The sequence below is a fragment of the Podarcis muralis genome, chromosome 7 (genome assembly GCF_964188315.1).
Source record: "Podarcis muralis chromosome 7, rPodMur119.hap1.1, whole genome shotgun sequence".
Taxonomy (NCBI): domain Eukaryota; kingdom Metazoa; phylum Chordata; class Lepidosauria; order Squamata; family Lacertidae; genus Podarcis; species Podarcis muralis.
The window spans coordinates 29,902,834-30,042,651 of NC_135661.1; the positions used below are offsets into that span (position 1 = coordinate 29,902,834).

General features: G+C 46.3%; 7 protein-coding genes and 1 long non-coding RNA gene across 16 annotated transcripts in view; 6 read left to right on the forward strand and 2 right to left on the reverse strand.

Moving 5' to 3' along the window:
- Positions 1-9,740: 9,740 nt before the first annotated feature.
- LOC114602328 (solute carrier family 2, facilitated glucose transporter member 1) lies at positions 9,741-50,223 on the forward strand. Its single transcript, XM_077931473.1, has 10 exons — positions 9,741-9,878; positions 32,233-32,325; positions 38,523-38,683; positions 39,840-40,080; positions 42,181-42,343; positions 42,727-42,914; positions 43,293-43,397; positions 44,738-44,839; positions 46,505-46,712; positions 47,567-50,223. Exons 1-10 carry the CDS (start codon positions 9,858-9,860, stop codon positions 47,761-47,763), a joined length of 1,479 nt encoding a protein of 492 aa, XP_077787599.1. The 5' UTR covers positions 9,741-9,857; the 3' UTR covers positions 47,764-50,223.
- Positions 49,951-58,154, reverse strand: ZMYND12 (zinc finger MYND-type containing 12). Its single transcript, XM_028740409.2, has 8 exons — positions 57,885-58,154; positions 55,696-55,837; positions 55,217-55,388; positions 54,464-54,633; positions 54,122-54,244; positions 53,697-53,817; positions 52,776-52,921; positions 49,951-51,228 (listed from the first exon to the last, which is right to left on the reverse strand). The coding sequence occupies exons 1-8, from the start codon at positions 57,998-58,000 to the stop codon at positions 51,109-51,111; spliced, it is 1,110 nt and encodes a 369-aa protein (XP_028596242.2). The 5' UTR covers positions 58,001-58,154; the 3' UTR covers positions 49,951-51,108.
- Positions 58,155-58,173: 19 nt separating this feature from the next.
- On the forward strand, positions 58,174-62,026 carry PPCS (phosphopantothenoylcysteine synthetase). Of its 3 annotated transcripts, XM_028740410.2 has the most exons (3): positions 58,174-58,749; positions 59,716-59,819; positions 61,483-62,026. In XM_028740410.2, exons 1-3 carry the CDS (start codon positions 58,245-58,247, stop codon positions 61,798-61,800), a joined length of 927 nt encoding a protein of 308 aa, XP_028596243.2. In that variant the 5' UTR covers positions 58,174-58,244; the 3' UTR covers positions 61,801-62,026. The 3 variants fall into 3 exon arrangements, with proteins under 3 accessions (XP_028596243.2, XP_028596245.2, XP_028596244.2); XM_028740412.2 differs by lacking the exon at positions 58,174-58,749 and having other exon boundaries at positions 59,716-59,832; XM_028740411.2 differs by lacking the exon at positions 58,174-58,749 and having other exon boundaries at positions 59,716-59,824.
- Positions 62,027-65,100: 3,074 nt separating this feature from the next.
- On the forward strand, positions 65,101-103,568 carry CCDC30 (coiled-coil domain containing 30). Of its 6 annotated transcripts, none has more exons than XM_077931474.1 (27): positions 65,101-65,255; positions 68,927-69,109; positions 73,696-73,816; positions 77,583-77,684; positions 77,794-77,984; positions 78,977-79,066; positions 79,669-79,822; positions 81,525-81,578; positions 83,721-83,836; positions 84,718-84,828; positions 85,953-86,044; positions 86,737-86,929; positions 90,012-90,116; positions 90,271-90,396; positions 90,667-90,783; positions 91,100-91,269; positions 93,918-94,164; positions 95,277-95,438; positions 96,333-96,542; positions 97,305-97,462; positions 98,129-98,294; positions 98,947-99,068; positions 99,732-99,873; positions 100,354-100,490; positions 101,705-101,819; positions 102,558-102,625; positions 102,900-103,568. In XM_077931474.1, exons 1-27 carry the CDS (start codon positions 65,238-65,240, stop codon positions 103,105-103,107), a joined length of 3,678 nt encoding a protein of 1,225 aa, XP_077787600.1. In that variant the 5' UTR covers positions 65,101-65,237; the 3' UTR covers positions 103,108-103,568. The 6 variants fall into 6 exon arrangements, with proteins under 6 accessions (XP_077787600.1, XP_077787601.1, XP_077787605.1 ...); XM_077931475.1 differs by having other exon boundaries at positions 90,012-90,104; XM_077931479.1 differs by having other exon boundaries at positions 102,527-102,625; positions 102,900-103,037.
- LOC144328396 (uncharacterized) lies at positions 94,257-109,402 on the reverse strand. The gene is made up of 3 exons (XR_013393600.1): positions 108,584-109,402; positions 107,589-107,635; positions 94,257-99,903 (listed from the first exon to the last, which is right to left on the reverse strand). It is a non-coding gene; the product is annotated as an uncharacterized LOC144328396 (long non-coding RNA).
- PPIH (peptidylprolyl isomerase H) lies at positions 105,086-116,116 on the forward strand. 2 transcript variants are annotated; one of them, XM_028740407.2, is made up of 10 exons: positions 105,086-105,239; positions 105,536-105,600; positions 108,339-108,362; positions 109,423-109,467; positions 109,963-110,005; positions 111,422-111,514; positions 113,397-113,484; positions 114,411-114,451; positions 114,942-115,028; positions 115,990-116,116. In XM_028740407.2, exons 2-9 carry the CDS (start codon positions 105,548-105,550, stop codon positions 115,008-115,010), a joined length of 456 nt encoding a protein of 151 aa, XP_028596240.1. In that variant the 5' UTR covers positions 105,086-105,239; positions 105,536-105,547; the 3' UTR covers positions 115,011-115,028; positions 115,990-116,116. The 2 variants fall into 2 exon arrangements, with proteins under 2 accessions (XP_028596240.1, XP_028596239.1); XM_028740406.2 differs by lacking the exon at positions 105,086-105,239 and adding an exon at positions 105,265-105,423.
- Positions 116,117-121,163: 5,047 nt separating this feature from the next.
- Positions 121,164-133,930, forward strand: YBX1 (Y-box binding protein 1). Its single transcript, XM_028740405.2, has 8 exons — positions 121,164-121,618; positions 124,229-124,292; positions 127,763-127,796; positions 130,397-130,486; positions 130,661-130,963; positions 131,410-131,492; positions 131,593-131,858; positions 133,556-133,930. The coding sequence occupies exons 1-7, from the start codon at positions 121,354-121,356 to the stop codon at positions 131,825-131,827; spliced, it is 1,074 nt and encodes a 357-aa protein (XP_028596238.1). The 5' UTR covers positions 121,164-121,353; the 3' UTR covers positions 131,828-131,858; positions 133,556-133,930.
- A 5,281-nt stretch (positions 133,931-139,211) lies between these two features.
- Positions 139,212-139,818, forward strand: part of LOC114602323 (E3 ubiquitin-protein ligase RNF186-like) — a 5,257-nt gene continuing 4,650 nt past the window's right edge. The window contains exon 1 of the mRNA XM_028740402.2: positions 139,212-139,818. This exon is cut by the window's right edge and continues 4,650 nt beyond it. The gene's annotated coding sequence lies outside the window, so the exon portion shown is untranslated.

Below are 139,818 nucleotides of genomic sequence, written 5' to 3' on the forward strand. Positions count from 1 at the left end.
TGCCCCTGGCTGCAGAGTGCAAGGGCCACTCCATGCACCTGAGCAGCTATCCTGCACCTGGGAGGGTATCAAATCCAAACTCTTTTGATTCTTCTTCTTCCCTTGTTACTAAGCACTGCACGGCAGGGAGAAAGCAGACAGAGGAAAGTTTTTCTTCCTCTCTCAGAATACTGGGTGCTTCCAGACAATTTATGAAAAAGGAACTACTTCCCCACACCTTTTCACCTAGTTGGATGATCCTTCAGATCCCTTCCAACTCCACAATACTATGATTTTGCTCCAAGCTGCAGCTCTGTTTCCAGATATCTGAGGTCCACGTTAACAATCTGCATCCAGGTAAGCAAGTCTCCCCATCTCGTCTTCTCGGATCTCATGGAATAAGAAGTCTAAGGAGCACTTTTCATTCCCCCCCATACTGCGCCTTGTGTCTGGGACTTTCGAGTCCCAAGGGTTCTTGCTAAACCTCCATCCCACCCCCTGAGTCAGCCTCTGGCCCTGTCTGAAAGGAAACTGCTACGTCCTTTGCAAGTCTACTCTAAGCCTCTCTAGTCCTCCCCCCACCCCGGCAGACAGCCTCACAAAGGCTTTCCTCAAAAGGCAATGGATTTCCTGGAAAGGTTTAGAGCCTCACTTTGCATTATCACTGGGGGATGGGGGGGGAGTGCTCCACTCCAGACTCGCCTTCTGGGGCGCACATGCCCCACAGACAGAATCGTGCACCACGGCACGCACCCTCTGTGTGCGACAGCCTCCCCCTCCTCCTTCACCCCCAGCTCTCACACGCCCCTTTCTGCTTGCATTGATGAGCTGCAGCAAAGGCCACTGTGGACTTAGAGGCTTGTTTGATCTCAGTGCGTGCTTTTTAAGCCATTTGAAGAGAGTTGTTGCAACTTCACTGTCCTATACTGCTCTATTTGTCTTTGGTCAGACCCTGCTTGGAGTCCTGGTCCAGTTCTAGGCTGATAAGAAGCAGAGGGGGCAGAAAGCCGATACGAATTATTCGGGTCCAGTAGGGCCCTGACTGTCTTGCATACGTTTATTATTATTATTAAATTTATATACCGCCCTTCATCGTAAGATCTCAGGGTGGTTCACAGAATAAAATACTAGATCGATACAAGATAATTCACACACACACATTCAATAATAGGTGCCAACTCCCTGGGGCCCTGGGGCCCAAGCACCCACAAAATTCCCCGTGAAGGGGCCAGGCACCCACAAATTTCAGTGCCAGGGCTATGTACGCTGCATGGCACCCACGGCCCCGGGCACCCATGGTTGCAGGGCCAAGCTGGCACTCCTGCATTCAATGCAGGGGTCAACAGACTTTTTCTGCAGGGGGCTGATCCACTGTTCCTCAGACCTTGTGGGGGCTGGACTATATTTTTTTGGGGAAATCCCCCCACAACTCTCCCTCCCCTCTCCACAGCACCGGACGAGCCCCAGTGGCTGCTTACCTGTGGCTTGCAAGCAGCAGGGGTTGGCAGTGGCGGCGGAGGGACAATGAGTGGTGCAAAAGGGCTGGCTCCAGAGAGGGGCTGCTTAAAATAGCGCTCAGCCAATCACGGCTCAACAAAGTCCAGCCACCTTCCTCCTCTAGGCAGGGCAGGGAGAAGCCAGGAGGAGGGAGGGAGGAGGCGCCGCCGCCGTGGTGTGTGTGAGGGAGGAGGGGGGAAATGGCGCAGCCTGAACGATCAGAATCCTCACGGCGATTCCCGATTCCAGAAGGCAATTGGGCTGGATCCAGCCCCCGGGTCTTAGTTTGCTGACCCATGATTCAATGCATGCACAGTTCTGAATAACTGCTTACAAACTTGACTGACTCTCTACAAACTTTCTCACCTGCACATTGACAGTAAGACAACGCAGACAACTCTAGTTATGCGCAGCCGCATTTGTCGGTTTTCGTAACTGAACACTAGGTGGATACAACAGGTAAAACTTTTCCGACCATCTCCCTGCTTTGCTTTGCTTTGCTACTGCTCCCCCAAAGGGAAATGGAATACGCCGGCCCATTCCTCTAGGATGCTGGATCCGCCCACCACTGTTTTGCTGTGAAAATTACCATCATTGGGTGCTGATAGCCAATGTTAATTTCACACTCAGACTAGACCTGTTGAAATCAGTGGCGTGACCCACTCCCCTCCACTGATTTCAGTGGGCCTTCTCTGGGACTTAGAACGATAGCACCCAATATTTTAAAACAAATAGATCAGCACATGAAAACCATATGCTAATACAGTGGTACCTTGGGTTACAGACGCTTCAGGTTACAGACTCCCCTAACCCAGAAATAGTACCTCAGGTTAAGAACTTTGCTTCAGGATGAGAACAGAAATTGTGGGGTGGTGGCGTGGCGGCAGCGGGAGGCCCCTTTAACTAAAGTGGTACCTCAGGTTAAGGACAGTTTCAGGTTAAGAACGGACCTCCAGAACAAATTAAGTTCTTAACCCAAGGTACCACTGTACATGCCCTCTTTTTTGGTGATACGTTAAGTCAGAGGCTTTCAACCTTTCTACATTGTTTTTGCAGCACATCTGTGGTGCTCAGGAGCCCAGTTACGTCTCCCCTTGCCTGCAGAGCTGGCAGCCTCTTGCCCTTTTTCGAATACCCTCCCTTGTGCAGTGTTCCCTCAGCCTCGTCTCCTTGGGAGTCCTCTGGGCAGGCACAGCTGCCACCCCTGGTCTCTGAGCTACACCCCTCCCCGCCTCACACTGCCCAACAGCGGCCTGGGAAGTGGTTGCCCACAGCCTTAGGGGCTCAACGGAGACTGGCCAAAGGTGAACGTGAGGCCAGTACCTTAACGTGGGGGGCACCAGTGGCAGCAGCAGGTGCTGCTGGTCCTGCATGGCGAAAAGGCTCCCCTTTGGCACTGGGCACTCATCTCCCTGTCAGGCATTGCACACAGCAAGCACAAGAAAGGCCAGCAGGGCGCCTGCCCAGCCTCCCACTTTTCCGTCTATTCCCAACAGGAAGGGGTGGTGGAATGCCTGACTGGGCTCCCTCAGCCACCCACTTGCTTGCCTAGTCCGGGGTCACAGTTCCTGGAAACTAGCACCCGCTGCCCACCCCCAGAGGCACCATTCACTTGGGGAGCTTGCAGCCAGGGCTGCTGCACCAAACAGCCATGCAAGCCTTTGGGAGGCAGAGATGAGAGAGAGCATCTGAGGAAGGGAGGGAAGGAAAAAGGGACCATCATTCAAGGCACCCCAGGTGTTAAGTTGTGGGTGAACATATCAGACGACACAGCGATTCTTCAAACAGCTCTTGTTTATTCATAAGCCAGAACAGAACTGGGCTGAAGGGTTCAGCGAAACCTACTTATATAGAGCTCAACTACAATGCAACAGTAACAACTTTCTGTAACTATCCAATCACTGAATGTCACTTTCAATTTCTTATTTGCATATGTGGACCTGAGTGAAAACTATCTACAGTATCCCCCTGCTGGCCCAGGGTGAGAACTTCAGTACATAACACCAGGGTGCCACAGCACACTGCTTGAAAACCACTGCATGAAGTGATCATCCTGATGGAGGGTGAAGCCATTCTGCACTTCATTTTAGTTTGCTCCTGCTGCGTCTGATTCTTTATTTTCTATTTAGAATTACTGAATTATTTGCCATTCGTGGAATTCGGTTGCTTTTAATTAACATTGCTAGCTGAGACTAAAAATTGTTAGCTGAGATACATTTGCAAGTAACAGAAACGCGTGCCAAACCTGCGCTGTGGTCTGCTGCATTGTGTGAAAGCTCAAATGTAACGCGGAATTGGACAGTTAGGGAAAGGGCAAGGAAACAGAATACAGTGGTACCTCGTGTTAAGAACTTAATTTGTTCTGGACATCCTTTCTTAACTTGAAACTGTTCTTAACCTGAATTACCACTTTAGCTAATGGGGCCTCCCGCTGCCGCCGTGCAATTTCTGTTCTCATCCTGAAGCAAAGTTCTTAACCTGAGGTACTATTTATGGGTTAGCGGAGTCCGTTACCTGAAGCGTCTGTAACCTGAAGTGTCTGTAACCCAAGGTACCACTGTAAACTGCCCTGTGAATGCCACCCGGGATTGCATCTCCCAGTGTCACTGTCTCCCAGGGTGTTTAACCAAAAGCTTCGTGGGAAATGTGGGAATCCTAGAATTGTGGAGTTGGAAGGGACCCCAAGGGTCATCTAGTCTAACCCCCTGCAATGCAGAAATCAGAGCTAAAGTCTATTTGACAGATGGCCATCCAATCTCTGTTTTAAAACCTTCAATGAATGCTGGACTAGATGGGCCATTGGCTTGGTCCAGCAGGCTCGTCTTACGTTCTTGTGGAAACCATAGGAGGGGAGAGTGCTCTTGCCCTCCAGTCTTGCTTGTGGATTTCCCAAAGGCATCTGGTTGGCCACTGGGAGAAGAGGATGCTGGAGTCAATGGGCTCCCTTTGGCATGATCCCATAGGAGAATGAAAATCTCCTATGTTAATTGATCAGTGGTTCAGAATACTCTGCAGCAGCTGCAGGGTGTTAAAAAGCAGGACCGTCACGGCATGCATTGGTGCTCTTGTGTTCATGCACGTCCACATGTGCGCTAGGGAGTAGATACATCCGTTCCCCACCTCAGAGATTTAGTTCCTAGGAAAGAGGAAGAGAGCTTAACCCTAGAAGGGGGGGGGTGGCGGCAAGACATGCCGCTCACACACATGTATGCACAGCATTCCATGAGACAGCAAACCGGGACAATGATTTGCTAGCAAACGGGACAAAAAAACCAGAAGATGCTTTCTGGTAGATCTGGACAGGTGGAACGGTGCCGTTTCCACCCTAATGATCTCTGTAGGGGAGTTATCCTTGGTTCATACGTCAAATTAAAACCTTTCCCATGCGACATTAGACAGTTACAACTGGCAGGATCTGCAAAGGAATGTTGCAATGTCATGGAGTGCTCCTTTGTAGGGTTCTGGCCGGCCGGCCAGCCAGCCATGCCCTTTTCATGAATACTCCATTCCATTCACCTTCCTCAGTGATTTTTCCATCACTATCCCCTTCCAGCAACAGTCAACCAGTGGTCATTAGGTTTTTTGGAGTTTTAATCCCAATGTTTCTGTGTTCTTCTTCCCACTTAAGTGCACCCCGCCCCCTCCACACATACAAAGCTGCAGGCACCTATTCCCCCCCCCCATTTGTGCACAGGTGGCATTTGAAGAAATAGGCCTATTAATAGAATATATGATTGCTGGTGATTCATTTCTGTCCCTCCCTCTTCTGATAAATTCCACAGAAGACACATGCTTGCAATGCGTGCAGGAAACATTGATTCAGGGCAAGTGGGTACCTTACATTCACTTAGAATCACGCATCCGTGCCAAACTGACCCCCTCTGCACCTCTGCCATGACTGTGCGTGTGTGAACTTTGCTCCAGAAATCAAGTCCATGTCATGTTTGTTGAAGCTCACCAGACAAACACAAGCATGAACACACGGTGTGAGCAGTTGCAAAATCTTGTCTCTTATTGCTGGTTCCTCTCTTGACATTGAATGACTTTCTAATTATTCTATGCATCTGATCAGGGCCAATACTCATCAAGTAAACCCTAATTTGGTCAAAGGGTTTGTTTTAAAATAAGGAGCTATGATTGGCTGCAACTCCCAGGTTTGGCTTCATGTCCTGTGTGAGCTGACCTGATATGATTATGATTACTACTATTATTCTTACACCCCCCCTTCCCCCTTCCCAGGGAAACAATTTAAAAATGGAACTTCGAAAACAATTTTAAAAACTTACAATTGCGAACAAAATGCAATCACAAAAAACACCTAATAAAAATAATACCATCTAATAAAAAAAGTAGCCACGGCTCATACAATCAGTTATATCTAGATTTCCAATCTTTTTGCATTAGGAATCCTCAAAGCCATTTTATAAAAAGAGGTTTTATTTCCCCATGTCATGGGATGCATCTTAGAGGATGCATTTGGATTTGCAAATTTATTCATTTACTGTATATATTTGTTTTCCTTCTTCCTTCCTCCCCCCACCCAATCACTTCTCATAGTTATGATGCTAGAACCTTTGAGACCCCGAATTGTGGGTTGCACTAAGATATTCTATGCAAACCTACTTGCTATGTTTAAGGACAGCAAGCAAGCCCCACTGTGTTTGGTTTTTTCGCGTGCAGCCCAGAGGCCGCCACAATGGGAGGAGGCAGGAGCCGCCGCGCCAGGGGTGGATATACTTTGCATATCATCCCTGGACAGCTCAGGAGGCTCTGCAAGTCTTGCCAAGGAAGTTGAAAAACGAGTTGAACGTCTTAATGTCATCAGACACTTGATGTTAGAAAAAAAGGCCTTCCTGGCTCAAGACAAGGGGGTTGGTTGGTTGCACTCTGAGCAGTATGGTAAAAAGCTGCTGCAGCAAGGGTTGGGGGCATTTGGACAAAGGCGGCCCCCCCGTGCATCTCCAGGCAGGCAGCCCTGTTCAGGGAAGTTTTTAATCTGTGATATTTTAGTGTATTTTTGGTTTCTATGGAAGCCGCCCAGAGTGGCTGGGGAAACCCAGCCAGATGGGCGGGGTACAAATAATATATTATTATTATTATTATTATTATTATTATTATTATTAGGCTCCCAGAATAAGGTTACCAGACATCCCCGTTTCCTGGGGACAGTCCCCAGATTTACAAATCAGTCTCAATACAAAATCCATACAAAAAGTTGAAAAGTGTCCCCGGATTCATGGGGGGGGGGGGGATCTGGTAACCTTATCCCAGAACTTTATCCAGGCTGCACCCTTCAATGGCCTGCTTTGCACCTTCTGCTTTTGCCTGTCTGGAAATGTGTCCTTGAACTCCCAAACTGCTTCTTGCTTTCCCAGGTGGAAGACAGAGAGGGGTGTGTGAGTTTGCATAGAAACCCTCCTAAGAACAAAGGTAAGATTGATGTTCATGGCTCCACCCACTTTTTGCCTCTGGCCCCGCCCACTGCCATCATACAGCCCTCAGAAGGGAATGTGGCCCTCAGGATGCAAAGGGTTCTTCAGCCCCAATTTGCCCAAGCTGTGCCAGCTGACCCCCCTGAATTCTTGTTAGTAATACTGCAGCATAAGGGACGCGGGTGGCGCTGTGGGTTAAAGCCTCAGCTCCTAGGACTTGCCGATCGAAAGGTCGGCGGTTCGAATCCCAGCGGCGGGGTGCGCTCCCATCGCTCGGTCCCAGCGCCTGTCAACCTAGCAGTTTGAAAGCACCTTCGGGTGCAAGTAGATAAATAGGGACCGCTTACTAGCGGGAAGGTAAACGGCGTTTCCGTGTGCTGCGCTGGCTCGCCAGATGCAGCTTGTCACGCTGGCCACGTGACCCGGAAGTATCTCCGGACAGCGCTGGCTCCCGGCCTATAGAGTGAGATGAGCGCACAACCCTAGAGTCTGTCAAGACTGGCCAGTACGGGCAAGGGTACCTTTACCTTTACCTTTTAATACTGCAGCATGCAATTCTTCTGCCATAAGAACATAAGAAGAGCCTGCTGGATCAGGCCCAAGGCCCATCTAGTCCAGCATCCTCTTCTCCCAGTGGCCTACCAGATGCCCCAAAGGGAAACCAGCAAGCAGGATTCGAGCACAAGAACCTTCTCCCTTCTTGTGGCTTCTAGCAACTGGTATTCATTTCCTCCCAAAGTAGCCCAGGGCAGCAATTGACAAGGAATTAGACCCATGGTTCCCAATTAGAGGTCTGTGGACCCCTGGGGTTCCAAGGCCCCATCCATTGCCGCCCCCTCAACTAAGTTTGTTGTCATTTTTGCTTTGTAATATCACAATTTTTAGGGTCTGTTTTTTAAAAAAGTATACCTAAAATCCTTTGCTTATTAGGGACACCCCACATTTTATTCCAAAAATTGCTTTTCGGAGCTAACTACTGTAGAGTTATCAAAATTTTCAAAAGTAGGGGGTCCGTGTTTTGGCTTTTGAAAAAGAGGGTCCTGACTAATTAAGCTAATTGGGAACCACTGAATTAGACAATAAAAGCATCCTTGAAACAACTCCAGTACAGATACAGCAGGCAGGGATGAACTAACAAAGAAAGTTCATGCAGGATCAGATTGTAACTCTAGAATTCTCTCCCACCCACCAGCAACATTCCTGAGTATCATCATCATCATCATCAATATTTATATACCATTTACTACGCAAAATCCCTCTCTGCTTTTATCCCTTGAGGGCATAAGGGGTTAGACCCACCCATGGTCCAAGAGGTCCACGGCATCTTTAATTATATTGTTAATTGCTTCTTTCATTTCTTATGTTTATTGTACTGTTTGTTTGTATGTACAATATAATATGCATAGGCACATAGCTGTCAACCTTCCCTTTTTTTGTGGGAAATTGCCTTATTTCAGCGCCATTTCCTGTTGCTTCCCACTGCTATCTCGTAGACTGTTAGTTATCCCGTAGCATGTCTCCGGGACAGGTGAGGCTGCTGATCCCTTATTTTCAAATCTGAAAGTTGACAGCTATGCCTAGGCAAGGCTGCATCAAATCCTACTCAGAGTAGACCAGTTGGTATGAATGTGCTATTAATTTCAGTTATTCTACTCTGGGTAGGACTAGCATTGGATACAGTCTGTATTTTCATACAATAGAATCTTGACCTTGGCAACGTAATTTTATAAAAACAGAAAAGAAAGTTGGCTTGCTGAACCTGTGATAGATAGAGAGATACAGTATATGCTAAAATGTGCATTAAGCAACTAACAAAAACAGCTTCTTTAAATAATATTAATATCCCATCTTTTCCCCAGACACTCATTAAAAAGCAATTGAACACAATAATTAGAATTAGAACTATATACAGTATGTATAAAAGATCGATCAAATATATGTTTATTTTTGAGAATACAACTGTAAAAAAAAACCCAATAGAATCCCAGGAGTGGCAGTTTTAAAAGTCGTACGACCAAATAAACACGATATGCTTTTTTTTAAAAAAAAGAACGAAACAAACAAACAAACAAACAAACAAACGGTAAATAACATGCACCATAGTAAATATCAAGCGTTATGTAAGCGGCAGACAAATGCGAAGGCGCAATGCTTAATAGTTCCACTGCTTATATAACGTTCAATATTTCTGAAAGAAAACAAAATCCTCTACGCGGCACAAGGTCTGAAAATAACTGGACCGTTGAAAGCGAAACTCTGCCTAAAACCAGTAAAGCAACAACGTCATGTCGACGATGTTCTCTCTTAGGCGCGCATGTGGGATTTTTAATTAAAGTAAAAATGTGCTTTTTTTAAAAAAAAAAAAATGTGCTTTTAAAACAAGTGTTTTCCTTAAAATGTGCTTTATCTCTGTGCTTTCCTCTCTCCTTGCCCCTCGCCTCGCCTGCTCCCTTTTCGGAGCTGCGCGGGCCAGAGGAGCCTCCGGAGCGCGCGCCCCCGCCGCTTTCCTTTGCGTCCGGCTCCCTCGCCATCTCTGCCTTGCAGTTTCTCACGCAGGACGCGGGAGGCGCCCCCCGCCCCATCTCGGCTCCGCTTCCTCGGGAAGCGGCGCCACACACCCCCGACACACCTCCCGGCCGGGCCGGCCAATCCGCGGCGGGCCTGCGTGACACACACGCCGTCACTTAAGCAGCTTCCACGCGCCGGGCCGGGACAAGGAGAAGGAGGCGAGGCACGACGCGCGGCCACTTTGTAGAGCCGCACCACGGAAAAGGAGCTTGGCGGGGACAACGACGCCGAGAGCGAGCGAGCGAGCGAAGGAGCGTGCAGCCAGCCAGCCAGGCTTGGAAGTAGCCAGCCCCGAGAAGCCCAGAAGCAGCAGCAGCGCGGCGGAGCTCGACGGGCACTTGGAGAGACGGAGCGCACGACGAGGGCGCACGGCGCAGCGCCATGGAGTCCGGCGGCGGAAAGGTGAGCGCGCGGTGCCTCTCCAACTCTCTCCCTCTTTTTCTTTCCCCGGGCCTCTGCCCGGGAATCCCTCCCGCCTCACGGATCCCCGGATCCCCCAGATCCCCGCGCCTTCCTGGCGTCCAAGCAGGCGATCGGGGGCGGGGGGCTTCCATAGCGAGCGGGCGCGCGCGCCGGACCGCTAGACCCCTCCGGAGAAAGCCGGTTGGCAGCGGCTCCCCCGTGTGGCTGAAGCCGGCAAGGCGACGTGGGAGGGAGCGCGTTGCAACGCCGTGCCGTGCCTACTACTGCTCCCCGCCCCCACCAGGCTGTCCCGCCACCGCTCGGGCGCCTCTCCCCCGCCCCCGTTGCCTCCCGTTGCATCATGTCGCTTTCCAAATGGTTGGCCGTGGGGCAACCCATAATACTCTCAAGCCAGTCGAGGAAGGGCTGAAGTTCAAAATAACTGTTCCCTACCCAAAAAATCAGCAACGAACCACTGATGGAGAAAAAGTGTTACTTCCGTTAAAAGGCTCCTGGGAGGGTGTCCTTTGTCTCCTGTGTTTCGGCTGCTTTGATATTTAAATCGGCTTTCCTTTGGTTTTAGAGGGACTGGGGTTTTTTTTTTGGGGGGGGGGGCAATCTCTACACTGGAAACCAAATGGGTCCGCTCTCTTCCCCACTCCCCCCCCCACGGAATTTGTTTGAGTTTTTAGGGTGATGGCTTGAATGGCAGCGTTCATGTCCCGCCTCTGTTTCCCATTCAAACAATGGTTGTAAATAAGGTTTTTGGTTTCAGGGCCTTGTGCTTAAATGGGATGGGGGGAACACATCAGGATGAAGGTGGTGAAATAAGGAAACATAAATAAAGGCAGCCTTCTTAACGTTGGAGAAAAATGCAGGAAAGACCAACTTTGCCTTTTCCTCCTTTGCTGCCCCGATCTGAGTGGGTGGTGAGGCAGAGTGGAAATTTTTGGTTTGGAGCCTGTGTGTGTGTGTGTTTGTGTGTGTTGTTAGCCCGCTCTTAGCTTGAGGGGCTCCCACCTCCCCAGAGAATAATTTGTTCCACCTTTTGCCTCTACTTCAGCGTCTAAATTTTCCTCTACTGAATGGAAATTTTGTGTTTGGATACAAAACTCTTGGCAACACACTGAACAGGTTTATTGATGTGCAGTAGATCTATATTTTTCTGAAACTGAAGAAGAGAAAAGAATGAAAAGAAATTGGGGGGGACACCTGTTTCATTTATGAGGACTTCTTAAAGTTATCCTGATGTTTGGCAACTTTACGCCTGTCAATATTCTGTGACTTGTTTATTCATTAGTGGGGTGCAATTCGCAAAGTTTTGTGTGCTTGTGTTCCCTATTAAACAGGGTTCAAGTGCCCTTTGGGGCTGCAGAAGGTGTTCCAAAAAGCCCTGAGTCTGGGACAGCCCACTTTGTTTGTAACAGTCAGCTGGAAATTTGTCAGAAAATCTGCAGCCTCTGTAACAGGGAGAAATGGCAACTTTTGTTGATGATGCCGTGATTGAGAAGCTGGAATATTTGACTGTGTGCATCAGTTTCTGCTTTATTTCCTAAATTACATTTCTTTTTAACAAAAAAAGTGCATTCCATCCTTCAAGGTCATCAGGCTAGTGTATGTCACTGGGGTTATTTTATTTTACAACAACCCTGCAATTGGCTGGGCTCAAGTTACGCAGAGGACATGGTGTGTTGGTTAAATTGTTAGGCCAGGACAGGAGAGACGCTGGTTCAAATCATGCTCTGCTGGGAAGTTCATGGTGGATGTTGTAACCCTGGCTTTATCTTGACCATGACCTGCCTTGCCAGGGCTGTTGTGAGCATAAAACAGAAGATACAATAAATGAACCCACGATGTTTCCTGTCCAGTCTTCTAGCCTCTGTCCCAGTCTTTGCCAGGCTGCAAAATATCCAGAGGGCAGCAGGTTGGCAAAGCCTAGACTTCATCATATTGGCTATCTGAGATGTTGGACAGTGATATTTGCAAAAAGGAGAAGCATCCACAGCTGACTTGTAATGCAAGCCCACAAACTCAGGGCGCTTGGATTGAGTTGTGTGTGGCTCTGCACAGGCAAAATCCAGAACTAGCAGTGTGTGAGGATTTGCAAACCAGTTCTGGTGCTCAGACTTACGTGTGTCTGTTTGAAATTGCAATGTTACTGGGTTCAGTGGGACTACCCAGAAAGTGTGCACGATGAGGTTGCAGCTTAAGGCTCAGAAGATGCATTGTACTTAAAAAGGTAAAGGGACCCCTGACCATTAGGTCCAGTCGTGACCGATTCTGGGGTTGCAGCGCTCATCTCGCTTTATTGGTCGAGGGAGCCGGCGTACAGCTGGTCATGTGGCCAGAATGACTAAGCCGCTTCTGGTGAACCAGAGCAGCACACGGAAACGCCATTTACTTTCCCGCTGGAGCGGTACCTATTTATCTACTTGCACTTTGACGTGCTTCCGAACTGCTAGGTTGGCAGGAGCAGGGATTGAGCAATGGGAGCTCACCCCGTCAGGGGGATTTGAACCGCTGACCTTCTGATCGGCAAGTCCTAGGCTTTGTGGTTTAACCCGCAGCGCCACCCGCATTGCTGTATAAAGGCAGGTGAAATGGAGGAGAGCTGATTTTCCCAGCCAGAGGGGCTCTGAGTTCAGGTACCAGAAATAAGACAGGGTAGGGTAGGGGAAATAGTCTAGTGCAGCCTTTCTCAACCTTAGGACCCCAGATGTTGTTGGACAACGACTCCCATCATCCCTAGTTAGCAAGATGATGGGAGTTGTAGTCCAACAACATCTGGGTACCCAAGACTGAGAAAGGCTGGTCTCTGGGAAGTATTGAAGATCCAGCTACACTTACCAACATCACCCCAGCTCTTAAATCTGAGGACGCCACCCCTGAATTTGTATGGGATTGGGGTAGACCTGGGATTAAACACCCAACAAGCCTATAGGCATGTTGCACTATGTGCATTGGGTCTTATTCGCAAGGAAGCACACTGTGTAACCTGTCCCCAGGGGTGTAGCCAGGATTTTTGTTAGGGGGCAGCTCAACTTATGCCCATGCCTGCCCCCTATGCATGTTTTCTCCTTTGGTGTTTAAATTCCAATAGGTTCAGTGGGGCTTACAGATAGGTAAGAACTGTGTTTGGTGCTGCATGGTTCAGCTGCAATTTTGTGCTGCTCGTAAATCCCATTGAGCTTAATGTTCTCCTCTTCATGTCTGCTCAGAAGTCAGCCCCATTAAGTTCAGTGGGGCTTTTACTCCAAGGTATAGGCTTGCAGCCTTAGAGTAAATAAGTCAGGCTGTCTGCTAGTCATGGTGACTTTGGTGAGATTAACTGGCTTGTGGATCACACCATCAGTCTAGTGTTTTAGTAAGGCTTACTTTTTATTTTGGGAACAAGTAATCTATTTCTCACACGTACCTTTATTGGCAGACGGTTCTGGTTTTTTGTACCCTCTCCCCTGAGTTTGCAGATAGGTTTGGTCCCATGTTAGCTGTTCTCTAACTAGACACATTGAAACTGATGCGCATGACTAATTTAGGTCCATTAATATCAGTAGGGCTATGCTGTTGTTGTTAATCTGTAAAATGTTGCCTTCTATTACATTATATTAGAAATATTTTTTTAGACTCTGAAATCATTTTAAAGTTCCTTACAAGGCTCACAAGGGGGAGGGATAACTGGATTGTTTTCACTTTTTAAATCCCATCCCTCTTTTTGTGGGGGTTGCCTGTCATGTACCGCCACACATTGTAACTTGGTTAGTTTCTGTTTTGAAGATCCAGCAGAATATATTTTGATTAAACACAATCACATTTTATATTCTCCGAAATCCTCCTCTTGAAAACCTGTTAAAATACACAGTTAAAATCCAGTTAAGTTCAGGGTGCCTTTCTGCTTTTACGGTGTACATGTCTGCAAGTGTCCAGACTGATGTGTCTGTAATTGGACTTTTTCTCCTCTCAAAATGTCAAACATACCTGTTCTGCAACATTTCCTATCTAGGAAATGACAGTTGTGCAATATCTGCAGACATTCATCCCCGGGAGTAATAGAGAGATGTTTAATCATTCTTTAAAATGAATGGCTTTGTGTTTAAAAATTGTCTCGTACATTTCGGTTAATGGAGGGTGAAACCTCAGCACTGAAACGAACATTGAGCTTGGGTTAGGAATGTCCTTTCCATCGCTAATGAACTTGGATTATGCGGCAGCCAGTTGCAAATTTCTTTAGAAATTGTGCAATGCAATCCTATAAAAAGTTTAGCCCTATTAAGCTCAAACGGTTATACTCCCAGGTAAGCATGTATAGGCTTGCTACCTCGGCTTCTTTCGCTTTCCCTATCATTGATCTGTAATGATGCTTTAAGCGTTTCATCTTTATTTTTCAATTTATTGTCCCTGTCACTAATGAAAAAGAGAGCTTTCCTAGAATCTCACACTTGTTCTTCAGTGTGGTGTTGTAGGGGGGGGGGGGAATTATGCTCAAGAATCATCTGTGGTACTCACTTTTCAAATGTTGAGGTCCAACTCCCACATATATTCCTGGCCTCAGTTCTCTGTCTGTGAAATGGGTGACCTAATATGTTTGTTACACCAAATACGCTGCTTGTCCTGCAAGGAGATGAAAGCAGCAGGGATATTGCTGTTGGGCGGTCTCCCATCCACTTTTCAGCCCAAACCTCCACAGTTTGAGAAGTAGACCTACAGTATAGAAACTTAAAATTGTAGAGAGTCATCAGGTCTACCCCTTGCAATGTATATGTAAAAGGTAAAGGGACCCCTGACCGTTAGGTCCAGTTGCGGACGACTCTGGGGTTGTGGCGCTCATCCCACTTTACTGGCCGAGGGAGGCGGCGTACAGCTTCCAAGCAAATGTTCCTTTGGATTCCTGCCAGGGGTGCCGACTCGAATAAAATATTGTGGGGGGGGGGCCAGGTAAGCCCCGCACCGCATAATCAATCATATGACAAAGTGCACATACACTGTTTGAATGGAAATACCCATCAACTTTGTTCAGCCCCTTCAAATATTTTATTGTGGGGGCCAAAGCCCCCACGTTCCCTAGGAGTTGGCTCCTATGGTCCCTGCCAATAATGCATTTGAGTCAACAGTGGATTTCTCGGTTTCTGTTGGCTTATGGCAGGCATGTCCAAAGTCCGGTTCGGGGGCCTAATCTGGCCCGCCGGTCAGTTTAATCCGGCCCCTGTGGCAGTTTATTTCCTGAGGTAAAATCCTAAAAAAACCTCAACAACTTCAATCCTAAAAAAAGTTCAGCAACTTTGGGGTAAAATCATAAAGAAAGGCCAACCACTTCAATCCTAAAAAAAAGTCAACAACTTTGATTGGCCCTTTGGTCGGCCTTCACGGCCCTTCACTTCATCAAATCTGGCCCTCTTTGAAAAATGTTATGGAGATCTCATGCAGGAGACTAGTTCCTAAACTGGAACTGAGTTCTGTCTTGGGTTACATTTTGGGAGTGTCAGTATCCTGGCAACGTCTGACATAAGAGAGCAGAAATCCTGCTGTGTGATGCCTGAAGATGAGCTGTAGTGCAGGGTTTGAACTATAGGGCAGGTAAACTCTTGACATGAAATTTTGGGAGGAAGCTTTCTCCACAACCCTGTGAGATAGGTAGGCCTGAGAGATGGCAGCTCAACAAAGCTCACAGGCTGTGGACTTGGACCCCTATCTTGCCTATCCATCACAACAGAGATGCCCCAATGGGATAATATCCTCCATTATACCTGAGTGGAGCTGAGGGGGTGCACACAGCCCTGATCTCTAACAGAGGGGAAGGACCACAGGGCTCAAGAGCTATGGCTGCTGCTTCTGTCCTCCAGCTCCCCACAAGTGCCTGCCACCTAATGCGATTGTCTAACGGTAGGGCTGGCCCGGTTTCTAATTCTCAAAAGGAGAGAGCAGGCAAAAGCAATTGAAGCAGTTACTTAGGAGCTGCCCCATCTTCTGGTGACTTTCCCTTATGCTCTCAGCTCACCCTGACCAAGACGAGGTCACAGGTGATTCCTAAGAGAGAGGGAAGCCCTGGTGTGGCAGGCAGATATTAATTCCACCGGGGCAGACCACTGCTACCAGAATTTTTTTTTAAAATTTTTTTATTCAAAATTATAACAAGACATATTATCCAAAAACATATCATCCTTGTCCCCCCACCCATTTTTCCTCCCCCACCACAACCCCCCCCCCCCGACTTCCCTCAGTTCCAGTCTTTGGTTTCTCTAAAAATGCTGTTTTCTGCATGTTACAAAGTTGTATAGATCCTCAAACTATTTAGCTGATTATTGTCAATAAAAAGTTTGTGAATGTTTATTCAAAACCTGCTAAGGAGTCCAGTTTGCTTTGTTGCATCTTCAGATACTTTGTAAAGGGTTCCCATTCTTCGTTAAAGTCACAGTTATCCTTGTCCCGTAGCTTATATGTCAGTTTTGCCAGTTCTGCATAGTCCATCAATTTTTCTTGCCATGATTCTTTACTTGGGGTTTCTTCAGTCTTCCATCCTTGTGCTACCAGAACTCTCGCGGCCATTGTCGCATACATGAAGATGTTTTTCAACTTTTTTGGCAGGTCTTTCCCTACCAGAATTTTGATGGGCATCTCGCATTATGCCTGCTCTAAAAGAGTTGAATTGGCTGCCTATTTCCTTCCAAGCCTGGATTTAGGATGCTGGCAAATCCTTTCGTTAGCTGCCGTTTCTATTGCAATTTTGTCTTATCCTGCTCCTTAGTTTTATGCTTTTCGTCTGGCTTTTTTTTAAAAAAGTACATTGGTATACTTGTTTTCATTTTGTATAACGCAGCAGGCCTGCTTTGTTTGGAGCTGAGGTCTCAGTTTTGTTTCTCCGCTGCAAGCGAAGACCTTACTGCTTACTGTGGTTTTCTGGGTTTACTGTGGGGAAGAATCGTGGCTCAAGGGCGGAGAGCCTGCTTTGCATGCAGAAAGTCCCAGGTTCAGTCTAGGTTGGGTTGGGAATGTCCCCTGCTTGAAACCCTGGAGAGTTGCTGCCAGCCAGTGTAGACAGCACTGAGCTTGATGGACCAAAGGTTTGACTCAGTATAAGGCAGTCCTTATATTGGCAAGTCAAGCGGCTGGATTTAGCCCATGTGCCTTCACTTGTTGACTATTAGGGTAGGCAGCACATTGATTCCCAGGGCTATCTAGATGAAGTTGCAGTCTTGTGCTACACATGTAACCTGCATGCAATTCAATAGGGCTGCCTTCTGAACTGTGATGCTGCCTTCTCCCAAGTCAGACCAAGGGGCTGGTGGTGGCTTTCCAGCTGTGGTGGGTATCCTGTAGCCCTCCAGATGTTTTTTGGACTACAAGTCCCAGCAGCATCTGAGAGGCCCTCCCAGATCCTCACCCCTGCTTTACAAGGCCCTTTTCAGCCCTGCTAACTGGAGACACTTCAATGACAATTGCTAGAAATTGAGCCCGGGGCTCTCTCTCCATTCAAAGCTTGTGTGCAACCGCAGACTCACTCATTGTTTTAATTACATTTGCTTCCAAGGAGCGAAAGCAGCACATACAATTTCCTCTCTGCCTTTTATCCTTGCACTGATCCCATAAAGTTGGTATTGCTGAGTGTGTGTGTGACTGGCCCAAGAAGGAGTGAGGATTTGAACCCGTGTCTCTGCAGACGTGGTCCGACTCTTATGGGGCCATCTCCCTTTTTAATAAAGAGACATTTGCTATTCCTCTTCATTTCCGAATTCTGCTGCCATAGAGGCAAACCCATTGAGCCATTTATCTTTCTGTAGCTAAAGGGTCTCTCGGGTCCATTTGCTATCCTGAAATGCAAACGCTTTCTCTTCCTGCTTAAGTTTTTTATTACAGTGGTACCTCGGGTTTCATATGCTTTAGGTTACATATGCTTAAGGTTACAGACTCTGCTAACCCAGAAATAGTACCTCAGGTTAAGAACTTTGCTTCAGGATGAGAACAGAAATATTGCTCTGGCGGTGCGGTGGCAGTGGGAGGCCCCATTAGCTAAAGAGGTGCTTCAGATTAAGAACAGTTTCAGGTTAAGAACAGACCTCCGGAACGAATTAAGTTCTTAACCCGAGGTACCACTGTATTATTATTCATTTTCATTGAAGATTTTTCTCCATTAAGAAAATAAACAAATAAGAGAAAGCACCTATAGCGTCTCCACTTTCCATTCATAGAGCCTGCATATGGCCCAATCGCACTGATAAATCAAGCTTGCAAAAAATATTCCTGCTTTAGGCTTGCAAAGGCAGAAGACCGGCCCAAGACACATCAAAGGGCATTTGAGGCAATGCTGCTCGTGTGTGATCCAATGTTTCTGGGTCAGGATGCTTTTGAAAGATTTAAATTGTGCAAGAGGTTGTCAATTGCTTCCTTTCCATGCCGTGGTGTCTCTCTCTCCCCCCCCCCCCCGCCTTGTGTGCAGAGACTGGTCACAAGGCTGCCGATGGAACCCTGATTGCTGATGACACAGTCGGCCGGGGCGAGGGTGGCGGCAGGGAAGAGCTGGGCTGGAATCTTGGCAGCGCCACGGGCTGAGTTGCTCATAAGGTGTGGATTTGGAACAGGAATGTGGGACGTGACAGCTGGGAGCACACCACTGCGCTCGTCCTGCAGGGGAAGGATGGAGAAGCTCACAAACGGGGCACTTTCGTGGTCCGCTTCCTTCTCCGCTCTCCCCATGCCAAAAAATTCGGAAGCCGATAGGATTAAAACAACAATTTATGAAGAAGGCGGGGGGGGCGGCGTTCCTTCTTTTTTCTTCTGCTCCTTCATCAAAGAGGCCTGGGACACAATAGGGCAGCCTTTGATCTCCTGGACAAAGACCCCTCTAGACCAGACCGGGTCAGTGGGAGTTGTCCTGGATCATTGTTGGAAAGGATGGGGATAATAAATATTGACAAAATGCATTTGTTATCATGATACGCTTTGCTGCTCTCCAGGATTCCTCTGGGCTCCAGATATCCTGCACCAGTTTAAAAACAATTGCTCAGGGGGGCGCGGGGCCTTTTCTGGGGTTTTTCCATCCGAAAAGGAGCATCTTTTGGTTCATGGAAATTTTCTGCCGGTGGTTCTGAGTTTGCGCAGTAGGCGAAGAGGCGAGTCACTCCTTGCAAGTCTGTTCTAGGCAGAAGAGTAAAAAAAAGGGGGGGGGAGTAAATATAAAGAAAATTTCATTAGGGTGGAGTAGTCAATTAAGCACAGACAGTGAGCACTCAAGGTAGGGGTGATGGAGGAGCTTAGACAAGGCAGTAGGCCTGTTTCTCCCTCTCCACCACAAAACACACCCTAAGCCTGAAATCCTGGACCCTCTGACTAGGGAGTAAGCCCCACTGGATACAATTAGCTTACTTCTGCATAGACACAAGACTGTGTGCAATGATTGTCCTGCAATTCAGTGGGTCTGTGTACTAAGCATTTGCACCAAAGGGACGTATCCTGCACTGATGTCATTGCTATAGTGATGATCAGGTATAGCAAAGTAACCCATGACAAATATCCTTAAAGTACACTTCTTCTTTTAAAAAGCAAATTAATATTGAACGATCCAAGAAGCCCAGCTGAACATCTTGTCTCCCTTGGTGTTGAAATCCAAAATGGCGGTCCTGATTGAGATCTGGGTTGCCAATTTCTGGTTTGGCTGCAGTTGCTCTAACCCTTTAACACCAACTTGATCTGGATTAGGAAAGTGTTTTTCTTTACATTGAATGGGTTGCTTCTTCAACGCCTGATCTCTAGACATTTGGCAGATGATGATACTTCATGCTATTAAAAGGCACAAGAGCAGCTCACAGCGTCTCTTTTTCTGGTTAGTTGGCAACACTATACCTGAGGCAAGGAAGGATTTTTTTGGGTGGGGGGGTGCAGATCTTGTGCTGTAGATGAAAGGTCAATTTTATAATAGCATTTCTGGACGCAAGGCATGTTTCTAATCTTTATTTTCTTTTTTTAAAATCACATAATTGATGGAAAGTGAGATCCGCAGGCATTGTTTTCTCCAAGTTGGGGCCATTTGGGTGATTGATTGATTGATTGATTGATTGATAATATCCCTAAGCCACTTGTCACCATAGATAGTTAGAGAGTTTTATGTAAGATCAATAAAACAATCTTACCACTCAAAAGGATGTAATGTGTTTAATGAACAACAACCACAAACCCCACAGGTAAAATCACAAGATCCATAATGCAATTTAATTTAAAACGATTGCTGAAAGAGAAAGGTCTGTTTGAGGCTGCACCTCCAGCAGTGTGGAGCGGCTGAATTTGAGCTGAGTTGGTCCCAAAACCTTTTAAGAACGTGAGAAGACCCTGCATTAGCCCAGTGGCCCAACCAGTCCAGCATCTTGTTCTCACACTGGCACATAGCTGTCAACTTTCAGATTTGAAAATAAGGGATCAGCAGCCTCACCTGTCCCGGGGACAGTCTACAGGATTTCTAACAATCCGCGGCAGCAGCGGGAAACGGCGCTGGAATAAGGGAATTTCCCGCAACAAAAAGGGAAGGTTGACAGCTATGCGGTGGCAGTCCAGGTGTTCCAAAGGGAAGCCTGCAAGGAGGGCCTGATGTAGTAGCAGTAATTCCCGCCCCCACTAGGAAATTAGCTGCTTCCCTGCCTCTAAGTTGTCAGACGTCACTGCTCCAGTTCCCCAGCCTTTTGCTCTGCCTGTGCAAGCTTCTGTCTGGAAAGCAAATGACAAAAGGTTTCCAACTTGAGCCATGTTGTTAAGCTCCTGAATTTTGGGGGCGGGGAGGGTCTTTACCCTGGCAAGAGCGAGTCTTTGCGACGGGATAGGCCTTCGCCCCTCCTGATGGGAGACTCTGCTTGTTTCCGGTCGCTTCTGGCATTTGGGCATATTCAAAGTGGATGCATCTTGCCATCCTTCCCTCCCCCCTCCTGAAATGGGGAGGCCCCTTTCTCTCCTCCCCCTCCCCCACCCCCACTCCTCCATTGGGGAGGGTGCTGCTGGCATGTCCGCCTGGCGGGACGGGGGGGGGGGGGCTGGCAGGCAGAAGCAGCCCAGCGAATGTGGGCGAAAGGTGAAGATGATGCTCTGGCTTATGAGGGGGGAAGGGAGGGCCATGCGCAGGATCAGCGTCCTGATTGGCTGTGGGGGGACGAGCCCCCAGCAACCTGAGATCTGAGGTCAGAGCTCTCTCTCTTTTAGTTAGTGAGGAGTCCAGTTCGTACTGGGGGAGGTATACAAATGCATAAGCCTTGTCCAGTGTCGTGGGTAATCTGTAGGCAGGAGCTGGGCTGAGGAACCTAACGGGTGTGTACATGACCCTTTGCACGTCCCGGGGGGCGGGGACGAAGGAGGGAGGTGTTGGTCTCGGAGAGCAAAATGAGTCCCCCACTTAATCTTCTTTCCGTGGCCTCCCTCCCCCCTCCTTGCCCGAGCAAGGAAGAGGGAGGAAATATATTTCCTTGGTGCTTTTAACTGTTTCCGCTAGGTGAACACTTCAAGCAGAAGGTGGCAGCCCCTCCTCCCCACCCAAAAGCCGAAATAAAATGCATTACATTTCCAAGATGGATATTAGAGGCAGTGGACTGTCTAATAAGAGAGCGAGCAGCGAAGCAGAAAAACTCTGGTTCAGATCTTCCTTTCCACTGTGAACTCGTAATGCGTCCTTCCAAAGCTCTTACTTTTCAACTCTCCCACAATCTCTAGTTTGTATTGGTAACCCTAGTCTGACTTCCAGGGGGGTGTTGTAAGGATTACTGAGATGATACTGACTCCCGCTGAGTGCTTGGGAGGTAGAAATAGAGTCTAAATACTCTGTATCGCCCCCAGTATCCTGGGACAGTCTATCCTTCAGATTTCATATTTTTTTGAATTTTGCAATGCTGTCCTCTGCTTTGAGGAAAGTGCTGCATATCTCAAGAGAAACAGTGTTTAGAAATGTGTTACCATTTTGGGAGAAACATTCACATGGATACTGATCTATGTGCAGATTTCTCAAAATTTTAAAAATGTGGATTGTGGTGGCGATAGGACAGAACAGGATATTGAATGAGTGCAGGCAAAATGGACATAAGATGGAGCCAGACCGATTTATCTTGCTCTACTTACAAAATTATGCCTGGTGAGGAGAAGGTGGAGGAAGAGGGGTTTTCTCCCCACCATGCTAGCCATCCCAGCCATGCGATGTAATCAATGGGGACACTTTCTGATCTCTTTGGAGCTGCGCTGTATCTTTCTACCTTTGTCCCTCTGAGGCTTTGACCCTTTGCGGTTCAAACCTTTGTTTCTTGGTTTCTTTTCTTTTTGTTAAGTTTGCATTTTTCTCCTTTTTTTTTTTTTGGTAGCAAATAAATTTAATTTATTCTTTTATGGGACAGACCAAGGAAAACACTTCTGGATACAGTACTAAGTGAATGGGATGGAATGCTGGCTTTCAAAAAGGGGGTTGGACCGATTCGCGGAAGGATGCTAAAACACGTTGGGAAGCGATTCATAAATAAGATGAAATAAATCGGGGTAGAAGAGGAAGAGAGGACTGCCTCTGGCTTATTGGTCATGATGGATATGTAGAACAGAAGAAGGGCTTGCTGGATCAGGCCAGTGGCCCACCCAGTCCAACATATCCTGTTCTCACAGTGGCGGACGAGACGCCCCCCCAGTGGGAAACTGGCAAGCAGGACTGAACGCCAAAGCACACCTCACTTGCTGTACTTTCCAGGAACTGGTATTCGGAAGCCTTGCTTGTAGAGGCAGAGCATCCCTATCACTTGAATTCGCCCAGTCCTCTTTTGAAGCCATTCAAATTGGTGGCCCTCTTTGGGGGCGGGGTGAGTTCCATAGTTGGACTATGTGCTGCTTTCTCCATGTGGCCTAATCCTTTGTCATAAGCTTTGTCAGGAGGGGCTGGCCGGGCCTTATTATGTCTTTTGCAAAAGCTCCAGCATGTGATTGTGGTAAATAGCCATTACACAACCAGGAGCAGACGGGTTGTTGGCCTGCCCGGTCCCACGCTACACCTCGGTGGGGATTTATAGCGGCCGGCGGCTTTTGTTGCTCCGCAAACTAATCTCAAAGCTATAAGCCCGCCACAATGTTGGCCGCTGTGCTGTTTCCTCCGGATAAGTTGCAGGGGATTGTTCACCTTGTCGTTTGTTCGGATCCCCCTCTGAATGACTCAGGGTTGGTGAGATCATCTACGCCCACCTCGGAGCCGGGATGCCGTATTTGAGAGGTGGGCAACTGGTGGCCCCCCAGATGCTGTGGGTCTCCCAACAGCTCCAGCTATAGCCTGGCCAGCGGTCAAGGATGTTGCGAGTTGTATTCCAGACACATCTGGGTGGCCACATGTTCTGCATCCCTATCTTGTAGCTCAAATACAGTGGTACCTCGGGTTACATACGCTTCAGGTTACAGATGCTTCAGGTTACAGACGCTTCAGGTTACAGACTCCGCTAACCCAGAAATAGTACCTCGGGTTAAGAACTTTGCTTCAGGATGAGAACAGAAATCATGCAGCGGTAGCGGGAGGCCCCATTAGCTAAAGTGGTGCTTCAGGTTAAGAACAGTTTCAGGTTAAGAACAGACCTCCGGAACGAATTAAGTACTTAACCTGAGGTACCACTGTATCCCCATTCATACTTCCTACAGTAAACCTGGTTTAAGTTTTGACCTACCAGCCGCTTCTTCATTTAGTGGGCCTGATCCAGCAAGGCTCCACTTACATTCTTATGTCTGATTTTTCTGTTTCTCTGCCACATGTTCCATCGTGTGCAGCATAGAATTCCCAAGATCCAGGTCACTGATCCCTAATGTGGAGGCATTTTTTTGCTGTTAAGAGTTTCATAAAATTCAATATTTTGCTGGGGTATTTGGGGGCTTTTCTCCCTCATTATATACTAAATAAAGTGAAATCCGGCTGGATAAAAGGTACCTCTCAGTAAGCGAACTTTTTGCATAGGGAAGCTTTTTAATGTAATGTTTTATTGTGTTTTTATATATATTGAAAGCCTCCCAGAGTGGCTGGGGCAACCCAGTCAGATGGGCAGGGTACAAATAATAAAATTATTGTTATTATTATTATTATTATTAGTAGTAGTAGTAGTATCATTATTTGCATTGGCTTTTCTGACATGGTCAGAAACCTAGACTTCGTCATTCCAAATTTCCACTGTGGCTTTATCCATGTATGTGTGATATTCCATCTTGTTGTCATTAGCAAGTAGCCAATTAGTTCTCAGCTTTCACAATCCAAACTTTGACTGTCCCAAGCGTCTTTAAATAGTGATGGTAGGAATTTGTAGCACACCTTGGTGGGTGTTTCTTAAAGCACCTGAGCTCCTTTGCAAATAGAAAATGTCACACAAGTGATCATTTTTATAAACCAGCTGGTGCACTTTAGTTTTGTCCGTTGAGAATGCTTAGTCATAGGAAGTGAGTCGGGCGATGGTGGTGTCTGAAGGGTGGATAATGAAACATGACCTAGGGTGCTCATCAGTCAGGGAGCAGGGGATGGGGGGGGGGGCAAGGAATGCACAAAGGTTGGGTTGTGAGGTTTCGCTTCGTTTTTGATCTGTGAACCAGTTCCCCACATGCACATCTGTGCAAAATCTTGAAATAGGACCTATCAGCCAGATTATTTTTTTTAAGCTAAGAAAAGCAAGCATGCAGCAACATTTTCCTTCAACCTAGCATGCATGTTTAAATTGCCTCTCTTGCACATCCTCAGATGGCTCACTTCTGAGAATTCAGGTGTGTGGCTCCTCTTCAGACCCAGTTGCTGAGAACAAGGACTCATTCAGAGCTGCCATGGGCAGCCTCCCCTGGGTTTATTTCTAGGATGCTTCTGTCTCTGGAGTGAGTGGTTGATTGATCTGCTGTGGAACTTGAGGGTGGGGACGAATTCTGTTGTTTCCCAGTTGCAACACCTTTCTTGCTCCTCTTCCGTTCCTCCAGCAAAGGCTTATTGGAAGGAAACAACACCAGAGCAGGGAAGAGATCCAACAGGCACTCCCATCTGAAGCTCATTGGCAGGACAGACCCTGCTACCTACCTGTCTATCATCTATCTATCTATCTATCTATCTATCTATCTATCTATCTATCTGTCATCTATCTATCTATCTATCTATCATCTATCATCTATATCTATCTATTTCTCTTTTGTGAATCACCCTTCATTCAAATAGATCCCAGGGTATCCAACAAAAGAACAGAACGTAATTTAAATTAAAAAAAATAAAAGCACATCTAAAATACTGTAACAACCACAATAATAGCAAAATACAAAACAAGCAGATCCAGAGGCAGACAGACTCCTGCCCCAATTTCAGGGACTGAATCTCACCAGATGCTGCTCTGAGTAGGCCCATTGCAATCAAAGAACATGGCTAACGTAAGTTCGTCGAGTTGAAAGATGGATCTTGCATTCCAGGCGAGCAATTGAAGGGAGCGGTTTGATTATTTAGTTCGCAAAATTAATTTCATTTCATAAAATTGATAAACCGCTTGGTTGTATAAAAAACAAACCGACCTCCCAAGTGTTTTACAAAAAACAAACCAACCCTCCAAACAATAAAATCGCCACAAAAAAGTCACCAGCATTAATTTAAGACCCTCTCATCGGTCATAGATGCTGTAGCTGAGATTATCTTGTTACAAGGGGTTGGACTGGATGACGCTCAAGGTCCCTTCAAACTCTACCATTCTATGTGCCTTAATGCTCATGTCTCTGACTTAACTTTAAAGTAGTTAGAGCAACGTCCCTGCCTGTCCCTCTCTGTATGTTGCAACGCAAATGCACACAGGTTGTGTCATCAAAGAAATTGACCTCCCTGTGGACTTCCTGGAGTTTGTTCAGGCAGGAATCAAAAAGTGTCCGAACGGTCAGTGATGAGTTTGTGTGCAGGCAGCGGGGGGGGGGGGGATGCTCTCCTACTAGATTAATGCAAGTGGCAGTAGGCATGCGTTGTTGTTTTTTTGCTTTTAATGACAAATACCAGTCGTGGGTTTGGAGAGAGAACCGGGATCAAGGCTGGAGCAGGTATGGAAAGGGGGAACCTCCCTTTTTCGCTCCCTCTCCAGTTCCCGGCAGACATCACGATTTACGCAGTTGCTGTTTGCACTGAGAAGGAAACTTTCCAATGCAAATAGGAGGCAGCTGCAATATCCTGATCCGCCCCTGCACTTGTGTTTAACTTTGACAAGCAGTTTGGCCTTAAAATGGCATCAGAACCAGATTGGTTGATTATTTATTTGGGGTCCCTTCTCCCCCCACCCCACCCCCAAATTGGGCTTCAAACTCCTCCAATTCTTCTGTTTTATTGTGGCTAGGCGGGCTGGGCACAATTTCTGCAGATATCCTCATGGAGCCTCGAAATGGTGATTTCCTGCTTAGGATTCTCACCTGGCGAGAGCAGGACTCCAAAATATTGCATTTTACTTTTTCTGGTTCTGCTTTTTCTGCTGTGATTCCTGCATTGCAGGGGGTTAAGACTAAAGGACCCGTTGGTTCCCTTCTAACTCTACAATTCTGTGGTTCCCCATCAACCCCCCCCCCCAAAAAAAAACAACTTCAGCTTTGGAACAGCTTGAGAAAGGTAAAGGGTAAAGGGACCCCTGACCATTAGGTCCAGTCGTGGCCGACTCTGGGGTTGCGGCGCTCATCTCGCTTTATTGGCCGAGGGAGCCAGCATATGTGGCCAACATGACTAAACCGCTTCTGGCGAACCAGAGCAGGGCACGGAAACGCCGTTTTCCTTCCCGCCAAAGCGATACCTATTTATCTACTTGCACTTTGACATGCTTTCGAACTGCTAGGTTGGCAGGAGCAGGGACTGAGCAACGGGAGCTCACCCCGTCACGGGGATTCAAACCGCCGACCTTCTGATCGGCAAGTCCTAGGCTCTGTGGTTTAACCCACAGCGCCACCCGCGTCCCACTTCAGCTTTGGAGCAGCCTGAGAACCACCCCCCAAAACAAGGACAGAGCTAGCTGGTGATTCCCGCCCTCCAACAAATTTCACCTTGGCTAAATAAATTGTGGGTTTTTTATTATTATTAGGAGGGGAAGAGTGAAGAGTTCCCTCGCCCCACCAGTTTCAAACATAACTGTATTCCTTGTTCTGGTATCTCCATTTTGCCTCCCCACTGCATCAGCTGTAGGTCTTCCTCTGTCTAAAATCAAGGCTGCAGTCCTAGGCACACACTTTACCTGCGAGTAAGCCCCACTCAACACAGGGGGGATTGTTTCTGATTAAACAGGCATAGTGTTGTGTCAGATGAGACGTTTATTTCTGCTGGATTGGTGGGGGGGGGGGTGTGAGCACAGGCTTCCCAATCCCAACCCCTTTGATGCAGAAGAAGTTTACTCCTAAGTAAGAGTACGTCAGATTTCAGCCTTGGCTGCTGAGCTGTAATAACTTGTTGTGCTAACACGGGTTGGGTTTGTTTGCATGACGCATGCCTCTTTTGCAGTTAAAAGTGTTCTGTTTAACCAGAATGAATTTTTTTGTTTCAAAAAAGTAGACTCTGGAAAGAAAGAACAACGGGTTAGGAGTCGCTGCCACAGTGGCGTAGCGTGGGTTGTCAGCACCCGGGGCAAGGCAAGTAATTTGCGCCTCCTAACCCGTGGATTTGCGCCCCCTAACCTGTGGATTTGCGCCCCCTAACCCATGGATTTGCCCTAACCCCAGATGTTGCGCCCGGTGCGGCCGGCCCCCCCTGCACCCCCACGCTACGCCACTGCGCTGCCATCACTGTGAGCCAGGGGGTCAGACTAGATGACCCTTGGGTCCCTTCCAACACTATGCTTCTGTGTCATTTCCGCTCCCCCACTGACCCATTCAGTTGCTCAGCAGGGGCAACCACAGATCACAAACACACAAATACATTTTACTTGCTTTGTGGAGAAGGGAATGGTACCTGTAGAGTCCCTGTTTCTGCTTTTGCAGGGGGTTATTGTGGGGCTAGAGAGGATGGGATTTATCCCTGGGCAGGGCAAGTTCCAAGTGCAGCGTGGCAAAAACTGAGCTGCCCCTTTCTTCTGGTCAAGAAGTGCAAGAGGATGGGTTGAGTCAGGCCCAACAGCAGGGAACCAAAGGATTGGTCTCTGCAGAAGTGAGGCTACTGTGAGGGTTTTTTTAAGAAGAAGAAAAAGGGGGGGCAGCAACTTTTCAGAATTCTTTAACCTCAAGGAGCAAGTCCTCATTGTCTCCACATACTGTTTCTGCAGAGCACCCAAATACTGCTGGGGAAAGGGCAGTCAGGCATTGTGGCTTTTGAAGTGCTTTGTGTCCATTTCTCTTAAACCAGGCGAGGGGAACCTGCAGGCCCTCCAGGTGTTGCCTGACTACAGCTCCCATCAGCCCCAGCAAGCATGGCCAGTCACCTGGCAGGATGGGAGTTGCGGTTCAGCATCAACTGGAGGGTTCCCCATGCCTGTCTTAAAGTCGGAATTATGAGCCCTCATAGTGAAGTCAGAAGGGACTGAAGCATGAGCCCTGGCAGAGGCTAGATTCGAACCAGAGGTCCCGTCTTGATTTCTCAAGCCAGTGTGGTATAGATGTTACGAGTGTCAGACAAGGACCTGGGAGACCAGGGTTCAAATCTCCACTCGGCCATGAAGCTCCCTAGGTGACCTTGGGCCAGTCACCTACGTTCCACTTAACCTACCTCACAAGGTTGTTGTTAAGGGATAAAATTGAGGGTGGAGGAAAAATCTCTGTGGAAGAAAGAGGAAATAGAAACACAGTGACATGCTTCTATATAGCTCTCTCTCTCCCTTAGTTACTAGGCTATGCCAAGTTATCTTATTTTGGCAGACACCTCCTGAGTGGTGTGCAAGCTTGGTTGTGTTTAGGGTTTTTTAAAAATAATAATAATAAAAAATTCCTGCCCTTTCCCTTTTTTCCCTTTCAAGTTTGAATGGAAGCATGTTGGACAATGTCTGTGGTTCTCTTGTGCTGGATTTTCTATGAACTTCTGCCAGGGCCTGACAGCTGTGTGGGCGCCTTTGAGATTAGGGGAGGCCAGTTAGCAGGAGGCTTTTCCTACCTGCTTTGATGGAAGGCTGGTCCAGGAAATGGGAACATCAGCTAAGTCCCCCGCTCCTTCTGACAACCTCCTTCGCTGCGGGGCTGGTCCCTTGGGGTTTTGCTGAGCCTTCGGGTTTGGGTTAATTTGCGGACATGGGCTTGCGTCCAAAGCAGTTCTTAAGTTTCCCGTTTCGGATTTGCCCTTGCGCAATGGAACATTCTCTCCCCCCCAACACATCCCCTCCCCTAAATTTGTTATGGTTCCCCACTCCCGAGCCTCCAAAGCTGATTTGAGAAAAGTATGTGGAGGGAGGAGAAATGGGAAACGAGGGCATTGGAAGATGGCACAAACATGTGTTCTGCTCCTGTCACGGATTCTTTCGCTGTGATTCCTGCAATGCAGGGGGCTGGACTGGATGACCCTTAGGGTCCCTTCCAACTCTACAATCCTATGATCTTGCCCAGAGCATCATGGACTGTTACAGATGCTCAGGTTTTTTCTGCAGCAGGCAGAGGTTTTCCAGACTGCTCTGGGATTCCTTGGAAACTTATTAGTGACTCCTCCTCAAGGTTCTCACCATTCTTTTCTTCTTTCTTTTTCCCCCAAAGCTTTTCTTTATAACTTTTCCAATATTATTCATTAATCTTATGCATTTCATTTCTACGCCGCTTTATGACTGGGAGTTTGCTGTGCTGGGTCTCCCCTTGTTTTGCTAGGTGCACTCTGTTCACAAGGGACAGCCCTGAAGCCCCAGAGATGTGGCCACCCAACCCACCATAGCTGTCAACTTTCAGATTTGAAAATAAGGGATCAGCAGCCTCACCTGTCCCGGGGACAGTCTACGGGATATCTAACAATCCGGGATAGCAGCGGGAAGCAGTGGGAAACGGCGCTGGAATAAGGGAATTTCCCACAAAAAAGGGAAGGTTGACAGCTATGCAACCCACACTAACAGGAGCTGGATGCTAGCCCAGCAGACTGCAGCTGCTTGGTTCCAGGTGCGGCCGGCCAGTTTCTGCTGCGGCATTTTTATCACTTCCAAGGGCATAAAACACGTGATGTAGCACAGAGTACCTTGTGATGCTCCGTTGTTGCTGGACCACGTCTGCCTTCGTCCCTAAGCATTGGCCGTGCTAGGACAGGAGCTGATGGGAGTTGTAGTCAAAGACCCTTTTGCCCATCCCCAGTTCGTAGAACTTTGCAGTTAGCATGCAGGTGAACATTCTTTTGTCTTTGCAAAATAAATTTTCAAAAAATCAAGCAGTAACGAACATATCTGGGGATGCTGTGGTGAGCCTTTAAGGTAAGCCTGCAAAATTTGAAAATCTGGAATCTTGGGGAAGGGCTGTAGCTCAGCAAACAGAGCAGCTGCTTTTCATGCAGATTCAATCTCCAGTGACATCTCTAGTTAGAGCTGGGGCAGGTTCCTGTCTTGAGACCCTGGGGAGCTACTGCCAGTCAGTGCAGGCAGTATTGAGATACATTCCAGGAAAATGAAGAAGAAAAGGTGTGAATTAAACCTTAACATATGTATTCCTCAGAAGCACATGCAGCTTTCAACATGTGGTAACAGGGTGGTAACAAAATCGGATCGTTTGTTTTGGGGAGATTGTAAATGGGCATTTGAACGTTGCTCTCCCACATTGAAATCTCTGCTCCACTCTCCTTCCATGGAGAATGGTAACGTTGGGAAGCTGCTGTTATTTTGGCCAGGAAATGCAGACCTTGGTGTTACCATGTAGAAACTGAGGAAATCAGAGTGTTTGGCCATAATGAGGGCTACAAACTGTTCAGCACCCATTTATTCTTAAAACAAGCTTTCATTCCATATTGCAGTATTTGACCTTGTAGGGTTAGGGACTGGTAACCTTTCTATTCAGACTATCAGAGGAGGACAGCTGAGGGAGAGAGAGAGAGCCTGGTTCAAACACCCCCACCCTGACCAGAAAGATCCTGGTGCAACTGTCTAATCCAGAGGTTTTCAACCTTTTTGAGTCCACGGCTCCCTTGACCAACTCCATTCTTTCTGTGGCACCCCTGTGGGGCTCAGGAGCCCAGTTATGTCGCCCCTTGCCTGCAGAGCTGCCAGTTTGCTAAGGGTGCTGAAAGTTGTGAGTTCCCTGTGAAGGAGGATGGATTATTAACCCACTCTGAGGGGAATAGGGGTGGGGTCCTCCTAATGACTCTCTCAGCACCCTTAACAAACTATAGCTTCCCGGATTATTTTTTTGGGGGGAGAACCATGGCTATTTAAAGTGGTATTGCCGTGCTTTGAGTGTATGGAGTGAATGTGGCATTCGTGTGTGTGTGTGTGTGTGTGTGTCAGAGAGAGAGAGAGAGAGAGAGAGAGAGAGAGAGAGAGAGAGAGCATTACCTCATGGCAATAAAGCTTTAAGGGTATAGCCAGATTGTCCTAAAAGCAGGTTCACATGGCTCCTCAAATTCCTCCCACCCCAAATTGAGAGAGAGACCATCTGGGATTAGCCAAGGCCGGATCCCGGATCCCACTCTCCCAAAACAAAGAGCCACTGTGACGTGGGTGGGAACAGAAAAGGGGCTTTGGGCACCCAAAGCGGCTTAGTTCAGCCTGCGAAAATCAGGGCCCCTGCTTTGCTTTCCCATTGCGGCTGAGGGAGAACCCCTTCTCCACCCCCACGATCAGGCTGGTGTCCAAACTTGGTGGCCCCTGTTAACCTCCAGCTTGAAACAAGCCCCTAATTGTTGCTTTCGGCTTAGCCAGAAAGGAGGTGGGGAAGGGGCTTTGCCAAAGAGCCGCTGGAGAGATTCCATGCCCGGTTTTGCCCTCTTTCGTTAGGGAGGAATAACAATAGCGGCCTGTTTTCTTCCTATCCCATCTCAGAGCTGATATCCTGAGAGGACTGTTTTTCTTCGTCATCATCATTATTATTATTAATTTAAAATCGTATCTTTGCTTTCCATCTTATGGAACACCCGAGCCTAGGGAAAAATGAGAGAGAATATGATAGCCACCTTCAACAAATACGTGAAGAGCTGTCCCATGGAAGATGGAGCTAGCTTATTTCCTGCTGCTCTGGGGTGGGGGGGGGGGGACTAAAACCCATGGATTCAAATGACAAGGAAGGAGATTGCGACAAAACCTTAGGTAGGAAGAACTTTCTGAGGGTAAGGGCCATTTAACAGTGCAGCAGACTCCCTGCCCACAGCTTGCAGAATGATGCAAACGTTTGACTTCGCAGGTGCGGTTTAAGGGAACCCTTGTTCAAGGGGCTGTCTGAAGGTACCCGGGGAGCAAGTGTCGGAAGTTGTCGCTTTGCCCGCTGATTAAAAATCTGCCTTGTTTTCTCTCCCCCCCCCCCCCCCCGTCCCAAGCAGATGACGGCTCAGTTGATGCTGGCTGTTGGAGGAGCAGTCCTAGGATCCCTGCAGTTTGGCTACAACACTGGAGTCATCAACGCCCCACAGAAGGTGAGAGCTGGAGGAATGAATGAATGGCTTGCAGTTTCTCCGATGGGCAAACCATCTGGTGGGCAAACCCACGTGGCCTCTGTGCTGGTCTTGTAGGAGGCAACTTGTTCATGGTAGGGAAAGATGTGCTAGCAGGGTGGGGAGGACATCCGATGCATGTTCAGTTGACCCCCTTAGGAGAATGCATCTGCTCTTTCAGTGGTTCAGAGTAAACAGATACATAGTGCTCCAGGCCTAAGCAATTTCCCCAAGGGTGTAAGAAGGGGAAGGGCTGTAGCCCAGTGGTATAGCTTCTGCCCTGTGTGCAGAAGGTCTCAGATTCAAGCCCCAACAGCATCTTCAGGTAGGGCTGGGAATGTTCCATCTCTGAAACCCTGGATTGCCGCTGGCGATCAGTGCCGACAGTACTGAGCTACATGGACAAATGGCCTGATTCAGTATAAAGCAGCTTCTTATTTTTCTGGACCAGGCTGAAGGTCTGTTTAGTTCAGCATCCTTGCTTTCCATAGTGGCCTCTGGGAAAGGCCCTCAGCAGCCTTTCCCTGGTGTTGTACCCCAGCAACCGCAGGTATAATTTCTCTGTCTATGGAGGTTATATCTGGAATTAATAGCCCTTGTAAATGTGTGGGCTGCATGTAGCCTGGTTTGACTGGTTGTGCAGAGGTTCTTTGTGGATACATTATCTGCTCAGTGCCGGTGTCTCCCTGCCCTTCTGTGTGGGTCCAGCACATGCTGTATATATCCAAGGCTTGTCCATACCTGCTTGCATGGTTGCCTGTGGCGAGTCAGGGCTGTGTCCAAGCAACCAAGCATTTAAAAAGTTGTTTTTTCCCCAGCTTGTGCGTGAACGGGCTATGAATTAGTTTCATAGAGTTTCCTTTTGCAAAGTGGGGTGTATGAGCACCCCTTTTAATTAATAATAATAATTTTTTAAAATAATTATCAGTTAGTTGCTTTTCCTTGCACAAGGCAACAGCAAAACACCCCACAGAGATATTAAAACCAATAGGAAAAATACATTAAAAATATCCCACCACAGATAAAGGGCACAGATAGAGGCCAAAGGCCTGGTTATAAAGGAAAATTGCCTTTTGAAATGCAGAAAATGCTGTGCAAGGTGGGAAATTCAGGCTCCCTCCCTCTGCTCCCCCCTTACCCACCCCCCAAAAATAGCACATCCGGTTAGCCAGCTTACTGCCAACTCTAATGGGATTTGTGAAGCTGGTTCCCAGGAGAATTAACAGTCCCTCTTGTGCTGAGTGTTTTGTTTAAAAGGACTCAGGCGGCAGGAGGGGGGGGGTGCGGCTGCGTCATTCTCAACCCTTCTCGGCTAATTCTCACCCAATGCCCCTGAGACGGATTCCAGAGTGGGATTTAAGCATGCCCAGGATGATTTTCAGACCGTGGTCTGGATCAGCTCCATCTCAAGATAACGTGGTGCTGGGAAAGCTTTGGAGAAGGCAAGGAAAACGACTGGGGAGTTGGAGCCCACCTTGCGAGAAAGGGCTGTCAGTTTGATTAGCCAGGGGCACAGTAGAGACTTGGAAAAAGATGCATGGTGTTGCATATACATGATGCATATGTTCCAATAATAGGAACATAAGAAGCAGCTTCATATACTGAGTCAGACACTACTGGTCCATCTAGCTCAGTGTTGTCTGCACTGACTGGCAGCAGTTTTCCAGGGTTTCCAGTTGGGGGGCATCCCCAGCCCCACTTGGACTGAACCGGGGAGCTTGACATGCAAAGCAGGTGGTCCGCAGCTGCGATAGAACTTGCAGCCTTTGAGTGTATGGAGCCCACAGCCACAAGAGGAGTAGTGTGGCATGGCTAGCAGCCTGGGTGGCTAAAGAGAACTTCCTTGGCCAGAGACAGCATACCTCTGATTTCCAGGTGCTTGGGGAACCAGCAACAGGAAGGAGTTTTTTCCTTTGTGCTCTGTCTCTGGGCCTCCTGGGCTGTTCCTCACGGGATGCAGGCTGCAGGATTTAGATGTACCACAGTTTGATGTGACGGAGGGGGCTGCTCCTTCTGCAAACTAAGAAAACTGACCTTCCTCACCCTGATTATTCCAGAATAATAGAATCCAAGGCCAAAAGCTCCCCACCCCAAGTCATAATTGTTGTACTAAGCACATAGCCAAGAGCTGCTGAGGTTAGATACATGTTTATTTGAATTGCCAGCCAATGATAGTTGCAAACCGCTGGCATAAATGATATCCCCCTGCTTATTGTTCTGAGATTCCTTTAATACCTTCCCTGCTGCCTCTTTTAGACGTGCTTTAATCTGTGCACTTGCTACTTAAGATATTAAACCAAACTGAATTGAAGAGAGGTTGCCCCGTCGCTAATTAAGTAATCACTTCTTTCACTGCAACAACTGAGGAACAGCTTTCTGAGTTAACAGCTTGGGGCCAGTTTACCTGCGGGATCGTCTTACGCCACATATGCCCATTTGACTGTTCCAATCCATGGAACTGGCACTGTTAAAGGTGCTGTATAATACCCAGTTCCATCCTGGTAAGAAATCGATCTTCTGGGGTGCAGCACCCACACTTTGGAACTCCATGCCGATTGACATCAAACTGGTGCCTTCGCTGTACTCTCTTTCAATGCCTCCTTAAAAGACTTCTGTGTTCAGGCAAGCCTGTCCAGATAATGTAGAATGTTGTATTTACTTCTTTTTGGTAACCAGTGCTTTTGAATATTTTTAATACTGGCACATTTAATGTTTTATATGGTTGTCAACCACAAAGCTTCCTGCATTGCAGGAGGTTGGACTAGATGATCCTTGTGGTCCTTTCCAACTCTGATTCTATAAGAGGTTGTTTTGTTTTGTTGGGTTTTTTGTTTACTTGGATTTTCTCAAGTAAACAAAATGTTTATTTGAGCCGCTTATATACCATTTAAATTTAAACAAAGCTCTGTTCATTGTAAAATGCTGTGCTATAGAATCCTTCTGCATCAGATCAGATGTCAGATGCCCTCCCATCAGATGTCAAGGAAATAAACAACTATCTGACTTTTAGAAGACATCTGTTTAGGGAAGTTTTTAATGCTTGATGTTTTATCATGTTTTTCATATTCTTTTGGGAGCCGCCCAGAGTGGCTGAGGAAACCCAGCCAGATGGGCGAGGTATAAATAATAGATTATTATCATATTATTATCGTCAGGGCTTTTGTGACTTAATGGTAGAGCATCTGCTTTGCATTCAGGCCGTCCCAGGTTCAATCCCTATCTGCATCACAAGGTAGGAAAGGACCCTGTCTAAAACCCTGGACAATTGGTGCAGACAATGCTGAACACAATTGAACAGCCCTTATTACGACTGAGGAGGAGAGTCTCTCAATTCTGTCTTATCTCTTCATCAAGCCCTTCGTAGACCCGCCCAGAGCCTTATTTAATGGTTCCCAGAAAAGCAGCTGTGCTAAGGCTGCTGTGGGAGAACCAGTCAAGCATCTTTTTGGTGCCACAGGACTAACAAACGGATTACGCTGTAAGCTTTATCCGATGAATAAGGGGGGGCATTGCATCTGAGGGAATGGACTCATAAAAGCATCTGGAATAAGAGGTGTGTTTGCCTTTTAGGTGCCTCACAATTGACGAAGTTTTCTTTTAAAGACACATCAAACAGGATGGGAGTGGGGGGCAGATGTTGCTGGACTCCAGCGCTCGCCACCCCTGACTTTGACTACACTGGCCTGGGGCTAATGGGAGTTGGAGTCCATCCCCACCTGGAGGACCACAGACTCTCCACCCCTGCAGTATTGCTCTGTCGTGATGGTGTGGGCTCACCTGCGGCTGTCCATATGGGAATGGACTCCAACTCCCATCAGCCCCAGCCAACATGGTCAGCGGCTACGGATGAGGGGAGCTGTAGCCTAGCAGGACCTGGAGGACTACAGGTCTCTCATCCCTGATTCATGAAAACGTGAGGCGAGTTTGCTGCTTGTTAAGCTTTCAGGTTGGTTTTAACACTGTAGTTTTGAGCTGATATAGCGCACAGTCCTGAGTGTGGGATGAGCAAAGCAGTGATTCACTGGCCACTTCCAAAGGCCTGCTGCTGCCTTTTGCCTCCTCTTCGCACGGAGCTTTGATTTCTTTAACCACCCCCCTCCCACTTTGGTTCCCATGGGGGAGAAATGAGCTTAAAAGAAAACACCATTAAATGCAGCAGAATTGTCCAAAAACAGTTGGGGTTTGCCGTCTCCTTGGGTGAGAGAGGAAAGAAGGAATCCATTGCTTATTCCGAACATGCAATGTGAGCTGTTGGGTCCTGACTCGTGAGTTATTCTTGGAATCCTGTTTAAATAATAATAATATATATATATATTTAATACTGTAAACAAACAAAAGCACCTGTTGGAAATGCAAATGGCAAAGAGTACGTTCCCTCCAGGATGGAGAAGCTGGCCTCCAACAACAGCATTTGCCCTATTTTGTGAAGAAACTAAGAATTTAAATGCAGTTCTGAGGGACAGAAGGGGGATCTCTTTCCCCATTGCTGAATTCTCCCCGCCTTCCCCCCTCCCCTTGCCCCAGTCCATTCCTGCATGCCTACGGTGACTCAGCATCCCATGGTGACTCAGCAAAGAACCAAACCTCCAGGAAGTTGCACTGTATGGCATAGGATTTTTTTTTTATGAACTGGTGACAGAAAAGCACCTGTGCAAGACTCTCGTTTCCTTCCAGGTGAGGGTCACCTGGTTGGCTGGGGGCCCTGCCAAGCTCCTCCTTGCTGCCATCTAGTGGAGAGAGTAATCACCACCTTAAAGCCCCAAAATGATATTTTACCCGCCAGATGTGTTGGGACTAAAGCTCCCCCATGCTATTTAAGGTAGTCTTTGGGGAGAAAAAGAGCTGATCACAACAATTGTTCATAAAACCATCCAGTAAAAAAACTTTTAAAACATCTAAAATCAGAGACTGACTGACCATTGCAGTTTTGATACCAATAAGAGCCAAAAAAATCAAGCATCTACAAAATTAAACCTTGACCCCAACAAAAACTCCTGCCGTAATATCAGGCATCCTGAGCAGCAGGTCTTGCAAGACTGGCAGGTAAAATGGGCTCTGGCTGCAGATCGTGAAGCCTCCAGGTTTGATCGCCTCTGAATTACTGAATGCTAGGGAATGTTATTATATTGCAATTCACTTTGAGTTTATATCTCATTTTTTAAAAAGCGACTAGGAAGTCCAACAAATCATAATTTAATCATCAGGACAGATGGAAGGAAGTCCTTCTTCAGACAGTGCATAGTTAAAGTATGGAATTTACCTTCCACAAGAGGCAGTGATGGCCACCAACAGGGATGGATTGGAAAAATCCGTGGAGGAGAGGGCTATTAGGGGCTCCTAGCCATTCATAGCCATTCTGGAGGCTATTATCTGGCTGCACAATCCGAGGCAGCAGTGCTTCCGAATACTAATTGCTGGAAAACACTGGAGGGGAGAGGGCTCTTGTGCTCGGATCCTGCTTGCGAGTTTCCCATAATGGACATCTGTTGGCCACTGTGAGAACAGGATGCTGGACTAGATGGGCCACTGGCCTAGTCCAGCAGACTCTGCCTATATTCTTAATAAGAAATGGTGGGAAAGGGGTCACTGGCTTCACGCCCTGCTTGCAGGCTTTCCTTTGAGGCATCACTGCAGGGGACAGGGTGCTAGACTGGATGGGGCCCCCCTTTGGCCTGATCCAGCCTCGTGGCTCTTACATACAAAATGTGGTAAGCAAATAAACCATAAAATTTGGTTCAGTACCTAGCTCCACAACACTTCTTTGCCCACTAAAACCCCACAATGGATTTACAGTGGTACCTCGGGTTACAGACGCTTCAGGTTACAGACTCCACTAACCCAGAAATAGTACTCAGGTTAAGAACTTTGCTTCAGGATGAGAACAGAAATTGTGTGGTAGCGGCGCAGTGGCAGCAGGAGGCCCCATTAGCTAAAGTGGTACCTCAGGTTAAGAACAGTTTCAGGTTAAGAATGGACCTCCAGAACGAATTAAGTTCTTAACCCGAGGTACCACTGTACCTTAATATTGGGAAGAGGTTTTGTTTTTACCAGGTGGCTTGGTGTTTCGCGTTTCAACCTTTTCTGGACCTCTGAAGGGCAACTTTTCTGGACCTGTTAAAGTGGCCGCCTTGAGGGATGGCTCAATTCACGGGGTCTCTCCTTGCTCTCTTCCTCTGCAGGTGATTGAGGAATTCTACAACTACACGTGGTACAACCGCTATGGGGAGTACATCAGCCGCGGCACCCTCACCACGCTCTGGTCCCTCTCGGTGTCCATCTTCTCGGTGGGCGGGATGATTGGGTCGTTCTCGGTGGGGCTGTTCGTCAACCGCTTTGGACGGTGAGCGCTGAGCTTTTTTGGCTTTCCGTGGTTAAGGGCCCTAGTTCGGTGCTAGAGCACCTGCTTTCTGTGCAGAAGTTCCCAGGTTCAACTCTCAAGGGCATTTTTCCAGGTAGGTCTGGGGGAGAGTCTTGGGGGAGAGTCTTGCCCAGAATTCTGTGCAGGAGATACTCAGCTTGAGGGGCCAATGGTATGGCTCAGTATTAGACAGCTCCTTATGTTCCTGGGTTGTTCCGTTGGTGCTGTTTCAACACCCCCTCATCCTTTTTCTGGAGCAAACACAAATCCAGACCTCCTTCAACCATTCCTCATAAGGCTTAGTTTCCAGACCCCTGATCATCTGGGTCTCCCTCCTCTGCATACTTTCCAGCTTGTCAATATCCTTCTTAAATTGTGCTGCCCAGAACTGGACACAGGGCTCCAGATGGGGTCTGGCCACAGCAGGGTGGATTTGATTTAAATCACTAGTCAGTAAGACTTGATTTGAATCATTTTTTTTTACAGAAAGACTCATTCTTGCTGGTATAACCTTAATATTGACAACCAGATGAAGGTTTCGTTTTTGGAATAATAAATTTTCAGAGTGGTTTTTACAGTTACATAAAAAATTACCCGGATTCGGGTATTATTATTATTATTATTATTATTATTATTATTATTATTATTCTATTATACTATTAGAAATGCATAGACAGATAATTATGAAATTATTGTGAGGTTTAATAAATTAACTGTTTATATTTGGACAACTTTTCTGCTGCACTTCCTCGGAAGGAGAAAAATAATCATTTCCTTTCCTTAAACAATTTATTTAACTAAAACAATAACATTATAGCATATGTATCCATGTTTGTTAACTGATGTGGTTAAACAATTAAACTAAGAGTTTTAGCACACATGACAAATCCTTATTTCCTGATGAATAGCCTTTGGACTATAATGTAACTTAAACAGAAAACTATCTTTAGAAAGATTTTTCCTCCAAAAGCGTTTTATTTTAAAAATTCAATTTAAATAAAAAAATCTGATTTTTTTTTTAATTGATTTTTATCCACCCCGGGCCAAGGTGGAATAGAACAGTACTGTCGCTTTCCTTGGGCTGGACACTCTACTTCTGCAGATGCCCCCACTTAGCCCAACTTTTTTCCTCCTGCAGGCGGAATTCCATGCTGATGTCCAACAGCCTTGCCTTCCTGGCTGCAGCGCTAATGGGTTTCTCGAAGATAGCCAGCTCCTTTGAGATGTTGGTCCTCGGTCGCTTCGTCATTGGGGTGTATTCTGGCCTCACCACAGGCTTCGTGCCCATGTACGTGGGGGAGGTGTCGCCCACGTCCCTTCGGGGGGCTCTGGGGACGCTTCACCAGCTGGGCATCGTCGTAGGCATCCTCATAGCGCAGGTGAGGCGGGCTATCGGTGGCTCCCTCTGCTGGGGGATGGGAGACGGTGCAGCTGCAAAAGGGGTCGATGGGGGCAATTGTTTTTTCCGGGATGATGGGAAACTGGTTCTTTTTGAGGGTGATAATTATCCTGTGCAAAAAGTCATTGCCTCCTGGGCTCCCCTTAAATGCATGCATACCTGCCCACTTGACTGAATGAGGTGAAACCAGTGTTTGAAACTCCCATTGTTCTAGGCGCATTTTGTGACGGAATTTCATTAGCACAAGCAGTTTCCGGGCTCTGGGTGCAGTACTGTGCCTAAGATTTCAGATTAAAACTGCAGAGGGGAAGGAAAGGAGGACCTTTTTCTGCCTCTCCACTTCCAGCTACTCTCTGAAGACTGGAGAAGAGACCCTCTTATGAATATTAGGGGGGTGGGCAGGGGAAAGACTAGACCATGTGAAAAAATGAACATAATATTTTAGCTGGAGTTCATTCACTTTCAGCTTTGTATTCTTGTTATAGAAATGTGTGCCTAGACATTCCATTGTGGTGCCCATAACCTAGGTTTAAGGTGCCATTTAGCTCCTAGTTTTCATATCTCAGGTTCTAACTCTGGGTGAAACCTCTGATTTCAGTTTGGAGAAGGAACGTGCTTTATCTATCAGAGTTTTTGTTGTCCAAAAAACCAGAGTCCCAGCTACACAAATCTCCCAGGGACGGGTGTGGTGATGCTTTGCACCGGGCCAAGCAATTACGATGGACAGAGGCTGCCTGCTTCAGTTCCAAGTATAAATGTCAAAGGGGAAAGCAATAAAAATGGGACAGTTTAGCATACAACTTCCGCATGTTGATTTGTAACACATGGATGCAAATTAAAGCTGAGTTTCAGAGGGAAAGTTCCTCTGTAAGCAAAGAGTGTGTGTGGTGTGTGTGTGTGTGTGTGTGTGTGTGTGTGTGTGTGTGTGTGTCCTCACACGTTTGTAGGTATACTTTATTGGAGTAGCTGCAAGGCATAGTAAATGTCAAAAGTTTGGCAACGGTTGTGATCACTGCAGCCAGATTAGTCAGCGCAAGACATTAAAAGTCAGATAAAGGAGTTGACCATCCTACAGTGTTGAAAAAACACTACCACCCATATGGGCTATAGCACTTGCATATTATGAAAGAGATATTGAAGGATGTGCACTGAACATGTTGGCTGAAGAATGGAGTCTGTTAATTATGGGAATGTATTCAGCCTTCTCTTTAGTCATGCTGGCCACATGACCTGGAAGCTGTACGCCGGCTCCCTCGGCCAGTAAAGCGAGATGAGCGCCGCAACCCCAGAGTCGTCCACGATGACCTAACGGTCAGGGGTCCCTTTACCTTTATTTATTATTGTTAAAGAAGAACAATAAGCAAAGACCCCCAATAAATATACACAGTGGATAAACTGTGATTGACTTCTTGTAAATGGATGTGTGACTTAATGAAACCATGTTTACATGTGTAGATGTAATATTGTGGGTTGTACCTACCGCTGGTCCAATCCAGGACAGACCTGGTAAAATGGACACGGTCAAATTAGGTCCATTAATTTCAGTGGGGCTTACTCTGAGTAGAATTTGGGTGGATACAAGTGTGTGTTTTATTCGTAACTATTTTGGGGTGTACCCAGCTCAGCTTTGTTCAGAGTAAGCCCATTGAAATGAATGGACCTGTCTTTTAATTTCAATGGTCTGCTCTGTGTAGGAGGAGCATTGGCTAGAACTCATATTTTTTGCAAATAATTTTTTCTTAAGTGTGGGGAGTCAGGACAGGAGATCTGAGGCCTGGTACAAAAGACTGTGTGTGTGTGAGAGAGAGAGAGAGCTTGTGTCAGCTACCCCATAACAACACCCTGAGAGATCCAGGCAAATGTAGAACTCTCAAACACTGTTACCTCTCCGAGATTCAGAGTTCCCAGATTAAACCTGCCTCCTCTTCCCTACTATGTCAGGCAGCCCTGTTTAGGGAAGCTTTTAATATTGGATGAATCATTGTATTTTAATATTCTGCTGGAAGCCATCCAGAGTTGCTGGGAAAACCCAGCCAGATAGGCGGGGTATAAATTATTATTATTATGTCATTCTCTACAGGTGTTCGGCATGGATCTGATCATGGGAAGCGATAGCCTGTGGCCGCTCTTGCTGGGGTTCATCTTTGTTCCTGCCTTGGCGCAATGCATCCTGCTACCCTTTGCCCCAGAGAGTCCCCGCTTCCTCCTTATCAACCGCAACGAGGAGAACAAAGCCAAGAGTGGTGAGCAGCCGCCTTCTTGCGAAAGAGGCCTTTAGAGTGGGGCCTGCACATGCTCAGTGCCCATGGAGGCATGTGGCACAGTGGTAGCATGCTTCTGGGTGGAGCTATGTGACTGAGGTCATGTGCTGTCTTATCCACTGCCCTGGGATCCCTCGAGATGAAGGGTAGTTTAGAAATGTCACAAGTAAATAAAATAGTTGCTGCAAACATCATGCGATTAAAAAGAGAAGAAAACACAGGGCTCGTGCACATTTAATGTGTAGCTTACTATGTGTATCTATTAAAGGTGTAAGAGCCCTCTTTTATTCTTTCTTCCCCCCTTCCTTACTTCACCTGCAAGTCATGAGTGCATCTCACCTGATTCCTCCCTCATTTCTCTTCAGTCCTGAAGAAGCTCCGAGGGACGACCGACGTCAGCAGCGACCTTCAGGAAATGAAGGAGGAGAGCCGGCAGATGATGCAGGAGAAGAAAGTCACCATCCCGGAGCTTTTCCGCTCGCCCATGTACCGCCAGCCCATCCTCATTGCCGTGATCTTGCAGCTTTCCCAGCAGCTCTCTGGGATCAATGCGGTAAGTGGCTGTGGAGGAGCTGGTGGTTGGTTTGATTGTGAAGAGGCTCTGTGAGTGGTCTGCTGACGCAACACCATTCGTGGCTAGGAATCTTCTCTCTTTGCCCCTTTCCTCCTATACCAGGGCTAGTTGCTGATTAAATCAATCCTATATGCATTACGGTGAGGACTAGAATCTTGTTTTATTTTTAGGGAAAGGCCAAAGCTCAGTAGCAGAACACTTGCTTTGCTTTCAATCCCCAGTGGCATACCAGGCAATGCTGAGCTAATCTGATGTTCTAACTTGGTATAAGGTAGCTTCCCGTGCCCTGCGATGCTGGATTCTGGGCACTGGTCCTGTGCAGGTCACCTCTTTACATTTCTTCTTTCTTTTCCACAGGTATTCTACTATTCAACCAGCATCTTTGAAAAATCTGGGGTGCAGCAGCCCGTCTATGCTACCATCGGGTCTGGAGTTGTAAACACGGCCTTCACGGTGGTCTCGGTAAGTGCCTTCCTTTGCTGCTGGCAGAAGGGGGATGCTCCAAATATAGTGGCAGAGGGCATCCTTATGCCAGGGGCTATTTTAATACTGGAGCTCACTGGCGGCAATGGTGTCCCAAATATCTTGCAGTCTCTATCTGCAGTTGGCTGTATCCAAGTAAGTGCTACTCAGACCAGACCCATGTTAGTTGCATTCATTAACCCCTCCCAAATACAGTTCCCTAATATTTTTAAAGATAATGAGATTTGTGCAGGGTTCCTGGAGGCAGACACTGGGGGAAGTCCCTCTCTGTATGGGACCTCTGCTGTCCAAATTGAAACGGGTGGCTCTTGTGCTCCTATGCCAGGCATAGGCAAACACCAGCCCCCCAGATGTTTGGAACTACAATTCCCATCATCCCTAGTTAACAGGACCAGTGGTCAGGAATGATGAGAATTGTAGTCCCAAACATCTGGAGGGCCGGAGTTTGCCCGTTCCTGTCCTATGCTGTCGGAGGAGTATGCCCCACTGTGTTTCTGCACGAGTCCTTGTTCTAGGTCTGTCTCTTCTGGAGTCATTCTGCCACTTTGCTGCAGGAGGAGTGACTCAAATGACTGACTCCGGCAGCAGAGACTGATCGGCAGGAGGATGCAAGGGCTGTAGCTCAGTGGCAGAGCATCTGCCTGCTTTGAATGCAGATACAGTGGTACCTCGGGTTACAGACGCTTCAGGTTACATACGCTTCAGGTTACAGACTCCGCTAACCCAGAAATAGTACCTCGGGTTAAGAACTTTGCTTCAGGATGAGGACAGAAATCGTATGACGACGGCGCAGCAGCAGCAGGAGGCCCCATTAGCTAAAGTGGTGCTTCAGGTTAAGAACGGACCTCCAGAACGAATTAAGTACGTAACCAGAGGTACCACTGTAGAATCATAGAGTTGAAAGGGATCTAGTCCAACCCCTGCAGTGCAAGAGTCTTTTTCCCAATGTGGGGCTCAAACCCACAACCCTGAGATTAGGAGTCTCATGGTATTATCAATTGAGCTATCCCAGCAATTGTTTAGTCCCCAGCAGCAGTTCCAGGTAGAGCTAGAATAAACTCCCCTCGCCTGACATGCTGGAGAGCTGCTGCCACTCAGCATAGACAGTATAGAGCTAGGTAGACCAGTGGTCTATGTTTTAAAACAACTTCTAAGTCATGCAGAAACACAACAAGCAGCTCCTCTATGAGTGGGTCCCTTGGGCTTCCCAGGAACTTCTAACTAAAGTTATTTCTCAGGACAGACTGCTCTGGGTAGACCCCTTCTGGTTTATTCATCCTTCCAAAGAGGAACTCATTTCTTTGTCTCCCTTTCGATAGCTGTTTGTGGTGGAGAGGGCTGGACGGCGGACTCTGCATCTCGTGGGCCTGGCCGGAATGGCAGGGTGCGCAGTCCTCATGACCATCGCTTTGGCGCTTCTGGTGAGTGGCATTTGATCAGAAGACAATGAAATAAGCTGAGAGTATGCCTCCACCTCTTGGGGTTGAAATAACTGCAGAGTATCCTGGCCAATGCCCCAGCCCTTAACAACTTGGGACCAGTTTACCTGCAAGATTGTCTCCCCCCATATATGCGCACTCGGCCGCTTCAGTCTGAGGAATTGGTGCTGCTATAGTTGCCAGATAATAGCCATTCTGTACTTGCAAGAAATCAACCTTATATTGTAGCAACACCTGGCTCTTTGGAACTCCCTTCCTATAGACACCAGGGTGGCGCCTTCAATGTACTCTTTACAGCACCTTCTAAATGCACTTTATTAAAGGAAAGCCTTTCCGGACAGATGTACATCTGTTTCTAGCTTGTTTTAATTATTTTTTGCATGTTTTAAGTCTCTGTTTTTATTGATTTTATGTTTTTTTATTATTTTTGCAAACTGCATTGAGGTTGTCCGCCCCCCCCCGCCCCCCTTTACAATCAAGCGATGTATAAATTTTATGGAGTAAATAAGTAAGAAAAATAGGCTGGGTCCCTGGCGCAGTTTGCTTTCCTTCATCTACCACAGGGCTAGTCAACGTGGTGCCCTCCAGGAGTCGCTGGACTACAACTCCCATCACCTCTGACCACTGGCCTTGCTGTTTGGGGTTGATGGGAGTTGGAAGCCAGAGCAGATCTGGAAGGTGCTGCGTTGGCCACCCCTGGTCTGTAAGCATGCCCTTCAGAGCAGTCGGTTTGCTACTGCATTCAGATAGAAAAGCTGCACACCAGATGGAACAGCCTTAGCTCTAGAAATGGGTGGGGAAAGAGGCCACTGGAAAAGCAGAGGAGACCATTTTAAGTAATGAATACATTTGTAATTGCAGTAATGGAAGCCAGAAGGTACTGTCTGCACACCTGGGGAAACGCTCTGAGGTTTTTTAGAAGTAAAAAATAAAATACATCCTTTTAAAAAAAATAAAATTTAGGGCAGCACGAAACAGCTCAATGAGGATGAGCTTACGTGTGGTGCAGTATACAGAAATATTTGATTTGGGGCTCAGTTTCCCCATGATGCTCCCTGTATGACTTTAGGTTGGCCACTCTCTGACTCACAGACTCACTCATCTCATGGGATAAAGGGTCAAATGTTGTTTTTTTAAAAAAAGACTTCCACCGTTTGCCTCACGCGTTTTTAATAATCCGTTTGTCAGATCCTCTTTTTTAAAAAAAAACACTTTATTTAAGGTAGATAAGGACAAAATGAAATTATATAGTTGAATATAAATATAGATGGGAAACGGCTATGTATAGTGAATACTTATCTACTTTTAAAAATTTTCACCTATGATCTTTTTCTTTTACCTCTTTATTTTTTCTTTGTTTTTTTCTTTTTTCTGATACCTCATCTTTCATTTTATATAGATATAAACAACTGTAAATATGAAAAGAGACAAAGTATTGTTTTTTTTCTTTATCTTTCATTTTATATAGATATAAACAACTGTAAATATGAAAAGAGACAAAGTATTTCTTTTGTATTTTCTTTTGTTGTAAATATGTATGTTTTCTAAAAAAAACAAAAACAAAAAAAGGGTCAAATGTTGTGGGCAATGAGGACAGACACCCATGCGTGTATTTGGCTCTGACTTGGTCTTGTTTTTCGACGTTAGGAGCAAATGGCCTGGATGTCCTACCTCAGCATCATTGCCATCTTTGGCTTTGTGGCGTTTTTCGAGATCGGCCCGGGCCCCATTCCGTGGTTCATCGTGGCGGAGCTCTTCAGCCAAGGCCCTCGGCCTGCAGCCTTCGCTGTGGCTGGCCTCTCGAACTGGACGTCAAACTTCATTGTGGGGATGAGCTTTCAGTACATTGAGGCAAGTTGATTTATTGGGCCAGTTTCACTCTGGGTAAGGTGGCCTTCCCCATAGATTCTGGCTTCAGTCCCTTGGGTCAAGGGGTGGGTGTTTCTTTACAATGCACCTCCTAATGGTCAGCTTACATTTGTATTGCACTGCAACGTAACTAGGGCAATGTCCACCCCGCACATTTAAAGCACTACAATACTTTAGTCATGGCTTCCCCCAAAGAATTCTGGGAGCTGTAGTATGTCGCGTTGGTTGTAACTCTGTGAGGGAACTGGAGCTACTATTCCCAGAATTGCCTGTGACGAGGGATGGATGGTTAAACCACCCTGGGGAATTGTAGCTCTCTGAGAGAAATAGGGGTCTTCAAACTCAACACCCTTAATAAACTGCAGCTCCCAGAATCATTTGGGGAGACCCATGGCTGTTTAAAGTACACTTAATTTGCAGACCTTTCAGGCAAAACAGGAGGATGCTCAGGACCCTTAAATGATGAGAAAAGTATGAAAGAGAAGCATTGGTCAATTAACTCTTTCGATTGCTGGTTTTACTTGTTTTTACCAAAAAAATAATAATTCTTTTTGTTAACCACTTTGAGGTTTTCTACAATCAAGCTGTGTATCCATTTTGTGAAATAATATAAATTATGAAATAAAATAGGGAGGGAGTGAAATTGCCGGGTGGAAAACACAACAGGAACATAGGAAGCTGCCTTTACACTGAATCAGACCATCAGTCCATCTAGGTCATTATTGCCTATACTGACAGACAGCAGTAGCTTTCCAGGGTTTCAGGCAGAGCTACAGCCCCAAACTGATAGGGCAGATTTGGCAATATGAAACACGCCCCTTTCTCTTTCCCTGCAGGAAGTCTGTGGCCCTTACGTCTTCATCATCTTCATGGTGCTCCTGATCCTCTTCTTCATCTTCACCTACTTCAAGGTGCCCGAGACAAAGGGCCGCACCTTTGACGAGATTGCCTCCGGCTTCCGCCAAGGGGGCGGTGGGCAGAGCGACAACAAGACACCGGATGAATTTCACAGCTTGGGCGCAGACTCCCAAGTCTAAGCCCCGAAGACCCGACCGGCTCCTCCCTTTGCTTCACTTCCTTTGCTACCTGTTCTTGACGCTTGTAAACAGAAGCCAGGCTCATGGCGAAGCAGGCGTCGAGGCCTCCTTTCCGGGGCTGCCGCCTGGTTTCCAGGCGACGAACTGACGCCCAGCCCTAGGAACGGTTAGCTGGTTTTTCACGTCCAGGATTTCAATGCTGACAAGGTTCGGAAGCCGCGGCTGTGGTTGAGGCCGAGCCTCTTCCGTGGGGCAGCAGTAAGTCCTTCCAGTGACCAGGCCCTCATTTTTATTTTTAGAAGGAAAAAAAAGAACAGCAGGAACACACACACACACACACACACACACACACAGCCCTTCCAAGTTTGCAATAACAGAAGCAGCCCATTTTAATCCAAAGACAACTGTTCCGATTCTGATTTTAATGAGACACTTAAAAAATAATTGAAGGGGTGTGGGGAGACAGTAGGACTGATCCATGATGACAAAAGAATTTCCTGCTGGGTTGGGCCCTGAAACGATTGGGGTTGCTTCTTTTATCCTTCCCATAAGGCTGTTACAAAAAGGTTTGATATTTTCTTAAAAGGTCAGTGATTGAGGACCCCTACCCTTTAACACCCAAATCTAATTTGCCTCTCTGTCAGTTACCCTTCCTCAGCAGGAGGAGAGAGGTGGCTGCAGCCAGAGGGGCAGCTGCGAGAAGTGAGTCAGTTCAGGAAAAAGCAAGCATTGCATTTTTAATCGTTTTTTGGCTTGGCGGAGCAGAGGCCCTGAAACGCTCAGGCCCGGGAGCTGACTTTTGCAGGGCTGTGCCCCTTTCTGACCCTGTGGTGTGATAGTGTCTCTTGCTTGTTTGGCTGGGGAGAGGCATCCATATACATATACATATATGTGTGTGTATCCACCTCTGATTATGCGTGTCTGAAAGGTAAACTACAAAGAGGAATGTTTGTTGCTCTGCCCACTTTTGACTCTGGTTGCATCCAGAATGTGGCCCTCAGCCTGGAAGTTTCCCCACTGTTGCCCTAAAGCTATCATGCAGCCATTTCTTCCCTCTTTAAAATTGTAGGTGGGGGGAGGGCAAGACCCTTGAGGCCATTATGTCATGGTGAGGGTCTTTTCACCTGTCCTGGCTTGTTCCACATAGCTTAGCTTTGAGTGGACAACCACATGTTGGGATGGGAGGGAAACAAAGCAGACATAGCCCAGGGTTTCCCTGTTCAGCCCTAACACCCTCCCTCCTTACTGCTTCCCCACCCTATGAGGAGAGTCCAGCTGGATCAGGCCCAAAGGTCTATCTGACCATTAAATACCCTGTATTCAAATGGTGACAAATGAGCTGCCTCTACTGAGGTCACAAGGGGCGGGCGTGAAGTTGACAAGCACCCCGCTTGCTTTTTGCCTGCCTCTGCTGTTCAAAGGTAGACTGCTCTTGAAGATGGAGGTTCCATTAACCAGTAGCCATGGAAACAGAAGCCTGGCACTGGAAAGGACCTCCTCTCTTGTCTAAATTCCTTTTAGAGCCCTCTAAGCCAGCCAGTGGCCACGGCTGTTCCTTCTGCCAGCAAATTCCAGACATTTAATGACATGTGGTGTGACAAATGCCTTGGAAATGGGGGCAGGAATCCAAAAGAACACCCCGAACCTCACATATTGATCTCCTTTCACCAAAAGGCTCCATAAAGACACAGTTCTATTGTGTCTGCTGCAGAGGGCCTCTGGCAAGCTCCTCTCCTCTCCCTTAGCACCCTGGACTCACTGAAATGACAGAGACTCAGTGAAAAATGGCTGCACACATTTCCTGCTTACTGTGTATAGACTGGAAAATATTTATATTATATATATATATATATGTATTTTATTTTGTTCCACCATGTTAATAGAGCACTAAGTTATAGTGTGGTTTCAGATGGACAAGCAACTTTACTGTAAATAAATATATGATAAAACAGATCTTAGGTCCTCTAGCAAGAGTTGTATTTGACTAAGATGACTGTTTGTTTGTTTGTTTGTATAGATAAAATTAATATGCACTGTAGTGGCATCTGAATGCACTGACATTTTAGACCTTCCTCCATATAGTCAACTACCCCAAGCCCTTAAAGGACCCTGAGCAAGTGTGTTTTTTGGATAGAAGCTCTTGGCAGGTTTGCAAAAAATCTAAGAGAGAAAATGGACACACAGCTATTTAAAAATAAGTATTTTTAAAATTTATTTTTCTGTTTTTAAATTGAAGACACGTCCACACTTGGAAAAAAAAGGACAATATGTTTTTAGGAATTGCAAAGAAAATGAAATGTTAACTTTTTGCATTTGCTGTGTATGGTGTGATGTCAGAATGAACTCCTTTCTAAAGTGCCAATGGTTAAGGGGTGGGAGAGTAAAGAGAAGAAAAAAAGACACACAGAAAGGAGAACCTTGTATGGACAGAATAAATGAAATGAGCGTTTGAGAACCCTGGACTGTGTCATGTGGTTTCATTTCAGCCCTTGCAGGAAATCCTGTGCCTTGAGGGGGAGGGGTCAGCCTGGGCTTGGGGGGTCCTCTGAAGGAATCTCCTGCCTGCTCACCTTGAGGGTTGGAGGCCACCCCTCCATTGGCCCTCTACTTTCTTCCCTGAGGGAATTCTCAGCGAGCTGCTATAATAAATCTGGAACATCATTCCCTCCCACAGCAAGTGCATGCGGGTCTTGTTCCTCCCTACATCCTGTTGCTCCCGGGCTACCCAGAGCAATCATGGCTTAGCATATTGCCTGAGCTTGGGCTCTGGAGTTTGCCTTGCTCTAGCCAAACCATGCCCCATATAGACATGGTGCAACTGTACGTTCATATGCACAGAGGTTTTTTTTAAAAAAACACCAATGTGGTGGTTAATTTTCACAGCTTTAAATTTTGTGCAGCTGGGTGATTTGGGACAGCAGTGAGGGCAGAGCGCCCCCTAGATACAGTTAAATGCCATGCTTTGCTTTCAGCTTCAGCAGCTCACCTTTGGAGGGGGTGTGTGAGAGTTTTTATCTTCCATTTGGCTGAGGAATCTGAAGCAACTGGCTCTGCAAAGGATGTCTGGGTCCTGCCTGCTCTCTGCCCAAGGCATATTTATCATCGTCTGGATTTTGTTACTCAGCTGGTGGGGGGCTCAGATGGGAAGATAAGTGGCTTCTGGCAATTGGAAAGAAATGGACTGGAGGTTCATCTGCTCCTCTCCAGGTTGAAGAATATAATCTACAGTTATATCTAAGAAGTGCCAATTTAATTAAAACTGGAAGTAGAAACAGGAAAGGATGATTAGCGACTGGCATCTAATGTTCATCTGGAAAGCAAGGCCTGAGGGTGGCAGTGGTGGGTCTATTTTGCATAGATTGGTTTGGATTTCACCAATTTAACCAATTGGTGAAGTGATTCGCTTGGTTCATACTTGGGCAGCTTCTTCATAACTTGCAGAAGTTTCATCACAAGTTCATGAGCCTGAGAGTGACAAGCAAGAGGAAGAGAAGGAAGGAAGGAAAGAACATGCAACATTATTCCTTAGCAATTGTTAAAAAGGATACTTTCTTTTAAATGCCTGATTCCTATTAGCCCTGCCCTGGCTCCAGTTAACATAATATTCCTTTCCTCACACAATCTCTGTTGTTGGATGATCATCAATTGCTTCTTTAAATAGGTAAGCTGGGCATGCAACAAAATGTTGCATCACAAAGCACTCCTGCCTGTTTCTCCAGCAATGCCCCTGGGAACCACATTGTGTCATAATGTAACATCATTCCCATTGGGCCACATGGGGGAAGAAGAAGGGAGGGAACTCTGCTGCTGTTTCAAGTGGCAATGGGTAGTTTAGCGAAGTATGTTCATTAAAGAAAAGGAAGCAGGCAAAAGGCCTTGTTGGAGCAGATCAATTCAGCATCCCATTTCTCACAGCAGTTATCAAAATGCCTACAAGAAGCCCACAAGTAAGACCCTCTCCTGCTCATGACTCCGTACAACTGATACTCAGAGGCATATTGCTTCCACCACTGGAGGAGGAACATAGCCATTGATACACTGTGGCCAGTAGCCACCAATAGCCTTATCCTCCATGGATCTGTCTAGCTCTCTCTTAAAGCCATCCAAGTTGTTGGCCATCGCTAGTTCTTACAGGGGCATTTTCCATAGTTTAAGCTATGCATTGTGTGAAGAACTAATTTCTTTGTCTTGAATCTTCCAACATTTAGCTTCATTAGATGTCTCAAGTTCTAGTGTTATGGGACAGGGAGAAAACATCTCTCCAACCACACAAATGCATCATTTTATACTCTCTCCTTTTTTCCACAATGAAAAGCCCTTTCCTCAGGAGCAACTCTGCCAGCCCTTGGATCATTTCATTTCCTCTTTTAGGTCCCTCTTCCAGGTCTACAATGTCATGTCTGAGGTCTGGCACTGAGAAACAACCTTCTAAGTGTGGTCTCCCCATCTATTTGTACAAAGGTCACTACAATACTGGCAGTTCTATTTTCAATTCCTTTCCCAATGATGTCCAACAAGGCATTTCCCTCTGTAGCCTCCTTTGAACATATTAAGCGCTGGGGGGGGGGGGGAGCACACACACCCCCCAAAAAAACTAATCAGTTCCGAGTATCATTCTATGTTTGGCACCACATCTGCCTCTTTAATTTGTCAAGAGGATAAGTTTCAGAAGAAATATTTGATCCAAAACTAGGAAAGAGCAGACCATGCTGCACTAGGTGGGCAAATAATCTGACGTGGTATAAGCTCTAGGTTTCAAGGGGCGAAGCACAAACTGGTCAGGGGGCAGCAACAACTCAAGCAGCTGGGTCTAGCCCCCATTTTAATTTCCCATGCTGCACTCTGTTCGGAATGCTGGGCCAGAGCGAGCGGGGGGAAAAACTACACGAAGACCAGAGCAAACATTGCTGGCAGGCCCTGTCAGGATGCAATTGCTTAGGGATGCCGGGTGATGACACTGGTCTGGGATATGTGATGTATTTCAACCCAAACAGACACCATTGTCAACTTGCCTTTGGCACATCCAGGATCAAGTAATGAAACATGGCCAGAGTATGGAGGACCTTGGCTATTTGAGCCAGCTGAGGTCGCGGAGACTGCTCTCGGATCTCTAAGATGGCGCTCAGCATCTGTTTTGCTTCAGCTCGCTGCTTTGCATCTGTAAGGGAGAAAGGGAACTCCATGAAGTGGGATCTACTGCAGTCAAGGGAGCACAGTCTATCTCTGGGCCTGGCTGACCTGTTTAGGCAAGAGCCTTACCAAACTGAGCTGAAGGGGACCTTTCTCTTTTTAGCACAATCGATCGGGCTGTTATCTCATCCACCCCTTGTAGGCAAAGTTTCCATGCACCTGTCAAGACCACTTGTCAATCATTAGGACATCAGGTGACTTTTGAAAAGCCCCGTTTTGTACACTGCTTTGAGAAGGTTTCGCAGGGCATTACCAACTGCTGGTTGACGGTGCCTACAAACACTGTTTTGGCTGAGCTCAGTCTTCACCTGCCCTGTGTGCCTGATGTCGTATACGATGGTGTCATATATGACACCAGGTGCAGGGCAGGTGAGTGTGACATGGCCAAAATATCCATGTGAGCCTGGAGAGCCTAAAAAGCCCCGTGGGATGAAGGCTCCTCACCCCTGACCTAAGAGAAAACAAAATACAGATATGTGGCAAAAAGAGGTGCCTCATATGGTTGACTGAATCTGCACCCACTTGCGGATGTTATAATAGCTCAGAAAAGGAACGGGGAGGAATATTATTTCTTTTTCAGAAGATGTAGCCATGTGCCACAGTTAGCAGGCTCAGAAGAGGCATCTATCTGCCCTGCCCCCACCTAACTCTCTGGCAGGAGGAGGGAAGCAGCCTGAATTTTAAACCACCCCATTTTCTTTGAAAGGGGAGAAGCGGAAGCCATCTGAAAGAGCAGAAGTTACCAAGGACTTCTTCTGTAGTCTCCTCTTCTTCCGCAAGCATATCAAGTTCTGCCGGAGTCATAAGCGTGTGGTACTGGAGGCCGATGAAGTGGCTGAAATGGTGGTGCCAAATATTGGTCACCTGATGAGAAGAGGGCTCATTAAGCAAGGAAGAAAAGGGTGTGTGATCCCTGTCCCCTTAATGTCCACTGTATGTTGGGGCCACCTTTGAACATTTCTTGGAACTGATCCAGAATATAGCTGAAATATCCCCCCACTTCCGCTACCAACAATGCACAGCTGGCTGTGTGTGTGCGCGAGGCACACTTGAGAAAAATAACACTTTTCCATGGGGATATGACATAGAGGGGAGATGGAACCTGAGATAAGGCTGCCACGTTCAGCATCGCCTCTACTTCCAACCCAGCCGTCTCAAGCCAACTGACCTCAGTGTACAGGGAATCGGCAATGTCCATTCTGTTCTGACGGAAGAAGACATTGGCCATGTGGAAGTATCCCCCCGAAGCGGCCATGTGGTTCGTTCCAAAGGCACAAGAGGAAAAGTAAATCTGAAATGGGACAAATGTATTTATTTCAGCTATCGGTACACCACTGAAATCGCCAAAGTTTCTAAGGGCTCTACAATAAGATTATTAAAAACATACAATGGATAAAATCAACTAAAATTATTTTTTTTAAAAAAAACCAACCACCAACAGAAGCAGGTTAGTGTAGCCATTTGGGGGGGGGGGCACATAGGTCCACCTTGCACTTTAGCAGAGGCTTACGTCATTAGCCAGGTGGTACAAAGAGTCCTCAAAGTTCCCTTTGGCAGCGTGAAGGAGGCCCAGGTTGCGATGAAAGTCAGACTGAATGGCATTGCTGCAGTGGGAATTCTTGAGGATAATCCACTGGGCTTGTGAGAGGTACTCCTCTGCTTGGATAAGGTGCCCGAGGCCTGGCAGGAAGGAGAGAAGCCAAGAAAGATTCAGCAATCTGTGGTGGTCTGTGTCTGTAGTGCAAACAGTATCCTGATCAAGATCTCGGAAAACCCTGAGACATCTTGAGAGAGCACCCCAGAGCCTGTGAACTGAGCAGGACTTGCCTGGTAAGCAAGGCAGAGAGCTTAAAAGCTCTTCCTGCACCAGGAAAAAAGAGCTTTTGCTGATGCGAAAAAGAGCTTTTAAGATCTGCACCTTGTCTGCATTTAATTTGTGCAATTTCAACCAGGAGGCCTTCAACTGCGCACGACTGATGCCGCACAACTTATACATGTGCAAGTTGTGATCATACTGTATATATCTGCTCTCTGCATTGCTTTGGGGGGCAAAGCCCACTCAGCGCAGGCAACAGAAAGGTAAGGATGCTTACGTGGGAGTGGTTCCAAGGGGGCAGTTTGAGTATACACGTTTTCGCATATACACCCCATCCCCAAAACGTAATCCCTGCGCAAGACACGATTACGTTTTTTAAAAAGAGACCATTGTCCCTATCTAGAAATTGACACAGAACTACTTCAGCACAGCTCCAGCCAAACTCACCCAGACCTGCCTCAGCTAAAATGAGGTACGCTGGCACCAGTTCCACAGCATTTGAACTGTGTACGCTGATGCTGAACTTCAGCGAATGCAACGCAGCTGGAATGGCATCTTCGTGTTTGCCTTCAAGAAGAAAATTCTGAGCGACTGCCTGGGTCAACTCGGCCAGGAATTTCTGTGGACAAGCATGGATTGTTAAGCCACTCTCAGGTACATGTACACGTACACACACACACACACACAGAGAGAGAGAGAGAGAGAGAGAGAGAGAGAGAGCGCTTTTATTGTTGTTGTTTATTTCTGATGAGTAGTTTTGGTACTTGCGCTGTTCTAGCCACCAGTTTGCTTCGGGGCCTATTCTGACCTATAAAACCTGACACATCTCAGGACCACAACACCTCAAGGATCACCTCTCCCCATATGAACTGAATGGGACCCTGCTGTCCATCCGTGAACCTCCCAGACCTGGACCACTCCCTTACCTCTCTTCTTAACTTCTGCTCTCGCCCATGCTTCCTTTCTTCCTCCGAATTGTAAAAAGGTAACGTTGTACGCAAAGGGATGAGAAGTTGACATATTTTCTCATGGATGCTGACCCAGTCGGCACTCTGGTGTTCTACATCGCTGAGAAAAGATGAGAGACATGGCTATTAGCAGCACAAATTGTGATGCGTGCTTGAATTATAATTAATATTAGGTAATTTATATAGTGCTTCCTGCCAAAATAGGCTTTAAGCAGTTTACTAGTATAAAAAACAACTGTTTATTCATTTTATTTATTTTAAATTAATGGAATTGATAGTTTGCTTAATTGCAAAAACCTGTAAGTAGTGTACATAAAATATTCTCTTAAAATTATCACTAAAACTCAGTTAAACACAAGCCTGTCATTAAAGTTGATTCATAAATGCTACATGACTCCTAGAAAACTCTCATATAAAAATTAATCTGCATCCCTAAGGTGTTGGGAGGGGATGTACAGAAATTGGATAAACTTCCACCTATGGTAGGGATGTACTAGAGTGCAATAATTTTAGGCAACAGCATTCAGAGAAATTGCTAAGATCCTAAACTGCCACATTATCCCAACTTCTCAGCTACCACTTTTATCTATATTTGTCAAGAGTAACAAAAAGCGCATCTTCTATAGTGGCTAGAATGACAATCACACAATTTTGGAAAAATTTAGATAGGGCCAATCTTACCACCTGGTACACTAAAGTGTCGGATATTACCCTATTTGAAAAAATAAACAATTTCTTTATTGTTCTGGTGTATATTCTGCATCTCTTTACATAACACTCAAGGTAGCTTCAGTTCCTTGGAGAAAAGGTGGGATATAAATTAATAAATAATATAATGGGGGGACGGGACGACAATCAGAGATAGAAAGAACAAAAAATAGTGACCAGTTTAAAGCATCCCGATCAGTGACAGAGAGAATTTTTGCTTGCTTTTTATTTAATATATTTGTATTTATTTCTTACATTTATACTGCACCTTTTTTCCAACCAGGAATTCAAGGTGGTCTCCCTACCCTCATTTAATCCCCACAACAACCCTGTGGAGGAGTGGGGATTTGAGCACTGGTCTCTCTGGCACTCTAACCACTACACCACACAGTCTCTCTATATCATCTATCTATATATCTATATATCTATTTATCTATATACAATCTCAAGGAACAGAAATAATAACAGTGTGCATATATATAGTAAAACTGACAGTTTTATCCATATTTGGGTTTTATCATGCTTACAGGGTGGCGCTGTGGGTAAAAGCCTCAGCGCCTAGGGCTTGCCGATCGAAAGGTCAGCGGTTCGAATCCCCACGGCGGGGTGCGCTCCTGTTGTTCGGTCCCAGCGCCTGCCAACCTAGCAGTTCGAAAGCACCCCCGGGTGCAAGTAGATAAATAGGGACCGCTTACTAGCGGGAAGGTAAACGGCGTTTCCGTGTGCGGCTCTGGCTCGCCAGATGCAGCTTGTCACGCTGGCCACGTGACCCGGAAGTCTCTCCGGACAGCGCTGGCCCCTGGCCTCTTGAGTGAGATGGGCGCACAACCCTAGAGTCTGTCAAGACTGGCCCGTACGGGCAGGGGTACCTTTACCTTACAGTTTCCTTATTATCAACAAATATTTTATATTCTTTGTAAACCACTTGGAGGTTTTTTCTTTCTTTCCTTAAGTGATACATAAATCTTGTTAAAAAAATAAAACAAATAAAATATAGACAAAAAGCTTGCTCTGCTTATGGATCCATCCCCGTCATTCAAAATTGATTAAAGGGGTTGCTGGATAGACCTTTAAAAAGCCACACATCACCAGACCTAGCCCTTCCTTATTCCTGTCGGACTGGGACCTGGGAGAGACCAGGGTTCGCATCGCCGCTTGGTCGCCTTCAAGCTCACCTAGGCGACCCCTCAGCCTATAACCTGCCTCACAGGATTGTCGTGGGAGATTAAAAAAGAGGGTGGGCAGAACCATGTACGCCACCTTGAGAAAAAGGTGGCATGTAAATGCAAAATAAATAAATAAATAAATAAGCCCACAGGAGGCGACTGCCCCTGAGGACGCCGCTCCATAGCATCTCCCCACCCTACGAATGTCTGCCTGCTTGCCGTGCCTACGGGCATAGGTGGGGGCAGGGAAGTAGGGAGCACAGCCCTGCTCACCAGTAGTAGGTGACAGCGCAGGATCCGCAGCGCAGCGTGGCCGGCCCGCGGCACAGTTCGCAGAAGAGCTTCTGCCCGCGAGGCAACGCGAGCGGCACCAGCTGCTGCGTCTGCATCTCTCCGACGCCTCGGTTGCTAGGGGAGCCGTCGCTAAGGCGGCGGGGCGGACTTCCGACACGCTCCTTCTGCTTCCGGCACGTCCAACCAATCCTGAAGCTTCAAGGCAGCGCCCATAGAGAAGGGGCGGCTAGAGCGACACACGCACCATGAACGCACCTCTCCCGGAAGCGGAAGTAGCGCAAACAGAAGCAGCTGCAACGCTCGCGGCGCCAGAGCTGCTCCTTCTCTGCCGACGCCGCCATGGCCGAGCAGGTGCCTCCGGTGTCTCCCGTGGAGGTCGAGGCGGAGCGGCGGGTCCGGGCGTGGGCGGAGGCGCAGCGGGCGCGGGGCCGTCGCGTGGCGCTGGTGACGTCGGGCGGGACGCAGGTCCCGCTGGAGGCGCGAGCCGTCCGCTTCCTGGAGAACTTCAGCAGCGGGCGGCGCGGGGCGGCCTCGGCCGAGAGGCTGGTGCGCGCCGGCTACGGCGTCTGCTTCCTCTACCGCACACGGTCGGCTTTTCCCTGGGCGCGCGCCCTGCCGCTCAGCGGGCCCGCGCTCCTGGACGTTCTGCGCGTGCACGATGGTGACGCAGGTGGCCAACGCGTCCTGGTCGACTGCAGCGGCAGCGCGCTGCCGGACCTCGTGCCCGCGCTGCTGGCCTACCACCGCGCCAAGGAGGAGGACGCCCTCCTGGTCCTCGAATTCACCGGCCTGGTGGAGTACCTGGCGCTCCTGCGTGCTGCCGCCCGGGCCCTCGCACCGCTCGGTAAGCGGAGGTGGTGGGAGGTCGGAGGAAAGGAGGGCGTGGTGCCCGCGCCTGCTCGTCTACCTCAGTATTGCCGGCACGAAGTGACAGCAGTTTTCTCCTGGGTTCCAAGTGCGAGCCTGGGAGTTCCTGCCAGCAATGCTATGGTCGTTTTCTGCGGGTCAGGATCTGGAGCATGTTTGTTGGGTGGTGCTTTCCACTGGATAATATGGATCCAGGTTTGTGTATTGAAGCTTGCAGCTCTGGAGCCCAGTCCTGAGCACATCTGCTCTGTAGTATCACTGCTGATTTAGATGGGCTTACACTCAAGTTAGGGATGCGGGTGGCTGGCGCTGTGGGTTAAACCACAGAGCCTAGGACTTGCCGATCAGAAGATCGGTGGTTCGAATCCCCATGAAGGGTGAGCTCCCGTTGCTTGATCCCTGCTCCTGCCAACCTAGCAGTTCGAAAGCACATCAAAGTTCAAGTAGATAAATAGGTACTACTCTGGTGGGAAGGTAAACGGCGTTTCCATGGTTTGCCAGAAGCGGCTTAGTCATGCTGGCCACATGACCCGGAAGCTGTACTCTGGCTCCCTCTGCCAATAAAGTGAGATGAGCGCCCCAACCCCAGAGTCGGTCACAACTGGACCTAATGGTCAGGGGTCCCTTTACCTTTAACACTCAAGTAAGTGTGCTCAGGACTGCAGTCTAGAACAATCATCAATTTGAATTAAAACAGACTAAGATAATAAGTTTACATGCATTCTGCCTCCCCCATGCCTGCTTTTATGGTTTAGGGTATTTTTTACTTCTACTTTTTTAAATTTTCTATTAACATTAACACTCTGGAAACTAAATAAATTCAAAATAACTCAAAACCTTCCAGTCTAAAATTTTGCACATTCATGTGGAAATTGTTGCGGAGGTCTTTCAACTAGCACCACTTATGGTACCAATTTTTCTCACTTGCTTAATCCTCAACCAGGTTCCAGTGCCATGTTTTACTTGGCAGCAGCTGTGTCTGATTTCTACATCCCAGCTTCAGAGATGCCTGAGCATAAGATCCAGTCTACTGATGGACCCCTACAGGTGAGGTCAGCAGGTACTACAATTTTGTTCCTAGAGACTTGTAGTCCATTAAGAGGTGTAGTGGCTTTTCTTCAATTAAGCACTCCAGTTGCGATGTTTAAGATAAAAGTAATGTCAGAGCAACAGGGGCAGAACCCACAAAAGTAGTGGCTAAAGGCCTGTAAATTAGACAGGCTTACGGTATATAGAGGCATTCCTTTGCCTTTGCTTTCCACATGCATAGAAATAAAATAATGTTTTCAGAGGGGAAGCATGCCTGCATTATCAGAGATGGATGCCTGATTCAGCAAGAATTCAGTGTCTAATTTATGTCAAATTGGTCCTAAGCTTAGTTTTCCCCTGCACAAATACTCACAGATTTTCCTAACAATATTTCTTCACATGTAAGCTACCTATCAACATATACATCAATATATTTATCCACTACAGAGGCCTGTAGCCAAGCATCAGAATCCTGAGTTGTAGTACCAGATTGTTACTTTGCTCCACTTTTTGTTATTCCTCCTCTAGAAGCACTCACCAGCTTTTCCTCTGTTGCCCTGGGATGGATCTCTTCCTTGGAAACTGGGGTGGACAGGGCAGTCTAGGCCCTGTTACTAGATCTGCTTGTGTGTCTGTTTGTCTGTACTGTACATGTGTTCATGGAATGATCACACTGGGAGAAATGAGAAAACGCAAATAAATACCAAACCCAAGGAACACCAATGTTTGTTTTCACAGAATAGCAGGCGGGAAGAAAACTGACTTTGTGGCCAGAACCACCAGTGCAGTTATAGAGTAGTAGAAGGTGGTTAGTCCAATACAAGGCAGACCTACCTTGCTTGGATCATAATCAAGTTAGTTTTCTTAGTGCAAGAGAAGCTAAAGGCAAGGAGCTTATAGGGAGGTTTGGGGATGCGTGTTTGGAAACTCAGCAGAGTCCATGTGTAAACAACAAGAGTTGCAGCTCCACTGATAGCTGTAGGTGTGCAAGATACCTAATGCTTGAAATGTGGAAATAAGGGAGAGGGTTGCGACACAGTTATAACCTCTGTCAAACAATGAGTAGGTAGAAATGGTTCCCTGATTTTTAAATTAGGACTGCTTATAAAGGCTGGGTTATTTGTTCTGTTCTCTCTGTGCTAAGCCATCCCTTTCCCAAGCTCAGGCTATCATTGCATCAAGAGCATGTGTGCGTTAGGGCTAGGCGATATCAGTTTTTCAACTTCATGGTGTATCACCAGCCAAACATTGCGTTTTGGCTATATACTGCAATGTTGAAAAAATGAGCTGCATTGGCTCTGCCTGCAAGTGCCTCCAGTGATTGCTGCTAGCAGAAGGACTCAGGAGCCGTGGCTGTTTCACCAGCAATATACCGCTGAGTGAAACCGACATCGCGGTCTGCTCCTCATATATCGCCCAGGCCTAGTGTGTGTGCATTATGCTGAACTTCTTTCTTAAGAACATAAGAAGAGCACTGCTGGATCAAGTCATGGGGCCATTTAGTCCAGCATCCTATATCACAGTGGGCAACTGGCTGCCTGTAGAAAACTGTCAAGTAGGAGTTGAGCACAAGAGCACTCCCCTCCTGTGGTTTACAGCAACTGGCATGCAGAATCATTCCTGCCTCTAGCCGTGGCCATCTCCTCTGTGAATTTGTCTAATACTCCTTTCCTTGTTGCAGATCACAATGAAGATGGTGCCAAAGATGTTATCCCCTCTGGTTAAGGAATGGGCTCCAGAGGCGTTTGTGATCTCATTCAAGCTGGAAACAAACCCTTCCATCCTGATTGACAAAGCAAAACAGGCATTGGAGAAATACCGCCACCAGGTGGTGGTTGCCAACGTGCTGGACTCCCGGAGAACCTCTGTGATTGTGGTCACCAAGGACTTGGAGACTCAGTTGTCGCTTTCTGATGACGAAGTGGCCCAAGGCATGGAAATCGAAGAGAAGATTGTCAGCTATCTTGAGTCCCAGCACAGGGCTTTTATGGAGAAATGACTTCTCCTGAGTAAAAGTGACTTCTTTGATTCCTCAGAACAGAATAGACAAATGGTTAAGAGGTGAACCGAAGATGTTTTTATTAATGCTAAATCGTGTCAAAACTTTACTACAATGGTGTATAGGATCAAAAGGGTGAAATTCTGACATAATTTTGGCTATTTTTGCACAACACACGTTTGCTGCTAGTTAGAAATATATACCATATAAATCTAAACATTCCTAAGTCACGGCTTTTCTGAGTGTACCATCCCTATCTCCTGTTCTGTTTAGCCTTGTGTGATCAAACCTCAGGGAATGTTTGCATATTCTCCTTGCAAGCAAGGTTAGATGGCTACACCTTGACCATGATGACTTCTGGCCATTTCACTTGGTCATAGTCTGACCAGGATTGGCCCTGGTGCTGTTTGCATTGCCATATAAAGGTTCTTGCTAATACATAACCTTCTGGGTCTGTGTTAAAATACTATATAGGGTTAGAGCAGGGCCGAGGTACCTTCCTTTTGCATTCCTTTCAGTGGTAAACTGTGTGCTGGCAGTGGCTGGGACAGAAGCCAGCCGTGGGCAGAGCCAGAAGTTGGCATGGTTTTTCTTTTCCACCCTGTGGGCTGCTGGGGAAGGAGCAGTTCACTCTTGCTGGAGGCCTGAGCTGATTGTGCATAGGGGCTTTTGAAATCAGGTTGTAGGACTGAATGAAACCCACCTCTGGTTTGGAGATGTTCACCTTTGTGCCATGTGCCACTAATTTGGGTTCAGTTTTTTACTCCTGCTAAGGAGTAAAATACTGTGTATTCAGCTGTACTTTCCATGGTTTAAATTGGTATACGGTGCCTCATGTACATCACAGTTGAGGGCACCATAAGCATTGAAAATGACAACAGCCATGTCATGTCGAGGCTATACAGTAATCTGAATTTCAATAGTTGGGGGTGACAAGATGATGGTGAGATGGGAGAGGAAGGAAGGAAATGATTATACTGAAGTGTTTTCCATTTAGGAATTAAGAACAGGGTTTGAGAGAGGGTGGTTTTGAGGATGGATTTGAAAGGCGGCAGTGATGTATGTAGTACCATTTTTTGCTAGCCCTCCCCAATTTGGTGCCTGTCAGGTGTTTTCTACAACAAATCCCATTAGCTTCACAAAGCATAATCTTACATATATTTATTTGGACTTTAATCAAATGGTCCGAGAGTAGGTTACAAAAACGCCGGAGTTAAGCCAGGTACAAATTATATTAAAATCATAAAATGAAATCACAAAACTAATCAGTGATGAAGGTAACAAAAGAGCAGCACAGAGCATCAGTGCAGGAGCAATGCATGTCTCCACAGAAGTAAACCCCTTTGAGTTCAGTAGTGCTTCCTCCCATAAAGGAATGTTGTGTCTGTCCATTTCCTGCCATGTGATTCCATGCTTCCTCAGTTCTTTCTATGTTCATTTATTTGAGTGCACAGCTCCACCAAAATGGTGCTGCATTTATTTTAAATTATATTTATTTAAGAAGAATATGTGCTAGATGGTCTGAAAGGCAGCCTCCCCCATCTTCTGCACTATAGACCTTTTGGATAACAACTCCCATCAGCAACTCTTCAGTAGCCTGTGCTGCCTGAGGATGATGGGTTTTTTAGCCGAAAATATTGAGGGCAACAGGCTGAAGAAGGCTGCTTCAAGGCCTGATGCATTTGTTCATGTTCAGATTCAGAACCAGGTAGATGACTAAAATTGTTCTTTAAATGTTTCAATCCTGGTGAAGTTAAATCTCTAATGTCTTTCAGTAAATGGGGATCGGGGTACACACATCCATATGCCTCCATATGTAACGTACAAAAGGAACTTTGCAATGGCATATATATGTTGAAAACAAGCACAGCGAGATTTCACAACAGCAGTAATAACAGATAGCAGAGTACACAGGTATACAGGATCCAGATTCCGTCTCCTTGTGGGGATAGTTGACAGAGGAATGGATTGTATCCAACATTAGCCCTACTCAGAGTGGGCCCATTGAAATGAATGAACATGACTAATTAGACCCCTTAATTCAATTGGGCTTACTCTGTCTAGGACTTAGTTGGAAACAACCCTCAGGAAACAACCTACCATAAGGTAGCAGTGCCAGGAGATGGAAGTATCTAGTTTGAGAAAATCTGGAGCATAGGTTTGTAATGCCAGTGAAAAAGTCACCCACAATTGGAATTAATGTTCTGATTTTTCAATGCCAGAAAATCAAGCAGCAATGTCACAAAAACTGGCTAGGGTGGCAAAACCTGGGTTTTGACACTTCCTATTATTTCTCCACCCCACACACTAATCTTGACTGCCCACAAGGGACAGGGACATGGGTATGGACAAAGGTTGGCTCACAGTGGAGAGCAGCAGGTATCTCTATTCAGGCTGGTCTGATATCTGACTTTGAAGCTGGGTCCTGTGCATATTTATGCACAGTTAAGTTCCGCTGTTTCCAAAGCAGAGTTAGAAATGTATCTGTCTAAGCTGTGTGGCTGCAATCCTATACAGGTACATACATTTTGGCATGTGTGGCAGATAGAATAAGAATCACACACACACACACACACATACATACATACATACATACATACATACATACCTTATGTGGGAATACTCCATTCCAGTTGTCTTTCATCCAAAAATGTATAGGATTTCCCTGTGATTATTTTGACCCTATATGCTGCAGTTCTGTGCTATCTTGCATTGGAGTTGATCCCAGCAACTCTTTGGGACTTAACATTTGAGTCAACATGCTTAAGGGTTGGTCGTATGTTACAAAAGCGGAAATTGGCAGCTACTTCTTAGCAGAAAGCTTCATACTTATGCATGTCTTTTACGTACAAATCCTAGTGAACTCTTTGAATTTACCCTGTTACCTTGCCACGAGTGCGTGACTACCATTCCTGCATGCTTACCTGGGAGTAAGCCCCATTGAATGCTGGGCAACTTCCAAATAAGCACAATTCCCACAGCAAACACAATCCTGTGTGCGTTTAGCAAGTCACATTACCTTTTACGGTCATTGCCTCTCAGCCTAATTTACCTCGCAGGGTTGTCGTGGAGGGGGGATTAAAGGAGATTGGGGAGAACTATTCACCATCTTAAACATCTTGCGGGGGTGGGTGCGGGAAAATATGGGACATAAATGAAATAGTAAACCCCTGTGGGTGCTTGCCTTAGGGAGAAAAGCAGCAAAGTTTACTTCCGAGTAACGCATGCAATGCAAGCGAAATGGGTTTTACCCGCGGCGGGGGCGTTGTCACCTTGCCCGACTACATGCTCCGCGGGAGGGGAGCGCTCTTCTCCCCCCACTGCGCTGAGGCTTAGCCGGGGCCTGGAGGGTAGGCCTCGTTGCCATGGTGACCGCGGCCTAGCTTTGGGCTCGGGTAATCCGAACCGGCTCTCTCAACTGGCGTTGCCGAGCTCGCATGGAGGGAGCCCAGCCGGTGAGTACGGAAGGGGGTGGATGCGGCTCCTCCGGGAAAGGCAAAAGAAGGGCAGCCGGGAGTAGCGGGGAGCGGAGCGTGAGCTCTCTCCTTCCTTGCCCCGGCGAGGCTGTTGGTCGGGAGAGAAACAAAACACACGACAAGCGCCTCAGAAAAGAGCCGCGCGGCATTCGGCCGAGAAGCAGCGGCCACGGAAGCCCCCGGCGAACCTCCCCTTGTGCTGCTGTCTTCGCCCCGGCAGCGAGAGGTAGACTGTGCCTGGCCAGGGGAGGCTCAACAGTGAATTTGCCTGACAAGATACATATCTGCTGTAGATACATTTCTGCCCTTTTCGTAGAGTTGGAAGGGACCCAAAGTCACCGGTTTTGGGGGTGGGTTAGGCCGTGAGAGAGGATGACCGGCTCAAGGCCACCCAGTGGCCGAATGGTGGGATTTGAATCCTGGTCTCCCAAGTCTTGCCCAAAATTTTTAACCACTACATCATACTGGCTAGATTAAAAAAACATCCCTGCTGGGTTAATGAAAACTGGAACAAGATCGCTCTACGCTGCCAAGTTTCTGTTTCGTGTAAATTTCTTGTAAAAGTGCACCTCTGAACTGCTGCACACACACACACCTTGCCCTGCCCTTGTTTTTCTTTTGTGTGAGATTCTTTAAAACAAAAAAGCCAACAACTTTATTTAAACAATTACAAAAAAAAGTGATTCCTGGATCGGAATATCAAAAGTAAGTTTTGCATCATACATGCGTATTCAGGAAAAGGGTCCATCAAGACAACCTGATTTCCATCATCAGTGCATGTAGACAATTTTGTGCATCTGTTTCAAAAGTGTAAGAAATAAAGTCCCACCGTATAATGTGAAACCACTCCAGGTCTTCTGACCCCCTGGAGATCGGGAAGGTTTCTCTGAAAAACCCTAGAGTCCATGTATTTTTATATTTGTGTTAAATGTCAGTGCTTCAATGTTTTCCACCATTGTGGCAACTGAGATTCTGGGTGCAGCCAGCATCCATGTTATCAGATCTTTTTAGGTGTGTATTACACACTTAGCCACCCCAGAGATTTAACAAACATTAGAGATTTAAACGGCAGTTCAGAATTTAGAAACCAAGGAGCATTCCCACCAAAGATAGAAAAATGTGCCAATAATCTGGCAAGAGCCCAGATGTTCTTCTAGATGTGCCTTGAATGTTTTGGAGACCAGTGTTGTAACTGGCCAATTGTTGCAGATAATGCGGCTGTTAAAGATACAGCTACATGGACTGGTTGAAAAATTGACAATTGCAGCGGATAGATGTTGATTTACAAGATGTGGTGAGGGGCAGTAACTTTGATGGCTTCAAAAGGGAATTAAATGCATTAATTGAAGGGAGGAGGAAACATAGGATCCTTCCTTACATGCCGAGCCAGGCCCTTGCTCCACTTTACTCAGTAATGTCTACAATAGGGATTAGGAAACTATGGCCTTCCAGATGTTGCTAGACTTCCTTGAGCCAGCATAGTCAGTAGCCAGGAATGTTGGGAGCTGGAGTGCAATAACATCTGAAGAGCCATAGGTTCCCTATCCCTAGTCTATGTTGACCAAAAGCCCCTCTCCAGGGTTTCTGACAGGGAGCATTCCCCAGCCCTACCTGGAGATACCAGGTACTGAACATGGGACCTTTTGCATGCAGAGCATGTGATTGCTTGCTTGCTTGCTTGCTTGCTTGCTTATTTTGTATATTACCCTTCATCCAAAGATCACAGGGCAGTTCACAACACAAAAATACAAAATGAGAACACAAAATACATAATAAAACTAGAACCAAAACAAACCAATAACCCCCACCCACAAACACATTTTAAAGGCCATGGAATGTTCAATCAGCCAAAGGCCTGGTTATAGAGAAATGTTTTCGCCTGATACCTAAAGATATGTAATGAAGGCGCCAGGGAGCCTTCCTGGGACGCGCATTCTGCAAACGGAACCACCACATAAAAGGCCCATTCTTGTGTTGCCACCCTCTGAGCCTCTTGTGGAAAGGGCACGTGAAGAAGGGCCTCCAATGATTAACACAGGGTTTGGGTTGGTTCATTAAGGCTTTATAGGTCAAAACCAGCACTTTGAATTGGGCCCAGAGATTTGTCCTTCTGTGGCGCTCACTCGTAGCCAAGTAAGATTGTCTTCCATAAACACGGTTTCAACAATGAGACCGTAAGTGACTGTGGAGGCCAATTCTGGATCCACATGTCCTTCCACAGTGGTTTCCGGGCGGGAGTTGATCATGGTGTGGATTTGCCAAGCGTGCCTTCCTCTTAGCACGTTTCTCCCTTGCATTCTGAGGTCGAGTGACTTCAAAGCCCATGACACCTTTGGTAAAGCCTGTTCTCCAACTGGAGCGCTCGCAGGCAAGTGTTACCCAATTGTTGGTGTTTACACTACATTTTTTTAGATTTACCTTGAGACAGTCTTTCAACCTCTTTTGTTGACCACCAGCATTATGCTTTCCATTTTTAAGTTCAGAATAGAGTAGTTGCTTTGGAAGACGATAATCAGGCATCTGCACAACATGACCAGTCCAACAAAGCTGATGTTGAAGAATAATTGCTTCAACACTGGTGATCTTTGCTTCTTCCAGTACACTGGTATTAGTTTGCCTGTCTTCCCAAGTGATGTGTAAAAATTTTCGGAGACACCTTTGATGGAATCTTTCAAGGAGTTGGAGATGGTGTTTATAAGTGGTCCATGTTTCACAAGCATACAATAAGGTTGGTAGTACAATAGCTTTGTAAACAAGCGTTTTGTTTCCCTGCAAATGTCCTGGTCCTTAAACACTCTGCACTTCAGTTGGGAGAAAGCCGCACTCACAGAGCTCAGGTGATGCTAGATTTTGGCATCAATGTCAGCCCTTGTGGAAAGATAAGTGCCCAGGTAGGAGAAGTGATTGACATTTTCCAACGCTACACCATTGAGTTGGATTTGTGGCACTGCAGAAGGATTATTTTGCACTTGGTGGTTTTTTGCACTTTTTTGCACTTTGGTTTTTTGGATGTTGAGTGATAGGCCAAGCTTTTCGTAAACTTCTGCAAAGATATTTAGGATGGTTTGGAGGGCATCCTCTGAGCGTGTGTGCACACTACATTGTCATCACCATACTGAAACTCTATGACGGAAGTTACGGTAACCTTACTCTTTGCTTTCAGCCTGCTCAGATTGAAGAGCTCTCCATCTGTTCAATATATGATTTCTTCTCCGGTGGGGAGTTTCCCTTGGACAAAGTGTAAGATCATGGCAATGAAAATAATGAATAGAGTTGGTGCAATAACACAACCCTGTTTAACACCTGACCCCCCTGTGAATGGTTCACTTTGAGAGCCATTGTTATCTGCGATTGTTGCTGTAATATTATCATGGAGGAGCTGAACGATGTTCACAAATTTATCTGGGCAGCCAATTTTCAGAAGGACAATCCACAGGGCATTACGATTTACAGTGTCGAAAGATACAGCCTGCTCCACAGAAGAGAGATCTATCCATAGCTGTTAGCCACGAGGGCTAGCAGAATGTTTCCAAATACAGTTGCTGAAGCAGTATAGCTGAGAAGACTGAATATAATAAATAAATAAAAATATTTATTAATTGTTTAGGGAAGACCCCTTTTCTGATTCCTTTCTACATTCCTTTATACAGGAGCAAGCACATATAGAAGACATAACTCAGCAGCTCAAGGAAGAAGGGGTTGACACTACAGCGCCTGCAAAGGACCAGCTCTGTTATGTCTGGAGTTTGTTCCTACGTAGTCAAGAGGAATTGCATTCTGCTGCCGGAGAGTTAGAGAAACTCAGGCGACAGCAAGTGGAAGAGATGAGAGAGGTAGGTGAGAAGATTGTCAGCCACTGGCTCCTGACACTGGAGTAGGCCAACCACTTCTAAAGGGTTTTTCAAAGGTAGATGCTTTCAGGTTTACAGCCCTTGGGATTGCTCCAAGCTAGGTGTGGACAATTTGCTCAAGATAGAAGTCCATGCTGAAGAACTTCCCACAGCAAATATGTATTGGGTACATGGACTGAACATATGTTGTGTGCCATTTTTATGAATATGGTGGATGTTACACCACAGTTGTTGGGCATGTTGTGCTTATTTTACAATGTTTTTTATTCTGAAAGTGGCTGCTCTCAAGGTGCCCAGACTACAACGAGAGGGGCATGGAGGGCCTGTCCTCTGGGCCATAATGTTAATAATGTGCAGTATAGGACCTGGGCTTGTTTATGCATTACATTCCATCTTTGGCACAGCACAGGAACTGAGCTTTTAGCTCAGCTTCTCTCAACCGGGACTGAGAGGAGTTGTGGTTCAGAACCCACAGAGGGTGCCCTGTTAGCGAAGGCTGAGATAGCTGCTGTGTGAACATGTTATAGAAGTCTGTGGTTTGTTTCTGTCCCAGCACAAATCTTCTAACAGAGCTGGAGCATGTTTGAACTGTACATTTTAATCTTCCAGGCTTACCGTGACAGCTACTGGGAATTGATGTGGTTTCTCCAGAGAGGGCTAGCTTTGTGTGAATGAGTCCCACTTCAGCCCATTGCTTATCCCTCTCATATTTTAGGGCCTCCCAAAGATGTCCATAAACACAGCTCTATCTTTTTGTCCCTTTAACAAAAAATCCTACTTACCTTGGCATGGGGCAGGGGAGCAAAATTTTCCATGATTTCTGTTGGTTTCCTGGTTTTTGTTTTGGAATTTGCATCCGGTTGTCATAGGTGTTTGGTATGTTGTCAATAGGAGAGGAAAAGTACTCATAGTGCATAGCTCACAGGGAACCTTCCTGTGCAAGGTCTCTTGAAAGGAACAGGATTTGCACAGGATGGCATCCTTTGTTCTTGGGCAAGTCCTGTTTGATTCAGCCTGGCTGGTGATGGGAATCGTTCTAGGTGGGTTTTTCCCCTGTGGCCTTCAAAGAGAAGAGCAAAAATAATAGGAACAGCAGGTGGTAGGGTCTTTCTTATGTCTGACGCAAAGGATTGATTGAGTTTCTCAACTGTCGTCAGCTTGACAAGGTGAAATTTAGATCTTTGCCATGTGGCTTGAATGTCCACAAAGAGAAAAATCTGCCCACATCACAGTTGTAAAGAACCCCCTGCCCACTGTGAGCAACAGAAGGCTGTGTAAGCACATCTCCTCCTGCTTTGAACAGAGGATGTCTGTAAAATATGTCTGGAGATATTTAATATGCCATTTGACTTTTTTGTGCTAATTGAACGGAAAAGGAGCAAAATAGATGTCTCAGGTTGGTGGTTTTCCCAGACTTGAAGGACGTCAGAATCATCCGGCTGGATAAGAGCCAAAAGTCCATCTCAGAAAAGTGTCCTGGTTCCCCACAGTGGCCAGCCAGATGTCTCCTGTGTCACCATTTGCTGGAAACCACAGGAGGGGAGAGTGCTCTTGTGCTCGAATCCTGCTTGCTGGTTTCCCACAGGCATCTGGTTGGCCACTATGAGAACAGGATGCTGGACTAGATGGGCCATTGGTCTGATCCAGTAGTCTCTTCCTATGCTATTATGTTGCCCGCTCCAGGAGATAGGGCAATTTCCCACACCCCCTTACAGGGCCTGGAGTGTGGGGTGGCTTGCAGGGATGATGCCAAAGCTGTTTGCTTTGGAACTGTCCCCTCAGCATAGAAAGCTGGTTGTGTGGACTAATGGGCTTCCAACGTGGCAAAAGCCCCTTGTATGAATGGAGAAGTATGTTCGAATCCTCAAATCAGCAAAGTGTTTCAAAGAGACAGTACAGACAGCAACTATTTTGTGTGGCTTTTCTGTTCCTGGCCCCGCGCACCATTCACATTTCTGGAAATGTAAGAATTAAAAAAAAGAAAAGATGGGACCCTTACGCTTAAGGAACTGACAGTCTAAAATGACAGTTGGAAATATATAATTTAAAAGTGATCCAGGTGGTTTCAGTTCCTATTTGCACTGCTCAACCTGTCCTGGATTGAATACGACCCTTTGAACATGTGCACATTTCATTGGATGTGTCCTGCTTCAGGGATGCCAGGAGTCCACTTAAGAGATGGTCAGATCACAGTCTGAGGCCAAGTGCTTGTGGAAGTGTCAACAAGCACAACCAGACCTGGACTCCTTTGGAAATGATAAAGTGGGGAAGAGCCTGTCAATTCTTATCAATGCCAGATAGGGTTGGAAATGCCTCTGCCTGAAGCCTTCCTGAAAAGCTGCTGCCATTCAGCGCAGACAATACTGAGCTAACAGTATAGGACAGCTTCTTTAGTTCTAGTGAAATATATTGGTGTGGGCAGGGGGCTTCAGGCTTTCCTTGTCTTGACCTTAAACTCTTGTTGATTCAAACTTTAGATCAGTGGCTTTCAACTGTGTTTTGTTGGTTTTTTCCATTTGGTTATAAGGGGAAGATCAGTCATGATGGATCTATGTGCCCCAAAAATGGTGTGTTCTTTCTCCCCTGTGAGAGGTAATCTGCCTCTGAATAGCAGTTGCTGGGATTCATAGGTGGGAAGAGTGCTGCCACCTTTGAAAAGTGGCACTCCAGACCTGCTTGTAGGCTTCCCTTTAGGACATCCAGTTGGCCACTCTTTGACAGTGGAGCACTGGATTAAATGGGCATAATCCAAGAAAGCTACCTGAATTCTCTGTGATGTGCAGGAGTTCTCTGTGGCAGATGTACCAACGGTCCCATGCCCACCAGTTAACATGGAAATTCTTCTCTAGCACTAGACAGTTTGAAGGCTTCTTCTTTAGCTATGAACGGCATAAATCCATTCTGATCTAGGGCACTCTGAAGATTTCTCAAACATGTGAAAATCCACATGAAGGTTAACCTCAGTATTGAGCAGAAGGTAGGACAGAGCTTTCCAAACTGTATGTCGTGACACATTAGTGTGTCGGCTGCAGCGTATACGTGTGTCACGCAAATGCTCTCTACACTATTCCCAGGGCTGGAAAGGGTTTAGTTTTACCTCCAGTTTGCTAGTAAAACTGAATTGCGAAATGATGCATGTGTAAGAAGTGTGTCACCAACATGAAAAGTTTGGAAAGCTCTGGTGCAGGGAGTCCCATAGTGTTTTCAGGCAGGGCACTCGTAGGGATGGACTGAGCAGCCTAATTCTGTTTGTTCTCTGACTCACTGGGTGCTAAGACATAGGCCTGTGCCATTCTGTATTGTACAGCTTCATTGAAAAAATGTGCCCCAAACCTGCATTTAAATGATATGTATTTTATATGGACTTCTAAACATAAAATACATACGTTTTAATGCGCTCATCTATGTGTTACACATTTTGTGTGCCTTATTTTAGCTAAAATATATATTTTTGTGTGTGCCCTTCCTTTTGTACATTAAACCGCATAGTCAGATCTGGAGAGCTGCACAATCTGACAGGAAGTTGCATTGTGATCCTGAAGCAAGTTCAGGAGTGTTGAAGTGAGTTGGTCCGCTGAAAAAAACCCATTTGTCACAGCAAGAGTTAAGCAAAGCAATGACTCCATCTGCTGACAGTTAAAGAAATAACCTAATTTCAGCACAGTGCAGATTAGTATGGGTATATGGTCTTTCAAACAACCTGATCCCAAATAAATCAGGCCTTTAAAGTTTAACACCATCGCTTTAAATTGAGCCCAGAAACAAAAACTGGGTTTTGCCATAGAAGACAGGAATGAATGAATGCATGAGCGAAAGAGTTTCAGTTATTAGCTGCTGGGAAAGACCTATGCCTGAGACCTTGGAGCGCTGGTGCCAGTCACAGTAGATGTTACTGCTGATGGGAGCTTCTGGCAGAAAACATGCAGCACAGTTGTTAAAACAGCTGCCCAGGCTGCCCATTTACTAATGACGCAGGTTCAAGGGATTTGTGTTAATTTACAGCTACCACTTAAACCCAACTCAGTTGGTGAGATAATCTACAGCAGCATCTCTGCATAGCTGTCAACTTTTCCCTTTTCTTGTGAGGAATCCTATTCGGAATAAGGGAATTTCCCTTAAAAAATGGGAAACATTGACAGCTATGCATCTCTGGTATTTCCTCGAGTTGATGAGGCTCATTTGACAACAACAAGAAATGGAACCTTTAGTGTCATCGGTCAGGTTCTGTAGAACTCTTCCAGTAGTGATTCAGGCACCTTCTATACCAGTATTGAAAAGCCTGCTGAAAACCTTTCCTCAGGGCTTATGCAGGCAATTGAGAGTTCATCCTTCTGCAGTGGTTTATTGATGCTTGTTTTTAACTTTCTTGCTTTCAAATTGTTTCCCCCTTTTTTATGCTTTTATTGTGCGGTTTTTATCTTTTTCATGTTGTAAAGTGCATAGATATATTTTTATGATTTAGCGGCATGTACTTTTAAATAAATAAATAAATAAATGGTCAAATAATGCAGCCTGACCTGTCCTTGCTGATTGGGAATCACAGACTTGCTTTGTCCTTCTCTTTTCAGGTGGAAAATTACGTGGCCCACATCCGTATGTTGACAGAAGCGCGGGATTCTTTGGCAACTGCATTTGAGAGAGAAAATGCGCAGCTTAGGGTGGAAGTTACACAGCTACAACTTGAGCAAGGTACTCTCTCTCCCCCTCACTTTGCTGAATGTGTCAGATCCAGCACCGTGAAGATGAGACCCCCCTCCCAAAAGTGTTCCCTCAGCTAGCCCATTGCTCTCAAGGATCTTGATCAAACTGGAAAGTGGGGCATAGACCTGCTTTTTATTACCTTATCTACTTAGAGCATTTGGACCCCATTCTTCAGCCAGAAACATTCCCCAAGTGGCTTAAATACAACTAATTAAAACAAGGCAGTCCCTGACCACAGGCTTACAAGGTATAAAGCACAATATGCAATACACAAGGGGAAAGGGATAGGGAGGGAAGAGGAAAAAAGCAGACTTAAACCTCTTTTGTTGACCACCAGCATTATGCTTTCCATTTTTAAGTTCCATTTTTGGAGACATATTTTCTCTGTAAAATGACTAAACAGGAAGTGGGCAAACATCTGGGTTCTGACACACAGCTACAGAAGAGAGAGATTCATTCAGTGGAGACTTCAAGGAAAAATTGGCTCCTTCTTTGTTGCATTGGAATCAATATAAAACAAACCAGGCAGTAAATGTGGATGCAATAAATATGCTTTAATTTAATTACAAAAGAGCTTGTTGGTTCAGGTAATGGCCCACCTAGTCCAGCATCCTGTTCTCACAGTAGTCAACCAGATGCCCCAGTGGGAAACCAGCAATCAGGATCCAAGCGCAAGAGCACTCTTCCTCCTGTGATTTCCAGCAACTGGTATTCAGAGTCATCGCTGCTGCTAGCTGTGGAGGCAGAGTATAGCCATTGATAGCTAGTAGCCATTGATAACCTATTAAATCCTGTTAAATATATTTACCATTTAGCTGTTAAACCCTGTTAAGTTCGTCCTGTTAAATAAATGTTGAACATAAGGTGGTTACGTTAAAGGGTTGAACATGAGTTAGGAAAGTAATAACTCTACACATGAGTATAGTTGCAAAACCAGAATTGAGCTCTTGCTGCTTTCCTCTGCTCATTGCCCACAGTGGTTCTCAACAGTGCCGCAAGCGGAGAGCTGACCTTGAGGAAGAAGCTACTTCCACAGCTGTTGCCTAACCCGTGCTATGCATTTAGTGGGTGGATCGATGCATTATGTGATAATGGATCAACGGCTTTAGTGCAGGGGGGCGGCGTCGGCGTGCTCAGCCTCCAAACCACAAAGCCCAAATTGCCCTGCACACAAACCAACTAAGAAAAAGAATGGAGCAATTTAAGCGTTCACAGAGTAGATGTTTTTGCTGATGTGTTAGAATCAAATAAGTGTTTTTAAAAAACTGACCTGCTTGTTTATTGTATTTGTGCCTGGTTGTGCAGCCGACTTGGCCTCCTGAAGCAGCTTACGGTAGTTTAAATCTCAGTTGCCAATGCACAGAAAAGTTACATGGAAAATAATTAAGAGAGCAGCAACAAGATAAAACAGGCATCACCTTCTCAATGTATCCTCAAAGAGATGGAAGTAGAAGAGACCAGCATATTCAAAAACAGTAATGGTATTCCAGCTCTCATCTGATTCAACCCATGCCACATATCACATCTTAACTTTGAAACCTGGTTCCCAGTGCTCTCTTCTCTTAGTATAAGGTTCCCAACGAAAGCATATTTTCCCAATGAGAGTCACAGTGCCCTGGTTTCACACCTCCCAAGTGACCATTGGCTGGTGCTTGCCAGGACTGGAAGGGGAAGCGGAGAATCAAAGGCAGTATGCTGGGAATCGCAGGTGGGGAGAGTTACTGTTGCACTCAGGTCCTGCTTGCTGGCTTCCCAAATGCATTTGGTCAGCCATTGAGGAAAGCAGACCACCTAAGTGGGCCGCTGAAAAAAGTAAGGGGAAAAGCAGTATCTGCTTTTCATGCAGAAGGTCCAAGATTCAATGTTGCTGGATCCAGCTCCCATCATCCTTGGCCACTGGCGAGGCTGATGGAAGCTGGAGTCCAACAACTTCTGGAGAGCTGCGACTTACTCTCCACTGGCCTGAGGCAGCTGGCAGAGTAGAAAACCACAGCAAAACCTGTGCCGTCTTTATGGAATGTGAACCCAATGAATGCAAAAGAATCTGTCCAGTGACAGTGATGTCTGAACCATCCAGATTAGTCTAGGCTTAACACATGGAAGGAAGGAAAGACTCTAGAGAGGAGAACAGCAGTAGTTTTACCTACAGAACAAAAGTGAACTAAACCCTCTCTCATAACACTGGAATTTGTGGACATCCAACACAGCTAAATGTTGGGAGATTGAGATGAAATAGAAGAAAGGACTTCTTCACACAGCGCAAAGTTAAACTATGAAACTCGCTCCCACAAGAGGCAGTTATGGCCACCAACTTAAATGACTTTCACAGAGGACTGGACAAATAGAGGAGGGGCTATTGATGGCTACTTGCCTCCACAGCTGGAGGCAGCAATGCTTCTGAATACCAGTTGCTGGAAACTGCAGGAGGGGAGAGTGTTTCTGTGCTCAAATCCTGTTGGCTTGTTTCCCACAGGCATTTAGTTGGCCACTGCGAGAACAGGATCCTGAACTAGATGGGCTCTTTTTGGCCTGGTCCAGCAGGGTTCTTCCTATGTTTCTATGTGAACAGAAAGTACATAGGAATCATTGCTGTGGGACCTAGGCACGACTGTTCCTCCCTCCACTCCCTGAGCTCCACATGCTTAAACAGAGCAAAAGCCAGACTGTCCACTCCCTGTCCAAATCAATTGCATGTTTCCACTCAGAGGCCCTGCTGCCGATTCCACTTGCTCTTGGAATTGAAAACATCTCTGCGGTTTCCACTCTCTGCTATCCCCTTTGATTTTAAACTGCAGTTTAATAAAGGGGGTGTACAAAAGGCCGAGGATAGGCAATAACGACCAAAAAGGGAGCAAGAGGGGAGCAGAAATGGCTGTGCTAGAATCACGCTGCATGGATTATTTATTTGTTTATAAAAATATTTCATGAAGAAAGACATACATAAAAATCATACATAAAACCATTCAATAAAACGACTTAAAATTTTTAAATCATAGATCAACTAGAGACAGTAGCCAAATGATACCCTAGATTTATCCCACATCTTTGTCAGGTTTGCCAGCTATGGCTGTTCCTGGACTGGGATAGCCTGACCACTGCAGTCCATGCATTGGGAGCCATGAGGCTTGGTTACTGCAATGTGCTGCCCTTGGGCCTGATTCGGAAGGTCCATCTGGTGCAGAACGCAGCAACCAGACTGTTGATGGGAGCTGTTGTCCGACAACATGTGACCCCATTGTTGAAACAGCTACACGGAATGCCCACTTACTACCATGCTGGGTTCAAGGTCCTTGTATTAACTTGCAAATCCCTAAACAACTTAGGCACAGGGTACTTGGATACCTCTTGAACCCTTTTAACCCTGCGCAGTCATGGAGATCACCTGCAGGAGCATCGTTGGTTGTTCCCCAAGTTGGGAGGCCTCATCTGACAATAACACAAAACTGAGCCTTTAGGGTTGTTGGCCCAGTCTTGTGGAATGCTGTTCCAATAAAGATTTAGCAAGTGCCATCTGTTTAAACATTTAAATGTCTGCTGAAAACTTTTCTGTGCCACCAAGCTTATGCAGACAGTTGATGATCTAAGATGATTTTATCTTTTATGGTTTTATGTTGGTTTTATTGTATATGTATTTGGTTATTGTAAAGTGCTCTGATAGTGATTTTTTTATGAATAGAGGTAGACAAGTGTGGAGAACAGAGTTTTGTTTTGTTTTTAAATGGGACAAAAACCTTGCAAATCTTAATTTCTGGAGGTGGAAGTGGAATGAGTGAATACAACAAAGCAGCAGTTGAATTGCCTTCAGCTCTCTGGGCAGGCATGGAGGCAGCCCCCTCTTTGGCTATGGATCTTGAAGGTGGGTCTTTCTTGTCTCTGGCCTTGTTTTGAAGCCCAGCAACTCCTTCCAAGAAAGCTGGTTCTTTTTTTAGGATGCTTAGGTGTGCATTTCTTCCACACCCCACCAGAATCTCAGCAGAAGGAAGTGGAAGAAATGTTGGAGCAGGAAGGCTTGTTTGATATCGCCCACAGCAGCCCCAGTGAACAGGTTGCTTATTTGCTGGTTGAGAGAAGCACCCTGCTGGAGAAGATAGATGCACTGGAGCAAAAACTGCAATCCCCCAGCTGTTTGGAAAGCCTTTGCGCTGCTCAGCTTCAGGTACATCATCCTTCTTTATTTGGAATGCTTTTGTATTCTGCCTTAAAGCCCTGAGAGGCTCCCAGAGCAACTTGCGAAAGAGTCATAGTATAGTCTTCATTCAAGTGTAGCATCGGAAACAGAAATGCCATGGTGTCCATATGGGGCCAGGATTACTGAGGCAGCATTTTCTGCCCTAGAATCATAGGGAGCTGCCTTATACCGAGTCATGCCATTGGTCTGCCTTGCTCAGTATTGTCTGCACCAGCGGTGGACAAAAGCTAGGTTGCAATCTACTGGTAGGTCTCTGGGTGATGTGTTGTAGATCAGCAGTGGTTTCTGACGAGGACTACAACTTCTGTTGGCCATGCTGGCCAAGGCTGATGGGAACGGGAGTCCAACAACATCTGGAGGCCCACAGGGTCCTGACTCAGCAGCTGAAGACCAGTGACCTCTCATGGAGGAGAGAACTATTGATGGCTACTAGCCATAATGACTCTGCAATGCCCTTCATAGATGGAGACAGCCATGCTTCTGAATACCTGTTGCTGGAAGCCACAGGAAGGGTGAGGGCTTTTGTGCTCGAATCCTGCTTACAGGTTTCCCTCTGGGGCATCTGGTTGGCCACTGTGAGAACAGGATTCTGGACTATATGGGCCACTCGCCTGATCCAGCAGGCTGTTCCTATGTTCTTAATGTGCTAGCCATCTCAGCTGGCTTTTTCCTTAAAAAAAATAATTGTCCATTTTGTTTCCAGGTCTCACTAAGACAGGAAAACATAAGATTTCCCAGTTAATTTCCCTCCAGATTGATAGGGGAGAAGTATGTATATTCAAGGAGCAGAAGAGGTGTTTTCAGATAATATCTGCTCACCCTATAAAACATTATGTTTGTTTTTACTCTCCATGTTATTTATATTAGTACTATGAAGAAATGCAAGGGGAAGTATTTTGGTGAAGTTATGTATTTTTAATAATTCTTCTTTCTTTCTTCCTTTTTCTTTTTTGTCTAAGGATCAGTTGGATCATATCCAGCGAACACTAGAAGATGAGCTTCAGGAGCAACGGAAATCTATGCAGTGCACCAAAGAGATGACGCATAAAGTAATAAAGAGAAGAAATTGGTCCAACCTTTTTCACTTCTGCTCATGCTGCTTAGCGTCGTAGTGTATCTTGGGCGCATCAAGGGTAACATGGTGTCAATTGAAAGACAGCCATACATGGATTTTTTTTAAGGTATCACATAATTCCTGGAAAAAGTTGTCTATAGAAGTTGTAGTGGAAGGACCAGACACAGCACTGACAGAAACCTTGGGAAATGAAATGGAAAGTCCCCTATGGGATGAAGATCTCTGTGAATTTATGAAGCTGTCCTGTACAAAGTCAGGAGAAGATTGATCTATTTTGCCCACAGATTTTTGTTTGTTTGTTTGTTTTAATTAATGGGAGCTGTAATCCTGAAAGGCACCACATTTGCTACCTCTGTACTAGGGGCTGTGTGCTATTGTAAGATGAAGCCACCAGTTTTAAGAAAAATTGCTCGACCCACAACCACCTTCCCATCCCTGAGTGAGAAGCAATGTCATTGGCCCTTAATTCTGCCCGCTTGTGTCCATCTGTTAAAAATGAAGGTTCTGTCACCTAGGATGCAGAGAGGCCATCCCCAGCCAGGGCCCCTCCTCTAAATATTGTACTTTGTCTTTTAGTCTCATGCTGAAGAGCTGGCTAGACAAAGTGCCTTGCTTAGGCACACTGAGCAGCACCTGGAGGAAGCCACACACAGGTTGCAGTTGGTGCAGGCAGAGATCCGGAGGCTGACAGAAGAATTGGCCACGCAGAAGGAAAACCAGAGCAAACTGGGTGAGTTCCAACTGCTTGTGGCCACTGACAACACAAACTTTTTTGGCGGACCTTGGCTGTGATCCATTTTTCTTCTCCGGAAGATGGCACACTATGTCACCCCCCCCCCAAATCTTACATAAGATATAAACACAAATGAATACATTAAGATGATGTTAACATATAAAAATATTAGCAATGGCCAAGGGGGCTACAGATCTATTCTCTTTATTTGCCCTCAATGGCCTGGTTGCATGTCCAAGAATTTGCACTGCTGTTTAAGGACTGGCAATATGTGCTCCATATAGCCAGCCACAGCTAGTGGTGTAGCACTTATAGTTTGGTTTGGTTTTATCCAAGAGAGTTTTTGAGATGTTTTCAAAGGCAACTTCCCATGTAGCACACATTACAGGAGTCTAATCTGGGTGCTGTCAGAGCGTGGGCCACTGTGACCAGGTGATCTCCATCAAGAGGAAATGGGGATGGACACAGCCTGACACACATTTTGGTATCTGTGCCACCTCAGATTTCTAACTTGCATTCAAGGCAGTCAAGAACTCTCACCTGGGAACTGAGTTCAAGGAGAGAGATATTCAGCCTCTGTCCCCAAAATTGCTACTTTCCAGGAGAAAGACGTGGAAGCTATTTTGTGAAACACAGGAGGCTCCCCAGGAGGCCCCCCCCCCCGAAGATTTAACAAGTTGGGAATGTGACCCTCTAAACTCCTTTTTCCCTCAAGGCAGAGAGTGTTGCAAATTCACCATAGAAATGTCAGTTAGTGTGGGTCCCAGACTGGCTGCTCTGCTCAGCACAGTCCAACCTCCTGCTCTGCTTTGGTTGATCAATTTCTTTTTAGGGCATCTTTTGCCTCAGAGGGCACGTTCTGCACAATGTGCCTCAGCCTCCCGACAGCAGTGCGCCGCCAGATCCCCATCAGAGCTGCTGGTGGATTCATTTTCTGGGTGACCCTCGAGTGCATTGAACCAGTGAGAAATCTGTTACAATTTGCAAGTGGTGTTTTCTTTTTTTACACTTGTTTGTGTATCTATGGCTTTTAGTATTTTGAATTTTATGTTATTCTAGGGTATTCCATGTTTCAAGGTTAGAAATTTATCCAGATAGGCTCTTTAGGTTAAACTTGGGCTTCTGGGTGATGTATTAAGAAGACCTGTGTGTTTTAATAATTTGTGAAATCTGTTGTAAAGGATTTATTCTACCTCTTCAAAACAAATCAGATGGAATCCCTGATTTATTTTAGGTACAAAGCAGCTATTCCTAACCTTTTTCACTTTTAATAGATCACTGTGGGTTATTATAGGTTAACAACAATATTATTTCTTGTTTTTGCAACGATAGATGAACATGGCTAGTCCCTAGCAATTGCTTTAATGTTGTTTATTGGTGCCCCACACACATCCATTTAAAATATAAATTAATGGATTTTTAAAAATTAGTAAATAGAGAAGCATTACCTAAAGCACACAGACCCCTCTGATCGGAGATTTCTGGAACAGTTCTTCTAGCAGCGTTCTTCAGCCTTGGGACCCCAGATGCTGACCAGGATCATGGGATTTGTAGTCCCAACATCTGGGAACCCAAGGTTGAAGAACACTGTTCCATCACACTGTTTGTACTTACTGTGTATGTGTTTAATTATAGGGGCAGCAGTAATCTATAACTCTCCTCCCCCCACCCCCAAAAAACTGTTCCATTTTTCAATCAGCTCCATCCATGGCAGAGAGCTTGAAAGAAGAGGCGAATAAGGTGAAAGACAGTGGTAAGTTGCATGCTGCCTATATCACTTGCTTAGCACATTTGCAGGAATAATTATGATTTGTATTGGACCAAAGGACAATCTGGTTCAGCATCCTGTTAGCAGCAGTGGCTAAAGAGATGTTTAACAAGCAGAGCATTTAACAAGCAGAGCATGAAGGCAACAGCCTTCTCTGCATTTGGTTTTCAGAGATGTAAGTGGGGGGAACTGCAACAAAATGTCGCAGTCATCATCTGAAATTGATACTAGAGGCAGCATGGAGTACTCCTGCCCCAGCATGCTCGCGACCTGGATACTCCGTTCCATTCCTCATCTCCTTTTCTTTTACTAAAAATCACTTAACAATTTGGGGGGATGGGGTGAATGAACAAATTTTGAAGAATATTTCAGGGTTTGTTTGCTCCCTTAGCTTCCCCTTCTCTCCCCCGCAAGGATTTTCCTTAAGATCCTTGTTCTTTTTTCTTTCTTTTCTTTTTTGTACTTCTGCAAACATTAAGATTCCCCACAAGCATGCTGGCATACCTCTCTTATTTCTTTGTGGCTTTTAAGAGCATGATCCTATTGGCACTCAACCAGCTGATTTTGTTATTAGAGAGAATTGTGCTGCCCTGCTGGGTTCCATCATAGCTGCATCTGCCCAGGCAGCTCATTGGTTCCCCCTCATTGGCTATCAATGTTTCTGGGCAACAGCCAAATCCTGGCCTTGCCTAGCAGTGTCTCCATGTATTTTCTCAGTCCCAGTCCCTCTCTGACGACATTTTCACTGGGGCAGTCAACTAGCATCTGAGCTGCACCACTCCACATTGTAGGAACAGGCATGACTGGATGTTCCTTCAACCCCCAGTTATTCCTTGTACTTGAAAACATGCCAGGGGAAAAGCTTGGGCTAGAGCCACCGTCTAGTCTTCTAGGTAGAAGGAGCCTTTTTGTGCAGAAAGAGCATCCAGTCAACTGAGCCCCACCTGTAGCCTGAAGTGGTACAGCTGTATTTCCTCCCGGAAACAATTAACGTGGATGAGCATTAAACTTCCACTAGATTCCCAGAAGTGGTTTTTATGCTGGATGAAAGATCAAATAAAACAGAAAACTGAGCATGTAAAGAAATGACAAGAAGACAGAATAAAGTGTCATCTGAATGCAGCCTGAGAAGGGGCTACTTATGTCATGTGGGGTAGGCTGGCTTGCTAGTTCCCCCAAGGGCCCTGGATCTCCTTGGTTGGCCTCACAGACTGCTCCCCTGTGATGTTTTGCTTTGGGAGTGCCAGGCTAAACTCTGAAGAGGGTTCTTCCAGCAGGGGTATGACCAGTGCTTTTTTTCTTTCAAAAAGTTTAGAGGTACTCTCTTTCTGACTCATGAAAATCACCATTTTATAGTTCAAATCGGGAAAAATAAATACAGTAAATGGACAGAAGTACAAAGATTCACAAAATGTTTAGGGGTATGCATCTCCCTGTGTCCCCCCCCCCCCCCGAAAAAAGCACTTTCTATGACACAACTCATTAACAATATCCTGGTCATGTGTCCAGGAATTTGCACTGCTGTGATAATAGGAGGATTTTGGTGGAGGAAACATAATGGGCTGTGTGCCTCCTCTAAAGAACTAGGTCATTAATTTTTCTTTTCTCAATTTTTTAAAATTGAATTTTAGTAATAACCAACAAGTTTTCCCCGTTTTTTAAAAAAATTGTCACATTGCCAACAAATAAGTAGAGGATACAGTAGTAAAACATACCAAGAGGGAAAGGATATGTCATCTATAATTACAAAGGCTTCCATAACATAAAAACAATAAAAAACATTTAAAATATGTTTTTTAATGTGAAAAAAAGATAAAAAGTAACAGTGAACCGCACTAAACCCAAGACAGTCGCATGGTCCTGTGGGACCTGATGCTCCTGAGCCTCTCTATCTGTATATAAAATAAGATTAGACCCTATGGCAAAGAAGCACTTGGGCCCCTGGGCACTTTTAGCTTATGCCATGCCTTGGAATACCAATATTCCAGCTTGTTGAGATAAAAGACTTCCAAAACTTGGCAATCGTGGCCTGAGCCACTGTCACAAAATGCAAAACGGTGCCATTTCTGAGATGTAGAACAGCGTCTACTTGGATACCTGCTGGTCATGGCCCCTGGTTGCCTTTAGAAATGTCAGAGCTACAGAAGGCCAGGGAGCTGAACATCCGATTGGACCAAGAAATCCTGGCACTACGCAGCAGAGTCCAACTCCTCGACTCGGAGAGACAAATGTTCTTGGAGCAGGTCAGTCTGGGTCACTAATCTTTGGAGTACTAGTGACCATAGTTGCCGGTGTGGTGTGTGTGGTGGAGCCGAAGAGCCACCCATCCATCACCAGCGTTGCTGCAGCTTACCTGAGCAGGGCAGGGGAGGTTGGGGTTGTGCACGTGAACCTTTGGAGCACCAGATTGGCTTTTTGTTAAACTGTTGTGTTGATCTGTTCAGACAGGCTCGCCGCTAAGGGCTGGCATCCTCAGGCAGTTGCCAATGGCCCAAGTTGCTGACCCTATTACACTGCCGACCCAAAATGCTAACTGCAGCTACCCATGCTTGGTGGTCCTCTCAGTGCTGAGGAGGGATAGGGGAGAATTCCGATTCAGTTTGCATTTAGAGGCGAACTGAAATTAAGACGTTTATAATGCAGCTCTCCAGCCAAGTAATGTGTACAAAAATACTTATACAGTACTAGGGTAAAGTTTGCATATAAATGCATATATTGGGGAGGGGAAGCATACAAAATGCATTATATTAGGGGGGATTGCTTTTCAAAAATGTGTGTATTAGGAGAATTACACACCAAAATTCTGGTACTTTTCCCATGAGAACTTACTTTAAGAAATTGCATAATGATGTGGAATTGTGGAGAACTGAAGAATGGAAAAATGAGAAACTGAGAGAAACTGTTTTTTAGATTATGCAAGATCACTTTGGAGGGGGAAATCCTCAGCAGGCGAGGAATTGCTCTGAGAGAGTCTTTCTAACCTGGGTGAACTGGCCCAGGAGAGCAGAGGTTGGATGTGAATTCTCTCTTCTGAATGAAAACCATTGGAAGTCTTTCTTTCTTTCTTTCTTTCTTTCTTTCTTTCTTTCTTTCTTTCTTTCTTTCTTTCTTTTTGGCATTTAAGGCGGAAAAGCTTGATGAGGAGGTTCCCAAGTATCAGGTGACTGAGGAAGAGCCAAGATATGTATTAGGCAGGACGGACCAAACTAAAGAACAAGAAGGCTACTTGTTGCAGGTATTTTAAATTTGTTTGTTTGTTTGCATGTTTGTTTGTTATTTTTGTGTCCCCTGCATTCTCCAAGAAGGTTAAGAGTGGCATAAATTGATTCCCCCCTTTTATCCTCATGACAACCCTGTGAGGTAGGTTAGTCAGAGAGAGAGAGAGTTACTGGCCCATGTTTCCTGAGTGAGCTTTGGGGCCAACAGGGGATTTGAACCTGGATCTTCCCAGTCTTGTCTATCCTCTATGCCATAATGGCAGTCTATTTCTTCTCACCCCACCCCACATAAGGGTCAGATTTAAGTGGTAGAGGGGAGGTTGTCATTTGAAGGGGCTAATCTTCAACACTTCCCCTACCCGCCACTTATTTCCAGCTCTTAAGCCACATTCACCCCATACAGTTAGAGAAATATTAAAAGCACCACTTTAAACAGTCATGGCTTTCCCCCAAAGGAGCCATAGTCTGTTAAGGGTGCTGAGAGTTGTTAGAAGACCCCTAGTCCCCTCCGAAAAGCTAAGGTTCCCAGAGTGGCTTAAAAATCCATCCCACTTCATAGGGAACCCTGGGAATTGTAGCTCTGTGAGGGGACTAAGGGGCCGCCTCATGACTGTTAGCACCCTTAACCAAACAACAGCTCCCAGAATCCTTTGGGGGAAGCTACGACTATTTAAAGTGGAATCATGCTGTTCTAAATATATGTTTTGAGTGCTTTACCCCCAGCCCTGGCAACACTTGTAGAGGAACCCCACTTCTCATGGAGGGTAGGAAACAGACCTGAAAGAATAGACAAAAAATTAGGAAAAAGCAGTAATTAACATGGGCCTTCAAGCAGAGAACAGAACTGGCTAACTAAGGACCAGTAAAGAGCCTGTTCATTAGCTGTGATGAACAAAAGTAATTGGAGAAGGAAGCTTCTAATTAACATTGTAGGAGGACCTTTGCTGAATAGGATTTGCAACTATGGGACAATGTAGTTAGGGCCCCACTTTGCATGCATGAGGTCATATCAAGATGGGCTGGAAAAGATTCCTGCCTAAAAACCCGGAGAGCTGCTGGTGGCCAGGCTGAGCTAGATGGACCCGTGGTCTGTCTGGATATAAGGTAGTTTACTATGCTCCTAAATTTTCTTGGATCACAGGATAAAAATGGAAAGCTGAAAGCTGAAGAAGAAACAAGCTTTTTGGACGAAGCTGCCTCAGAATCTGAACATAACAAGGCCCTTCATCAGAGGTGAATAAGCTAAGCAAATGTTAAAAAGCAAATGGTTTCCACCAAGTCTCAGTTGGTAGATCATGAGACTCTTAATCTCAGGGTTGTGAGTTTGAGCCTCACATTGGGCAAAAGATTCCTGCTTTGCAGGAGGTTGAACTAGATGATCCTTGTGGTCCTTTCCAATTCTGTGACCACTTAAATTATGTAAATGTGCTGCTTTCTTTGATGCTGTTGTTTCATTGCCCACGATCCTTGCTTCCGCAAACTACATTTTGTGAATTTCTGCTTTGTTCCATTCACACAGCGGATACTGGTAGAATCTCAGGTTACATCAGGTAGCACAGCACCTCTGATTGCCAGTCAGTTTCCGGGCCCAATTGAAGATGGCAACATTACAGTGGTACCTCGGGTTACATACGCTTCAGGTGACATACGCTTCAGGTTACAGACTCCGCTAACCCAGAAAGTGCTTCAGGTTAAGAACTTTGCTTCAGGATGAGAACAGAAATCGTGCTCCGGCGGCGCGGCAGGAGCAGGAGGCCCCATTAGCGAAAGTGGTGCTTCAGGTTAAGAACAGTTTCAGGTTAAGTACGGACCTCCAGAACGAATTAAGTACTTAACCTGAGGTACCACTGTAATTTCAAATCTTTAACTTAAACTGTACCAGCTGCTTCAGGGGCCTCCTGCCAATGTGTTTCACTTTGACGTAGGTGCCGCCAAGCCATTGAAGGCGTGGAATGCCAAAACTCACAGCTCCTGCACAAGCTCCAGAAGTTGGAGCGGGAACACGAGGACCTGGTGGAGAGGAATGAGGAACTGGAGTCCCTCCTAGGGGAGACACAGAACCAGACTAAGGATGAGCGGGAGCAGTTTGAGTGTGAGATAGACGGACTGCAGAGGAAGGTAACCCCGACTGGCCAGGTGTTACTTGTTTAGAGCATTTTTATACCCCGCTCATCAGCCCCAAAGGCTCCCACATACAACCAAAACAAGACAGTCCCTGCCTGCGAAAGTTTACAGTTTTTTTAAAAAATGACATGCAGGCGAAAAGGGTTAGGGAGGGAAGAGGAAAATCAAAACTCAGACACCAATTTCTAGACAGTTATTCGTATAATGATCAGCTGACCCATTTCAGGGGCAGGAGGTGCCTGGTGGAGCCAGAGCTCTGGCAAAGTTGATGGAATAAGCCTTCTGCTTCCTGTCTCTCCCACTGAGGCAAGTCACAGGGCTGTCTTTTCTTGGGGTCCAGGAGGGGCTTTCAAAGCCCAGTTCACACTCTTGCAAGCTGGACTCCTGTTGACCATCAAGGCATTTTGTGTTGTTGTTTTTCTCTGCTGGGGTTGAATGTCTGTACGGTGTGAAATGGTTGGTTGAACTGGAGGGCAAGCAGGCAGTGAACTTCGAAAAAGGGTAGAGGCTGAGGTAGGATTTGGAGGGAGGAGACAGTCTCTAAGTTCTGGGACATGAGGCGGAGGGCCTCCTCGGTAGTGGCATCTGCCCTGTGGAACGCCCTCCCATCAGATGTCAAGGAAATAAACAACTATCTGACTTTTAGAAGACATCTGAAGGCAGCCCTGTTTAGAAAAGTTTTTAATGTTTGATGTTTTATCGTGTTTTTAGTATTCTATTGGGAGCCGCCCAGAGTGGCTGGGGAAACCCAGCCAGATGGGCGGGGTATAAATAATTTGTTGTTGTTGTTGTTGTTGTTTTATTAGGACAGACAATCTATCAGTTTTGATTTCTTTCAGTTCCTTTTTTTTTAACAACCTTGAGTTCAGTTCACCCCTTTTCCACATCAGTTTGTGATTTATTTATTTATTTATTTATTTATTTATTTATTCAATAAATTCAGGCACATTTCCTGTAACATACGCATTATATACAGTTTTTTCCAATTTACAATCAAGTGGCATATGTTTTATTTATTTAAACATTTATATGATGCTAATTCATTTTAAAAATACAAAAGTGATCACAGTGATCTGCACATAAAGCCACACAATAAAAACCATATTTGAAAAGTTAAAATAAGAAATCATTGTACTGTACTATTGTAGAAACATGTCTTCTTAACTGCCTGCAGTAAGTCTGACTGAAGAATAAAAGGGTTTTCAGCAGGCATTTTAAAATTTGAAAAAGAAGGCTTCTGAATAAATAAATATGCACATTCTTGTCAGTCATTTGCCCTTACGTTACCAGCATGAGTTTGACCAAACTGCGGGAGGTAGTGGAGGACAGAGGTGCCTGGCGTGCTCTGGTCCATGGGGTCACGAAGAGTCGGACACAACTAAATGACTAAACAACAACAACAAAACATATTTTTTGTATGCTGTGTTGGTGAATATACGCTGATGGGTAAAAAGGACTGATGTGGGGCATGATCACTGGATCCAATGCAGGGAAAATCTCCCTGACAGGAAAGCGATCTAGAACCCTGAACAGTTGGAAGCTATAAGGCTGAGCTAACAGTTTCCAACTGTCAAGAGCAGTTGGAGTCTTCCTGAGCCAAGGGCCTCATGTGCCTCCCTTCATAAGATGGAGCTACAGGAATACTTCAGTGATAGGGAGCCAGAAAGAAACATAATATACCCAGGAGTAGCTCTATTGGAGGAGATCAGTGAGAGAACATGGCACACAGGTATTTTCATTTGGTTTTCCTCACTTTGTAAGAAGAGTGGCCCTGCAGATGCTCCTAGACAACAACTCTAATCAGTCCTAGCTAGCATGGCCAACAGTCAGGGTTGATGGATGTTGTGGTTCAACAACATCTGGGGGCTCAGAGAGGTTCCTTAGCCCTGGCTTAACTGTAGGGCCAATGCTTCTTACTAAGCCTAGTTCCGGGCCTTGGCCAGACCACGAGGTCCTGGGTTTCCTCTCTTGATGGAGGGTTCTTTGCAAAACCAAAACAGCCCTATCTCTCCTAGGTGAATGGAACCAGTGCTCCAGATGCAGCAATCTCATCATCTCTTGCCATTGACCCATCTGGCTAGGACTGATGGGGGCTGGAGTCTAGCAGGATCTGGAGCCCCAGTTTAATGTATTTTCTGTTTGGTCCTGAGTCAGGCCTGTGCTCCATTTAACCCAGAGCTGTGTCTTCCCGCTGGCAGTGATCCTGTGTGGTACCAAGCAGAGGCATCGCCCCGGCCTTGCTACATGAGATATGCCAGTACCTAAAGCCAGGCCTTTTTTTGCATACATGTGTGGTGGTGCATAGCCCACTTTCCAAAGGATTCAGAGGGAAGGTGAGGTTTAAGCTCATGAGGTCTCAGCTCACACTCTCAACCAGCTTTTTGATTGGTTGGTTGGTTGGTTGATTCCATTTCTATACTGCCCTTCCTCCTGTGGGAGCTCAGAGCAGTAAACAGCATAAAAATACAATCTAAACAATGAATCCCAAAATCAAAATACAAAGAATACTGGCTGCTGAAATTTCAGTAAATGTATAAAGCATATTAAATATTATATCTACCATATCTTAAAATATAATTTATAAACACATATAACACATCTATCCCACCTTCCTCTCAGGTTACATTTAAAAACGTTATAAAATACAAATAATAGTTAAAATATATCAAAACACATTCAGAACCAGCAACTAAAATCCAGTTTGCCCTGACTTCAGGTCAGCATCATCTGCCCCTTCATGTCCAAAGGCCTATCTGAACAGGAAGGTCTTAACCTGTTGGCAATAGGATAATAAAGAGAGTGTAACCTCTCTTGGAAGGGAATGCCACAATATGGCAGCAGCTACAGAAAAGGCTGTCTCTCATATCACCAGCCAGGCCTCAGAGAGAAGGTACTCCCCTGAGGATCTTAAAACTAGGGCAGGCTTGTAGTGGGATATACGAGCTTTCAGGTAACCTGGGCACCCAAGCCATGTATTCCAACATCAGGAGTTGTGTGAAGGGGTTGGGGGACTGAAAGAAGGCACTTCTTTTTTAAAAATAAAACCTCTTCCCTCTTGTTTGGGGTGTGTGTCAAGATTTCTCATTTAGAGGCAGAACTCTGGAAAGCGCAGAAGAGTAAATCCGATATGGCTGATGAAGAAACAAGCAAAGTGGCAGATTCCCAAGAGGCAAGGAACAAGGTTGAAAGGGGTGTTTTGGGGGCCCCTAGATTGGGAAGCAGGTGGAAGGTGGGGGTGCAGCTCTGAGGCCTACCGCCATTGGGTTGCATGGTCCACACTTGCAGACCTCCCCTTTCAGCAGGCTGACAATGGTTGCAATTTTCACTGGTCTCAGGTGGAGAAAAGTAAGCGAGAGAAGGTGGAAGAGCTGGAAAGCAAACTCTTGGAGGAGACAGAGTGGAGGAAGCAGCTGGCCTGCAACCTCGAAATGACACAGAAAGCATTGAAAGATGGAAAGAAGGTGAGTGGTCCCCAAATTATTATTGTCAGCTGCTTTTAGAAAGCCTCCATGAACTAGGTCAGCTGATGCCTTGACAAAGGAAATAGTTTAACTGGTTCAGCAAGTTTCCTGTTAGCGATTCCAGCCTCACATACTCAAGATCACAGGCTTGGAAAGGACCCCTGGGTATCATCAAGACTGAGCCCACCCCCCAAACTATAACAGTAACTTGCCAGCTAAAGAGCTCTCATTGCAAGCCGGCCCAGCTAACTCCTTTGGCTGTTCAACCAGGAGCTGCACAGTTCCAAGTCAGAGCTTCTGCGGCTTCGGGGAGCAGCTGAGGAAAGAGATTTTCTGCACGTGACTCTTGAGAAACTACAGCAGGAGAATGTGATGCTGGAAATGAAGGTGAGCCTTGTGGGAAGCTTAGTGATCAGAAGTGCTGGACTTTGAAAACAATGCCAGCGAATAAGCTTCCTTCTGTTGAGACAGACCATCAAGTACACTATGACTGGATCTTAGCCTCCCACTCCCCACCTTGAACCAGGAGGACCCACACCACATTACAGAGTGAGGTCCCCCAACATTTTCAGAACACTGCCATGTGATATTTGGAAGGGGGTGGTGCTGTTTGAGTTGCACAAGGCCACCCCTTTAGGGCCACACTTTACTTGGTCCTGGTCAGCGCTCTTAACTTGGGATATTTACGTTCCTAACCTTGCAGGTGTCAGAGCTCTTCCAGGAATGTGAGCAGCTCAACCATGTTCTTACAGAAGGGAAAAAACCCGGGGAAATATCGTTGGCAAGCCGGAGGATGGGCCCTGAGCTGACAGCTAAGGAGAGGGCTTTGGAAGATCAGATCCGCAGCCAGGGAGAAGAAAGAGAGCAGCTGCGGTAAAATATCTAAATAAAGATTTAAAATGTATACTTTATCTCAATGTATTCATTTCTAAGCATACTGAGCTGTCTCCAGTGTTGGGCCTGCTCAGAGCAGACCTACTGCAATGAGTAGACATGACTTTCATAGGGCTTCTCTGAATAGGGCGTGGCTCACTTCCACACCATATACCGTATTTTTCGCTCTATAACACGCAGTTTTTTCCTCCTGGAAAGTAAGGGGAAATGTCTGTGCGTGTTATGGAGCGAATGCCTACAGATGGCAGGGGAATCCGCTGCAGTTGTGAGCAGTCCGTGGCTCTCTTTGAAACTGCAAAGCGGGTGTAAGCGGCTCCTGTCAGCGAGCCGAGCCGGGCAGGAGGGAGAGAAGCAGAGCGGGGTTGGTTGCTTTAAAACAACCCCGTGCTCTATGTCCCTCTCTCTTCTCCACTGAGCTGCTAAGTAGCAGCAAAGCTTTTCAGCCAGCCTAGCCGGGAGGAGGGAGAGAAGCAGATCGGGGCTGGTTGCTTTAAAACAGCCCCGTGCTCTATGTCCCTGCCTGCAGTTTTTTGCTGTCCGATTTTGGATCAGCCACTGTAGGGGCTGTGTGTGTGTGTGCTTGAGCTATCGTTCTCCTCCTCCTCCTTCCTGTTCACTCTCACAGCGCCCCAGCGCTCTCCTGCGACTTTAGGAGTGATACTCTGTGTGTCTCTCTGTGTGTGAGGCATCGTTCTCCTTCTCTTGCTTCCCCTTCACTCTCCCAGCGCCCCTGCTACTTCCAGCGCCCCTGCGACTTTAGGATTGATACTGTGTGTGTGTGTGAGAGAGAGAGAGAGGGGGGGGGGATCGTTCTCCTTCTCTTGCTTCCCACTCCCAGCGCCCCTGCCTCTCCTGCGACTTTAGGATTGATACTGTGTGTGTGTGTGTGTGTCTGTGTGTGTGTGTGAGGCATCGTTCTCCTCTTGCTTCCCCTTCACTCTCCCAGCACCCCTGCGCTCTCCTGCGACTTTAGGATTGATACTGTGTGTGTGTGAGAGAGAGAGGGGGGGATCGTTCTCCTTCTCTTGCTTCCCACTCCCAGCGCCCCTGCCTCTCCTGCGACTTTAGGATTGATACTGTGTGTGTGTGTGTGTGTGTGTGTGTGTGTCTGTGTGTGTGTGTGTGAGGCATCGTTCTCCTCTTGCTTCCCCTTCACTCTCCCAGCGCCCCTGCGCTCTCCTGCGACTTTAGGATTGATACTGTGTGTGTGTGAGAGGGGGGGGGGTCGTTCTCCTTCTCTTGCTTCCCACTTCCAGCGCCCCTGCGCTCTCCTGCGACTTTAGGATTGATACTCTCTGTGTGTGTGTGTGTGTGTGTGTGTGTGTGTGTGTGTGTGTGAGGCATCGTTCTCCTCTTGCTTCCCCTTCACTCTCCCAGCGCCCCTGCGCTCACCTGCGACTTTAGGATTGATACTGTGTGTGTGTGTGTGTGTGAGAGAGAGAGAGAGGGGGGGGGATCGTTCTCCTTCTCTTGCTTCCCACTCCCAGCGCCCCTGCCTCTCCTGCGACTTTAGGATTGATACTGTGTGTGTGTGTGTGTGTGTGTGTGTGTGTGTGTGTGAGGCATCGTTCTCCTCTTGCTTCCCCTTCACTCTCCCAGCGCCCCTGCGCTCTCCTGCGACTTTAGGATTGATACTGTGTGTGTGTGAGAGAGAGAGAGGGGGGGGATCGTTCTCCTTCTCTTGCTTCCCACTCCCAGCGCCCCTGCCTCTCCTGCGACTTTAGGATTGATACTCTGTGTGTGTGTGTGTGTCTGTGTGTGTGTGTGTGTGAGGCATCGTTCTCCTCTTGCTTCCCCTTCACTCTCCCAGCACCCCTGCGCTCTCCTGCGACTTTAGGATTGATACTGTGTGTGTGTGTGTGAGAGAGAGAGGGGGGGGGATCGTTCTCCTTCTCTTGCTTCCCACTCCCAGCGCCCCTGCCTCTCCTGCGACTTTAGGATTGATACTCTGTGTGTGTGTGTGTGTGTCTGTGTGTGTGTGAGGCATCGTTCTCCTCTTGCTTCCCCTTCACTCCCCCAGCGCCCCTGCGACTTTAGGGCGACTTTAGCATGGATCCACATGGATCCTCAGGATTTTTGCATTGGGCTACCCCAAACTCACCGTCAGATCACATGTCTGTGGCCACAGCATGAACCACAAAAATCATACATCCACTGTTTTGTTTAGAATATTTTTTTCTTGTTTTCCTCCTCTAAAAACTACGTGCGTGTTATGGTCTGGTGCGTGTTATAGAGCGAAAAATACGGTATTTAAAGCACTGTGATACCACATTTGCAGTCATGTCTCTCCCCGCCACCACCCTAATAAATGAGCACTGCAGTTTGTTAAGGGTGCTGGGAACTGTAGCTCTGGCAGGGGTCTCCCAACAACTCTCAGCACCCTTAACAAACTTCACTTCTCCGGATTCCCTGGGGTATATCATGTGCTTTAAGTGGATGGTTGGTACGCAGCCCATGTCAAGAAGCCACCAATACTCCAGCAAGTATCCATGCTTATATTTTTGTCCCTTATCTTGGGGGAATTACAAAACTCGCACCCCATTTTTCATAGGTTATGCTGCAGTAAATGGCATATATCTGTTGGCCTCTTTCTCTCCCCTCCTCCCCCCTCCACCTTCAACCTCAAGTGTTAAATTGTTAGAGAGCAAGAAGAAAACAGAGGAACTAGAAAAGAAGGTTAAGGAGAGCTATGAAGAGAGAAGGCGCCTGTGGGAAGAAAACATGCAGTTAAGGAAAGACATGCTGGATCTCCAGTGTCAGCTTAACACCAAGAGCACGGCAAACGTCAGGGCGAAGCGCGAGGCTGGCTTTGGAGAGAATCCACCCCGCAAGACACAGACTCCCATGGGGAGCACAGATGGGGAACCAAAGCAGGTAAGAAGGCTTCCTGAATGAAATACCTCTCTGCAAGACAGAGGTCCCCCAAAGTAAGACAGCCTCCTGCAAAAAAGAGAAAGTACTGTGATTTGGGGGGGGTGTCTCAGTAGGAACACGGAATCATTGCAGATGCAGATGTAAACAGAGGAACCTAGAACTTTCCAAAGCTATTTTTTAGAATTGTAGAGTTGGGAGGGGGCCCCTAAGGGTCCTATAGTCCAACCCCCTGCAATGCAAGAATAACAGCTGAATAATCCTGGACAGATGACCACCCAACCTCTGTTGAAAAACCTCCAGAGAAGGAGACTTCACTACCTCCTGAGGTTGTCTGTTCCACTGTTGAACAGCTCTTATGCTCTTAGTTCTTCCTAATGTTTTGTTGGTGGGTGGATAGTCCATAGTCACAGGTGTATAGGGGTGTATTCAACTATGCCCTATGCAGAATAGACCCACTGAAAAGAATGGACCTGAGTTAGTCATTCCCATTAAGAACATATGAAGAACCTGCTGGAGCAGGCTAGCAGCTCACCTCATCCAGCATCTTGTTCTCACTGTGGCCAACCAGATGCCTGTGGGAAACCAGCAAGCAGGACCCAGAGCTCACGCACCTTCTCTCCTCTTGTGGTTTCCAGCATAGCTGGCATGGCTAGTAGCTATCAAGAGCCTTCTCCAGGAATTTCTCTAATCCTCTTTTAAAGCCATCCAAGTTGGTGGCTTTCACTGCCTCCTGTTGTTGAACTATGGTTGAACTATGCATTAATTGCAGTGCATCCACTCTGAGTAGGACTTGCATTGGATAGATGTATACAACCCATGGTCTACTGGCAACCCTCAGTTGTCTGTTGGTAAGGCTGAGAGAGCTCAGCAGATCTGGGAGCATTGTGGCAGGTATTGGCATGGGATTGGCTACTGAGCATCACTTGGTTCCCAGAAGGCTCCTAGGCAGTGTTGGGCATGTCCCCAACTCAATGTGGCCAATACTGCTCAGGTTGTGTCACAGAGAGCAGGAAATGGTGCCAGTCCCAGTCCAAGCCCTGTGTTGCTTCTCTCTGCATTCATCTGGCAACTGTATCAGCTGCCTTCCTCACAGCTTCTGCTCTGTCACACAGGGTCTGCTGGGGGAGAGAACTGAGCAGAAGGAGGACGGGCATCTTCTCTGGCAGGATGTTCAGCGTATTCAGAACTTGGGCAGCTCCGCCGAGAAGGAGCTGAGGTACGAAAGGGAGAAGAACTTGAAATGCAACATCTTGCTTCAGCAAGAAAACATCAAGGTAGGTGACCCCATCCCCATAGGGGCAGGAAAGCCAAGTGACAGTTTTGAAAGAGATGGGGACATGTCCCTTCTTCTTTGTCTTCTTTTTCCTCCTCTTTTTCCTCCTCCTTTTCTTCCATCTTCTTTCTTCTCCTTCTACCTCCTTTTAAGACATGTGTTCATTGAACTTTGGCTTTGTTAGGCCAAAGCATCTCCACTTGACTAACACATAATTTTCATTATGCGATTCATGAGATGCTTCTTGAAAAGACATCCCTTTGCTTATTCCTGGCCCTTTCAGGCTGGATTTTGTGGGCTGTGGCCAACCAAGTCCCACCCGATCAGTGGCGTAGCATGGGGGGTGCAGGGGGGGCCGGCCGCACCGGGCACAACATCTGGGGTTAGGGCAAATCCACGGGTTAGGGGGCGCAAATCCACGGGTTAGGGGGCGCAAATCCACGGGTTAGGGGGCGCAAATTACTTGCCTTGCCCCGGGTGCTGACAACCCACACTACGCCACTGCACCCGATGCAGCCCCTTGGAAATTAGTGGACATGACTAACTTAAGGTCCATTAATCTCAGTAGGTCTCCTCTGAGTAAGACTCAGTTGGCGTTTGCTTGCCTAGTCTTGCCATGCAAATAACTCTCCAAACGAAAGGTGTTGCTTGTTGGATCACCATTTTAGCTTGCACTTAGCCCTGTATCAATACTTTTATGTACCAGCTGAACTGTGTCACCTCCTGTTTGCTTCATGTCCCAGTCCAATTTGAGTGTTGAAGCCTTTGACAGACCCATAGCTGGGAGTTGGTGTTCTTTGCCTGGCAAGGAGGGCCTGGACTGTTATCAGGGAACTGCCATTTTGTTGTCCTACTTTCCTGAAAGTGCCACCTTTTCTCTGCCCCACCCTGTCAGGTCAAAGCCGAGCTGAGGCAAATGCAGCTGAAGCTCTCCGACTCCGCCAAGGCCTGTTCGTCACTCACTTCACAGTGGGAGCTCAGCCAGCAGAAGGTCAAAGAGCTGGAGCTGGAGCTGCTCAGGCAGACACAGGCGGCTAAGCAGCTGAGCGGCCTGAGGGAAAAGATCGCCCAGGAGAAAGCCAGGGCCACTGAGGCTGAGAGAAAGGTCAGTGGCCACAGCTGGGTTCACAGTCCCAAGCTGCTTTCGACAATGCCATCCTGAAGAGCTGCAGAAGTATTTGTTTGGTTAAAAAAATTAGACCCTGCTTTGCGCTATGTGCCTCAATGTGGCTTGGTTAAACAGTGGAATTTGCTCCCACAGGAAGCAGTGATGGCCACCAACTTAGATGGCTTTAAAAGAGGGCTGGACCAGTTCATGGAGGAGAGGGCTATTGAGGACTGCTGGCCAGGATACCTGCGCTCTGCGTCCATGGTTGGAGGCAGCAATGCTTCTGAACACCACAGGAGGGGGAGTGCTCTTGTGCTTGTGGGCTTCCCATAATAGGTCTCTGGTTGGCCATTGTGAGAAAAGGATGCTGGACTAGACAGGCCCCCTCTGGCCTGATCCAGCAGGCTCTTCTTATGTTCTTAAGTACTGTTCTTTAATTTGAAACATCCTCCTGCAACCCTCTTCCTGCTTCCTGATCAGTGTCACTGGGTTGTTGTAGCCCATAAAGAGTTCCTTGTTCATTCCTGCTGCATCTCCCACATTGAGGCAATGCTTTGCTTTCTACGTATCTCTTCCTTCCAAATCTCTGCTGCTCCTGAGGCTGCTCTTTCCTCCCCTCCAACGTCTCTGGCAGACTGGGAAGGTGCATCCCATACAGCTGTGACTATTTAGTTCCTAAATTCTTCAGGTCCCTTTTGTTAATGGTTACCTACCTGAGCCACTCAGAGCCCTTGCTGTCTCGCATCATCTTCTTCTTAGATTTTGGAACTGCAGCAAACACTGAAGGAATCTCACCACCAAGTACGGCTCTCCGAGACCCACGTCTTGGTGAGGAAGCAGCTGGAGGAGCAGCTGAAGGAGGCCAGGGAAGAGGAAACCAAGGCCCAGCGGCAGTTCCAAGAGGAGCAGCGAAAAAGGTAGCAGAAATCACCTCAGTTTCTCTTCTGTAAGACAGGAACAAATTCTGTGGTGTAGGGGAATTTGGCCAGCTGATAAGCAGCAGGGATTTGCCCAGGAAAAGTTTGCTCTTTATTCTTTATTAATTATTACATTTTCATCCCACTTTCTCTCCAAGAAGCTCGAGGTGGCATGCACGTTTCTTCTCACTCCCATTTTATCCTCAGAACTCTATGAAGTAGGCTTGGCTGAGAGACTATGAATGGGGTAATCTGCATAGGGCTATTTTGAATTGGATAAGAAGCAAAGGATAATTTGCAATTTTGAAGTGGATAATTTGCATTACCAAAAAAAAAAAAGGTGATGCCCCAGAGAGTGATCCAATTTAGCATGTTTATTTTAGTTATCTTTCGTAAACAAAGTGAAAAACTTCAAAACTGTCAAATTTGCCAAATACCATATTTGCAGTTGGCATCCAGTCATTAGGTTATGTCCAGTGCAAGTTCTACTCAAAGCTAGACCCATTGATATTAACTAACATTAGTACATTAGGTACATTAGTAAGTTTACTCTGAGTAGAACTTAGTTGGATACAACCCATTGTTACTAATGACCATGGAAAAATGAACCACACTGGATGATTTCCTGTTTTGCATCACCGGATTTTTCTCCTTGTTGGCTGCCAGGAAGCTCCTGGATCAGCAGACAGAAGATCTGCAGCAGCAGCTCAGGCACTCCCAGGAGAATGAGGCGCAACTGGCCAGGACTTTTGCTGAGCTGCAGATCCAGCATCAGCATCAGGAGGCCCAGTTGCGGATCCTGGAAGAAGAGAAGAAAACCCTCTCCAATGAGGTGAGAAAAGGTCGCTGCTAGGGATGGACAAATCCAGCAATGAATTCAGTTTACCATTTTTTCAATCTATGAAGACAGAAATAATAAATAAGGCTTTTGTGATTACTTAGTGTACAGAAGCAGATGGTTTCAATTTTGTGTTCACTTACCTGTTACTTTGTCTCATATAAAGCAGTGGCTGATAACAATACTGATCCTATTCTATTAAACCAGCCCTGCTACCATCCAAACACTCTCTCCACTGCCACCCACTCCCAAACTCAGCTGACCCCCACCCCAAACTGTTTCCCATCAGCATTCAAACTCCCTTTCAAACGGTTATTCAATCACCAATCACTTCCAAGCACATTTTGTCTTCCCCTCCTAACCTAACACATACTTTAAATCATGTATTATAGTTACCTGAACAATTATCACAGCATCACAGAGACCCTTTCCTACGGTGCCTCTTGGGTGAGTGTATGGGAGCAGGTAGCCCTTAGATGCTCTGGTTCCAGGCTCTGCAAGGTTGAGACCAGGGATTGTCCTTTTAGAACAGCAGCAACATGTGCTCTGTCACAAGTGACCGTCTGCCATCTTGTCCACATGGCTGGCCTCTGGCTGAATTTGGTTGGCAATTGACTGATGACCCCATGCCAAATTTCCTTTTCAGCATCTCCAGTGTCAGAAATACAGCCAGAAGATTTCAGGGCAGCTGTTGGGGTTGCAACAGGAGAGGGAAACCCTCCGGGAAGAGTATGAGCACATCCTGAAGGAGGTGGCCATTTCTGTCAGGTGACTACACAAATGAGATTAAAGCATGGCTGTGGAACCTTTGGCCTGGGGTCTGAATCCAGCCCTCCAGGTTTATCTGCCTGTCCCTTGGGATTATCTTCAGGCCACACTCCTTCCTGGCTCTGCTTTGCAGCCTCCTTGCATACTTTTGTCTGCCTAGACTGTGTCCTTGAACTCTGATCGTGCCTCTTGCTTGCTTGGGTGGACAGCAGAGAGAGGGGTCCCTATGCAGAAACCAGCCTACTGGGCAGTCACTGCTCTTCCCACCTTTGCCTCTGATCTCATCCACCACTGGTTTGTGGCTTCTGGAAGGTTGCCCATTTGAGGATGTAGCCTCAGGCTGGGAAAGATTCCTCAGCCCTGGGCTAATGGCAGGAGTGGCCATCCATAGGGGGTTTCTCCTGCATGCACCAGTGGCAATAAATACTACATGTCTCGAGTCTTTGGGATGGGTCATATGCTTCTTCCCTTTTCATGTTCATCTATAGATCTAAGTGCCACTGATGAGGAGGAAGCCACCCCCTGGCCTGGGTGGAAGTCAGGAGTTGGGTACTGACTAAGGGAGGACAGAGGCTGGGTATGGATTGCCAGGCCTCCGCTGACTTGGCTGTGTGTCTGGGGCACTAGGGCCCCCTTTCTGACGGCTGCGGCCTGTTTTCTCAGGAAACAGAAAGAGCGACAGCTCCGGCATAAGGCCAAGCTCCGGCGAGCGAAGGAGACCTTCATCTGCGAAGTGAAGCAACGTGATGTCCGCATCAGGCACCTCGAGAACGAACTCAAGCTCTCCAAAAGTCAGTCAGAAAAGGTGAGAGCCCTCTCAGATGGTGGTTTATTTCTAAAAATAATAACAGTAATTGAATTGTTATATAAAAAAAGCTTTCCAATAAAATTTCTTGTTAGATATGTTTTACAACTGCACCCCCAGTCACGTTGGATCATAAATGTCAAAGAAGAAAAAGGAGTTTAGTCTGCCAAAATGCTAGACAAAAAAAGCATGTAGCAGAATAATAACACCAAAATCCCTAATAGAGCAAGACCTTTATTAGGCCCATCAAAATGTCACCATAAAATAATGTGGAAGCTTTCAAATCCTCCAGGTGCCAACTCTTAGATGTTTTCCTGTTTGCTTGAATGCCTCATGCAAAATCCTGACGGTCTGGAGGCTCCTTGCATTTTAACCATAGTTTGATGGGGTTACAATTCTGGAGGGGAAGGGAAGAGGAGCAGAGAATGCTGGGAACGTATCCCATGACGGGGCTTCTCTGTGTGGCATCCCTCCTTTCAGGATGCAATGCTGATCGCGCAGGTGACCACTGAGAACGACAGTTTACTCCAAGAAAAGCGGAAGCTCACTCAGCAGCTCCACAAACTGGAGGAAGCGGAGCGGAGCAGCAAGCAGGAACTCTCCACAATCCAGAGCAGGTAGCAGCAGCTTTGTTGTTTTTTTAAAAAAATCTTAAAAGAGAATTGCAAGCCTTGTGATTCAGTGCCATGCAGCTTGAGGTGTCTGTGCTGTTTGGCATTCAGCCCCAGGAGTCATCTTGACCACATTAGTCTCACCCTTGTTGTTTAAAATGTATGAAATGCACGCTTTGTCCAAAGACCTTGTCCAAATATTAAATTTGTCTCCTTTGTAATAGAACAGCCTTCACCAACCTCCCATACACACCTCGCTTGCACAGGATGATGGGAGTTGTAGTTCAAAACATCAGAAAGATATGAGGTTAACCAAGACAGATAAAGAGGAGCACTTGGATAAAAACGAGACAAGATAAATCAGCACCCCATATTTTCATTTCTTTTTTTCCCTTTTATAAAATTTTCTTTTATAAGTATTTCTTTTAATTGTTTCTTTATTTTTTTTATTGTAACATGATGACCATTACTAACAACCCAAAGGTGCAGTAGCAGGGTAATACACCATATCCTATACAAAGCAAGCAAGGAAACAAAAAATAATTAGAGGAAGAAGTGGTAACACACCAATATAAATCAAGATATAAATATAATATAAATATTTCCTGAGCTGCCATGGATGGTGAATGTTGGGCATCTAAGTCTGAAGCAGATCAGATGACATACAAGTGTTTTGTATCTGCCCTTATCCCTCTGCAGACTATTTTTTCCACAATAGCCAAAGTCCATAAATTCTTATACCGCAGATTTTTCATTGATTTTTCCATTGCTGAGCTATTGAAATCCCAGCTGCAGCTAACATCCATGTCAAAAGCACTTTAGAGCAACAAGCTTTCATCTTATTAGTCCATATATTCAGCAATGACAATTGTGAGGAGGCCTGAACAGGTGATTTAATTATTTTAGCTTTCGTCAAGCAGGGAGTGCAAGAACCCTGCCCCTTCTCTGGTTGACGGATGGGGTCAGGCTGCTCTCCATATGCCACAATTCCCTTACCGGGAGGAGGCAGGAGACGTCACCTCCTCCTGGTGACACTTGGGGCCAAATGGAGAAAGGGGAAAGTGGCTCTGGTCCCAGGCAGAGCGACTTCCCCCTTCCTCTTTCCTTCTGGCCCCCGGTCGCTTCTCTCCCTTGCAGTCCTGTGCCACATCCTTTCCCACAGCTCCATCTTGGCAGGGATGAAGATGCCACTGAGGCATCTTCCCTGTGGCTTTTTCCAGAGTGCGGCTTCTGGACGAGGAGAACAAGCAGCTCCAGGAATGGACCCTGCAGCTGACGGGTCAGGTTGGGCTCCTGGAGCGGGCGCTGAGGAGCATTCATAGCCACAGCTTGGAGGTAAGGATGGGCTGCTGTGGCGGCTTTTGGTCTTCTCCTCTGCAGAATCAGGGCTTGCGGCTCAGTCAGTGTCTTTATGGGCCATCTTATTTATAGGCTTGGGCCTTTTCAGCTGGTCCACCAGCTCTCCGTTTCCTCTCTCTGGTTGCCACTTGGCTCTTTCTAGTAGCTACCTATACTCAGATCACAGCCATGATTTCCCTCGTGGTATTTCATTTGCCACCAAGAATTTCAGTATAGATAGCTAGTCTCTCTCTCTCTCTCTCTCTCTCTCTCTCTCTCTCTCTCTCTCTCTCTCTCTCTCTCTCACACACACACACACACACACACACACTATCCTGTATCATAGCTTTGCCCCTGCTTACTCTGATCACCAACTCCTCTTGCCACTTTGGCAGCATCTGACCAACATCCCCCCCCAAAAAAAAAATCTTTACAGCTTCCCCATCTCCTTGCCCATCCACTCCACCCCCTTTTAAATGAGAGGAGGCCGCTGCACAGAGCAGTTCGCTGAACTGCTGGGTGAAGGACCTCTCCCTGCTTTCTTGGGCCGGCTGGCCGTTCCTCACACTGCAATTAGACAGGACTTAGGTCCATTAATTTCATTGGGTCTACTCTGAGTAAAATTGAGTTGGCTGCAGCCCAAAGCATTTATGGATAACAGCCCAATTTCTTCCTCCCTCTCTCTTTTTCTTTTTTTGTTAAAGGTCTTACTTTGTGCATGTTCCCCTTTTCCAGGAGCTGAAGAGTATCGGCTTCTCTGAATTCCAACCGCAAAGCAAAGTTCTCCCCCTTCGCAGCGTAAGGTACTGTGCCCCCGAGCTGTCCATGTGGGGGTCTGGGGAGGGTGGAGGGATGGTGGAGGGAATAGTAATAATAGAAAATGCCCTTTGCATGTGCTCAGGTGCATTTGTTTGCCTCCCATGTTTTCTGGCTCTATGCTTAATATGCATAAAGCTCTGCCAACCTCTTTAGCAGGCCTCCTAGCCTTTCTCCAGGGACTTGGAGATGTGTTTAGGTTCAGTCAGATGATGCTATGAGCCTGAGTGGCCCATGTGAGGCTAATGGTTTCTCTTCCAGCTTCTCAGTGATGGAGCTTTCGGACTCTCACGGCCTTCTGAAAGCTGTCCAGGATGGCAAACCCGAGGACCGCACAGAAAGGTCTCTGCTTGCCTCTTTGCCCTGCCCACCTTCGGAGATTGGCTACTTGAACGTGGCTTCTCCTGGGGAAACCTCAGACTTACGCACAGAGGAGCAGAGTCAAGCCTTGTGCTGTGATCACATCTAAGGGGACAAGGGGGAAATTCCGAAGTGGAATAACAGTACAGAAACCTCTTGTCACTGCTAGGTAGTATTGCTTCCATTTGTCAGGCTGCTTTATCAGACTTTTAGCTTTAAAGAAAACCTAAAGAAAATCTAAAGACCTTACTGTCTTTGCTAAAAATGTGACTTGTACAGATGTAGTTATGAGTCTTTAAAATATTTATTTTTTATTAAAATTTGTAAATGATAACAAGAGAGGGATAGTTTTACATACACACACAAAAAAAAGAAAACAGCAAAACTGTTCATTCCTTCATTTTTTCATTTGGCATGTCTGTGTGGGGATTCCATACCTTAAGGAAATGCCCACTTGAAAGGAAACTACTATAATTGTTTTGTCTTTTCCTGCTGAATATGCCACATATTATTTTAGTTATAAGTCTTTTATCTTGTGCCAGATTTTTAAATAAATATTCCAGAAATGTATCTGTGACAAACTTTTTGAACAAAGGAGGACTCAAAAGATTGCATCCAACTAAGGTATACTCCAAATAGGCTTGCTGAAATTAAGTCCCGTGGTAGTCATGCCTATTATATTCAGTGTGTCTACTCTGAGTAAGAGTAACACTGGACATACACCTTGGGCCTCCATATGCATTTACTTTCTCTGGGCCCTAAACCCCTGGAGCTTGAATGGTATTGAGATGCTGTTGCCATCTCATACACAGTCAATGCAAAATATGGGAGAGATCACACCATAGGCAACAGGCTTCAGAGGAACACACTTGGTTTCAGTGGTGCAAAGTCCAATGCCTTCCATCTCGTGGAATGGATTTATATAATCTCAGCTTTATCACAGACGAAGGGCCCTTCCAGGTGTTTATTGAGCATTCATCTTAACTGGCTTTCACAAAGCTTATGCAGGTTAGTTTTTTCTTGCCTCCTGGATAGTTGCACATTCATCCCATATTTTCAATGCTTTTCCTGTTGCTTTCAAAACTTGAGGAATTCCATTTTCTTGTTTTTAAGGTGGATTTGTTGAGGTAGGATAGGGTTGGGGAACCTTTCTAGCCTGGCAAGCCAGGTGCTTATGTTCCCCAGCCCTCACAGGCCAGGTTTGATAGTCCAAATGTGCATCACCCAACATCACAATGACATCGCCTGCAGGAATCTTCAGAAGCCCCATTTAAAGCACTATTTTGAGCACCATTTTGAATGAAGATTTTGAAGATCCAACAATACCATGTAGATCACAAGGGCCAAGTTGTAACCATTAACTATCAGTTCATCAGTCAATGGCAACATTCTTCAAAGTTCATCAACACTACATGTCCTTCTGTTGTGCTCACATCCAACATCTTCATTTTTTCCATCTTTAATCTCTGAATGTGTATTAGAGTAAAACATGCACCGTCATGTTTTCCTTGCCTCACTTAAAATGCCACACAGATATATTTGCCACGTGGCTCTGTGCCAACAAAGGAAGCTGCCGTGTTGTGATTTTATCCTGTGAACTGCCCCGAAAACTGCGGGTATAGGACGGTACAGTACATAGCTGTCAACTTTCAGATTTGAAAATAAGGGATCAGCAGCCTCAAAAATAAGGGATCAGCAGCCTCAAAAATAAGGGATCAGCAGCCTCACCTGTCCCAGGGACAGTCTACGGGATATCTAACAATCCGGGGTAGCAGCAGGGAACAGCGCTGGAATAAGGGAATTTCCCCGCAAAAAAAGGGGAAGGTTGACAGCTATGGTACAGTATACAAATTTGATTTTAATTAATTAACTAATTGGGTAGTCAAAGTTAAGAGACTTCCAATGGGGGGTGGGGGGGGGAGGAATGGAAACTCTTCTCACCACAGCTCCTTAAACGGGTGGAACAGCGTCTCTTCCTTACCTACATATCAGGGTAGCCCCACCCACCCCGTGGTTGCCTTGACGCTGCTGGACTACAACTCCCATCAACCTCGACTGCTGTACACGCTAGCAGGGAGCTGATAAAGAGTTGGTTTCCAGCGCCATACGGAGGGCAACAGCCTGGTAAGCCCACTCATCTCTAGAAAAAGAAACAAAAATCCTCCGTCGAAGCTTCGAACGAATAGAAGCGCAACGGCAGACAGGAAACCCGAACAAAGACCGCGAGGCAGCTTTTACTCGGTGAGCATTTAAAATTTCCGGCAAGTAACGGGATGTGACGTCTTTTCCAACCGGGTTCCTCTCCGTGAACCGCGAAAGGGGGGGGCGAGCTTCCACTTCCGGGTGAGAGGTGGTCGCCATGGCGGTGTTGGCTTCCAATCCTAACAACCCCGTGGTGTTCTTTGATGTCACGATAGGCGGCCAGGTAAGGCTCGCTCGGGGGAGGCTGAAGGGGGGGAGGGTCTGGGCGTGGGGGTTGAGGGAGGGGCGCGCGAGGAGGAGGAAGAGGAGGCTCTGACGGTTCTGCCCATGCCCAGGAGGTCGGCCGCATGAAAGTGGAGCTCTTCGCCGACGTGGTACCCAAGACGGCGGAGAACTTCAGGTAAGCCTGAGGAGAAAAGGTCGTGTGTTTGTGTGTGACAGACAATGCGGCATGCCATAAAGATGCGCGGCGAGAGCGGCACCTCTGGGCCTCATGCCGCATAGTCTCCCGGCCTCCTTTTCTTCCGGCAGCCCTTTTATGCCAATGATGGTAGCGGTGGGTAACGAGTGAGTTGCAGGCCTAGAGCGACGCGTCTCGGCCCAGAAGCGCGCGGGAAGCTGCGCTGGTCCCACGTGGCTGATTTCCTTCCCTTTTAAAAAATAAAATTAAAAAATCCCCTTTTCTGTCGAAATCGGCAGGGGCAACACGACACAGAAATGGGGTTTGCCAAGTGGGGTTGCTTAGAAAATCTGATCTTGTTTTGTATGGAAACTTAAAGAAGAAATGATGAGTTAGAAAAAGCAGAAGCTCCTCGCTGATGCTCCTTGTTCTGAGCTGGGTCGGCTGTTGACCAGTCACAACTCTGGGTTGCTCTTAGGACTGGCGCTACGGATTGGCCTTGCCCTGTACCTGCAGGGACCCCGTTGCCAACCCTAAAGCCTCCTGGGCCTGCTCTTCCTGTGGCCCCTCCATATTGTGACTGCTGTCTCCAGTCCGCAGGGAAGTGGTGAGAAGACAGAAGACCAACCTTCAGATGTTTTCCCTTCCTAGGCAGTTGCACAGTCTTGGTTTTAGGGGAGACATCAGATGAAGGGGCAACTGCATGAATTAACAAAGGTGAGGAGGCAGCAGATGGGCCCACTCAGGAAGTCCACAGAAGGCATCTTTCTCTAAAGACTGTTGGAAACCAGGAGACTTGTGTGAATTATGTGGCACTCTAAATGCTACCTGACTACAACTCATATCATCTGTGGCTATTGGCCATACTGGTTGGCAGGCTGGTGGTACTTGTAATCTAGTAACATTAAGAGTGCCACATGTTCCCTATAGTAAAGCTTCCTTATTTTATGCTTTTGTCAACTCTTAGATTCATGAAATGGGAAGCCCCTCCACGTCTTACTCATTGTGATCCAATGACTAATAATTTGCTCAAGTAGTCACTGGTTATCATAGTGACTTGGCACTTTGGATTTCCCCAGCCTTTTCATGTTGACTAGAATTTATATAGAGTCTAGTAAACAGTGCAACCACTGGTTTTACTGGCTTGCTCTCCGTCCTGGCAGAAAACCTGTCATGGCAAAATGTGCCCTTAGGCAGATCTGTATTAAGACAGCAGTAAACCTTGTCTTGGGGACTGTCTTCTCTCACCACACAGCTAGTTCTTGCCTGTAGGTTTGGATTTGATCAGAGGTCAGCAACTGGCAGCTCGCTGGCTGAATCTGGTCTTCACCATCTGCAGATAAATACCCTCCCTTCCTCAGATTGGTTCAGCCAGTGCACATGAAAATATATTATTCCTTATGCCATTCTTCTGGCACAGTCTTTCCCATCTGGTGCCCTCCAGGTATTTTGGACTGCACCTTCCATCATTGACAGCCTTTAGACATGCTGACTGGGGCTGAGGATTATTATTATTTATTGAATTTATATACCACCCTATACCTGGAGGTCTAATGGGACTTGTAGTTCAAAACTACAAAGGCACTAGATTGGGAAGGCTTCTGGGTTTTCTTCATCTCTTTCCCAGGCAATCTGTCACATGGTGCGAGAAAACAATGGGTGGAAAGAGAAAAAGACTAGACTTACACATAATCTGTTCTTCATGTACAATGGTACCTTGGTTCTCAAACTTAATGCGTTCCGGAAGTCCGTTCCAAAACCAAAGCATTCCAAAACCAAGGCATGCTTTCCCATAGAAAGTAACGCAAAATGGATTAATCTGTTTCAGACTTTTAAAAACAACCCCTAAAACAGCAATTTAACATGAATTTTACTATCTAACGAGACAATTGATCCATAAAATGAAAGCAATAATCAATGTACTGTACTATAAAATAAATAAGGTAGTATTGTAGATTAAAAAAAATTAAAATTAACTTTTTTCTTACCTGCACTGATGATAGTCATTGTTTGGATGGGGGGCTTTTATCCATTTCTGCAACCACACAATCAATCAATCAATCAATCAATCAGTAGCTGAACTGGGTCCCACACAGTCACAAAAACTGAAAAAAACCTCAAAAACACAAAATAAATAGCAAAAACAAAAGCACCAAACTTAATCCTTTCTGGAAGTCCGTTTGACTTCCGAAATGTTCGAAAACCAAGACACAGCTTCTGATTGGTGCAGGTGCCCTGGAAACAATAGCTGACAGCCACATCGGATGTTCAGCTTCCGAAAAATGTTTGAAAACCAGAACACTTACTTCTGGGTTTTCAGCATTTGAGAACCAAGGCATTTGAGAAACAAGATATCACTGTATTGGACTAAACATCTTTCTCTAAATGCAGAGCAAACCTCCATCCTTTTTGAAAGAATATGGCATACCATGGAGGGAGAACATAATGGTTTTTCTCTGTCTTTTTCATAGTAGCCCACGAGCCAAAAAATATTTGCTCAGCACTGAACTTAGATTATTATTGGTCCCTTCCTACTTGGTATATACTATTTTGTAACAGAAATAATTTAAAAGTTTTAAGTTGCTTTTCTAGAAATTGCTGTGAATTCTAGAATTCCAACTTAACACTGAATTCCATCTTAACAGTTATTCCAGTATTCAGGAATACTTAAATTTGTGGACCTAAAAAAGAACATCCCTGTAAGTAGAACTAACATGAAGATTTCTTCTTCTTTTCAGGCAGTTTTGCACAGGTGAATTCAGGTATGTTGTCTCGGTGTAAAAAAATAAGCATTTGAGCAAGCAGGAAAACCTTCATCCCTGGCTGGGTTCTAAAGCTGTGATACATATACGTAGGAGAACCAGAGGTGGCTGCACTTTTCACTGCAGCAGTGCACAACATCAAGGAGACAAACCATTTTAAAGATCAAATGGTGGCTTGTCGCCTTGGAAGAAGAATCAAAAACCCCCAAAGAATAACCTACCTGGCTTTGCAAATGCCTCATCTCTGCTTGTGTACAACATTTCTTTGGTTCCGGAGATGTACTTGGTTGTTGTTTGGAGTTTTTGTTCCTTATCACCTGGAGTGCAAAAGGAAAGGCTCAGAGAGTGACATGGGAGTTTATTTTACAGTGGTCATAAGTCAGCAATTTCTTTGGTGTATACATTCCTTGAGAACTGGGAATTTGTAAGTTTGAAAACTGGGATTTTGATGAGTTCCTAGATTGCAGAAATACTGTGCCTTGATTTCTCCCTCACACTTTCCCCATTCAATTTAAGCCGCAAGTTCTTATTTCTGCAGTCTGAGTCCCTTGTGTGTTGATGAGTGTTGGTCTAATAAGTCCTAAATATAATTAGAACGCTGATGCCTCTCTGGGTGGTATTTTCTCTTGCCCTTCACCTGGGGTGTGCAGACAGGTGTAAAAAGAGCACTTGGCCTCTTGGTTTAATCACAGCAGACTTGCACTAGGCTGAAGGGGGAGGAGGACACTTTCTGCCCATCTTACAGAAAGCCAGCCTCTCACTTTGTCCAAGCTGGTTTCTATGACTGCTTTCCATATGTAGCCAGATGACCCAGACACATCTGCTGAGGGTCAGAAAGTAGCACATGACCTGCCTTGACCTTTTGGGGCTGGGCAGCCTTTGGCAATCCACTTCTTTGGCCAAAGCTCATTGGTAGTGCACATCTGAAACCACATCTGAGATCTTTCAGGTCACCAATTCAAGACCCACTGCAGATGTGAATGCCTTGAAGACTGGGGTGGGGTAGTTCCTGTGGTCCGAGGCTGCACAACTTCACCATGTCTGTATCTTTGTATTCTAGGAAAGATGGAGTTCCTATCGGCTACAAAGGCAGCACTTTTCACAGGTACATTCCTTGTCTGACTCTTAAAGTGAAGCTTTCAATGCATGGCAACAACCCAATGTTTGGGAAGTGTTGCTCAAGGGGCAAGCCTTGAAGGGTTTCTCAAGAGCTTGTCTTGGATCACCCACTGTTGATATAGAAAACAAGGCTTAGCAGGATTTGAGAACAGCCGCACAAATAGCTTCTTCCCATTCCTTCATTAAAAACAATAGGTGCCTGTTGTAGCCAACATCAGTCCTACTCAAGAGTAAACACACTGAAATTAATAGAAATGGCTATGACCATGGATTTCAGTGGATCTGCTCTGAGTAAGATTAACAACTACTCCAATGCCGGCAATGATCAGCAGGTGGCCCTGTGGGTGCAATTTTGCTCTTTGGCTGGTTGCAAGGCCACTGAAGAACACACAGCCAACTGGCAATCTTCCCAACTGTGTGCTGAAGAGTAACTGTTTTGTCTGTCTAGCCTACAATTTATTTATTTCCCCCACTTTTTCAGGGTCATTAAGGACTTCATGATCCAAGGAGGCGATTTTGTAAATGTAAGTGCTCCATTTTTTTCATTCTGCTTTGTTGTCATCAAGGGGAAGGACACTGCAGTGTTTCTTCTTGGAATCTTACCTTTGGTTACAACCTGTTGCTTGTTGGGAGCGAGACAATATTATTATTATTATTATTATTATTATTATTATTATTATTATTAATTTATTTATACCCCACCCATCTGGCTGAGTTGAACCCAAGTTCAGGCAACATGCTGACCCAAACCATGACTTAATCCACAGAAGCAGGGCCAGAGGAGGAGCAAAGCAACTGTGAGCTCCTCTCTGGGAGTCTGCATATTCACCCTAAGCCATGTTTTGCCCAGCCAAATATAATTCTGTGGTGGGTGCTCAAGAAAAGCTAACTGAGGCTGCAGAAAGTTTTGTTTAACTGCCCTTAAGCTTCACAAAATAGGTGGTCTGATAAGTTCTGGCAGACTTACCTGAATTGGTGCCTGAATAGACAAGCCTTGATGTTGTGCAGGATACTTCAGTTGTAAAATAAGAGGGAAGAGGAAGTCAAGGGAGGCAGGTACAGACAACATTCAGTTGCCCCACAGCCAACTTTAGATGTTATATCATTTGCTTTAGTACCTTAAAATTGTAAACTTACTTAGGTGCCTTGACAGAAAAATAGTATATACAGTGGTATCTCGGGTTACATATGCTTCAGGTTACAGACTCCGCTAACCCAGAAATAGTACCTTGGGTTAAGAACTTTGCTTCAGGATGAGAACAGAAATCGTGCTTCAGCGGCGCGGCGGCAGCGGGAAGCCCCATTCGCTAAAATGGTGCTTCAGGTTAAGAACAGTTTCAGGTTAAGAACAGACCTCCAGAACAAATTAAGTACTTAAGCTGAGAAAGCACTGTAAATGCAATAAATAATCAGCCCACAGCACTTTGATTTAGACCATACACAAAACTCCTCAATTAGCTATTTATTATTACTATTACATACAATCTATGTAAATCAGGGCAGGCTAACCTTTTTCAGACCAAGGGCCACATTGAACAGTGGCCAACTGCCCTAGGGCCACAAGTAAATGTGGACATAGTCAAAGGATAAAAATGAGTGTGACCAAAGTGTCAGGAACAGACCTGGGCAGCCCAAGAACGTGCCTTTACACTTGTATTGCAAAACTATGTTGCTGCTGGAAACAGATTTAAGAGGATGAGCCAAAGGCCACTTGAGGAAAGTCTGTTTTTTAAGGGCGGATTTGAAGGAAGAGAGGAGGACCATGTAGCTGTTCAGGGAAAGAGGTTCCCAAAACACATTTCTGCAAGTGTTCTAATTATGTGGCTGGTTTTATCAAGAAAGACTTGTCAGCATCCAAAATAAACAATAAATGAGAACATTACTCACTCCCAATAAAACTTCAGCTGTGGAATTGAGTGCATGACTACTTTCTAAAACAGGGAGATGGCACCGGAGTGGCAAGCATCTACCGGGGTCCCTTTGCAGATGAAAACTTCAAGCTGAAACACTCCGCTCCTGGTCTGCTGTCCATGGTAAGTAGGCTGGAGAAAGTTATTGTGGTCCAGCAATTTAATTTGACTTCAGGCTCCCTTTTCTGACCCCTATAAAGGGATGGGGTTGGCCTGCCATTTGGTGTGCCTTTTAAAAGCAGTGGGACGTCAAGTGTCTTTGGCATGGAGTACCCTACTTGGGCACAATGCTTGCTGAATTACCTTGAGCCACTCACACACCCTACCTTGCAGGGTGACTGTAAGGATAGAATGGGATACACCCTACATCCACCACCTCACATTTCAGTTAAATTTGGAAGCAACTTGGCTACATTTGGAACTAGGGTGCAGCTGGGGTTGCTCTTGCCCATGTGCAAAGGTAGCAGTCTCTCCTGGCCCTTAAGAGCCATCAGTTTGCAGCATGTGAGAGTTGTACATGCATTGAAGCCCATGGTGATAATTTTCTTAATAACAAGAAAACCCAACTCCCACTGTAATGGTTTTCCTAAACCTATACTGCTAACACCATTCAGTATAACGTACACCCTTTACCAACCAATAACCCTGTGAGATGTAAGTGTGGGGCAAAGCCAATCATGTCATTAATATATTTGTCAAATGTAGTCATGCCTTGGGAGTCGAATGTTTTGGCTCCCAAACGCTGCAAACCCAGAAGTGAGTGTTCCGGTTTGCGGATGTTCTTTGGAACCCATACATCTGGCACAGCTTCCACTGCTTCCAATTGGCTTCAGGAGCTTCCTGCAGCCAATTGGAAACTGCGCCTTGGTTTCCAAATATTTTGGAAGTCGAACATTTGACTTCCGAGGTACGACTGTATTTGACAAGGTACTAACATTTATGTTGTAATGCACAAGCTTATGTAGTTACTGTGTCTTCAAATCTGTATATAATTAATACCAGCAGCTTATTTTACAGTACTATGACTAGAGGCAGCTTTGAGGAATCCTAATAAAACTTTTGACAGACTGATCTTATATTATACTCCACCTCAGTCAAACTTCACCAACACTTTAACTGAGAGCTTTCATTGCAACTTCTGTTTCCAGCCCTGCTGAATCCCAGATCTGTTTATGTTCCCATCTTGGCTAGTCAAGTCGCTTGGCTACCCCAGCTACTCTTTGACTGCCAAGCCATTCCACCTTCCTTTCAGGTCTTCTCCTCTCTTCCTCGGTTCTCAGCCTCTGCAATCTTCTTCCTCTGGATGTCCAGCACAGACTCTGGCTAACTAGCACCCAGCCTTATATTCACTTCTTCTGGCCCCTCCCAGTCTAGCCTCAGCCAATCACATTGTCAGTCTAAGAATTCTAAACTAGCAACCACCAATCAGAGTATACATCTCTTCTATCCTTCAGTTGCATACTGAGAGTTCTATCTCCAGCCCCTCCCCAACTGTCAGTCAAGATCCCCCAGTGACAGTTAGTTTAACTTTCAGTTGACCAGAGAAAAGATTTCCTCTGCCAAACACATTACAATGTACATTATAATACAAATAACCAAATACATTGCACGATACTCATTAAACAGTTTTTAAGAAACAGAATTTCTTCATAACCCGTCTGAAACTGCAGTCGTTCAGCAGGGGCTCAGAGTACTTTTGATCTTTCCTGCCATTGTAAAGGTCTGGTGTAGCACCTGCTAAAAGCATTATGGTTTAGTTAGGCATGTCCAGGTATGTTTTAATCTGTTTTTAGCTTATTCACCCTGAAAAGAAGTGATTTTAATTTCTCTGCCCATTTCTCAGAGCTTCTGTGCTAGTCGACATATCAGTAGGGTGGTCTTAGGACCACCTTTTATTTATTTGTTCCTTTGGGATCCTGTGCACCAGACCAGCTGTGGCAGAGTGAGGCTGAGTGTTGGCTTTTGCCTTCCATGATTTATGTGGATTCCCCCCCCCCCCCGCTAGGCAAATAGTGGCCCCAGCACCAATGGCTGCCAGTTCTTCATCACCTGCTCCAAGTGTGACTGGCTGGATGGGAAGCATGTAGTCTTTGGTGAGTAATCAGAACAAATTTTTAAAGTCCTACTTTCACGCAGAGCATAATTAAACTGTGGAACTCTCTGTCCGAGGAGACAGTGATGGCTTTAAACAGGAATGGACAAATTCATGGAGGAAAGGGGGTTATAGATGGTTGTGGTCTGACCCAGGGGTCAGAGACTGTAATGCTTCTGAATACCACTTGCTGGAAGCCACAGGAAGGGAGAGTGCTCTTGTGCTTAAGTCCTGTTTGCAGCGTTCCCAGAAGAGGCATCTGGTTGGCCACTCTGAGAACAGGATGCTGGACTGGATGGGCCATGGGCTCTTCTTATGCTCTTAGTTCCAATCTGGGCAAGGACCAAGATCAGAAAAGCTCCTTTAGGTGTGTCCATGGCCTTGAGAGGGCCTGTGGGAATTCTCTTAGTTCCCTCCCCCAAAAAACAACCCAAACCCATTGCCCATACCCATATTGGATCTGCTTTTGAATGATTTCATTCATTCATTCATTCATTCATTCATTCATTTATTTAAGCAACTTATTCAACCTGTAACACATAGCTTCTAAGCAGCATACAATAAAGTTACAAAGGAAATGAAGTAGATAGAATCAATAATAAAAACAGGAGAGTTCACTTATATGCTGGCTGAAATAAAAAGGTCTTTATCGATCATTAGAAGTTTAACAGGAAGGGGGTCTCAGTCAGGAGTTCCACAGCCTCAATCCTACAATATCAAATGCACAGGTCCTAGTAGATATGAGTTGTGTGTCTGATCCATGGGAAACCCCTAGAAGAGATTCCCCTGCAGATCTCCATGGTCAAGCAAGGCCACATCTGTACACAGTCCCCTCTTGCATTGTTTGAGCTTAATTTTGCTGATGTTGAGTTGGAAATACTTGAAAAATTAAAATCATCCTTTTTTCTTTTTTTAAAAACCCGGCAGGTAAAATAGTTGACGGGCTGCTTGTCATGAGAAAAATTGAAGTAAGTATTTTAGCCAGAGAAGTAACTATTGTGCTAATTTGCGGGTTTGGTGCACGTCGGCAGTCGGATTACCATGCAGAATTGGGCAGCTTAGGAATCGAAGTTAAGATTCTAGTCCTTATTGTGGCAGAATGTAAAGCACATGAAGATGTTGACCACCCTGGGCTTGAGTGATCAGGCTTGACTTCTGCTGCCTTTCTGACCATTCTGATCCGTTAACTGTAAATGGGGCTGCTGCTTTACATCATTCAAAGTGGCAGGCAGCTCTTCAGCTCAAAACTGAGAATGATCTCCCGTCAGTTTGTGAGACACAACTTTGTGGGCTGCAGGTTTGCCAGTAGAAAAATAAGGTCCTGAGGACACCAACCAATCACAGATGAGAAAAAGTATCTTGAAAATGGCTTGCTAAGGGGTGGGAAAAGTATATAATGGCTCTTCCCAGGAGGGGCTGAGGGTCTCCTCATAATCCTGCCTTTTGCCCCCTCCTCAGAACGTGCCCACCGGTCCAAATAACAAGCCCAAGCTGCCAGTGGTGATTGCCCAATGCGGTGAGATGTAGGGGGAAACGATTCACAAGGTAGGTACCCATCTCCATAGCTGAGATAGCTGCAACCTGGCCCAATGAAGCTGGGGAGGGTGGATAAGCTATATTGCATTGAGTAAAAAATAAAGATTTTTAGGAAGCTGAATTCTTTCCTTTTATGGAATACAGCATATGCCAAGGGTCGTATTCAGCTAAGTCAGACTCAAAGTAGACCACATCAAATCATCAAACTTAAGTTAATAATGCCCATCAATTTCAGTGCGTCCACTTCTGAATCTGACTTCAGTTGAATGAAACCTTAGTGTATGCTGTGCTCCATAAAAGTGCAGAATTCAGCTCTGTAAGAATCTTAATATTCATTCAAACTAGAGACAGGTATGTAATTATCATTTAACATTTTGAAAGTGAGTGTGTTGCTCATCTGGTTTTGAAATCCTATTTCGGCCCGGTGGAGTCTCCAACTCAGACCAATTGCTGAATAAAGATTTACAGTGGTCAAGAGTGGAGGCTACACTCTCCTTGAGAGCCCTCAAGTTCCCACAACACATTGCTAAATAAATTCTAATAAGTACAATAAATGCAGAAAATATTAATCAAAAGGAAATCAGGTTTGTCAACTGACAACACTCATATACTGCATTGTGTGAGCTGCCTTGGCATAAAATCCATCCTTTAAGACTCTTCTTAGGCTTTGGCAATCACCAGCCCCTACAGCAGGTGTGACCACATCCACCAATGGCATAAAGTCCCACGTAGGGTTGGACAAGGGAGAATGTTACCCTCCAGCTAGAGTGTTTACCCATCCTGTGGGCTCCCCAGCTACATAGTTGAGTGGATCACTAGTATCTCTGGGTGCTGCAACCCCACACGGACCTCTAGTGGCATTGCCAAGACCCATTCACAAAGCATCTTATTTGGGCTGGAATGTGCTGTTTCTGGTACACTGTGTTACAGCTGTGATGATGACTGACTCTTTGCCTCTTCCTGATTCCAGGTTAGTCTCTTTCCATCTCGGATCACCATCACCTCCCGATTGCTCCATGTTTTTCCTGTGGTGCTTCATCTACCCCACATTCCAAACTAATTTTCTCCCCCCATTGTAAATAAAGGAATTTGGTTAAGTGTCTGTTGTTCCACTGGAATGCACAAGGAATTGCCAAACGGGAAGAATTTTTGGGGGCCATTGTCTTGTGACATCAGCAAAGTCCATCGAGTGAGTCATCCCAGGGAACCTGGATTTGGGTCAGTTGCAAGTGAGGCCTACAATAAAACATTGCAGTGCACCATGCCTCCTGGTCAGGATTCCACCAGGATTCTTCCTGAACTCTCCATTCCATTCCCTCTCCCCCGTTTTCCGTCCCACCCTCCAACAATTAGTCTTCTGGACCACTGAGTATTCTTAGTCCTCACTGGGTTGAGTCCCCCCCCCCCCCAAAAAAAAAAGCTTTTGCCCCATGAAATTTATTTTTGCAAACCACTGGGCTCACTCAAGCCTTGCTGCTCCCTCTCTTTTATGCATTGGTGGTGCTGTTTTGGCTACAGGAGGTATATATGATAGACATGTGTCATTTTATTTTTAGGTGTGACAGTCCGTTTTTTACTCAGAGAAATAGGAAGGAAAAAATCCAGCTGAGAAACCTTGTGTGATTCATTAAGCACCTATGGCTCAATCTTAAGGGTGTATCCAATGATGTCCTACTCTGAGAGGAGACCTGCTGAAATGGGTGGACTCAAGTTATTGTGTTCATTAACTCCAGTGGTCCTACCCTGAATTGGCCAGGGCCAGAATTGGATACAATCCTCAGTAGACAGCAAAGACAATGCTCAGGAAGTGGTTGTTTGGGTATTTGGACACTGCCTCTCCCCAGAAGAGCAGAGCCAGGAGTATACAGCAACACAGCCTGGTGTTTTCCTTTAGTGTGGGTGTAGCAGGAATAATGGGTTATATCTAACTTTCTCAGTGAAAGAAATGGGCCTAAGTCATGTTCGATAATTTAAGTGGGTATACTCCGAGTAGAATTAGAATTGCACAAAACCCTTTATCTTTATTATTAAAAGCATATCCTAAATTGCCCAAAAAACCAAAAAGGATACAGTATAGCTATAGGTTGAAATAAGCAATTAACTGAAGGAACAGCATGAAAGTCAGCAAAATAATTTGAGGGAGGCAACAGCTTTGGCAGGGGCAGTAGCTAAGCTGCCACAGTTGCAAATGCCTATTGGATCTCACCCTACTTTATATAAAAAAAATATGTCTACCTCTCAATTTTCAAGCAGAGGCTAATGGGTTACTGGGGGAGAGGAAGTAATAGAGCAAACAGATACAGATCTAAAGTGTCCCTTTTGAGAAATCGCACAATACGCCACAAAAGCTATTTGTCTATAACTTTCTGCTAGCCCGTGTGCCTATAACATCCTAATGGGATTTCTGGCAGACCAGAAGAGAGGGATTAGAGCTAGCACTCTCCTAGATTACAGAAATGTCTTTGCCAACTCTTACTTGCTTCCTGTTTGTGGTCATCCATTGACCTGCCCAGTGTGCTGTTGGCAGGTGGTGCCTGCACAGACTTACCCTTCTGACATTTGGCAAAATAGCTTCCTGGCTTGCCAGATACTTTGGTCAGGCAATGACCACAGGGTGTAGATGCAGCTGAGTCTTCCATGCTGCTATGGCAGCAGGTTCCATCAGATACTCAGTTTCAAGCACTGGTCTATGGGATACCTGCTGCCCTTTAGATGATGCTGTGCTCCTGTTAGCCCCAGACACCATGGCCAATTCCCCCAGTGAAAACCATGGCCCAGCAACATTCAGAAAGCCACAGATTTCCCCATCCCTGCCATGAAGAGGGGGAATGGGCAAAGGGTTGGGTGAAGAAGAGAAGCAAGATGCTTCCATAGCCCAATACTGGGATTGAACTATGCCAGCAGTCCTTGTCATGCAAGTGTATCTGCTCATAGAATCCGAGTTGGAAGGGATTCCCAAGGGACATCTAGTCCAACCCCCTGCAATGCAGGAATCTCAACTAAAGTATCCATGGCAGAGGGGCTATCCAACCTCTGGTTAAAAACCTCCAAGGAAGGAGAGTCCACTATCTTCCGAGGGAGTCTGTTCCACTGTCAAACAGTTCTTACTGCCAGATAGATCTTCCTGGTGTTTAGCTCTTTGTCTTCAGTGTTGAGGAGCACGATCAGAACTCAGACATGTAAAAATAAAGAAAAGTCACACAAGGGTCTGTCTACTCTTTGAAATATTGAGCAACCAGATGCTAGGAGCAGGTGCACTTGCAGAGGGCGCCCCAAATTTGGCACCACTGCTGCCTAAGGGGAAACAAGGCAGAATGGCTGACATTGCATGGCCTGAGGGTGGCAGAGCTGGAGGAGCAAAAGTCTCAGACAAACATTTAAAAGGAAATGAAAGCAGATAGAAAAAGTTGGGGAGAACTTTCAAGGTAAGAACTAGGAGCTGGTGCCTGGGAAGATGAGCTGATGTGGGTTGGACAAAATGTGGTCTGAGTAAGAGGGTCGAATGAATCTAAACCATGCTTATTTCAAAGCCATCATGTTCACAGGGGCTTCAGGATGAATGGGGGAAGCTAGAATTCATTTTGGCAAAGTTTCCTTGGTTTGTTCAAATAAGGAGGGACACAAAGTTCCCAGGCATGTTCAAGGATTGTTAGTAAAGAACAGGACCTTGGGGAACCAGATTCAAATCATACATGAACACAGTTGGACTTAGTTCTGAGTAAAAACTACATGGGGGTGCTTTGCGTGTCATTGATTATACAAAATTCTGGTTTCTAACAGGATGTTGATGGCCTTGGTGTAAGGCTGAACAAACCAACCCATCTGTTTTCTCATTAAGGCTGGGTCAGAGCTTGTGAACACTTCCAGTCCCAGTCTTCTTGTGGTGGAAGGCACAGTGGTCCAGCATCTGCTCTACATGCAGAAGGTTTGGGTTCAATACCCCATCACCCCAGGCAGAGCTGAGAGACATGGCTTGCCTGAAACCCTGGAGACTCACTGTCAGTGTAGATAGCACAAATGTTCTGACTATATAAGCCAGGTCATAGACAGATAGGTAAAACAAAACTGAGGAAGTCTTTCAGGTGCTGGAGTGAGTTGTTTTACAGTGTCATTCTATGCATGTCTATCTACTAACTAGTCAGTTCCACTGAGGTAAGCGGGCCTCCCTTCCAGGTAAGTGTACATCAGGCTCCGAGCCTTATTGAAGTCAATTGCAATAGAACACTCACATTAGGGAAAATAAAGCCATTTTCATCTGCATGCGGCCATCCTATGCAAGTATACCCACAATTAAGAACTACATTTAGGTAATTCTGCTTTGGATGCATGAGAAAACTCCATTGAAAACAGCAGGGTTTACTTCCAAGTTAGAAGAGTAATAAATAGCAATCCTTCTGGTGGTTCCCTCTGTGAGAAGAGAAGTTAAGGGAACCAGGCAGAGGGCCTTCTCCGCAGTGGCGCCCTCCCTGTGGAATGCCCTCCCATTGGATGTCAAGGAGATAAAGAACTACATATACAACTTTTAGAAGGCATCTGAAGGCTACCCTGTATAGGGAAGTTTTTAATGTTTGGTGCTATTTGCTGGAAGCCTCCCAGAGTGGCTGGGACAAGCCCATCAGAGGCACTGGGGTACAAATAATAAAATTATTATTAGCCACTGACTAAGGGCAGATCCGCAGTATACAATTAAAGCACATGATTTCCCCCCAAAAATCCTGAGAATTAAGTGGGCTGGGAATGGTAGTTCTGTGAGGGAAAAACTAGAGTTCTGTAAGGTCTTTGAGAAAACCAGTGCTTTTTTTCTTAAAAAATGTTTAGGGGTATGTGTACCCCTGCATCCCCCCAGAAAAAAGCATGAGAAAACCCATGTGCTTTTGTTGTTGTTTAGTCGTGTCCGATTCTTCGTGACCCCGTGGACCAGAGCACGCCAGGCACTCCTGTCTTCCACTGCCTCCCACAGTTTGGTCAAACTTATGCTGGTAGCTTTGAGAACACTGTCCAGCCATCTCGTCCTCTGTCATCCCCTTCTCCTTGTGCCCTCCATCTTTCCCAACATCAGGGTCTTTTCCAGGGAGTCTTCTCTTCTCATGAGGTGGCCAAAGTATTGGAGCCTCAGCTTCAGGATCTGTCCTTCCATGTGCTTTAGATGTGCACTGAATGTATTTAAAATGTTTAGTGTGGAGCTGCCCTAAGGCTCTGGGGTGTAGAACCACAGATCGTAGCTATCCACTACCTGGTTCTTGGGACTCTGCCCATCCCATGCCCTTTTCACCATCCTAGCTCCACACCATTTTCGGAGACTTCTGCACGCTACAGAATAGCAAGAGCGCTGCTTGCTGGGGCGAGCAATGCGTGGGTGGGATCAGGAAGGGAAATATGTGACTGGAAGTAGCCTCCCATACAAAGGTAAGAGTCGCACCTGTTGCTCCACCCACTATTGCCCCGGCTCCGCCCACCCCTGCCACGCGGCCCTTAGGTGCTGGCCCGCGAGGGAAGGAAGCCTTTGGTCTTCGAAACCGGTTCCCCACCGCTGTTCTGCCACATTTACCCGAGCGGCAAGCCCCTGTGAAAATAACGATGGCTGAGTAAACACACTGAGCGACAAGAGGCCACGATCTTGTGCACACTTACTTGGGAGTCTCACTAAACCACATGGGACTTCTGAGTAAACGTGGGCGCATGGGCAAAGAATGTATAGGCCTTGATCGGGGAAGGGCGGCAGCGGACCCACAAGGCAAGGGGACCTAGGTTCCCTCGGCCACATGGTCCCCATGTAGGGTTAGGAAAGGGCACTTCCTGACTGTGCCTTTCCCCAAAAGGGAGGGGCAGGAAAAGGGAGCGCTCTCGCCCAATCACCACCCGAAACCCATCGACTGGCAGACTGTGCGAGGCAAGCAAGCGCATGTTACAACCTATCTACTCTTTTCTCAGAGGAGGAGGGAGGAAAAGAGGACTGGAGCTCAGCCAATGGCCGCGCGCAGCTTCTGACAGACGGGCTCCCGAGGCCAATGTAATAGGCCCGAACGTTCAGGCGCGCCTCGACACCCCAATCGCTAGGCGCGGCAACTGACTGACGGAATCCGGCGCCCAATAGGCGCCGCACGGTGGGCGGCGCCTGCGGGGTGGCTAGCGAGTGCGCGCCGCCATTGTGGCCAGTTCGATCGGTATCGGGAGCGGAGAGCGGAGCCCAGCAAGCCCGGAGCAAGGGAGCAGCCCCCCCCCCGCCAACGGCCGGCCCCCGAGTCACCATCAACACCGCGCGGGAGGCGGCGCTGCTGCAGCTGCTGCGAAAGCCAGTCACCACCACCGTCCGCCGACAGACACCGGCGCCGCCATGAGCAGCGAGGCCGAGACCCAGTCGCCCACCGCCGCAGCCGCCACAGCCACAGCCGCCCCTCTACCAGCGGCGGCGGCGCCTGCGGCGGCCCCCCTGGCGGCGCCCGCACCCCCGTCCCCCACAACCGCCATCGTCGTCGCCCCGGACGCCAAGCCCGGGAACGGCGGCGGCAGCGGAGGAGGCGGTGGCGGCGGCAACGGATCCAACGGCGGCGGCCTGGGCTCGGCGGCGCCCCCCGCCGGCGGGGACAAGAAGGTCATCGGTGAGGCTGGGGGCTCGGAAAAAAAGAGGGAGGGAAGGAGCGTGTGAGGGACGACGGGCGGGGGAAAGAGGGAGCGAAAGAGGAGGGGAGGGTGGGCGGGGCCTGCGGGCGCGCGCGCGCGTGTGCTAACGGGGGCGCGGCTGAGCCACTGACAGACTGGGCTAGCTCCGTGGGCTTCTGTCCCCCTTCCTCTCCCGCGCGCGCTTTTTATCCCCTACTCTCCCCCCTCCCGACTCCTCACTCACGTTCCATTTCCCGCCTCGATGATTGGCTGAGGGTGGGCTGGTTGCTCGCGCTCGTGCCTTTCCTTGTCTCCGCCTCCGTTCCGTTCTCCCCTCCTGGATTGGCTGGCCGCGTTGAGGCTTTTTATTCCTCCCCTAGTTCCTCATATTCTAATAAGACTCCCCCCTCCTCCCTTCAGGTCCGAGCGCGTGCCCCGGCCGTTGAGGCGCCTTGCCTCGCGCTCCCTCTCCTTAGCGCGCCTGCGCGGAAAGAATGTTGGTGGGGAAAGGGAAGGCAAGCGGCTCGTGCGTGCGTGTGGGAGGGGGCGTGGCCGAGAAGACGGCGCAAGATGTCCGCCACGCGCGCAGCCTTTGTGTGATTGCAATGGGGGAGCCCCCCCTCCCTGCTCTCCATTAATCCCGGTTATTGATGCTATGAGCCGCAGATTGTTCTCTGAGCAGTAGCTGTGATGTTTCATGTAGTTGAATTTTGGGTACATTTTAATACCATGCTCTTGGGCCAAAAAGACTTCCAGAGCTGCTTACATACAATCAAATCAAGGCAGTCCCTGCCCCGCAGGCTTACAGTTTTTTAAAAAAATGATACACAAGGGAAGGGGGGGGAATCTAAATTTAGGCACCAGTACCGGGGCAGGAGGTGTTTGAGGAAGCTGGGCCTCCAGCAAAGCTAGTGGAATGAGCCCTGCTTCCTGTTCTTCCCACTGGGGCAGCCTAATGGAATGGCTGCCCCTAGGTGACAGTTGAGGGGAGAGGAGGCATGGTGCCACAGGCCTGTCACGGCAGAGCTGATTGAGTGAACTCTGCTTCTCAGTTTCCCCACTGCTGGAATGGTTACCACCGTGTGACAGCTGAGGGGAGAGTGTGTGTGCTTGTGTATATAACTAATTGATAGTTTATTACTGCAAGTTTTGATTAAATTTGCTTGTTTTATTTACTGGAGTGCCAGTTTTAATATTTAAAAAAATTACCTTAATCAGGGATGGGGAGTAGATTCAGGTTGAGGGTTATAGGGCTATAGTAAGCTGCCTCTTCCCATGACTTTTGGGTCATGCAGTTCAGAATGGACTACACTGACTGGAAGCAGGTCTCCAGGGTTTGGGGCAGTAGATGTTCCCAGCCTCACCTGGAGATGCTGGAGTTTGAACATGAGACCTTCCAGCTTCAAAAGGTGTGTTTTGCCATTAAAGTGTGAGTAGGAAGAACTGCCTTACACTGAATTACACTGAGCTCAATATTAATCTGCTGACTGATAGCAGCTCTGCCTGGTTTCAGAATGGAGACTTTTTCTGCCCTAGCTGTAGATGCTTGAGATCAATTATTTGACCTTTTGCATGCTAAAGTATGTGCTCAGCTACATCCATCTTTTTACAAAAAAACCACCAATGACAGTAGCATTTCCCATGCCACTGTCCATTAGCAGGTTGTCATCTTTTGAGTCTCCCCTTCCCCTTTATTTGTCCATTTTTAAATAGCCATTTGGTGTGCGGGTGAATCATGCTCCTTTCCTTGTGAAAAGCTGCATCTGTTTTCCACATATCAAATGGCTTTTCAGTGCACAAGAGCAGGCCAGGCTCTGCTTTGCTGCTGTTATTTTTGGGGGCTAGTTGGCAAATTGACAGAAATGTGCACATGATTTGATTGCTCATCCCTTGATTCAGGACTTTGGGATGTCACAAGGCCCATTGGAGTCAGTTTTGAAGTTTCATTCCTGCAACTTAAAGCCTTTAAAAAAACTGTTAAAGTTTGTTTAAATTATATATATCTTTTTTTAAAAAAATCTGAAAGCTGCAGTCATACATCTACCTTATTGAATGGGTATAGTATAGTGAATGTATAGGAACGGGCTGCATGTTTTGTGAAGTTCTTTTAATATTGACGGTGTCTTATCTTCATTTCCTTTCATGTTTTCAAATAGATTGAAATACATCATATTTTAATTATAAATTCTATATTTTAATTATAAATTTGTTTTTAATTATAAACGCACATATATAGTGTGTGTACACACACACATATGTAATTGCACTATATGTGTGTGCAAATGCAGTACAGTACAAAATTATCTCAATAAAGATCCCTTATTGCAGGTGAGAGGGTTGAGGGTACCTTGCCTGAGGCCACAAAACTGAACTCATGGCTAAGGCAACAAGCTTCTTTACTCATGTGTGACCCATGGCATCAGGAAAGTTCACCTTTTGGTACATGAGAGCAGCAGCCATGATGCTGCAGTCCAGTGATAAACATCTATATGTGGCTCAGACCTTTTTGAATGGCCCCTCATAGTGTCTGTGTGTGTGAGAGAGAGAGGGGGGGGAGCAGGGGGAGCATACATCTTAACTTGCAGTCACTCTTTCTTTCTTTTTTGTAGCAACGAAGGTTTTGGGGACAGTGAAATGGTTCAACGTAAGGAACGGCTATGGCTTCATCAACAGGTGAGAAGGGGCTGGATGTGATCATTTTTTGAAAGCTGATTTAGGCTAGTGAAATGTGCCTTTTCACTCTAAAGCTGTCCTCTGAGTATCAAGCTAGATCAGGCTTTCCCAGCTTGATGCCCTCCAGCTGTTTGGATTAAAACTCATATCATGGCACCATGCTGGCTGGGGTTGATGAGATTTGTAGTTCAAAAGCAGATGGCTGAAGGCTGAGCTAGATTTGTGCACAGGACTTAATGATACCGATTCCACTCTGCTTCAGCTTCTTTGCTGTACATCTCAGTGGATTGGTTTAGTACAGTCCCTGACCTGGTCCTGTTGGCGAGGGATGATGGGGAGTTGTAGTCCAAAAACAGCCAGAGGGCCAAGTTTGGCCACCACTGGTTTAGTATCTGTATGTGCAGATGTTTACTCACAGATGGCTTCCTTAATATGGTACCTTGGCAGTTCTTCGTAACTTCTGTTCTTCCAACATGTAAATTAGAGGAAGACGGGGCATAATAAATCAAATGTGAGCCAAGAAGTATAAAAAGGGAGGTGAACTATGAGAAAGAGCAGTTGAGACAGCAGAACTTCTAGAGAGTGCTAGAACTAAACTGAGCATGACTCAACAAGCATACTGTAACAGAGACAGCCAGATTTAGGAAATGATTATACTTGACTGAAGGCTAGTAAAATACCATGTGGTGGTTTTGTTCATTTTGGGGTCCCTCAGTCTCAATAAGGAAATCAGAAATGAGAGTGAAAGGCAAGTCCAAAGATCTATAAAGGCTGGTGAGGACTGTCCACAGTGATAATAGTCATACGGTTCCTGCTCATTGGCCAAAGGAGCACACAGCAAACCAAATCCCCTGGTCATACAGGGTAGTTGATTTTTATCTACAGATGTTCTTACAGAGTGTGTGTATAACATACACACTTAAAATAAAGTGCTGCTAGCTGTCTGCCTTGGGTTGGGTCTACCTTGGGTTGTTTTTCAAACCAGGTTTGAGTAAACTATGTTAATTAGATTCCTGGTCATTATGCCTAACCCAGAGAAATGCCCCAGGGGCTTCTCTAAAGTACATGGCAAATGAAAAGCATATAGGTAATTAAAAAACAATAAAAAGCTTAAATGGTTCCTCCACCTCTGCCATACATGTACCTTCTGGCAGATTGTCCATGTAGGTGCCCTGCTGCATTGCCTGCCATATGTAGATCTGTCTTGTGAATGGCATTGATCTATATTAAGGCCTTAGATTAGTGTGACTTCAGTTTATATGGAATTCGATTAGTTTTCCTCTTGCTTTTTCTTATGCCATGGCTGCAATTAAGTGCAAAGGCAGGGCGGCTGTTGCTGCCTCTTTGGGGACATTTCTCCACATCACTACAGCTGGCAGCACTTTTTGTAGTGTTTCAATAGCAGTCATGTATGAACCAGTGGTTATTCTAGTATGTTTGGCCTCTATACAGGTGGGTCTGGTTTACCTCAGGCCAATCAGTTGAGGGTCTTAGTAGGCAGGACTGAAATGGGCCTTGGTAGATATTGAGATAGGCTCCATCAGTCATGTACTTCTGAATATGACTTGGCAGGGCCGTGATATTACATGTGCAGTGTGGCAAAAGGGGCCATGCACAGGTCTTAAAGGCGCTATGAGTTATTTCAGGAAATGGCAGTTGAAATGAGACAGCTCCTGGTTGATGGGCCAAACCAAATGAGTGCTCACTAATGGTTCCTCATTATCCTGTAAAAAGTGGGGTGCCACAGGGTTCTGTCCTGGGACTAGTATTGCTCAACATCTTTATAAACAATATGGATAAAGATATCGAGGGGGTGCTCATCAAATTTGCAGATGACACCAAACTGGGAAGGGTAGCTAATACTGCAGAAGATAGAATCAGGGTTATCAGATTGGAAAACTGGGCAAAAACTAAAAAATGATTTTCAGTAGGGACTAATGTAATGTTCTGCACTTGGGAAGGAATAACTAGGTGCACAAATATACGATGGGGGTCTCCTGGCTTTCCAACAGTGTTTTATTATATTTTTTATAATAGTAATAATAATTTATTATTTATACCCAGCCACTTATGTAAAGGATCTAGGGGTCTTAACATGAATCAGCAATGTGATGCAGCAGCAAAAAAGGGGGGGGGGCTGGTTCTTTTCTAGGCTGCATCAGTAGATGCCCACTGTCCAGATCAAGGGAAGTCCTAGTACTGCTCTATTCTGCCTTGGTCATACCACACCTGGAATACTATGTCCAGTTCTAGGTACTGTAATTTAATAAGGATATTGACAAGCTGCAACATATATGGAGTAGGGCAACTGAGATGGTCCAGGGTCTAGAAACAAAGCCTTATGGGGAATAGTTGAGGGAGTTGGGTGCGTTTACCAGGCTAAAGAGAGGAGTTATAGCAATCTTCAAATTTCTAAGGGGCTGTCACATGGAAAATGGAGCAGGCTCGTTTCCTTCTGCTCCAGAGGGTAGGATTGGAAACAATGGGTTCAAGTTACAAGAAAGGAGTTTCCAACTAAACATTAGGAAGAGTTGTTTGACAATGGAACAGACTTCCTCAAAAGGTGGTGGACTTTCCTTCATTGGATGTTTTTAAGCATCTGTCAAGGATGTTAAAGTTGTGATTCCCCATTGCAGGTAGTTGGACTACAGGATCATTGGTGTCCCTTCCAACTCTACAATTCTGTAATTCTATGAATTAATGTTGGCATGTAATTTCCTTGTGTAGTTGATACACCTGATCAGAAATCACTCTCTGTACAAAGTCATTGTATTTATCCACATCACGCTTGAAAATCTTTGTCCTACTTGTAGCCCCACCCGTGTCCAGTCATAAACTCCACCTAGTTCATTCTGCTGTTGCAATACAGTGTGGTAGGAAAGTCTTCTGGCAGTGACTGTGTTTACATCCTGTAATCCCTCCTGTACAGCTCTGTGACTGCAGGATAGGGGAAGGGTTGATGACTATACTTGGTGCTTTGAGACATGTAGAAACCCTACCTGCTTTTATTTGTTCTTTTTTAATCTCTACTGAGAAAGTAGAATAATCCCTATTTAGGAAGTAAAAATATAATAGAATAATAAGGCATATATTGGAATATTCCTTTAATGTTTGTGTTCCAGTGTGAGAGTGTTTGTAAATCAAATATTAATGAAAACGTTTCTGCAGGAAAGGTCTGTCATTTGTCTAAAAAGGCATTTTGGCAAACTTTCAACTTACACCTGCTTGATCATTGTAGCCAGAATTGCAAGAGTCCGCAAAAAGAAATACGAAACTTCCAAGTTAATACACTCCCAGTATTTTTAGCACAAGAAAGTGATGGGTGTGGAGTGAGGAGTGATATGTGTTGTTCCTTGGCAGTCCCCCAATGCTACAGGCTGGCCTCCGTCCAAAATTGAGTGCCACTCCTTCCTGGAAAATGCTGGGTTTTTGTGTCATGTTTTCTGAATATGAAACTCCTTGTTTTACAGGAATGACACCAAGGAAGATGTGTTTGTCCACCAGGTGAGGCTGTTTCCTTGTATAACAAGATATGCTGGATTTTGATGAAATGATACACTTTGTGCATTAGCTGAAAGGGGTGGAAAAGTATCAGTTCTGTTGCTCTTGGGAGAAGTCAGTGTTGCCTCAGAACTGTAGTTATGAAGTGTGGAATTCTTTATAGGGGAAACCAGTTGACATAAGGTAGCCAAAACCCAATCTTAAGAGCCCATGAATGCTCAACACACTGTGCCTGTTTGCCTACCTGGCATCTCATGGCCCTTCTCTCTTCATTGTGGTGTTCTTCCCTCTGTTCTTTGCCTGCAGTGCCTAAGTGGTCAGGACTTCCCTGCAGCCCACCTATGTCCTGCTTGTCCTCGGTTGGTCTTTATCCCTTTGCTACCTTACCTTTGCTTTTGCGTCCCACAAGGTCCACAATGGCTTATGCCTACTTTTCGTTCTGTCTAATTGGGTTATTAGGTACTGTTAAGGTTTTTTTAAAAAAAAATAGCGAAAGTATTCTTGTTCTTATCATCTATCCTTGCACTCACAGGCCTTTGGGGACTTCATATTGGTTGGGTGCCAACCTTTTTGGGGACGCCTGCTTTTTCCTGTACACCAATGGCTGTCATTTATATGACCTGGTCTCCACTTGAAAAATTAATGGTGCTGCTTGGGTGCCTCTGCCAGACACATTGGGAAGAATTCAGTGTAGCACTGCAGCAGCTGTTCTGTTCAGCCAATGCTTTTCAGTTTGCCAGATGGAACAATCCCCTTCTCCTCCTGGTCTTCTCAGGACCAGTTAGCTGAATCCTTCTCCTTAAGCATACTTTTCTCTGTAAACAAAGAACCAGGATGATAATTTGTCAAATATGAATATTTTTCTGGGGGTGGGGCAAAGCAGAGTGATAAAAGAGAAGGAAACATTGCCCACTGCACAAGTTTCCTCTAGCTCAGGGGTCGGCAAGGTTTATCTTGTCTGGGCCGGATCAGTCCCGTGGAGATCCCTCCGTGGGCCAGATTACATGAGCGTGCTTGCGCGCAGTTGTTAACACATGATTTTTGGTGTCTGTGCAGACATGATTTTCGGCATCTGTGCATGCACAGACGCGATTTCCTGCCCATGGGCCTTAGGTTGGTGACCCCTGCTCTATCTGCAGTAGCAAGTGTGAGGCCATCCATTGTTCAGCAGAGAGCCACCCTCCCAGCTTTGAAGCTGGGCAGAGATTGCCCCACTGCTTTTATGGCTCTCCCCACGCAGAGGAAGGCTGTGGGTTCCAAATCAGCAAAGCCCCAGCAAACACCAGCGTTTCCTGCTATGAAGCAGGAATGTTTGGTGGGGGGAGAGTTAGAGCTAGCTGCTGAAAGGCGCTCAGGGTGCCTTCATGTCTTCCTTGCCAAACTTTTTCATTGGAAAGACCAGCAGTCAGGGGACTGTCATCACTGCTGGAGGTGCACAGAGCCCTTCCAATAGCAGCAGCCAATCAATTGCTTTCCCTACTGGCCTTTCCCTCAGAAAAGCCCGGGAGGAACATTTTGAACTTGATAAGAGTGGCTGGGGAGCAGTAACTAATTTTTGGCTTTGATTCAGTTGTTAAATTAATATGATTTAGTGCTCAGTTTTCGTTCAGGAGGAGTGGATGGAGCTAAAGACAAATGTCTTATTCTCAATTCAAGGACTCTTAATTCAGTTTCAAAAAGTATGTATCATTCTCTGGTGTCTGATTAAGGAAGGTCCTCCTGCATTGCAGGGGGTTGGACTTGATGACCCTTGGGGTCCCTTCCAGCTATATGATTCTGTGATTCTTTGATTTCTATTTGGGATAAATTTCCCTTCCCTGGGTTGTCTGATGGCTTCCTTGCTGGGAGGCCTAAATGGATGAAAGCCCTATGAGAAACAACTTCTTCTTTCCCCTGGTGTAGTTCTGTTTCTTAAGAATTGGGCATTAGGGTTGTTAGTTGCAAATGGGGTTAGTGGTGCTTGCTTATTCAGAAGCAGGGTACCAGGAATATGTTGTCAGCACTATTTAACTTTGCTCCTAGTGCAGCTGTTACTATTGACACTGAAAAGTGTTTGGTAAGCAAAACTATGAAGGTCAGTTTAATAGAGTGTGATCACATGAGTGGCTGAGAATTAAAGCTTCTGCCACTCAAAAAGACAGAATTTGTTCTATTAGTTAGAGAAAGACTAGCTCATGACACTCATGTGCGTTTTTACACTGATTGCCCTGAATTACATGGACTTCTGGAAGGAAACACCAGTTAATTTTTTTTCTTGTTAATGTCTTTGGGATAGAAAGTTAGGGCTAGAAGGGACGTAGTAAATCAGAATGTACTTCCTATGCATCTCTGGCATGACTGCAAAGTCTTTGTGGCACATAGTTACTCCCAAGGTTACCCTGGAGAGGTTGCTGGGAGGGGACCTACCACACATTTGATGGCTCCTTCTATATGTTCAATCTTGCAGCATATACATCCGCTGTTGGTCTTTCATGGGTATTTCACTAATCTAGAAAACTTGCACTTTTAAAATTTATTATTTATTAAATTTGTGAACCACCCATAGATCTCAGGGCAGTTCACAACATGTCTACAAGTCTAAATCTGAAATGTTTTTTCATCAGACTGCTATAAAGAAGAATAACCCCAGGAAGTACCTTCGCAGTGTAGGAGATGGAGAGACTGTGGAGTTTGATGTGGTTGAAGGAGAAAAGGTGAGGTGACTGTCCTGGACTGACTCTGGGGCTTTCCTTCTCTTTGGATCTCAGCTGCTGCGCAAGTGAAGGCCAGCAGCTTCCTTCTGTCTGGGGTGCAGCAGGGAGGTTTCTCTGTGCTTGTGCTGGCGCAGCTGACACTTGCTCATGTTGTCTCTTGATGGCTATTTTTAGGGAGCAGAGGCAGCCAACGTTACAGGTCCTGGTGGCGTTCCAGTGCAAGGCAGTAAATATGCAGCAGACCGTAACCAGTACAGACGATATCCACGGCGTCGAGGTCCTCCACGCAACTACCAGCAAAATTACCAAAACAGTGAGAGTGGGGAAAAGAACGAGGGGTCAGAGAGCCTCCCGGAAGGCCAATCCCAACAGCGCCGCCCCTACCGCAGGAGGCGGTATCCACCTTACTACATGCGTCGGCCCTACGGCCGGCGGCCACAGTATTCCAATGCTCCTGTGCAAGGCGAGATAGTGGAGGTAAGTTTTACTAACGAATATTTCTTGTGAGCCAGGTTTGAAAACATGAAGCTCTAGCCTGAATAATGGGATTCCTTGCCAGTAGTGAACATACCCAGGCCCAGAAGCCAGTAGACCTGCCTTTTGTGCACTGGCCTGTTTGAAATTCAGGTGGTCTCTGTATTCTTAAGTTATACCTGCCAAACCAGCAGGTAACACTGTGCTTCTTGCAAGTCGCAACATTTTGGCATTTTTCTTTCCTCCCAGTGAAGCCAAGTATTACAGCTTTATTTCTATTAAACTGAGTTGACCCTAAAAAAAATAAAAATCAGTTTAATCTTGGTGTGAGTCAAATTCAGAATTTGTTACATATTAAAATGAATTACTTTTTTACTGCAGTTTGCCTAGGGCGGGATTTTTCCTAAATGCAAACCACAATCCATTTTATCACCTCTTCCATCTTCCAGGGTGCTGACAACCAGGGTGCAGGAGAACAAGGCAGACCTGTCAGACAGAACGTGTATCGGGGTTACAGACCACGCTATCGCAGGTGAGTTCCCTCAGAGAGCAGGTCCCGCCCTCTGGCGCTTTAAATGCTTTTGCCCCTAGAAGTGGGAGTAAGATGCTCACAGCTTTGCTGCACTTTTCAGGGGTCCTCCTCGCCAACGACAGCCCAGGGAGGAAGGCAATGAAGAAGACAAAGAGAACCAGGGTGATGAGGCCCAGGGTCAGCAGCCACCTCAACGTCGGTATCGCCGTAACTTCAATTACCGACGCAGACGCCCAGAAAACCCTAAACCACAAGATGGCAAAGAGACAAAGGCAGCCGAACCATCAGCTGAGAACACGTCCGCTCCCGAGGCCGAGCAGGGCGGGGCTGAGTAAACGCCGGCTTACCATCTCTACCATCATCCGGGTACGTGGGCTGCAATTCCCACCAGGAGAGAGGGGAAAATGGGTCCAGAGCCCTGTTTAGTAGGCAGCTGGCAGGAATGTTGAAGTTGCCCTTAGATAGGTGCTTGAATCCTGCTTAAATGAATTGGAAGTGGTGATAAAAACACAATGCAGCTCATAAGTAAGCCCTTAGGACCAACCACAGTACAGTGGTGCCTCGCAAGACGAAAAGAATCCGTTCCGCGATTCTCTTCGTCTAGCGGTTTCGTCTTGCGAAGCAACCCCATTAGCGGCTAAGAGGATTAGCGCGTTTAGCGGCTTAGCGGCTTATTAAAGGATTAGCGGCTAAGCTGCTAAAAGGCTATTAGTGGCTTAGCAGCTTAGGAAAAGGGGGGAGCGGGGGGGGGGAATGGCGAGACTCGCAAGACGTTTTCGTCTTGTGAAGCAAGCCCATAGGGAAATTCGTCTTGCGAAGCACATCGCAAACGGAAAACCCTTTCGTCTAGCGGGTTTTTCGTCTTGCGGGGCACCACTGTACACAAAGGTGTAAATGAGATTTTGAATTCATTGGGTAGTAAGCAAAACAAAAAGGGGCTTGGGGTGGTAGTGATCCCCCAGCTGTTTTAAGATGCCATGTGAAAGGAGTCCAATGCAGTCTAAATTGTGAATATCTGAGTTGGTCTTTTAGAAACCTTGGTCAAGCAGAGGTTAAGTGAATAGCCCAGAAGGGGGCTCACTGCACTGTGAAGACTAGAAGAGCTGTGTGTACGGTCAGGCAAAGTCGTAATTTTTGCCTACAACATGTAGAACAGTTTTCACCTTGACAGGTAGATGTTCATTGTCACTTTGGGTGAAATTGGGAAGGGTGAGAGACCACAGAAAGGACGTCCTACAGCTGATATGAAGTGTTTTGAACTGGCAAGGCCAAGCAGTAACCTTCTGTGGTACTCACAACAGGAGACAGTTGCAGGCCTTCCCTCTAGTTTTCTAGAGGTCAAACATGGAAAGACAAAATTTATGGGAAATCAGCCAGAAACTCTTGGGGGCACTACCATTGGACAGCTTGTGGTCTTTTTAGGAAGGCTTACAAGATAATCCTTACACAAGCCCTTTGAAATAAATGTTTGGAAGTTCATCCCAAAGGCTTTAACAGGATTTCCTTCAAGCAACTTTCTTGAGTTCATGTTTAGATGGTACTGAGTCTCAATGAGGCTTCCAAGAAGCAGTCAGTAGTGGGTTAAGATTCCTGAATCCTGGCCCTTGGAGAGCTGCCAAACCACATGTCCTGTCTGAGGCTGAATCACAGCCCTAGTTTCTGTCTCTCCACAGTTAAGGGCAGTAACTTGAGTCTGGATTGAACCACTATAGCCTTCAAGTGGTGAATGGCATGATTGCATTCTTCGCCAGTTAGAACAGAAATCCTGCACATAGAAAAGTAGCCTGGCAAGATGGATAGGTTAGAACTGTGTTCCCAGGCAGTCTCCTTTTATATATGCACAAGGAGCACTTCAGTGCTGGAGGAGCATACCACCCTGTAAGTTCCCCATTGTAGTCCAAAGAGTGTTATGCATGATGCCTAGGTTTGGTTGTGCAGCCGAGATGTTGCACTATGTGGTGGTGGTGTGTAAGTGGAGCCCAGAGGCCATCTGTGGACCTACTCTTGTGGGGTTTGGGTTTTACCCAGTATGGTAAGGCGACTTCTTGTTTTTCTCTTTACAGTTTAGTCATCAAAGAAGAGAGAATATGAAATTTTAAAGAGAATATGAAATTCCAGCAATAAGAAATGAGCAGAAGAATTGGAACTGAAGACCTTAAGTGCTTGCTTTTTGCTGTTGACCAGATAACTCGAACTCTCTGCATTATCTATGCAGCATGGGATTTTTATTATTTTTACCTAAAGTGGTCTCCTTTTTGGAGCGACAAACATGTTTTTTAAAGGCCTGTTTTTTCTCAATACACCTTTAAAGGTTTTTAAATTGTTTCATATCTGGTCAGTTCGGATTTTTAAGAACCTCATTTTTAATTTGTATGAAATATACACCTGATTTTTTCAAGTCAAACTGCAAGCATCTCTTAATAAAGGTCTTAAGAATTGCCTGGTGTGGTGTGTTTATAATTTAACTGATCCTCCCCACCCTCTCCACATAAATCGTTTCAGAAGCTCAGAGGAGGACATGTTTTCTCAAAACCCCAGACATTAATGTGTTGTGAGTCTGATGTACACATAGTGCCGAAATTAAACCACCTGGAATAAAGGACTAGTTGGGTATTAATACAAAAGGCTCTGAAAAATGGGGGGGGGGGGGGTTGGAACCTGCCATCACAAATCAGAACACAGATAAATGGGGCCAAATTAACAAGGAATTTGAGATGTTGGGGCTTTTGGGACATACTTATACCAGGCCTTTTCAATTCTTGAAGTCTTGAGCTTGGTGCAAACTTGCCAGCTTCAGGTGCATCTTTGTTGTATCCAGGTGTTGGTATGTGAGGTGATTCCCTGTATTGGGAAACTCGACTCTCTTAATCCTCAAGCAGGCTTTCCTCCCTTTGGCATACTGCATCATTTGGTTTGTGCAGGCTCAGCACCAGCTGCAAACATTGTAGGCTTGTGGTGGGGGTGGAGTCATTGTAGATGATTTTGGAAATAGCCTTTTTTCACGCGGGGCTCATACTTGCCAATAAGTTCTAGCACTCTGGAAGAGTTTCCCTAGCTCTTAACAAAGTATCAACTGGTTTCTTTAAATGCATATTCAGCAGTTGGAGAAGGAGGTTGCTTTATCTCATGCCTTGATAGCAACCTTTATTATTAATGTGGAGCTGAAAGAAACTCCTGTGGCTGCTGATGCTGAGTTGGGAGGAAAGGGGGTTATTTGAGGAGGCAGCAACAAAAGCCCATCGGACAAGCCAAGAAGATGGCACAGCATGACCAATGCACCTTGGAAATTTAGAAATGCAACCCCCCCCCCAAATTTCTATTGCTTTGGGATACCTTCCCCCCCCCCATTTTTTTCCGTTCATAATCCACATGTTGCACCCAAACAAACCAGTTTCATGAATTTCCGTTGAAAATCTACAGTGTCACGATCAGCCAGGCTTTGTTGCAAATTGTAAAAAGGAACTTTGTCAGTGGAACTGTTCTTTTTTTAAAAAAAATAAAATTCTAGAAAATTTACCAGTTGCCCAACTTCCAATGTTACCTTGCATATTCAGAGCCTGCCTGTATGTTGACAAAGCTGTCACATTCAGGAAGTAAGCCCTTCCTAAATGCAATGATTTGAGGGAATGATGTTCAAATGTGCTAGGCAGTGATGGACAAACTTGGCCCTCTAGCTGTTTTGGGACTACAATTCCCATCATCCCTGACCACTGGTCCTGTTAGCTAGGGATGATGGGAGTTGTAGTCCCGAAACAGCTGGAGGGCCAAGTTTGGCCATCACTTAACTAGGGGGAACCCATTCTATTCTGGTGGAGGACAGGCTGCTGTCCATCTGGTAGAGCCCCCGTTCTTACCAAATACAAAGAAGCGCATATTGAGTAACTGGTTGTGGAGTGTTCCTACCCCCTCCCCAAGGAAATGGCAGAGCTTTTCAGAAATGGGATGTTCCTGAGAGCAAACAAAATGACAAGTTTGAATTAAAGCTGTCAATAGATGAGTGAATTATGATCGATTTGGGAGCTGAATGCTGGCAAAAGTGAGTGTTTCCTCTGCTGGGGCAAGGCTTTGTCACTTGGATGACTAACTAGCCCGTGGCCCTCCAAACTGTTGCTGGACCCCAGCTCCCATTAGTCCTGAGCATTGGCTGTGCTGGCGGGCTAGTGAGAGCTGAATTCCAACAGCAATCAAAGGACTACATGTTCCCCTAACACACAGGGGTCATGCATTCCTTTCTCTGTTTCAGTAGAGGGCCTGGGCAGGATACCAATGTTTGCCAGATCCTCAGTAGCTCACCTTCCCAGAATAAATGCAGTTTATCAGCCAAGATTCTTGTGTGTGCACAGAAAATGGCAGCAGAATTGGACTCTGCATGGCAACTTTCAAGTGCTTTTGGTCTGAATTTTAATTTGTTATAATGGGTCTGGGAATATCGAGTCCCTAGCAGAAGGCCTCCAGCTTATGAATGAAATGTGAGACTCCCTACATTGGTTGGAATGAACAATGTCATGCCTAGATCCTGGGCAAAGATGTGGAGTGGGAGATGTGGGCATGATGCTTCAGAGCAAGTGGTCAGGCAAAGAGGGATTTGGATCATCTGCCCAGGAGGGATTCCATTGATTTGATGGAGGATAATGCTATCTGTGGCTACTACTAATAATATAATAATTTTATTATTTAAACCCTGCTCATCTGGCTGGGTTGCCACAGCCACTCCACTCTGGGCAGCTTCCAACACATACAAAAGCATAATAAAACATCAAACATTAGGAACTTCCTGATACAGGGCTGCCTTCAGATGTCTTCTAAAAGTTGTATAGTTCTTTATCTCCTGGACATCTGATGGAAGGGCATTCCACAGGGAGGGTGCCACAGCTGAGAAGGCCCTCTGCCTAGTTCCCTGTAACTTCACTTCTCGCAGTGAGGGAACTACTAAAAGGCCCTCGGTGCTGGACCTCAGTGTCCAGGCTGAACGATGGGGGCGGAGATGCTCTTTCAGGTATGTAGGGCCAAGGCCGTTTAGGACTTTAAAGGTCAGCACCAACACTTTGAATTATGTTCAGAAATGTACAATGGCTATGCTCCACAGTCAGAGGCTGTAGGCTTCTGAATACCAGTTACTACTGGAAGCCACAAAATGGGAAAGAGTTCTTGTGCTCAGGTCAGAACAAGATGCTGGACTAGATGGGCCACTGGCCTGATCCAGCACGTTCTTATATTCTGGAAACCGCCCCATATTTCCTATGATGTGTATTTAACTAGTCTTGAGATGTCTTGATAGGTGCTGTCAGACTTAAAGGGAAAGCTGACCTAAACATGACAAGCTGCCTTCTACCCAGTCAAACTATTGGCAACATTTAAGATCACAACTCAGTAGTAGAGCATCTGCATTGCATGCAGAAGATCTCTGGTTAAATCCCTTGGGTCTCCAGGTGGAGTGGCAGCTATTCTGCAGGGCTTCAGCCAGAAGTCTTTCGAGTGAATTGAACTTTGGACTCTGCATGAAAACCCATATGCTCTGTTGCTCAGCTGCAACCTTTCCCCAAGTCCAATTTTGGGGCTAAAGATCACAATATTTTGAAGTTGGGTAGTAAAGTGAGCAGCTTCCTTCTTCTGGATTTCTTTGCTAGATTTATATTATATTGGAAGTTTGCCTTAACCTGGATTCCCCTCCCCCATCCCACCAAACCATGTTTTGTTGAGAGTTCAGGAATGTGTAGATTAGTTGGCATCAACAGTGCTGGCTCCATTCCCTGCAGATTTGTCTGTTGCCTTTCAAGGTTATTTTGAATAGTTGTCCTCTACATTAACAGTGCTATTTACTGCCTTGTTTTCACAACCGTCTTTTCTGTTCAAAAATACTCCCAAGCGGCTGCAGTATTAATGGGATTAAACATCCCATTCAGGTATAAGTGGCTAAATCAACTCAGTCAACTAAGACCTGATGAGAGCCATTGCATCTCTACCGCCTGCTGAAAGGTGGGCAAAGGTGGACCCTGAAGGATCTATCTCCACAGCCTCTGTGCCACTGCAAAAAGGGCCTCTTCCCATGTGCCCAGCCGGTGGAGGGTTTCGAGCAGTCTCCAAGTTCACCCTGGTGTTCAGGAAGATTTGCCTGGGTTTTGTGTAGGTCTACCCTGTACATAGGGACACGGGTGGCGCTCTGGGTTAAACCACAGAGCCTAGGACTTGCCGATCAGAAGGTCGGCAGTTCCAATCCCTGCGACGGGGTGAGCTCCCATTGTTCGGTCCCTGCTCCTGCCAACCTAGCAGTTCGAAAGCACGTCAAAATGCAAGTAGATAAATAGGTAGGGAAGGTAAATGGTGTATCGGTGTGCTGCTCTGGTTCGCCAGAAGCGGCTTAGTCATGCTGGCCACATGACCCGGAAGCTGTACGCCGGCTCCCTCGGCCAATAAAGCGAGATGAGCGCCGCAACCCCAGAGTCGGCCACGATTGGACCTAATGGTCCGGGGTCCCTTTACTTTTACCTTTACCCTGTACATGCCCAGAAACTGTCACTTGTCCAAAGAGAGCAGCTGGAGTCTTAGGAACAAAGGAAGCTAGCTGATCCTGGACCATTGAGGACAGGGATGGCCAATGTGGTGCCCACCAGGTGCTGGGGTACAACTCCCATCGTTCCTGAGGTCTGGCCATACTGACAGGCTGTTGGAAGTTCAGGACCTTAGAGCTCAAGCCCAGCAGTTTGGATTGAAATGCAGTTCCTCCCCAAGTGATTTACCATTTGCAAATTCACTTTGCCCCTCTCTCCAATGACCAATCTTTTTATGGAATGAAAACTGGGTTCAGCACTGTCAGGCTGTCCCCAAGCCTGGCTATTTCCATTTTTTAGTTTGTATAATAGCACTGCTTTAGTTGGGACTGGCTAGCGGGCTGTGTGCAGAATGATCCATGGAGAGACCATGCGGACGAAGCTGGAAAGGAGACGGAGCGAAACTGTGGAAATACTTGGGCTGCGGATCGTGGAAGCACAGGATGAAAAGTGCTGAGTTGGCTTTGCCCAAGTGCCAGTAGATGCATGAGGAGGAGAGCCATGTGCTTGCAGATTTGAAATGGTATGGTAACAACTGGTCTGTTCATGAGCTGTGAGGGTTGGCGCTTAGCACAGATTGCAGCGGGCTTGGCATTTAATAGGAGAACAGCTATGGCCATTCCTGGGCCAGGAAAGCCTGGCTGCAGGAGTTCAGGCACTATTTACTTCAAGCCTGGATTACAGCAATGTGATCTATGTGGGGCTTGCATTGTGCTTGAACTGACAGCTGCAGTTAGTGCAGAATGCTGCAGCACAGTGGCTGACAGGAGTGAGCCCCCCCCCCCACCCCGCAGCACTGGTTGCCGGTTTTCTCCTGGGCCAGTTTGAGATTGTTAGTACCTATAAACCCTCAGCAACATGGTAAACATGGGACCACTTTGCTTGTGAGATTGCCTTACTCCATATACACTCCATATACAAGCCTACCTAGACATGTAAACTGTTGACGTGTTATCATCTGTCTTTAGAATATCATTGATTTCAGGGGGGTTTTATTAAAAAAATGTGTTAAATGGCTGCTTTTAACTGTTGTTATAAAAATTCTACAGTCTCAAATGCAGAATAAATGTTCATAAATATACAAGGCAAACAAACATACAGAAGCACAGGATGAGTCTTTAAAAAGAGGCCCCATGGAACATGTGTACTCTGTATCCACGGGGCCTCTTTTAAAGGACTTACCCTGTATATAAACCACGTGTCTGAAACAGTACAGGAGAGCAATCCTGAAGCCATTTTGACTCTCCCAAAGTGACCTCAAATATTTATCTGCAAGGAGGAAGGAAATGGGGAAAGCTTTCCAATTGTCTTTGGACTGGATGGGCTTACACCTCCCTGCAAATACAGTCTGGCAAGTATCTGTTAGGCTGAGCAAACTATCAATATGTGTAAGAGATTCGGGAACTAAAGTATTTACCATCTCAAAGGAATGGCCAGGGCCGCCAGGCTACCCAGAAAATGCAATCAAGTAAGGCGTTTCCGTGCGCTGCTCTGGTTCGCCAGAAGCAGCTTAGTCATGCTGGCCACATGACCCAGAAGCTGTATGCCGGCTCCCTCGGCCAATAGAGCAAGATGAGCACTGCAACCCCAGAGTCATCCGTGACTGGACCTAATGGTCAGGGGTACCTTTACCTTTTAAGGCATGATCAGGTATCCTGACAGACAGGAGAGAAGCAACACTCTCAAAATTCTGCTGGAGACCGCCTCCTTCTGTGATGTATGCATGATGTTTGGGGGGGGGTGGTCTTGGGCTACAGAGTGGGCAATTTCAAAAGTCT

Coding starts and splice junctions, on each gene's coding strand:
- LOC114602328 (XM_077931473.1), top strand. CDS start 9,858: ATGGAGTCCGGCGGCGGAAAG. Junction 42,915..43,292: donor AGCTCTCTGGGATCAATGCG/GTAAGTGGCTGT, acceptor TCTTTTCCACAG/GTATTCTACTATTCAACCAG. Junction 46,713..47,566: donor CTTTCAGTACATTGAGGCAA/GTTGATTTATTG, acceptor CCCTGCAGGAAG/TCTGTGGCCCTTACGTCTTC.
- PPIH (XM_028740406.2), top strand. CDS start 105,358: ATGGCGGTGTTGGCTTCCAATCCTAACAACCCCGTGGTGTTCTTTGAT. Junction 105,601..108,338: donor AAGACGGCGGAGAACTTCAG/GTAAGCCTGAGG, acceptor TCTTCTTTTCAG/GCAGTTTTGCACAGGTGAAT. Junction 113,485..114,410: donor TGGGAAGCATGTAGTCTTTG/GTGAGTAATCAG, acceptor AAAACCCGGCAG/GTAAAATAGTTGACGGGCTG.
- CCDC30 (XM_077931474.1), top strand. Junction 86,930..90,011: donor TAGACGGACTGCAGAGGAAG/GTAACCCCGACT, acceptor GTGTGTGTCAAG/ATTTCTCATTTAGAGGCAGA. Junction 99,069..99,731: donor GAGGTGGCCATTTCTGTCAG/GTGACTACACAA, acceptor CTGTTTTCTCAG/GAAACAGAAAGAGCGACAGC.
- YBX1 (XM_028740405.2), top strand. CDS start 121,354: ATGAGCAGCGAGGCCGAGACCCAGTCGCCCACCGCCGCAGCCGCCACA. Junction 124,293..127,762: donor GGCTATGGCTTCATCAACAG/GTGAGAAGGGGC, acceptor CTTGTTTTACAG/GAATGACACCAAGGAAGATG. Junction 130,964..131,409: donor TGCAAGGCGAGATAGTGGAG/GTAAGTTTTACT, acceptor TCCATCTTCCAG/GGTGCTGACAACCAGGGTGC.
- PPCS (XM_028740410.2), top strand. CDS start 58,245: ATGGCCGAGCAGGTGCCTCCGGTGTCTCCCGTGGAGGTCGAGGCGGAG. Junction 58,750..59,715: donor CCGGGCCCTCGCACCGCTCG/GTAAGCGGAGGT, acceptor ATCCTCAACCAG/GTTCCAGTGCCATGTTTTAC. Junction 59,820..61,482: donor CTACTGATGGACCCCTACAG/GTGAGGTCAGCA, acceptor TCCTTGTTGCAG/ATCACAATGAAGATGGTGCC.
- ZMYND12 (XM_028740409.2), bottom strand. CDS start 58,000: ATGCAGACGCAGCAGCTGGTGCCGCTCGCGTTGCCTCGCGGGCAGAAG. Junction 55,838..57,884: donor TGCGCTGTCACCTACTACTG/GTGAGCAGGGCT, acceptor ATCTTTTCTCAG/CGATGTAGAACACCAGAGTG. Junction 55,389..55,695: donor AGCAGAAGTTAAGAAGAGAG/GTAAGGGAGTGG, acceptor GCTTGTCCACAG/AAATTCCTGGCCGAGTTGAC.